This window comes from Ceratotherium simum, chromosome 10, assembly GCF_057802395.1.
Source record: "Ceratotherium simum simum isolate JZ-2026a chromosome 10, ASM5780239v1, whole genome shotgun sequence".
Taxonomy (NCBI): Eukaryota; Metazoa; Chordata; class Mammalia; order Perissodactyla; family Rhinocerotidae; genus Ceratotherium; species Ceratotherium simum.
Window position 1 is genome coordinate 9,849,661 of NC_141909.1, and position 144,179 is coordinate 9,993,839.

The 144,179-nt window shown below is 39.1% G+C and overlaps 2 protein-coding genes across 6 annotated transcripts in view; one reads left to right on the forward strand and one right to left on the reverse strand.

The window, feature by feature from the left end:
- METTL21C (methyltransferase 21C, AARS1 lysine) overlaps positions 1 to 5,562 on the forward strand; it is a 7,736-nt gene extending 2,174 nt beyond the window's left edge. Inside the window, exons 2-4 of the mRNA XM_004423155.3 lie at positions 1,103 to 1,254; positions 3,896 to 4,013; positions 5,159 to 5,562. Of these exons, the coding sequence (XP_004423212.1) occupies positions 1,103 to 1,254; positions 3,896 to 4,013; positions 5,159 to 5,553 (665 nt within the window). The 3' untranslated portion in view covers positions 5,554 to 5,562. The remainder of the gene's footprint in view (positions 1 to 1,102; positions 1,255 to 3,895; positions 4,014 to 5,158) is intronic.
- Positions 5,563 to 21,081: 15,519 nt separating this feature from the next.
- Positions 21,082 to 94,255, reverse strand: TPP2 (tripeptidyl peptidase 2). Of its 5 annotated transcripts, XM_087435875.1 has the most exons (31): positions 94,040 to 94,254; positions 86,798 to 86,926; positions 77,980 to 78,075; positions 75,867 to 75,971; positions 73,125 to 73,249; positions 68,916 to 69,079; positions 65,841 to 65,995; positions 65,096 to 65,172; positions 62,896 to 63,023; positions 59,777 to 59,876; positions 55,626 to 55,774; positions 53,774 to 53,889; positions 53,059 to 53,227; positions 52,218 to 52,375; positions 51,830 to 51,906; positions 49,725 to 49,831; positions 47,889 to 48,043; positions 46,368 to 46,484; positions 46,031 to 46,131; positions 45,338 to 45,434; positions 44,365 to 44,502; positions 42,432 to 42,676; positions 42,098 to 42,176; positions 40,187 to 40,225; positions 34,625 to 34,776; positions 33,328 to 33,399; positions 32,063 to 32,159; positions 30,860 to 30,990; positions 25,842 to 26,049; positions 23,888 to 24,007; positions 21,082 to 22,008 (listed from the first exon to the last, which is right to left on the reverse strand). In XM_087435875.1, exons 1-31 carry the CDS (start codon positions 94,202 to 94,204, stop codon positions 21,919 to 21,921), a joined length of 3,861 nt encoding a protein of 1,286 aa, XP_087292001.1. In that variant the 5' UTR covers positions 94,205 to 94,254; the 3' UTR covers positions 21,082 to 21,918. The 5 variants fall into 5 exon arrangements, with proteins under 5 accessions (XP_087292001.1, XP_087292002.1, XP_014637346.1 ...); XM_087435876.1 differs by lacking the exon at positions 40,187 to 40,225; XM_014781860.2 differs by lacking the exon at positions 33,328 to 33,399 and having other exon boundaries at positions 94,040 to 94,253.
- Between the last annotated feature and the right edge of the window lie 49,924 nt (positions 94,256 to 144,179).

The window sequence follows — 144,179 nt, forward strand, 5'->3', positions numbered from 1 at the left end:
GCAGCACAGAACTGCCGTGGTGCTTAAGGACATCAGTGCTGCCAAAATCGCCCGGTGGTTCTGCCGCTGAGGGGTGGACTCCTGACTGGGTTTCCTCCAAGGCCTCCCTCACCATGTATTCACGCCCTCCGCCCTCTGCCTCCTCCTCTTCCGCCTCGAGCGTATGCGTATTTCTCATGAGAGCACCTCAAATGTTGACTGACCACTCCTTGCTGCTATTCTCCAAGGCCCACAGCCCACCCGTGGTTAAAAACGTCCTAGGCATATCCCAGGCCACAAAGGCAGATTTCACGCATATTTCCCCCGCAAGCTCCTTGCAGCAATTCCTTCTTACCACTGGTACCAACAGCTTCTCCTCGTCTGCCGACGGCCCCTAAGTGTGCGTGTGCTCAGCATCCTCATTCTTGACATTTTAACTCACTGCTCTTTTTACTCTGAAACACTCTCCAAAACCTTAAAGAATTTGTGCTTCTATGATGTCAGCCTCGATCAGGTGATCAGGTGCTCTTTTCCTCTCATTTTATATGACATTTGAGAGCTGCAAGAGTGGGTCATGAGAGTAAAGGAGTATTTAAAGCAATAGTAACTTAATAGCCAGAGCTCATCTGACAGCCTCCCCCAGGACCGTGGAGCTGGCTCGTCTTTGGGTGACCTGTACCTTTTGAGGAGCAGTTGTAGGAAGGGTTTAAGGAACATGCTCCAGCCAACATGTGGGAATGTTATTTCACTTCAAGACCTAAAATTAGCCAGGTCCATGTCTGCCTAGGTCCTCCTCCAGACAGCTCATTTGTGCGATTTGGCTGGTAAGCTAGCTTCCTCCTGTTATTAAAACAGGGTGGGATTGAGCCACCTCTTCCATCCTCTTCTAAACAGAGGAAAGGACCCAGGGCATCCTTTGGCATTTTGTCATATTATAAAAATGTCACATCTGAATTTCACGTCCCTGTCACCCCATATCATTCAGCTTTGTGCTCGTTTGCTGGCATCACTCCCTCTTTGTGGGAAGGTTGCTCAACCTGTTCCCATCTTGCAAATTTGTAACTCGTGTATGTTTGCACTGGATCAACAAATCATGAAACCTATTTTATTTTCTGCCCCACAGATTCTAACAAGATAGAACCATCTCTTCAGAGTCTCCAGAAATTTGTTCCTACAGATTATGCCAGCTACACTCAGGAGCACTATCTGTTTGCAGGCAAGAAGATTGTCATTCAAGAGTCGATAGAGAGTTACGGAACGGTGGTGTGGCCAGGGGTGAGAGAATCGTTACATTTGGCATGTCAGGATTTCTGGGGATGACAGTAACAATTTTGTCCATCTTTGTTGTCTTGTACGATTTGCCAAGTGCTTTCACATTCTGTGCTTCTCCAACTGAGGGGCAATTGTTGGCCCCCAGGGGAGTGGGTGTGTGCTGGGCTCTGCAAAAACACACCATCTCTTCAAGAAGCATTCATTTTCCTCTATGCTATGTTTCTTGAAACATTATTTTTTACATTAAAATAAACTCAAATATGTTAGGAAGCAAGATGAAAAATTCGTGTAAATTGTTATGAAATTGAATTGAATTCATATGAATGAATTGAATTCATATGAATTGTTAGCGTGGATGTGAATCATTTTGGGTTCATGTTAAAATGCAGATTCCAATTTAGCAGGTCTGGGGGCCTGTGCCTCTGCATTTCCTACACACTCCCAGGCGATGCAAACCTGCGGTCGAGGGACCCCAAGCTCAGTAGCCATGATTACAGGTTTCATGGCGCTTCCTTGGGGTGACCTGGGGGACTGGAGGCAAGTGAGAGGGCGAGAAGAAGGAGAGGGGAGAAAGGGAGGGACAGCCAAGGGTCTCCAGGCTCTTAGAGCTCTCCCCTCCCCTTCCCCCAACCAAGGAAGCTCGATTTTTGCCCCTTATGCATGTAAGTATGATTTCCTTCAAACAAAGGCTTTTCTTTGGCTTAACAACAGGTTGAAAACCACCAAATGATTCCACAGCTTCCTATTATAATATTTTGGCCAATTGACAACTACAGCAGGGGTATCAGAGATCAGGAATGGAAAAAGAGTGTTTGTCCACTGGCCTGTTTTAGTCTCAGTGAGGCCCCAGGCTTTCGTACACCAAACCCTGGCCTCTTTTGGGACCTCAATTTCCTGAAAGCTGCAGGAAAAGGGTTTATATAAAGTGGGAAAACACTCTTTTCTTGTGTGGCTTCAAGCGCAGCTTGAAGTTTGCTAATAGGACTAAGATGGGGGGCAGCGGGCTGCAGGGGGAAGTGTTTCCAACATCAAAAGATGCAGCTGTTGGTGAGAAAAGCTTTCTCTCCAGAGAGCACATGAGTGGGGCCGGCCTCTCACAGGGCAGTGAGGAAGGAAGCCTTGGCCTTCTCTTCAGAAAACCCCTCAAAGCGTATGTCCTCATCACGGCTCCAGGTGACACTCTTCCTAGTATTGAAACCCCCACAGAGCGAATCCTTGCTCCTCAACAACCGAAGAAGTCCTTTCCCCAAGACCTCCCTTCCCAACCCCAGAGCTCCTTGCAGTGTGCGCATGTTGGTGCTGTTTCACCTGCCGCCCCTCGCCTGGCGTGTCGCCCCCTCCTTGTTTGTGGTCACCCATCCTTCAATACGCAGGTCACCTCTCACTGGGCTTCCCCGTGTACCCGGCATGTGCTTCCTTCAGGCCCCCGACCTCACTGTCCCTCACTGTCGTGCGGTTTAGAATCGATTGACATGCCCCTTCCCCCACCCCACTGAATCCCTTGAGAGGAGAGACAACTGTTCATGCTCCTCTTTGCACGTGACTGCTCCATATGGACAGAGGAGGAAGAGAGGGAGTGACCTATGGGCTTAGGTTTACTGCTGATCCTGCCGCTAGCCAGCCCGAGAGCGGCATTTCTCAAATAATCCTGGCCACCCCCGACTCCAGCCTGGGCCCAAAATAGCAGGTGGAGTCATAGGAGCCCAGAGCATCTGTAGGAGGAGGAGGGCTAAAAGTATCTGCAGTCTGGAGAGTTCAATTTGGTTTCTCACCTCAGTATTCACATTCCCAACTCAATAACTTCCTCATGCCCAACTCTCCCCAATGCCTCTGATCCACGGCGTTGCTAACTGACACCCCACTGGCATAAATGTAAATGCCTCGTGAATCAGTGCAAATCCAATATCCTGTATCTCTTCTAGAAAGGTCAGGAGGACGTGGAGACGGAAGAGAATGAAGAAAGAAGGAAAGGGACGTTTGATTTTCTGTATAAAAAGCTACCTTAATTTATTCCCAAATGTTTTTTAACATCTTGTTGCTAATACTCAAAGTGTGGTCCACGGACCAGCAGCATCGACATCACCTGGCAGCTTGCTGGAAATGCAGTCTTGGGCCTCCAGACCTACTGCACGAGGATGTGCCTCTTTAACCAGGCCCCGGAGGATTCATTGCACAGTGAACTTGAGAAGCACTGCTCTGAGTGCTAAGTCAAGTCCCAACCAACCTGAATTTTGATAGAGGAGCCAGGAGGGAGGTGCTGAAGAAGTTTATACAGCAACATTCTTAAAGCAGGCAGAGGTTTATTCATGTCAGGCCTCCGCCTGCTTTAAGAATGTTCTTTAGGGCTCCTTTCCTGCATTTCTAAGAGCTGATCTGATCTTCCTATTTCTGGAGATTGATCCAGAGTCTTCTGATATAGGCAATTTAAGAAGTCTGTTTCTCCAGTTCCTTTGATGCAAATTATAATTTTCATATTCCAGAGGTCCCAATATGGCATTGAATGTCTATTTTGATTCTTACGAACCCCTCAGTAAACTAAACTTTTAATAAGATGTCTTTTAGTATCTAACTCGGGGTGGGGAAGGGGGTTGCTACTGATTTCCAATGTTCCAATGCCCAGGTGACAACTGCAAATGTTTTTTAGGCTATGGCTCTGTGTCAGTATTTGGAGGAACATACAGAGGAACTGAATCTCCAAGATGCTAAGATTCTTGAAATTGGTGCTGGACCAGGCCTTGTTTCCATTGTGGCCAGTGTTTTAGGTTTGTTTGTTTGTTTATTCCTGACTTTGTTTCAAAAGCCCTTTACTGTGACAACAATGACAGTGAGTGCTTACTGTGTGACCGGCTGTGGTTTAGGTGTTTGGCCATGATTTCACTCATTGGCTCCCCCCAAAATGTCATGAGCTAGGAATTGCTACTGTTATCCTAGAAATAAGATAATTGCATCTTAGAGAGGTTAAGTAACTTGCGCAACCCACTGATTACCATGTGATGAAGCTGCAATTCTGGAGGTGTGACTCCTGAATCCCTGCTGTAGACCACTATGTGATACTGTCTCCCGCTTTTTGCTGCAAATATTATAACTAACATTTTGAAGAAAATAAGTGAGTTAATCCAGGGTGAAGACAGATTTATACCCCAAATGCGGGTTGTGAGTTCCTGGGCACTGGGGAAGAGGTGGTACAAACCTGGCATCCTTCTACCTACACTCTTATAGTTCTGCTATTAAAACCAATCTGCAAATATGCCGATCTATTTTGTGAACCCTCATCACTAGCCTTAAAATGCCTAAGAATTAATTTAACGAATTTAGGTACAGGGGAGAGTCATGCAAAATAGATCATCCTTTGTGGGAAAAAAACTGCATGCTGAATATTTCTTTTAAGAGAAAAACAAAATCTTCAGATAAATACAATTTTAGAACGAAAAACATTATGAATTATTATATTAAGCAGATGCTAAGAACTTTAGTACGTTTAGCTAATTATCCCGAAATCTCCCAACATTGCCCCACTATTTAACTTATAGTGTCTTGAAAAATGAGAACATTATTCTAGCTCAGTGGTTCTCAACAAAACGTGATTTTGCCCCACAAAGGGCACTTGGCAATGTCAAGAGATGATTTTAATTGTCACGACCTCGGGGTGGGGTGGGGAGCTGCTACTGGCATCTAGTGGATGGAGACCAGGGATGCTGCCAAACATCTTACAGTGCACAGGGGAGGGCTCCCCATAAGAAAGAATTATCCAGCCAGAATTATGCCAAATGTCAAGCCCATTTGTCAGTCGAGCCAAGGCTGAGAAGCCCAGTTCTATTGCTTGTGTTTCTCCCCGAGAGTATATGTCTACTGTGGCTGCCCAAGTGTTTCCACGTAATCGTTACAATGTTTTCCCTTTCTCTCTTAGGGGGTCAAGTCACAGCAACGGATTTGCCTGATGTCCTAGGAAACCTTCAATACAATCTTTTAAAGAACACACTAAAATGTACAGCACATCTGCCTGAAGTGAAAGAACTGGTGTGGGGAGAAGACCTGGAACAAAACTTCCCCAAGTCAACTTGCTATTACGATTACGTTCTGGCCTCGGATGTGGTCTACCACCATTACTTCTTGGACAAGCTGCTCGCCACCATGGTGTACCTCTGTCAGCCAGGCACGGTGTTGCTTTGGGCAAACAAGTTCAGATTCAGCACTGATTACGAGTTTTTAGATAAATTCAAGCAAGTTTTTGATACAAAACTCTTGGCTGAATTTCCAGAGTCATCCGTGAAACTTTTCAAGGCAGTACTAAGATGGGACTAAATGAAACAAAATGCCTTTCAAAACATTAGTGTGTCTTTTGAGCAGTGTTAGAAATTGCATTGTCAATAAAAGGCTTATAAGATTGAGAACGCAGTGCATAAAAATAACTTGTATACCTAGAATAGACATAACTTCATATTGCAGCAGCTTTCTAAACTAACCTACTTGAGCTTTAAATAGCCACAAAGAATAACATGAAAACATAAAAGTAACTTTGTTGGCTTCCAAAAGTTTCATAAATTTTACAAGAATACGTTAATAAACAAGTGGATTCCCTGTTATTTCTGCTGTAGAGCAGTTTTAAACTTGTCCACATACTTTTGTGACATGCTTTTTGCGACTGAGCCTGACAGGGTGTTTCTGTCTCAATTTGGAGAAGCTACTTACACTGATTTTAACCATGGCAAAGGGAGGGGACAGAAAACAGTTACAGGCTGAACACTCACGAAATGTGAACAATACAGACACGATACTGGAAATGAGGAAATGCGTGTCGTCTTAGGAACTTTTCAAGAGCATTTGCTCTACAGGTACTCTCGCGTCAATCGCCTAGGATCATTTCAAGTTAGATTTCTGGATTGTCTGCTTTTTTTACAACTTTCAACTACAATTAAAATTCTTGGAAAAGTAGGGAAGAACGGAGTTTTTGTTTGTTCTGATAGAGGAAGTCTACAAAAAACCCCCCCCAAAGTCACAATTATAAAATGTTAAAAGCTTCTCCTTTGAGATAGGGAAAAAATGAAAAATTCCAACTACCATCATTTCTCAATATACACTAGAGATTTTAGCCAATGTAGTAAAGGAAAGGAAAGAAATAAAACATGCAAATTCAGAATGGAAGAAATAAAAGTGACACAATTCATGGATGATACGATTGTTTTGGTACGACAAGGTCAGCAAGTTTTTTCTGCAAATGGCCAGATAAGAGACATTTTAGGCTTTCCAGGCCACATATTGTTTCTGCAGAATTTTTTTTTTACAATGATTTATGAAAGTGCAAGAACCAGTTTTAGCTTGCGGACCCTGTAAAAACAGGCTGTGGGTTGATCTGGCCTGGAGGCCATAGTTTGCTGACACTGGAGCTGTAGATAATCTACAATGGAATTATTGGAATTTATAAGAGTTTAGCAAGGTTGCCAAATGTCAATATATAGAGATGAATGGTTTTATAAATTCTAACCACAAATAGTTAGAAAATGAAATTTAAATAAAGATATCACTTACAATAGCAGTATTAAATACTCAGGATAAATCTAACAAAAGATATGCAAGATATACACAAATTTATAGCAGTATTGAGACAAAATGAAGAGAACTTAAGTAAATGGAGAGACATCCCAAGTTTGTGCATTGGAAGACATTTTAAAGATGTCGGTTTTCTCCAAATTGATCAACAGATTATGTGCGGTCACATGTAATCTCTCTTGTGAATCTTGTCAAGTTGATTCTAAAATTATATAAAAATGAAAAGTCTAAGAAGATTCAAAGCACTCTTGAAGAAGAACCTGGTGGGAAGATTTGCTTTACAAGAAATCAAGAGGTATATAAAAGATGTAATAATTGAGACAGCAATTAGTATTAGTTGCTAATACTAATACACATTGGTATTTCTTAATACACACACACACATTGGTATTTCTTAAAGTAAACTTTAAAGCCAACTGTAAACCAATTAACATAAGTAGCTATAAATTTAAAGGCCAAATGAGCATTCTAGACATAATTCCAAAGATTCAGTTGCCTCTATTTTTCTCCTTTATTGATATTGCCTATTACAATTTGAGTCTCTAAGGTATTTGGTGATCAGTGTTTTGAAATGCTCTTCAATATCTCTGGATGGAGATGAAAATTTCCTCTCTCTTTTATAGTGAATAGCAGTGTGTTCATCAACTAACAGCAAGATCTATACAGTAAAATTCTACGTCCAAGATTTTGAAACTAATACTTAAAAAAATAAGCAGAGGAAATTATGTCCCCTACCACCACCAAAAAAAAGAAAAAAATTCTTGGCCAAGACAAAAGCCTTAATTTCCTTTTCTTAAGCAAAGAGAAAGAAAACAAACATGCTTATCGAAATGCCCTCCCTTAGGATATGGAACTTACAAGCTCAGGCCCCTAAAAGCAGAAGAAAAGTTGTGGGAAGGGCAGGATATCTTTTATATCCAGATCATGTGTAGCAAGCACAGATGTTCACCCGGTGATTCCAGATTATTCCACCCAATTCTACTTGCTGCTGCTTCTCTGTCTCATGTGAGCAAGGATGGAAAAGACAAGTCAATCTAGAAAACACTGGTTAGTACACAGCTCAGTAATCACATCAGTTGATATCAGCATAAGGATAGACATAGACGGCAATGGAATAGAGTCCAGAAGTCAGCCCACACATGTGTGGTTTATTAATTTTAGACAAAAGAGCCAAGGTAATTCAATGGAGGAAAGTACAGCCTTTTTTTTTTTTTTTTTAATTTTTTGTTTATTGCAGTAACATTGGTTTATAACATTGTAAAAATTTCAGGTGTACATCATTGTACTTCTATTTCTGCGTGGACTACATCATGTTCACCACCAAAATACTAATTACAACCCATCACCAGACACATGTACCGAATTACCCCTTTCACCCTCCTCCCTCCCCCCTTCCCCTCTGGTAACCACCAATCCAATCTCTGTCCCTATGTGTTTGTTTATTGTTGTTATTATCTACTACTTAATGAAGGAAATCATACGGTATTTGACCTTCTCCCTCTGACTTATTTCACTTTGCATTATACCCTCAATGTCCATCCATGTTGTCACAAATGGCTGGATTTCGTCTTTTCTTATGGCTGAGTAGTATTCCATTGTGTATATATACCACAGCTTCTTTATCCATTCGTCCCTTGATGGGCACTTAGGTTGCTTCCAAGTCTTGGCTATCGTGAATAAGGCTGCAATGAACACAGGGGTGCATGTACCTTTGCAAATTGGTGTTTTCAAGTTCTTTGGATAAATACCCAACAGTGGAATAGCTGGATCATATGGTAGTTCTATCCTTGATTTTTTGAGGAATCTCCATACTGTTTTCCATAGTGGCTGCACCAGTTTGCACTCCCACCAGCAGTGTATGAGAGTTCCCTTCTCTCCACATCCTCTCCAACACATGTTGTTTCCTGTCTGGTTAATTATAGCCATTCTGACGGGCGTGAGGTGATATCTCATTGTAGTTTTGATTTGCATTTCCCTGATAGTTAGTGATTTTGAACATCTTTTCATGTGTCTGTTGGCCATCTGTATATCTTCTTTGGAGAAATGTCTGTTCAGGTCTTTTGCCCATTTTTTAATTGGGTTGGTAGTTTTTGTTGTTGAGATGCATGAGTTCTTTATATATTTTGGAGATTAAGCCCTTATCAGATGTATGGTTTGCAAATATCTTCTCCCAATTGTTAGGTTGTCTTTTCGTTTTGTTGATGGTTTCCTTTGTTGTGCAGAAGCTTTTTAGTTTGATGTAGTCCCATTTGTTTATTTTTTCTATTGTTTCTCTTGCCCGGTCAGATGTGGTGTTTGAAAAGATGTTGCTAAGACCGATGTCGAAGAGCGTACTGCCTATGTTTTCTTCTAGAACTTTCACAGTTTCAGGTCTTACATTCAAGTCTTTAATCCATTTAGAGTTAATTTTTGTGTATGGTGTAAGGTAAGGGTCTACTTTCATTTTTTTGCATATGGCTATCCAGTTTTCCCAACACCATTTGTTGAAGAGACTTTCTTTTCCCCATTGTATGTTCTTGGCTCCTTTGTCAAAGATTAGCTGTCCATAGATGTGTGTGTTTATTTCTGGGCTTTCAATTCTATTCCACTGATCTGTGTGTCTGTTTTTGTGCCAGTACCATGCTGTTTTGGTTACTATAGCTTTGTAGTATATTTTGAAATCAGGGAGTGTGATACCTCCAGCTTTGTTCTTTTTTCTCAGGATTCCTTTAGCTATTCGGGGTCTTTTGTTGTTCCATATAAATTTTAGGATTCTTTGTTCTATTTCTGTGAAAAATGTTGTTGGAACTTTGATAGGGATTGCATTGAATCTATAGATTGCTTTAGGAAGTATGGACATCTTAACTATGTTAATTCTTCCAATCCAAGAGCACGGAATATCTTTCCATTTCTTTGTATCTTCTTCAATTTCTTTCAGAAATGTTTTATAGTTTTCGGTGTACAGATCTTTCACCTCTTTGGTTAAGTTTATTCCTAGGTATTTTATTCTTTTTGTTGCAATTGTAAATGGGATGGTATTCTTAATTTCTCTTTCTGATACTTCGTTGTTAGTGTACAGAAATGCAACTGATTTTTGTATGTTGATTTTGTATCCTGCAACTTTACCATATTCGTTTATTACTTCTAAAAGTTTTCTGGTGGATTCTTTAGGGTTTTCTATATATAAAATCATGTCATCTGCAAATAGTGACAGTTTCACTTCTTCCTTTCCAATTTGGATCCCTTTTATTTCTTTCTCTTGCCTGATTGCTCTGGCTAGGACTTCAATACTATGTTAAATAGGAGTGGTGACAGTGGGCATCCTTGTCTGGTTCCTGTTCTTAGAGGGATAGCTTTCAGTTTTTCACCATTGAGGATGATATTAGCTGTGGGTTTCTCATATATGGTCTTTATTATGTTGAGGTACTTTCCTTCTGTACCCATTTTATTCAGAGTTTTTATCATAAATGGATGCTGGATCTTGTCAAATGCTTTCTCTGCATCTATTGAGATGATCATGTGATTTTTGTTCTTCATTTTATTAATGTGGTGTATTACATTGATTGATTTGCGAATGTTAAACCATCCCTGCATACCTGGAATAAATCCCACTTGATCATGGTGTATAATCTTTTTAACGTATTGGTGTATGCGAGTTGCTAGGATTTTGTTGAGGATTTTCGGATCGATGTTCATCAGTGATATTGGCCTGTAATTTTCTTTTTTTGTGTTGTCCTTGTCTGGTTTTGGTATCAGGGTAATGTCAGCTTCGTAGAATGAGTTAGGGAGCTTCCCCCCCTCCTCAATTTGTTGGAAGAGTTTGAGAAGGATAGGTATTAAGTCTTCTTTGAATGTTTGGTAGAATTCACCAGGGAAGTCATCTGGTCCTGGACTTTTATTTTTGGGGAGGTTTTTGATTACTGTTTCGATCTCCTTACTGGTGATTGGTCTATTCAAATTCTCTACTTCTTCTTGATCCAGTTTTGGAAGGTTGTATGATTCTAAGAATTTATCCATTTCTTCCAGATTGCCGAATTGGTTGGCATATAGTTTTTCACAGTATTCTCTTATAATCTTTTGTATTTCTGAGGTGTCTGTTGTAACCTCTCCTCTTTCATTTCTGATTTTACTTATTTGTGCCTTCTCTCTTTTTTTCTTGGTGAGTCTAGCTAAAGGTTTGTCTATTTTGTTGATCTTTTCAAAGAACCAGCTCTTGGTTTTATTAATTTTTTCTATTGTTTTTTTTGTCTCTATTTCATTTATTTCTGCTCTGATTTTTATTATTTCCCTTCTTCTACTGATTTTGGGCTTTGTTTGTTCTTCTTTTTCCAGTTCCTTCAGGTGCATTGTTAGATTGTTTATTTGAGATTTTTCTTGTTTGTTGAGATAGGCCTGTATTGCTATAAACTTCCCTCTTAGAACCGCTTTTGCTGTATCCCATAAATTCTGGCATGTCGTATTTTCATTTTCATGTGTCTCCAGGTATTTTTTGATTTCTTCTTTGATTTCTTCGTTAACCCAGTCGTTGTTCAGTAGCATTTTGTTTAATCTCCATGTATTTGTGGCTTTTCTGATTTTCTTCCTATAGTTGATTTCTAGTTTCATACCGTTGTGGTCAGAAAAGATGCTTGGTATTATTTCAATCTTCTTGAATTTATGGAGACTTGTTTTGTGGCCTAATATGTGATCAATCCTGGAGAATGTTCCATGTGCATTTGAAAAGAACGTGTATTCTTCGGTTTTTGGATGGAATGCTCTGTATATATCTACTAGGTCCATCTGTTCTAAGGTGTCGTTTAAGGCCAATGTTTCCTTATTGATCTTCTGTTTGGATGATCTATCCGTTGGTGTAAGTGGAGTGTTCAAGTCCCCTACTATTATTGTGTTACTGTCTATTTCTGTTTTTATGTCTGTTAATAATTGCTTTATATATTTAGGTGCACCTACATTGGGTGCGTAGATATTTACAAGTGTTATATCCTCTTGTTGGATTGTTCCCTTGATCATTATGTAATGCCCTTCTTTGTCTCTTTTTACAGTTTTTGTTTTAAAGTCTATTTTGTCTGATATGAGTACTGCTACCCCAGCTTTCTTTTCATTGCCATTTGCGTGGAGTATCTTTTTCCATCCCTTCACTTTCAGTTTGTGAGTGTCTTTAGGTCTGAAGTGTGTCTCTTGTATGCAGCATATATATGGGTCTTTTTTTTTTTTTTTTTTTAAAGATTTTATTTATTTTATTTTTCCCCCCAAAGCCCCAGTGGATAGTTGTATGTCGTAGCTGCACATCCTTCTAGTTGCTGTATGTGGGACTCGGCCTCAGGATGAACGGAGAAGTGGTGCCTCGATGCACACCCGGGATCCGAACCCGGGCCACCAGCATCGCAGCGCGCGCACTTAACCACCAAGCCACAGGGCCGGCCCTGGGTCTTGTTTTTTTATCCAGTCAGCCACCCTATGCCTTTTAATTGGAGCATTTAGTCCATTGATGTTTAAAGTAGCTATTGATAAGTATGTACTTACTGCCATTTTTTAACTTTTTTTTTTTTTTTTTTCCTCAGTGTTTTAGTAGTCCTTCTCTGTTCCTTACTTCTTCTATACAGAATTGATGGTCACTTTAGTTTGACCTCTGTCTGAAAGCTGTACTCTTTAACTACCCTCCTCCCTCCTTTTATGTTTTTGATATCATATCTAACCTCTTTTTTGTGCATTTGTATCCATTATGTTCTAATCGTGGAAATAGATAATTTTTCCTATTTTGGTCTTCTCTTTTCCCCTTAAATCAGTCCCTTTAACATTTCTTGTAACACTGGTTTCTTGGTGACAAACTCCTTTAATTTTTGCTTATCTGGGAAAATTTTGATCTCTCCTTCCATTTTGAACGATAACCTTGCTGGGTAGAGTATTCTTGGCTGTAAGTTTTTTCCTTTTAGCACTTTAAATATATCGTGCCATTCTCTTCTAGCCTGTAAGGTTTCTGCTGAGAAGTCAGCTGATAGCCTTATGGGGTTTCCTTTGTATGTAACTTGACATTCTCTTGCGGCTTTTAGGATTCTCTCTTTATCTTTAATTCTGGACATTTTGATTATGATGTGTCTTGGTGTGGGCCTCTTTGGGTTTATCTTGTTTGGGGCTCTCTGTGCCTCCTGTACCTGGATATCTGTTTCCTTCCTTAGGTTAAGGAAGTTTTCATCTATTATTTCTTGAAATAGATTCTCTGCCCCCTTGTCTCGCTCTTCTCCTTCCGGGACACCTATAACACGGATGTTAGTGCGCTTGATGTTGTCCCAGAGGTCCCTTAGACTGTCCTCACTCTTTTTAATTCTTTTCTCTTTTACCTGTTCACCTTGGGAAATTTCTTCTAGTCTTTCTTCCAGCTCACAGATCCGTTCTTCTGTATCCTCTACTCTGCTTTTGAGTCCCTCTAATGAATTTTTCATTTCCAGTATTGTATTCTTCATTTCTGATTGGTTCTTTTTTATATCTTCCATTTCTTTTTTGACATTCTCACTGAGTTCATCTATTCTTCTCCCCAGATCAGTGAGCATCCTTAACACTCTTAGTTTGAACTCTCTGTCGGGTAGGTTGCTCATTTCTGTTTCACTTAGTTCCTTTTCTGGGGTTTTGTCCTGTTCCCTTACTTGGAATGTATTCTTTTGCCTCCTCATTTTGCCTCTTTCCCTGTGCTTGTGTCTATGTATTAGGTAGGTCAGCTACGTCTCCTGGTCTTGGATAGGTGACCTTATGTAAGTGATGCCTTAGGAGGCTTCCAGTGTGCTTCCCTCAGTTCTCAATGTTCCAGGGGTGGCCCCTATGTGGGCTACGTGTGTCCTTCTATTGAGGCCTGTTAGCTCTCCCTATAGGCGCCCAGGGAGGCTGAGTTATGCTCCTGGCCAGCTGTTGTAATGCTCAGCTGCTTGTAGTTGTTGTGGGCCCTTCAGTCACTTTATCAGGTGTGGGGAGCCCCAGCACAGTTGGCTGCAAGTTCTAATACCACATTTGTGTTGCAGTATTTCTTTTAAGTGAGTAGGCCCCCAGTGTGGCAGGTTGTTAGGCTCAGGGCCTTACAATTGCTGTAAACCTCTAGCCTATTAGGTCTCTTGTCAGCTCTCTGAGGATTGCAGCTGGGTGGGGCTGCCCTTAGGCACAGGAGCACCCAATTGTTTCAGGCTTTGGAAGGTGGGGCAAACCTCCTATGTGGGTCTTTGAGAAGCACAAGTCTTCTGCAGCTGACAAGCCCTGCCGCCCAGAGGTCCACACACACAGTCAACACAGTCCTGCTCCGTGTGAGCGCCCCGACCTCCCCAAGCGGACCCAGTCTCTCCACGGTGGGAGCCCCACACACTCCACCACCACCCCACACTCTCCACCCGCTCCTTGTGCACACCCTGCCCCGCTCAAGTCAGCTCAGTTGCCAGGCTGCAGAGAATCCAGTCACCAATCTATGCAGGCCCACACGTTGCCTGAGGGCTTGTTGGGTGGGGCCAGTCTCTAGGGTGGGCTGCCTGCCCTGGCTGAGCTGGATTAAATCAGTGCTCTAGCGGGTGGAGCAGACCCTGGGCTAGCAGGTCTCAGGGAGAACTCCAATGGCGTCTGTGTCAGCATGCTCACACCAGGCCACAACAGTGGCCGCCGCCAATGTCCCAGTCCCTGGAGAGGTCTCACCCCTCACCGAGATGCACTCAGGGCCTATTAGGTGAGTCTCTTGTCACCGAAGCACTGTGCACCTTTCTTTCTGGTGATTTTAGGATGCTTTCTGAAACGGGTGAGTTTGTGCGCGGGCCCTTTAAGAGCCAGTTTTAGTTTCTTTGTGAACCGGGTTTTCTGGGGGTGCTACCCAATGCTTTAGTAGCAGCAAAGTCAGATATTATGCCACTGGTGTCGATTGTGCTGGGTCCACAAAATGCCCACAGCGGGGGCGCTCCCCGGCTCGGGGCCCCGCGCCTCCAGGGAGGCTGCGTACCTGTGAGCTGCTCCCGGCGGCCGTGAAGCTGGCGGCTTGTGAAGGCGGCGTTTTTCCTCTCCGGAAGGGAGTCTCTGCCTCTTCCACCTCAGTTAGGATTGTCCGTTGTTGCAGGAGTTCCTCTCATCCAGTTTTCAGTTCTGTCTAAGGGGTAATTTTTCCACGAGTAGTTGTAAATTGGCTGTGTCCACGGGAGGAGGTGAGTTCAGAGTCTGCCTACACCGCCATCTTGACTCTAGAACAGTACAGCCTTTTAAACCAGTGTGCTAGAACAACTGATTATCCATATGCAAAACCATGAACCTTTGAACCTTCCCTCCTACTATACATGAAAGTTAAATTGAAATGGATCATAGACCTAAATAAAAGTTAAAGCTATAATAACTGTAAAACTTCTAGAAAAAACATAGGATAAAGTCTTTGTTACTTTGGGTTAGACAAAGATATTTTAGATAGAGACCAAAACATAACTCATAAATAAAAGAATGTTGAATTGGACCTTATCAAAATTAAAAACTTTTGCCCTTCAAAAGACAACATTAAGAAACACACCGGAGGAAAACATTTGCAAAATATGTATCTGATAAAGGACTTTTATCCAAAATATATAAGAACTTTTACAACTCAATAAGAAGATAGACAACCCAATTGAAAAAATGGGTAAAAACATTTGAAAAGAAACTTTACTAAAGATGATATACAAATGTCTAATAAGCTCGTTATTCATTAGGGAAATATAAATTAAAACCACAATGAGATACTTTTATACAACCACTAGAATGGCCAAAGTTAAAAAGGGGACAGTACCAAGTGTTGATGAGGAGGTACAAAATCTGCACCTCTCACACGTTGCTAGTGGGAATGTAAAATGGTACAGCCACTTTGGAAAACAGACTACTGGTTTCTTAAAATGTTAAAAAAAAAAAAAACTCAGCAATTTCATTCCTATGTATCTACCCAAGATAAATGAAAACATATGCCCACACAAAAAGACTTATAAATGAATATTCATCACAGCATTATTCATAATAGCCTCAAATATAAACAATCCAAATGTCCATCAACTGGTGAATGGTAAAAAAAACGTGGTACATCATACAATGGAATATTACTCAGAAATAAAAAGGAATGAATAACTGACACACACAACAACATGGGAGAGATTCAAGAACATTACACTAAGTGAAAAGACATAAGGTTACATGTTGTCTGATTCCATTTATATGAAATTTCTAGAAAAGTCAGACTTGTATGGATAGAAAGCAGATCATTGGTTGTCTGGGGTTAAGGGTGGGAGTGGAGATGACTACAAATGGGGATGAGAGAACTTCTTCAGCCCATGGAAATGTTCTAAAACGAGACTGTGTTGATGGCTGCACTGCAGACGTTGAACTGGACACTTAAAATTGGCGAATTTTATGGTATGTAAATTATACCTCAATAAAATGAAATAAAGCTGTTTTAAAAAAATCTCATGGTTTGTCCCAAATGTTTCGCAAATTCTCTTTCAAATCTCTTTCAAGTACACAGCGTAGAGAAATCTGTTAAGAAAATTATAGCAATGGGACCTGCCCCTAAATCTCTTCCTAGACTTACAAATGGATTGCTTTCACATTCGCAGGACAGAGAGATACGGATGATCAGATGCTTATTTTCTAAATGGATAGAGGTCTGCCCTTTTAGAAAAGACTGATTGATTGTTGTTATAAAGAATCTTTGTTTTTAAACTTTTATTATAGAAAAATTTAAATATATATAAACATATAAAAAGTAGAAAATTTAGGGGCCAGCCCAGTGGCACAAGCGGTTAAGTGCGTGCACTCTGCTGCGGCGGCCCGGGGTTCGCCGGTTCGGATCCCGGGTGTGCACCAACGCACCGCTTGTCAAGCCATGCTGTGGCAGCGTCCCATATAAAGTGGAGGAAGATGGGCATGGATGTTAGCCCAGGGCCAGTCTTCCTCAGCAAAAAGAGGAGGATTGGCAGATGTTAGCTCAGGGCCGCTCTTCCTCACACACAAAAAAAGAAAATTTAAATATGTGTAGCTCATCGTATGGCAACGATAGCTCAATAATGCTGTTTAAATAAGTAGATGAAAGTATGATGAACCCTCATCCCCATATGAATTTTCACCTCATGGCAAATCTTGTTTCATCGATACCTCCACCGATCTCTCGGCTCCTGAATTAACTGGAAGCAAAGAACAGACATATCCTTCCTTCTGTATACTCTGTTCATGTCTATATAAGACACATAACCATAATACTATTATCACATCTAAAAATATAATTATTTTATATAGTATAAAATTTTTATATTAAATATTTAAAAAAATCAGTGTTTCAATTTCTGATTGTCTCATAAATGTCATGACATTTATTTTTAGAGCTTGTTTGCATCAGGACTCACATAAGGTCCACAAGTTTGATTAAATGATTGACTGGTATGTCTCTAAGTCTCTGTTATTCTACACGCTCTTCCTCCATCTTGCTTTTTGCTTTTGCCATTTACTTGTTGAAGAAGCAGAGCTGTCTGTCCTGTAGCATCTCCGCCTGATGCACTATGTTGCCTGCATCACCAGGGTATCCTTTCTTCTGTCCCTCTATCCTCTGTTCTTGCTGTAGATTGTACATTTCAGTGACTCCAGCTGGGGACCATCCAGGCCAAGCCCAGCTTACATCAAACTCCAGCCAAGTTACACTGGGAGGGAAAAGAAATGATCCTTGTTGGAAACCACTGAGTTTTGAGGTAGTTTGGTACACAGAATCACTGAGGCATATGTTAATAACTTTTAACATCATACATAAAATGAAAGACATTTCCAGTTGCTTTGTATTCTAGCCACATTTTGGATATGATCTGGCACGGTCAGATTCTAGAAGGAATTTGGTTACATGACTGGAAATGCAGGCAGTCCCACCTGCGTAGTGAAAACCGTGACATCTGGCCTTGGTACTGGAACTGTTAGTTATTCATGTTTGACTCTTGAGAGGACATGGCTTGAATAAACTACACCCTTGCTTGTTAATTCTTTGAAATCCTCTCACAAAAGCAGGGGTTCTACTGAAAAGAAAATAGCTTCGTGGAGTAGGGTGCGGCCGGCTGGCTGGCACAGTGGAGGCAGAGGCAGACAGTGCCCCTTCACACCCTGACCCGCTGCCCCGGGGCTCTGAAGGCGGGGCCTGCTGGTGGCACACCCCCAAGCCTTTGTGTTAGGGCCATACTTCACCTTCCTGTCTTTCCTACTTTCCTTTTTCAATTATTACTAATGCAGTTTTCTCCTCTTGTTAACTATGTTCACACTAATAAAGTTCAGAGCTTATTTCTTACTTTCTATTCCTTAGAAAGTTCTCTTTATTCAAGAGTTTTTTTGAAGAGCGGGGGAATGAAAAGGATCCCTCCTCTCCATCTCTCTACGCTACGCACATGTCTGACTTACATCCTATGGGGAAAAGCAAAGACATAGTTTTAATGCTGGGCCATTGAAAGTACAGAGAATGAAACACTGCAGAGGAAACGACGGTTAAATTAAATGACTTTTGACTTGGAACAGACACACTGAACACACCACCTTAATTTTCTTGATGAAAACCACAGGGTCAAGTGATCTGGCATCAGCGCCTGAGCCAGAATTAGAGAGCAGAGACCGGGCTGGGCCGTCCAGCCGTCAGGTCTCAGGGCATTTCATCATCAGAGCTGGGGGCAGGTGAGGAGGGGACAAGAGGGTCCGAGCAGGAGGGAGAGGTTTTAGATTTGTTGTGCCTCAGAGGAGGACCAGGCGGCGCTCTTCAGGGCAAAGGGAAGCTATCCTGGGGAGCAGCTACTAAAGGAGGAGTGAGAACTTCCACGATGGCAGAACTCCTTCCAGTACAACTGGGAGCTGCCTCCCGTCATTGGAAAGGGGCCATGGGACTAGGCCCAAGCACACACCCTGAGCCATCTCTAATGTTCTTTATGAAGTGATTTTTACCTGGCTGATTCTGTTGTTTTCAGGGGGTGTGGTGCAAACATTGGCCGCCATTACCAGAAACTGGAAAACTCTCCCTGACTTCTTCAAGCACCATTTTCCCTCCTGTATTAACCCAATCACACAGAAACAGTAACGATTTTACTGAGGACACCTTCTGCTGGACCTCATTCGTGTCCAGTTGTCACCGCGGGGGCACAGAGTGATCAAGACAAAAAGCAGAGGCTGACGAGGCCGCTTTGCAACCGCCCGCAGCTCAGGGCCTCACTCACCTCGGGTCCACTGATGGCACCGGTCTTTCTAGGAATCAGTTTAGAGCAGATTTTGCCAGTCTGTGGATGCATCTCTAACTTCCATAGCAAACTTCATCATCATTCTAAGATTTTATATCTGAGAAAGACTTGAGCCCCATGGGAAGAGGGAAGTAGTGATTACAGACAGAAATTCCTGTTACCAGAGAGAACCAGAAGTGGCTTATGGAGCCTTTTTAACAAAAAACTTGCCTGTCAACGTGCGTGTTGTACTGAACCTCCACTATTCACTACCTCCGCCTGCAGACACAGACCTCACTTGTCTGCTTTTCACCACCAGTGAGGCTGGACTGTGAACTCAGCACTCACAGCATCACAGACTGTCAGGCTGTGAGTAACCGGGCCTGTGGGGAGGGCCCACTGCTTATTGTACCCGGGACTCAACAACTTTCTTGAAAAAGAGTATATCCAAAAACCCACCATGGGCTTAACTTCTCCTTCAAATTAAAAAATACAACAAAAAGACCAAAACCTGAGGGATAAGGTGAGAAATTCAGGACCTTAGGAATGATGATGATTTTGTCAAAATCTGTCATATTTGAAGGATCCTAGAATTTACTGTATCTTGACATAACTCAGAAGGGAGCACTTCAAAGTAAATGTATTACTAGGAAGTTTCTAACCTTAAAATTACATTAAAATTGGATACTAAATTCATGTGCTAAAGAAAGAAAAAGTGTGACATCAGTGAAAACGGTGGGCCCTTTCCTCAGTGAACAAGCACCGTCGAGAATCCTCTCCTCCACTGAAGCAATGGGAGAGCTGGAAAAGCGGTCAGAAGCAACTTTTTCAGATCTCTGGAAATGAACCAAAGGCAGGTAGCAATCTGAGGCGTGTTCACTCACGTGAAATGGCTGAATCGCAGTCACAGCAGAGCACTTCATGATGTTTTCAATGGCCGTCCCCAACCCATGTCCACGGAAGCCTTGAACACCAGCAGTCTGGTAATCTCCTGGAGGGGGTTGATAGGGCGGGGCTCCATTCCCAGAGAACTGTCCTCATCTCATTTGTCTGGTTGTTCCCTGGAAGACCCCATGTGCAACGCCGTCTTTATTTAACAGGACTCAGATCTCTCACACCAAGAGGCCTTTTCCCAGGGGGCGTTTGTCCTGATAATTACAGGCAATTACGTAATTTTGTGGCTGCCTGAGATGGCCCATAACAATTGGGACTAATCAAAAAGCTTAAAAGAAAATGCTGGAAAATGAGATGTTCATAGGGGCTTTGAGAGCTCTGACATATTCCTGGGTATCTAGAAGGCCATGCACATCGTAGGGCTGCACACATCCTCGGGAAACACCCAAGAAGGACCCAAACTCTCACCCCTGGCTGACCTTGAGGCTCTGCAAGCAAGCAGTACTTACTAGGAAGGGCAAAACCTGGGTTGTAAAACAGTTCCGTAATTAATCAGTCAGTCAGTCAATCAGCAGTATGACCTTGGGAAGTCACCCTGCCCTTTCTGAGCCTCTCAATTTCCTTATTGGACTGAAGCTGAATATATGGTGATCTGTACATGTGTAGGTGAAAAGACGTGTGTTTGTGAGGGAACATGCACATGGCTGTTCACGAATGGACTTTAGACTCTAGAGGGCTCAGAAACTGTGTGCAAAATGCTTACATGCATGTGTATTTTCTCATACAGGCTCTAATGTTTTCATGAGACAAAGGGGTCAATTACCCAAAAACCAGTTATAAATGACTAGACAAAATTACCAGTAGGTCTTTTGCACTAGTGAATTCTAAGGGAACACGATTTAAAAACCATACACACAAACATGTTTGCTACAAGTGAGTAGAGGCTTTTTAATATTGTCTACGTGTGTCTGTTTATTTTATGGAGGAATGCTGAGAGAAGCTAGTAGCCAGAAAGATAAAAATAATAAAAAGTTAAACACACACAGAAGTTAATCATGTAATAAGAATTGGAAATATATTTAAACAATTGTAAGCCTATAAGAAACATTATAAAATAAATTACCTCATGTTGAATTTTTCATCTATGGATTTAATAAGTTATTTCTGTTGTAACCCCAAATTTTATTTATGAAAAATTAAGACCACCTTTAAGAAGCTTCAATATTCACTTTTATTATTTATAAAAAAATTAAGGTATCAGAGTGCATATGGTGTACTGTGATCTTGGTTTTGCACACTTATTCACGTGTTTACATTATTTCAACTTTAATAAACATACTGTATGTGTATCTTTACAATACCTGATAAAGATTTAGCTGTCTGGCACTTATACATGTATTATCAATAAGTTCATTCTGATGCTCTGCACGTCAAGAGGATGTTAAAAATGATTGGCCTGAAATAACTCCAAGACGAAGATTTATGGAAGCAGTTATGCTCCAGCAATGGCCACGCATTTATTTGTGCCGGTTTTATTTTTGCCCTTGAATTGAATGTACACATTTGCCAAAAAAAAAATCTGGAAATGAAGTTGTTACTTTTTAGTCCAATAAATAATTTTAGCTACGCTTAATGTAGCTTTTTTAAGGCCTTCATACAATTGAAAAAATTAAAGTCAAGCATGTTAAAACCCTGTTCATTTATAAAATAAAAAATAGAATTTTACAGGTTTGCCGTTAAAAGTTACGGTTTAAAACCTATCATGCATGTAATAGTTGCAACCCAACTGCAAGTCCTTGGTGCTGGCAGGCGGGGCACAGCCCGGGGCCAGCAACGTGAGGCATTAAGAAAACACTGTGATGTCAGAGGTCTAGGTTTACATGTATTAAGCCACACGCCAGCGAATTCTCTGATAAATACACATCATTTTAATAATTGGTATTTGATAGCAGATGAAAACATGCATTAGACTAAAAATGCCACAAATTTGTTTTTATATCCATTCACTATAAAACTTTCTTTTTTAAAATTTAAAGTCTTGGTTCCTATTTTAGAATACACAATAATCAGGAGGATACATGATGGGGAGCCAGTTTTCAGTAAAAGATGCACAGTGGGTCCATCCAAGCAGCTTCATCAGCTATAACAAGACACAATGATACATTATTGAAGGAAAGAACAGATTTTTCGAGCTCAATCTTTAGGGCAAATTCTGAATTAAATATTTAGTAATAATAAAGTAGTAGCATGTAAATCTCTCCTTCCACCCAACCCACCATCACCTACCCACCCACCTTCCTTCCCACCAACCACTCTTCCTTACTATCCACACATCAACCAACCTCCCCACCACCCGACCCGCCCTGTCGGTCATCACCGTCCCTGCCAACCTTCCTTCTTTCCCTCCTTCCTCCTAACCTTTCTGTCTTTCTTCCTTCCTCCCAATTTAACTCACTTGCTCCCTTCCTTCCTACCAGCCTAGTTTCCTTTCATTCACTTTTTCTGAGGGCCTATGTAGGTCCAACACTGTTCTAGGCATCGAGAAAACAGCACTGAACAAACTCACTTTCCACTTTCAGGAAATTTATGTTCTATTCAGGAAAACCAAATAATAAGCAAATCAATAAATAGATGAATAAATAAGTAAAAAATTAAGATATATATCAGTTATACAGTAAGTAGAACTTGACGTAGTACAGAGTGACTGGGAAGTGAGATGGTCAAGAAAGGGATCTCTGAGGAGGTGACATTTAAGTTGAAATCTAAATGACCAGAAGAAAATCTACTCTGCAAATCTGGAGCAGAGCTTTCCATACAGCTGGAATAGTTAGGTCCTCAGGTGGGAAAGGGCGTGGCTCTTTTAGCCAAGCCGAGAGGGGGCTGGTGCCGCAGAAGCAGAGCAAAAGGGGAGGTGTGATATGAGACATGGCTGGAGAGGAAGGCAGGAGCCAGACCACATGAGGCTGTACGGGCCACACTGAGGAATTTGGATGTTACTCCAAATGTGATGGAGATTCACCGGTAGGTGTCTAAAGCCATCTTTTCCGGCTGCTGGGTGGAGAACAGACAGTAGGGGAGCAGAGCAGAGAGGAGACAAGTTATAAAACATCTCCTGATGTGAATGTCTGGGTGATCACTGGCTCACAAATACAAGACCTGCCAGATTACAACCGATGTGATGAGAATCACACTAGACACAGTAACAATTAATTCCAGAAAGAGTTCTCTGAACCCATTAACAGATCTGAAGGTGCTAATTTAAAATGTCTTACAATCTGGACTGACTGATGAAGGCACAGAGAAAAAGTCTAAGAGTAAAGATAACCTACAGTTTACTCTAATTACAAAAAATTTCCACAGGAACCTACTGGTCAGTTTTACATCCAAGGAACACCTTCAGTATAGAGACCTGACCCTTGGCTGCATTTGGTAAGACCAACATTCCCCAACCTCCATCTATCCTTTAGGCCTAAACCAATCATGCGTGTACAAAAACAAGACGAGGCTCAAATAATTTCTGTTGAATTCAATAAGTTTTTACACTTGACAATTAACTTGTATGGAAAGCTGAACCATATAATTTCTCTGCATATAATATATGGTAAAATAACAAAATGATCTATCACCTTAAACGAAGAATAAAATCAAACATAAACTCTAAAGTTCAACCATTTTAGAAATGAGCCAACATGTATTTAAAAGGAATTATTTGTTTCCTTCAGAAAGGAAAACGTTATTTTTTCACTCTACAAAATTCATGATGCATTTTTGCCTATGTTGAAAACATCTGAGGCTAAATATAGGTTTTTCTGGACAGGAATAAAAAATGTTTTAAAAATTTACATAGCTTACTGACTATCTCATGCACTTATTTTACAGTTTACGTTATGTTAATTAGAGTACTAATTAGTCATGATAAAGTCAGTATTGGTATACCACTACCATAACGTGTTTCAGCTATCTTGTCACTATGCAATACTGAAGTGATACTCAACAGTGACAATTTAAATATCACTTACTTGAATACAATTTTTCCAGTTTTCTTTTGTTGGTTTTTCTTCCACAAGTTTAGTTGCAAATTTAAGGCCTCTCCCATACATTTTATTTACTAATGCATGCTTGTATGCAAATGTCAAAACCTATAATATAAAACAGGATAAAGCTTATCTATGAAATATTTACATTTTAAGGCATATAGCTTTAATAATGAAAGAATTAAGGCTTTAACACAAGTGTAGCCTTTAAGATGAACATGTTACATCAAGTAAATTTTAAAAACTTTTAAAACAATTAACATCTTCAAAAGAGCTGGGTATTCCATAGAACAGATCATTTATCTGGGGGAAGAAAATTATGATGATAAATCACTAGCTGTTAGAATCCATACCAAAACATCTCTTTATGCAAGAGAAAGCAGAACTAATAACATAAACAATTAAAAAATGCAAATTAGGACAGAAGTACAAAACTATGAAGAGTCACTATAAATTATCAAAATTGCAAAAGAGGACAAAAGTAAAAAAGTATCAGATTATATAAACATGTAACTTTCAACTACTTCCTTTTGTACAAGTTTTGTACCTTTAATTACTGCATCTGTCAAATATATTTGGAACCATTTATTTATACTTTGGGTCTCCACTTTTAGAATGCGGAGAATGTCCTCTAAGAAGGGAATCCTGTCACATTTAACGTGTAGTCGAGAGCCAAGCAAAGTGTTCAACAATGGTTGCTATAAACCTAGTAAACAGACAGGTAACATAATGCATGGCCCCAACACAGTAGTACTGCGGCAGCAAGAGAATTATTTATAACAATGTTATTATGATGTTCATCAAGTGTTTATCGACTTGCTGTTGGACCGGGTTCTTGCTCATCTTCTGCCAGCAGCAAGCACAGTGTTTGGCACACAGCAGACACGTGATAACTGCCGATTAGTAACAACAGCAAACACTGTTGAGGTCCCCCCATGTACTAAACACTTACTCATAAAGCCGGGGTAGGTAGTGTCACCATTCTCATTCAGCAGATAAGAAACTGAGGCACCGAATTCAGTCACTTGCCTAACATCACACAGATAAAAGGGGTAGACGCAGGAGTCTGATTTCAGGTCCAAAGTCTTACCCTCCGGCGCAACACTGACTCCTCCAGTTTCCTGAATATAACTGAGCTCCTTCTATATTTGCACTACTGTACTGTGGTGGGAAAACCTGAAGCTATAGGATAGGAAGAATTTTTCTCCTAGTCCCATAGTTCTTTACTACAAATTACCATAGTTAATCCTGAAAACAAGCATCTGTCCACTAAAATAAAACAACCGCTTGCACTGAGTGAGAATTCCACTGATTTCATTCACTTTATTTTTCTTTATCTTCAGAAGAAAGGAAGATTGACAAAAACTTGTAGTTATATAATCTCTACTGTAAGAATTACAGTAGAGAGCTAAAAGGGATTTTTTATAATCAAAATCCAAAAAGTTCATCAATGTTACTTTTTCTAAACTGGCTTTTAAAACTGATCAGCTACAAATCAAGATGATAGTTATTCAGAAGTTAAAGAGTTTTGAGGAAAATAACTAATATCTAAACTAACCACAATACCTCCTTCTCCATTCCCAACAAATCAGCACACCAATAGATGTGGGAAGGCATGAAGACAGTTTCTATAAGATGTTCTCAATTTAAGGTTCACACATAACTGGTTTAACCAAAAGACCACTACATACATTCTCAAATTGTTTTTCAAATTAGTGTGGCTAAACAGCTGCTTTGCAGACAGATAAAATAATGGTAAAATGGTTTTAAAACAGGTAAGACAAATACGAGGTCTCGCTAAATATGAGGTCTGTCTTCCTCAGAGCCCAGCTGAGCCTCCTTCCATTTCCTCTCTTCCTCTTCTGGCCGGTCAATGGGGCACAAGAGGCATCTGTTAAGTCACCACCAAGAACTGTGTGAAAACCAGAGACAAAATTACCTTATTGTCAAAAAGATCAGTCCATTTTGTAGTTTCCCAAAAGGTTTCCGCCAGAGAGTCCAGAGTACTTTCTCCTTCCTCCTCTCTCCCTTCTGCATCACTTGAAACAGCCCCATCCTGCTCTTGTGCGTGAAGAAGATGGTCGGCCAGGGCACAGCCTTTTCTACAAAGGGCATCTACGAGGGTGGATTTTTGTTTGTCCATGTCACTGTCCAAATCAAAAAGCATTTCACAAATCAGCAAAATTTCTTTAAAAATACAGCCTTATCTGAAATTAAACTCATGCATTCTTCTGCCTAAGACTTACAATGCATAAATATTGTATAGCCATATGTATACACGTGTACTGTACATCAAATAAGATTCACGGTTAATAAACAGCAAAAGAGCCACGATATTATACATATACGTTAAATGAGTTAGGACAGCGGTACCTGGTTGAAACAGAATGCCATAAGCAATAGAGCCGAAAGATTATTTGGTTCTAAATTCTGTCAGCTACATAACTCTCAATCAGAACAATATATTTTAAGTGTTTAGATTTCTTACAAATAGCAATTTCTACATAGTTGTCTATGTGTATGTACAGACGTACAGAGGTTCTTCCAGTCATGAACTTTCATGTAAAAAGAGAGCAAACAAATATAATGCTTACTCTGAACGTGCTAGCAACTGTTTTAGCATTTTAACATGTTAACTATACTCAAAACAACTCTATGGGTAAGATACTATTTGGCAAAGGAGGAAACTGAGGCACAAAGAGATTCAGCGATCTGTTCAAGGGCCACAGTCAGGAAGCGGCAGATCCAGGGTTCGGAGCTTGGCAGTCTGGCTGTGGACTCCGTGCTCTCAATCACTAGAGCAAACTGCCTTGCTCCAGGGCAGGCATCTTTGTTTTCTTCTGATGTGTTCCAAGTGCCTAGAACAATGCCTGGCACAGAACGCACACTCAGTAACTCACTGCTGAATGAAATACAAGGACCTGCACTCCAGGACACAGTGTTCGCCTCCAGGATGCTTGCTTATCTGAGGCATTCTGCCCAACTCCCGTCACATAAGTGTGGAGACAATGAGGATTACACGTGCTGAGAAAATGACCCTGAGGCACTCAGATACGGAACGACAAACTGTCTAACAGTTAAGAAGGATTCTGAACGACCAAGAGTGAAACGAGCAACATATGAAATCTGCTGGGACTATAAAATCATCAATAACTAGTATGAAAGACAATTAACAAAATGAGGGGGGGAAAAAAACCCCAAAACAACCTAACAAAGTTACCAACCTTAATATATTTGTGACGTAGAGGAAATTATGGCTAAAAGATGCCTAAGAGTGTATCAGCAAAGAATTTCAAAGCTTAAAAGAATCAACTCTCACTCTCTTTTCATGGAAATGTGTCTGGGGACCGATGGTTACTTTGGACTTCAGAACAAATGGATTTACAGGTTGAGGGGCATCTGCACAGCTTCTCATCTACTGAGCACTCCCCCTGCGCCCCCTTTTAGAGGCCGGGTGCCATCTGAGATGTCTTCGCAGTACTTCATTTATGCCTCACAGCAACCCTAGAAGTCAGGCACAATTACTGTCCCCATTTTGTGAAGGAGAACAGGGGCCCTGGACAGAACTGGATCGGCCAGGCAGATTTGGCAGGTTTTAGCATCCCTGGCAGCACTGCCCGACTGGTCCTAGCTGCCCCGAGAAGGGCTGCAAGGACAATTCAGAAGGCAAGCTGGGGCGACATGCGTTGCTGTACTTGCCGGTCCTAGTTATACTACCTAGAAGCTCTCTCTCTATTTTAGCATTCTTGGATCCAATAACCTAAATTCCACATACCTGGACCATTTCTTTCCTATCCTCTTCTAACTTACAACTGACCTACTCAGATTTATACCTCATTAATCCATGAGGCTTTCCCCACTCGAAAGAAAGTCAGCTGTCCTTCCTACAGGCTTTCACAATTTAAAATTTATTATATCTCTTCATCACATCCTATCCGGCAATTTCATCTTCTGTACTAGATCATATGTTTTCTAAGAGTAGAGAGTGTCTTGTTCATTTTTTTACATGTTTATGTGTTTGCTCAATAAACATTTTTTTTTTTTGTGAGGAAGATCAGCCCTGAGCTAACATCCATGCTAATCCTCCTCTTTTTGCTGAGGAAGACCGGCTCTGAGCTAACATCTATTGCCAATCCTCCTCTTTTTTTTTTTTCCCTTTTTCTCCCCAAAGCCCCAGTAGATAGTTGTATGTCATAGTTGCACATCCTTCTAGTTGCTGTATGTGGGACGCGGCCTCAGCATGGCCGGAGAAGCAGTGCGTCGGTGCGCGCCCGGGATCCGAACCCGGGCCGCCAGTAGCAGAGCGCGCGCACTTAACCGCTAAGCCACGGGGCCAGCCCACGATAAACATTTTTGAATTAGGTTTAGGTAGGTACCAATCAAGGTGGTAATAGCTACATTTCAGGAAGCAACTTGAATCATATACTTTAATGGCCTAAATGAGGAAACTGCAGCTTAAATTTAAGTGAAACTTGATTATTGGGTCACCTACAAAAAGGTTAATATCATTTTTAAGATAACAAAATGGCTAGCTTATAATTTTTGACACGAGTGATTTAAATGAAAGCAGTTTCGCATGGAAACAAGAAGTCAATGCCTAACTGCCGCTTTTTTCCCACAGATAAACCTACAAGAACAATGAACTATTTCCTGAGAGCTCTTCCCGTGGGGAGCACGGTATCTCAGGCCTGGCCAGGATCCGCTGCCTGGCACAGCCTGTCTGGGCCCACTTGGTCTGGCAGAAGGCCTGCGGCAAATACCTTAATTACAAGGGTGGACAAACTGATCCCATATTGCCAAAAACCTAAACTACTTCACTCTTAGCATTTTTACGTTTTACAGCTCCTTTATCTCAGGATTATCTGAAAGTCTCTACAGCTGTTATCTTAAAGCCAGGACCCTATCTTATTATTATTTTTGATAGCCACAGGAGTCAGTGTTTGAGATGAAAACAGTGAGAAAGAAAAGACTAATAAGACTGAAAACACAACTGATCTTGCACTTCTGGCTCGCCTGACCCTAGAATCAAGAGTTTCCTAGATGGATGGTAAACTTTAGAAGACAGGCCAAAACAGAAGCAGGGATAAATGTAACTTAATATTTACTGAAGTTCTAAAATGAGCCACACGTTATTTCATATACACCCGAATTTGAGGAATCATATTATCTTCACAAACTGTAAGAAATAACAGATGCTAGAAAGCACAGGGCACAGCTAATGGCAGATGCTGCAGCCAGGTTGAGGAAGCTCGGACGGGCCACTGTTTTTGGCAGTTAGGTTATCACCAGTGATCAAGGCCAGATTCCTCCTGCAACAGGATTAGCATCGCCTGGTATTAAGGAAGGAGAAGTGCAGTGTAGATACTCCTGCAATAAACCGGGGGCCTCACAGGAGACAGAGGTGTTTGCACATAACTACAGGCTGAGGCGAAGATGCCCGAAGGAAAGAGGTCTGGTCAGCGGAGTGCAGCTATGAAGGAAACGGAGTGGGGAGGACGCAGCGTTTAGGCAGAAGGGGCAGCCTTGGAGAAGGGCGTCTCCTCAGCCCGACACAGAAAGGAAAGCAATGACAGGGGAATGGGCAGAGTGGGGCTGATGCTCTATGTTCTTCTGTGAGAAAAAAATGAGGCATGCTAATCTTCTCAAGATGGGGTAAAATGGAAGGAGCTGCTTATCAAGAAACGAAAGGGACAGGCTGGGACAGATCCTGGTTTGAATCCTGGCTACCCTACTGCCCAGCGTGTCACCTTAGGCAAGTCATTTAACCTCTCTGAGCTTCAGTTTCCTCTTCTATAAACACAAGATAAAAATGCCTCCACTTTGCATGTTACTTAGAAGATTAAATTTAAATGAAATAATGTATTGAAAATGTCCCAAATAATCCCTTGTACGTAAGTGGCACTTCATAAATGGTGGCTATGCTTTCCACTATTACTATTATTAACAACAAAATAGCAATGTTTTGATTCTGTTCTTTTGGAAAGTGTGAAAGGGTGCTGATAATGGCCAATACCTATTTTGAATAAACAGGTTGAAAACTCCTGCTTGTAAGATTCATAAGACGTATAATATCAGTATAAACAAGGTAATGCCAAGAGTTCTAGCAGTTTGGAATCAAGGATTTTATATAGAAAAAAATATTCTGACAAAAAGCAGATGGAATCTTTAAGGGAAATTATAGTACCTTCAGGCAGCCTGAACAGTTTTGGTTTATTAGTTATAACAACTATAAGAGGAGGATATTTCTACCCTTGTAAGTTAATGACTCCCTCTGTTGAAAATAAACCAAACTGACAGAGGAAAAGCTAATACTGGGCGAGTTCTCATGAGATGGTAAGAGTTCACGGAGTCGCTGGACCATCACACCAACATGTACAAACCACACTCTCACGTGGAAGGAATCTCATCACTCATTCATAAACCCAGAGGCCCCTCTGTTCTACATACCGCATCAGGGTATTGGTTAAGGCTAAACTATAAGCTCGCCGCTTCCCTTCTCCCCAAGTAATATTGTAAAGCCACTTCCATAAAACTGAAGTTGCTAGATAATGGTTTTAATTTAATTTTATTTCTCAGGCATTAGAAACTAAATTTGGGTTTTTTCATGCTATTGGTCAATAAATGGTTTAAAAATTAATTTTCTAGGGTGCAATGTGTTTGCCTTCTCCATACGTCCAATTCACACAAATCCCCAAGTGGCTGGACTGCTTGATCACAGCCACTCAAATCCCTCCACCACGACAGCACCTGGCGGTAGAGAAGGCAAACTACTCTTCTTTTGTTTAATCTTAAATGACTGCAGAAAATTATTACAAAATATCTAAGGATAGAGTATCCAAATATTGATAACTCCAATTATAAGGATATAACAAATATCAGAAAAGAAGACTATTCTCAGTAATTTAAAAAAGTAACTAAGAAATGAGATGCAAGAAAGATTATTTACTGGGTAGGTACTTTTTTATAGCAGCTGCGTCAGGCCTGGGGTCAGTCTTCATCGCAACATAAATGGCCAGGGCCGTCTGATCTATATGAGAAATAACAGCATTCGCAGCTTCAACAATTTCATTAAGTCTTTTCATTCGTTCCTGGGGAGAAAAAAAGGAAGATATAAGAAAAAAATGATGTATTCATGAGTACACCAAAGCATTTTCCTTTCTGTCGTCTCAACCAGTCTCAACCATGAGAGTTGTGAGTCCAGTGTGAGGGACCATGTGGTCTACTTGCAGCCCAGGGGCCCTGTGCTGTCTCCCAGTGTGATCTTTTAACTGTCAGCATCTCTAGAAATCCCGTGCTCAGACAGGAAAACACCTAATTTACATTCCCCACTGTGGTGTTAAATGAGGAGAGTAAGCAAGACATAAAGTTCATAAAAATGTAAAGTGCTTTCTACAAAGGCACCTCCTTTTCTGAGTATTTTAAGAAAAAATTTTAGAAACGTGATCAGCTATGTTACTCCAGTTCCACATCACATGAAAACAGAAGTAAAAAAAGCACTAGCTGATGAAACAAATTCTTTCTAATTTACTATTAAAAACAAAAAGATGAGAGTAGATAAGAATATAACCAACTATGATTACCATGGTGTTTGTGGTTTTCTCAGCAATTTGCTTCTCTCTTGTTAAAGTTCAGACAATTTCTAGTTCTAGTTCAACATCTTCCAGTTCACTCTAAACCCTTGGTAAGTTTTAACTGATTATTTTCCTACTGCCATGATTACTCAAGAGAACTGGTCCATGGTAAAGACAGTTTGGAACTATGGCTCATTCTTAAAAACGAGAATCATTAACAAAGTTAATGCAAAGGAGGGGTTCTTCATTTACTGAAGGTGTTTATATTTGCAACAGGCCAGAACCACTGCCTTCAGCTCCTTGCTCTTTAGGTTAAGGTCTGAAAAGCAATCCTTAGGGTATCTTATCTACTCTTCCTCCCACTGACAAAAAATGTGAGCAAGAATACTAAACTGAACTCCTAGTAATGGCCAGTTCCTGTAACTAGCTTAATGAAAAGAGCTTAACAGAACGTTCAACTTCAGGAAACATGTTTTCAGTCAGCAAGAACAGAAGACAAATATAAGGTTGCACCCTTATTCAAAATATAAACCTCATCTAATATTACAAACAAAATAAGATATTCATATTAAAAATGAACACGCCCAACCTTTTCAGCATCCAACTGATGAAGCCGTGCAACGTACAGAGGAAGATAGTTAGGACATGTTTCTTTCAATTCATTATAAATGTCACTAGAATCCAGCCTACACATATAAGAAAGAGAGAAACATTCATTATTTCATTTCTTTTAGAAACAAAACAATTTCTGTCTTTCCTATTATTTAACATTGTTTTGAAGTTCCAGTCAATATGAAATATAAGTATAATTATTGACAAAGATTATCATTATTTGCAAGTAGTATAAATATGCCTACCTAGAAAACAAAAAAAATCAAACTGAAAATTATTTCAATTAAGAGTTCAATAAGATGGTCAGATAAAAGCATCAATAGCTTTCCTACATACCAGCTATGTCTAGATTTATAAAAAGGAAGAAAACGTTCAAAAATAGCAAGAAAGATTAAAGGATTTGGAATGTCTAAGATCTATAAGAAGAAAAATTTAAACTTTTCTGAAAAATGTGAAGTTTTGAATGAATGAGGAGTTATTCCATGTTCCCAGATGGAGAAGTTGAATGAAACTATATTAACTCTTCCTGATTATATGGTGGGGTCGGGGCAGCAGCCTAAGGTCTTCCTGGCTTGCCTCACCTGGCACGAAACCACTGCTTGGTGAGCCGGGTGGGGACAATCCGGCCTCAGTGTTCTTGGCAGTGCCACACCCAACCCATTCCCTCAGCTTCACAAGTAGGGCTGAGCAGGAGGAGGGAGCCCCCAGCCCTCGATGGAATCGCCCAGAACTCAGCCTCAGCAACGGGGCTGGAGGAGACGTGCTGCCATCCTGCTCCTCTGACTGGGAGCTGCGGGGAAGGGGAGCTCCGCGTTCCTGGCTGCAAATGGTCTGGGCTCAAATACCACAGATTCTCACTTTTCTTACTGAATTTTTGTAGATATTCTTGAATAGATGTTTCTTCATTTGCTGTATGCCCTTGGGATCATTTCCAGAGGTTTTAAAAGGTTGTTTTTTAAAAAAGAATTCTCACTAGTTTCCTGGGGAGCAGGTTCATGGGGCCCTTCAGACTGTCACATCGGAAGTCAGTCTCCGCAACTGTACTTGGAAGGATCTACCTTGTATTTCCAGCTGTTTATAACATCCTACATTCAGCCAGAGACTGACCCAAAGACTTTGACTTCTGGTGCAGATACAATCTAGTTTTAAGTGGACAGGTAGGTTTGAATGTGGACTGACACGATAACAGTTAATTCTTGGGAGTTATTTTCACAATAAGATGACATCTGTTCTCTACAATACCTCATGACTGCAAGGGCGCATAAATATTCAGCTAATGAGGACTCGTACAGAAAATCAGTGGTCAAAGAAATACTGCAAGACACAAATGGAAAAAGCAATATATCTGACTACATAGAATGAGCTGAAAATCAAAGGATAAGCGGGGGGAAAATATCCGAGACAAGCACAGCAAAGCATTAATATCTTTTATGTAAAAAAGTTAAAAGAAAAAGCTGATGCCCCAATAGAAAAATGGGTAAAGAACACGTTCAACTGACAGAAGCTATGTAAGAAAGAAATAACTTTAAAAAAGCTCAAATTTAATAACAAGTAAACGCAATTTAAGACAGCAACAATGCCTTTTCTTAAGGCTTTATTTTTAATTGTTTGGCTCACTGCTGGCAAAGATAGGGAGCGAAACAGGCTCCCTCGTACACCACTGGCCGGAGTATAAATCATTATATTCACTCTAGAAAGCAATCTGGCAAACATATCAAGATGATTTTTAAAAATTAATATTTCTGATTCAGTAATCATACTTTTAAGATGCTATCTGATGGAAATTAAAAAAAAAATTTATATGTATAAAAACGTCCATCACAGCATGACAGAGAAAAGCTATAAACTTGTATGTCAAATAGAGTACAGTCACACGTTGCTTAACGATGGGAATATGTTCTGAGAAATGTGTCAATAGGCAACTTCATTGTTGAGTGAACATCATAGAGTGCACTTACACAAACCCAGATGGTACAGTCTACTACACACCTAGGCTCTATGGTACTCATCTTATGGGATCACCGACATATATGCAGCCCATCACTGACTGAAATATTGCTATGAGGCTCATGACTGTATTTAAATAGGTTCTATTTCTGCCATAGGATCATATACTACACAGTCATTAAAAATGGTATTTTAAAGGACTACTAAATGACACAGGAAATGCTCATAACCAAATAGTAACTGGAAAACTAGGACATAATATCATTCACACCGCTACATGTATAAATAGAGACATAATAATAGGATAAATGATTATATTCAGAGAGTGGGCAAAAAGTGATTTTTATTTTCTTCTTTATGCCTTCCAATAAAATTCTCTTCCAAGACAAAATCAGAAAAAGTGATTAAAATTAAAAAAAATTCTTATCACAAAAGGGAATTAAAAAGAATTACAAGAAGATTTAAAAGCATCTATAACCCTACCATCTACTGTTAACATTTTTGAATATAGCCTAGGCATATACACATAACATTGCTGTAATTGGAAAATAAAAGGAAACACTTAGAGGATTAAAATCCATTAAAAACTTACTTTGTCATCCATTGAATTTTAAGATCTCGTAATGCTTCAGTAAACTCTTCTTTTAAATCCTTCTCTTTTTCTGAATCTTTTTCTTTATCTTTGTTGCCATTCTTAGCCTTTGTTGGTGGAGATATTAGGTAGTAATGAACAGGGATTACATCCTGTGAATGTGGAGAGAGAGTCTCAGATTAACATGCTTAATTTTACATATTTTAAAATCATCTTCAATAGCTGAGTATCACACAACATGGGCTGCACTTGAGTTGTCCTACACTGTATTCCAGATTCTAAGGGCCACGATATGTCAAAAATCCTAATCTGCGATCAAAGTAATTGTCTCCCAAACTTTAAAGTACTGATGTTTCTAATATCTCTTTTTGTTTTTTTTTTTTTTGTGAGGAAGATCAGCCCTGTGCTAACATCTGCCAATCCTCCTCTTTTTTTGCTGAGGAAGACTGGCCCTGAGCTAACATCCATGCCCATCTTCCTCCACTTTATATGGGATACCGCCACAGCATGGCTTGCCAAGCGATGCATCAGTGCCTGCCTGAGATCCGAACTGGCGAACCCCGGGCCGCTGCAGCAGAGCGCGCGCACTTAACCACTTGCACCACTGGTCTGGCCCCTCTAATATCTCTTTTAAAATAAAGAACAAACTTTTCTCGATTTGAGTGTATCTGGTATTCTCTTTTATTTGACAGACAGTTACAAAGTACATTAATCTTTCACATTTTATATCTGAGAAGGGGAGGAAATAAAAATTTTAAAAAAGATCCTATTACTAAGTAATTTAAAGTGAAATCTCTTTCTTCATTCAATCAACGGGACTTATTGAGCCCCTGCCATGTGCCAGGTAGTGCTCTAAAAGGTGAAGAGCAAAGCAGACTTTCCTGCCCTCTGGGAACACACAATCTAGAGGGGAAGACAGACAACGACACATGATGTGAGGAAAATAAAACAGAATACAGGAGTACAGAGTGACTGCTGGGTAAGGTGGGGGAAGACAAAGCAGTTATGGAATGCCACTAAAGAGGTACTATCCCATCTAGAGGAACCCAAATGACCTAAATGAATGAACCTCAATAGCCAAAATGAGGAGAGGAAAAAGTAGAAGATGAGCATGTGGAAAAGCCTGCGCTTGTGTATAAGGCAAGCTCAGTTGTGTGTGCTGAGCGAGTGGGCAGCAGCCACGGTAAGCAGGGCCGAGACTATGGTGAAATAATGTAGGTTATTCTACGCACCACAGGAAGCCTCCCAGAAGAGTTTCATGCAAGGCAGTGACTGTTTGCTTTCTGTTTAATGACTCCGGATCCTGTATGGCTAAACATTTTGGTTTGTTTTTAATAACTCCAGATACTATTTGGAGAATGGATAATAGAGGACAAAAGTGGAAAAGGAGGAAGACAGGTAGGAAGCAAACCCAGGTGTTCCAGCACTGCCTGAGACTAAAGAGCAGCCTGCAGAAAAGGAAAGAAATGAACGGACTTGAGATATTCTCTGAAGGCAGAACCAACAGTGCTTGCTGATGGTGTTTAAAGGAGGGGATGAATAAGACTTGGCATGGATGGGGAATGGGAAAGAGTATGCCCAGGACTTGGTCCAAAGCATCCTACTATCTAGACACCCTGTGAGGCAGAGAGACAGAAACCGGGAAGAATCGGAGGTCATGGCGGCCCTGAGGAAAGGCCAGTGTGAAAGAAAGAGGGAGTGATCTGCCAAAGATTGTAGCTCAGAGGTGGCATCAGAGGGAGAAGGAAATAACTGTAAAACTTGGCAGTAGTGGCTGCTGATCCGCGTGACAAGAGCAGTTCAGGTGGACAGTTGGGGGGGAAAAGGCTAAGAAAGGGATCAAGAGAGAATGGGAAGTAAACAAGTATAGATAGGTCTTTTGAGAAGTTTTGCTTTGAAGAGAGCAGAGAAATGTGTAATTATATCTAATTACATCTATTTCCAGCTATTTTATTAAAGCACATAAGTCTTTACTTATGAAAAGTAATGCATTATCTGGGAAATGAAATCATACGTTATACTTGTTAGATCCATTTTTGGCACAATAACTAGGTCCCCTAATTAAATAATTATTTATTAAGTCAATTTCTCTAATTCTATCTTCAGGTTTACATTAAAAATGCTGCTCAGTTAAAATCTTACGTTTGTTTTAACTAACAAAGTTTCTAAAATTGGAACAAATTATGTTACCAAAAAGACTTTTACTGCCTTAGTCACAGTAATTTCAGAAAAAAACTTTACACAGGTTGAGTCAAAAATAGTATTGCAAGCCCCCAGCTTCCCCAAAATAGGATTTTTAGGTGTAAATACTACACAAATATACCCATTTTCACAACTGAACTTTATTTGGCACGTAATTATAATAGTAAATATAAGGAACTACTGTTGTAGTAGTTTTAATACTATTCCAACATAAAATAATAACTATTTCAATATGACTCATTTAAAGCACAGAAAATCACTAATGTGAAATAACCACACAAACCTATTTTTAGCCATTTCGGTGCCACTCTGTGAGGTCAGAGAGCCGGAGCCTGCAAGCAAAGGTCTTATGTGAAGTCTGAGACTGGGTAAAAGAAACAGGTATCTTGCTTGGGTTCGCTCCTTCCAGACCCTGCTACCCACCCTTCTTCTAGCCTTCTTGAGGTTCACTTTCCTAGGTGGACACTGCCCTGGGCAAAGCCAAGTTAAACTCGGCAAAATCTGAGTTGATAATTTACCACCAAGTTCTTAGGGAAACAGACTGCTTCAGTGTCATCTGTACAGCACAGACAACGTACCTAAGAACTAAAGGTATAAATGGCCCCCAACATTGACTCTCTGTTAATACAGTTTCATTCTCTTTGGAATCATACTTCATTACTGTCCAGTATACTCGAATGTGAAGGACACTTGCCCGGAGGAGGAACCTTGGCAGTCCACACGCACTCTCACCTAATGTGAGCCTCCCTGAGCTCTCCTCCTCCTTGGCCAATTAGGGAGAGGGACAAAACTGACACTTCAGGATGGCAAACCTCTGTGTGGGAGCAATTCCTCCTCTGAAGCTCAGAGGTAAGGCATTTACTATTATGTTTTAGTACAGAAGAGAAAACAGAATTGAATTTAAAATGAGCAATCTATTAAACTTAATTTATGATTAACAATTAACTCTAACAAAGATTTATAAATAGAAAGAAACCCTATATCATAGCAACCAAAAACTATTACTAAAAGCACAAAAGAGACAGGGAAAGTTTATGATGAATGACCTTAGGAAGAAAAAGGTTTTGTAATCAGCATTATATACATATATACATAATATATATCAAATTACCAATTATAAATGTTAATATAATCCTATAAAATATTTCAGGACAAGAATTTTTATTACTAAAAATTATGAGTAGTTTTAATTCCTGATCAAAAGAAAAATGGAGTTATTTTAAATTTGCTTTATCATGGTCATCTATTCTTTTTGTCAGTATTTTTACAACTCACTTCTCAAGGGCTTAGCATAGGGTCCATTTAATAGAAATGATTTTGTACCATTAAATCTTGATTATAAATTTAAAAAAATAGTCAAGAAGAATCATCATCCAGGCAGAAATGCTAAAGTCCTCTACAGTAGATACTTAACAGTAAGTTTTGTTTTGTCCTTTTTTTAACATATTATTCCAGCTATTCACAAAGTATTTCAACAGTGTGTGAAGCGAACAATGTTATTTAGAAAGTCAAACCTATCCGCCAAACCAGTAACTATTCTTCGGGCAAGATAACATACCACTTTTGAAATTCTGGTTCAAAGTTATAATTTCCTTAGTTCTTAGATTATTAATAACTGTAAATCAAAATTTTAATACCTTTACACAAAATAAAATAGCTATTGTAAAGATTTATATCACATTTGAAGCTATTTCTGAACTGTTAAAAGTAATTATATTTTTTCATATACAATGAACTTAAAAAAAGGGTAACGTACACACATTTTCAAATAAAAAGTTACTGAAACCAACAGAACAAATCCATCGAGGATTACGCACAACAAGCTAGTTGGTATTTTGTTCAGGCAATAAATTTTATATATATATATTTTTTCTTTCGTAATGTGACTATAAAACTATAATATTGATTATCTTTAAAATAAGAGTGTCACATGTACTTGCACTGGAGGCGGGGAGAGTGGGAAGAGGTAACTCTAGCTGCCAAGTTCTTTATACAAAGCTTGACTAACCACCAAGTAATAATAACCCTCCCATTAATTTGATAGTTTTCTATCTCATACAACCTAGTCCAAACAAAATCCACCAAAACTCCCAAAAGATCAACCAAAATATACACTAGGGAGAAAAAAAAATCGGCTACGCCTTTGTGACACATGCCTTCTACCTTTAACGGGCCCTAGACCACCTTTCTCTCATTCTCTAAAGCAGCAGCTTTCAACGACCCAAAGATAAACAATCTATACACAAAACAAAATCACAGTTTTAAAGTCTGATGAATTGACATTTCCTATTTTATTGTTTTCGTTTTAGTACTGGTTATGTTTCATTAAGTGAAATTCCCTGGCCCCCAAATGGGTCAAAATGCTCAGGTGACAAACACTGCTCTACAGAGAAGCAGATCTTCCTTTATCTGGAAACGTGATTCCTAGAGGTGTATTTGGTTTGAACAAAGTGTGTACCATTACATAGTAATATGGACATTTCAGAAGTCTTTTTAATAAAGGAATTTTTACCTATTATAAAATGGTGATGCCCAGTTTCATATCACTATGAATTAAGAAAGACAGAGTTATCTTTTGATTATACCCTAAAATACTAATTCTCCCACTGCAATGTTTTCTGCTTGAATGCAAGAAATCACTAAAACGCTGAATGATGTCAGCAGGTCTTCACCAGAGAGCTCATCGAATACAGATCTCTTTCTCTAAAGCACACGAAGCAGAATTGCTCTGTTCTGAGTTAAATTTGGTGCTAGCAGTCAACTGGTGATCTTCTAATAAACCGCAGGAAGCCGAGCAGATCCCTTACTAGCTGTGGTCTTGGAATCTGCTCGCGCTCCTAGCGTGAGTTTCAGTGTTTGGTCAGCAGTGCCTATTTCTGTTCCTCCTAGTCCACTGCTCTGTTTGTCTCTGCCCTTCCAGAATTAAGAAGACACAAGAGCAGGGAATAACCCTCACTTCAAATACTTTAATAATATTTTATTAATTAAATCATCCAATTAAAGAACGTTTTTAGACTTAAAAAAATCACATTCAGCTCTCTATAGGATTTTAGATATGCAAAACTTCAAATATTTTTACTTGGTATCTTATAGGTAGTAAGAAATGAAGAACATTAAAATTTTTTCTATACACATATCAGCCAGGGGTCTTTCAGCAATTTATGGTATGAAAAAAAAACCTTATTAGGAAAGCAGAATGTGAACACTGATAAGCTAAAAGCACTACACTGCAGAACTTAAAGAAAGGAGACTAAGGGAGAGATTTTTAAAAAAAGATTTATAATAGTGACAGAAAAAAAGTGTAACTAATATGCAAATAAGGCTTTAAAGACATCTTTTTTAAGAACTGACAATCAGTACCTTTTTAAATTTTCCTTGTCGTTTTGCTGCAGACTGCCCCTGGGAGTTAGAAGGACATTCTGTAAGAAAACACGCATAATCTACACGGATGGAGACACCTCCTCTGTCTAAGCTTCTTCCGGTTTACGGTCCACCTCTATGTGTCACAGTCCTTAGAGGGGTCAGGTCTATGATCACAATGGCAGGCTTTTAAAGAAAGCAACAGTGCCACTTTCATTTTTTAAATAAAAATGCACTCAAATATATTATTCCTAAGGGCAAATGTTTTTCAACACTTTATTTCAACAATTTAGCAGAGCAAAATCCATTAATTATCAAACAGTTTTGAAAACATTAAGTTTAGCTGATGGTCCACAGAGTTTGATTTTCAGGGACATCACAACAATCATACACACCCATGCATTCCTAGAAAAAGCACCACTCAAAGTGCCTGTGAAAGTCAGACAGAAGAAAAATAAACAGGAACCTTCTCAACTACCAAAACCATTGGAAATGCAAAACCACTGAGGTAGGACTACATAAATAACGTGCTGGGAATTATCATTAACTTGATAGCTTTAGGTTTTTGCTCTCTCAAGAAAATCTCTGATAAGTAATAACTACAGTTAAGCCCAAACATTTATAATTTGATTTCACAACTGCCTCTGAAAGAATGCAGCCAGGAAGTAGTAACCATCTCTAAATTTCTAAAAGCATACTTTTAGTAACAATGCTCTTCTGTCATACTCATCACAAGGAAGTGAATTCTTCAAGAGTGATCTGGGTGAGACCCTCACGGCTGAGCCTCATGATTGAAGCCCCACAGCAGAGGCAGCTGTGCTGCCCAGGAAATGAAACCTACAAATAAAGACTGCTAGGATTTGTTAAATCAGTGCGGCTATGAATTCCAATATCATTAACTATTGATTGACTTCAAACTATATTAAAGTATATATAAATAAATAGTATAGACTGAAATGAGACTCAAGAAATGTCCCAGAAAACAACTTTTTCTAAACACAAAATTCCGAAGTTATGCTTCTGTGACAGTGAATAAATGACCTTTGGTTCAATAGTGGCAAGAAATAAGTATACTTGTCTAGATGTATGCGATATATTCATTTTGATAACAGCATTTTTAAATCCTAGCATTAGGTGGTAGACCTACTTAACTGCATAACAACTAATGCAAAAGAGAAATAAAAAACTGTAAGAAAGACAAATTTAATGGAATTGAGCTAAAATGATATTATGGCAAAAGGTGATAGATCTACACAAACACTATTCTCATAAAAAATTTGTAATGAAAACAGATGGAAAAACTAAAACAGGTACTTATATAAAATTGCAACATTTATTTCTAAAATGCAACAACCATAAACATGTTTTTAATGAAAAGCATAATTCTGAGACTACAAAAGGCAATGCCAAAAGAAACACCTCGTAATTATGTAATTACACAAAATTCCAATAAGAGAAAGGTCTGTACAAGTGTGAAAGATACCCTTCATTAGTAATAATTGTTCTGACTGGTTTTTAGAAGTAACCCAAGAAGATCTGATTTTATTCCTATATCCATAATATTATGTTGGTTAAAATTCTATAAAATGCTCTAATTTTAAACATTCCATTCACTTAAGCTAAGACTGCTTTGGAGCTACACGTTTCACAGGAAGTTCAGGTATATTAGCCACACAAGGTAGGACAGGTTCAGGGCCAAAGTACTTAGGCTTGGGAAAAAGAATACCAAATATTTTAAAATACAACCGAATAATAATTGATCTTTACTAGTAACATGGGAAAAACCTATTAAATTTTTTTCCAGGAAGATCTTCTCTTTTACCCATTCTGAAATGTGGAATTAATTCCCATCTTTAAAGAAATGGCAATTTTGGAATAGGTAATTTCAGTGTAAAAAACACGAATACTTACAGCTTTCTTTCCAAGTTCAGTCTTGGACAATGTTAAGGATCCTGCAAGGTAGCATCCCGGTCCTGCTCCTTTAGGTATCCTAATAAGATTCAAAAAAGAGAAAAAGGAAGAAGAGAGCAAGTGTCATAAAGGTAAGGTAGGGATAAAAACATCAAAACAACTGCATTCTGACGTAATTCCCATAACTAAGATTTCAAAAATCAAAGGGAAAAATAACCTCAGTCTCAAATGGTAAACGACAACATACTATAAATTTAGCCTAATGTAATGAACTAGCATTAAAAGACCACAGTGCGTAAGATGAGCATTAAGTGTAAGCAACGTTATCACTTACTTGTCGTCAGGTAAGGAAGTAACAAAGAATGGCTGGTTATATTTAGGTGGTAACGTCAAATTACTTGATTTCTTTTTTCCTAGAAGTGCAAGGCTATGACTTTCATGAATATCTAAGCTCAAGGTATTAGACAACCTATGAGAAACAATAAACGGAAGATCTTTGAGGCGTTCCAAGTCACTGATTTGCTCATGACGAATCTGTAGTCGAATTGTATAATCTCCTTTCTCCAGTTTCAGAGAATACTAAAAAAGACAAAGAACATTTGGGAAAAGTAAAGTTTAGCCAAGTAAACAGAAATTATAATAAGAGGATAAACAGAACAGTGACCACTTAAGAGCACTTCCAGTGTGTGAGGCAAGTTACGACACACATTTACACACACACACAGTCCCGACTGTGCAGGTGAGCAAGCAGGACCAGGGACATCAGACGAACTGTCCAAGGTCACACACAGAGTAAAGGATAAGGGAGCTGAAGGCAGGTCTGACTCCCAAGCCCTCATTCTTTCTACAACAGGTAGTAAAAAATAAGTGTTTGCTCAAGACTGATAAAAGCAATAATGTTCTAGTTCATGGGTCCTCAGAGACATGTATAATTCAACACCAAAAATTAGCAAAATTTAGGTGCTGTATAATAGTTAAGACAGATATACACACATGTGCATATACATGACAGGTAATCTTTATATTATAACCAAAATGCCACACTTCTTTATTGCAGACAGGAAAAACAGGGAGCCAAGAGATATGGAGTAATACAAACCCACTACGCTCCATCTGGTTAACCTGCTAGAGAGGATGGGATGCTGTATTCTGCAGCAGCAGTTTCTTCTGGGGCGAGTTTAAATTTCAGCACATTTTAAATGTTAAATTTTAGGATGAGGCCGGCCCCATGGATTAGCGGTTAAGTGCTCGCCATCCGCTACTGGCGGCCCGGGTTCGGATCCCGGGCTCGCACCAACGCACCACAGGTCTGGCCATGCTGAGGCGGCATCCCACATACAGCAACTAGAAGGATGTGCAACTATGACATACAACTATCTACTGGGGCTTTGGGGAGAAAAAGGGAAAAAAAAGGAGGAGGATTGGCAATAGATGTTAGCTCAGGGCTGGTCTTCCTCACCAAAGGAGGAGGATTAGCATGGATGTTAACTCAAGGCTGATCTTCCTTATTAAAAAAAAAAAAAAAATCTTAGGCAATTTTAGCAACCACTGCAATAATCCAGTCTGTAATGAGGAGATGTGACTGGGGCTTGCTTTGAGAAAAAAAGGAAATCATTCCTTGAATGACTAACTGAAAATACCCTGTATAAATTATTTTTATTATTTAGCATAAAACTGTAAATGTTACAGGAAATACTTCATTTCTTTGTAACAATATTTCAATTAGGGATAAAATTTGTACAAATTACGATTAAAAGATTTTTTTTCCTTCAATACGATAATGCTAAGCACAGTGCCTGGCATACAGTAAGTGCTCAATACACAGCTGTCCAAGGAAGAAACAAATTTGAAAGTTTGAATAAACTGAAGACACTTGGCACTGCTGTAGTGCTTTTTTATCCAGTTCAGACCTGGGATCATTTCAAGGTGCTCAGCTAGCTCAGATGATTTGCTTTCAACCTTCAGATGGGTGGAAGCAGTGGGTAGGGAGGAGAAATTCTGAAAATAAAAAGCTATGCTGGCCAGCATCTGCAAGCATCATCCTTGCCCTCCTCTACCCCAAAACTTGATTCAGCTGAATGACACAGCTGAAAAGTTGTCCCAGCCTGCTCTAAAACAGACAACTGAGCTTCTAGTGGTACGTCAAAGTATCAAATGCAAAACTCAGCCATTAAAAAAAACCCAAATAATACCATAACAAGAAATCAGGGATTCATTAGTTAGAAAACAGCTTCTATTAATTCTACCAATCACTGCCAATTTTATACCTGATGTGGATAGGCATCGCCTGAACCCATCTGCCTTTTATTCTGGTCAAATATGATCCACAGTTGGCTGTCAAACTCTGATTCATATAATAATTCACACAGTAGTGGGCAGCTTGGAGTTACTTCTCCACTCTTGGGCTATAAAGAAAAATAAGAATGAATACTTGACATGGTTTATATGATTTGCAATGCAGATCTGTAATACTGAGGAGACTTTTACATTAAAAGTATTAAAGATATTTTCTCGTGGTAACCAATTTTAAAAATGCAGAACATTCAGTATTTTGGCACAAATAAAAGGTATTTCTCTTTTACAAACTTTTAAAAATAACAACCTAGCTATTTGTATTCATTAATAAAGCAATAAATATTCTTCAGGACCTCTAATTACTTTACAAAACTGAAATCTGACAATTCACTGAAATCAATCATCTGAACATTAAAACCAAATTGATATTATGCTTCAGTAAGAGTTTTACTGAAATCTTACGGATCTGACGTAAACTCTTTGATCCAACATTTACACTAGTCTCAATTTCCTTTACCACTCATTCAACCCAGCAGTTATTGTGACGTCTCCCTGCTCTGACACCTGCTTCACAGAGAGCGATCAGGCCCACCACTGTGATCAGAAGGCATCTGGCACTGATGAGACATCTAACCACTGGACAGGAAATACTGGACAGGTACCACTGAATAGGTATCACTGATTACAAACATCAAGGCTCAAAGGCCAGGTCACCACTAAATTAGAATTTGTGACTTCAGACCTGAATGGTAGTTAGATCATTACAAATCATAATTTCCCAAAGAATAATTTCAAATTAACTAGTGTTAATTACTTGAATCCTATTTCATATACATACACACACACACACACTGAATACATCATCTTCCTATTTTTGATATTATGATTCAGAAACAAAACACACAAGTTCATTGTAAGGGTATACTTTATTACACAAACATTTACCTGATGAAAGTTATATGTCAGAATCATCTCGTAAAGTTGACGATTATTTGGCAAAACATCTCTTGATCCTAAAGGTTTTGTTTTTGCACTCAGTGGGCTGTAATTAGATAGTTGCATAAATTTATTTGATTCAAGAGTTCATTTAATGAGACAAGATTATAATCAACAAAATCTATAATGTATCACAATAAGCGACAAATGAGCATTCCTAAACACTGTCCTTTTCAGTATATTTTATAATATTTAAATCATTAGCTTACATAACTCTTTACTGACTGAACCACAGCAACACATACAGTTTAAATTTTGCCATATTACAAATGTAATCTTTTCATGATAAAAACATTTTCAAATGTCAACTATTAACATAATCAGATCCCAATACTAGTGCGATAATTGCTAACAGTATTGAACGACAAGTTTTGACTGCAGACAGTGCTCATGCATCACAGGATGGGTCCTGCCAGGTGCCACACTGAGAGCTTTACACACATGTTATTTAAGGCTAGAAGCTGCTGTGGGGGCTGCCTCTCAGAGACCTCCCAGGATTCCTAGGCTGGAAAGCCATAAACTTAATCTTCATCTCCAGCATTCAGATGGATTTAAAAAAACGACCCTTTTCAAAGAGTGTAGGAGATCCCCCGCCCCCACATCAGTACTCAACATTTGTAGCCCTAAAACGTTTAAGGGTACCGTAGCGTTTGAACCCAGCTCTTCAAAGTTATGCAGGGAGCTAGATCTTCATATTTCAAGGAGGACTGAACATCAAATCGGTTGATTCCTTCCGATGCATGCTACAAAGGGTATTTCAAATTAGTTTCTCAAACTTTACTGAAAATAACTGTATCTTTAAATAATATGTAGACCTAAAATAAATGTCTAATGCAAAGTTTATAAGCACCCATGAACAAAGACTGTTATTTTCAGAACCACAGGTAACTTCCCCATTAAAGTTTAAATCCAACCAGTGAGATTATTTTTCAATAACACAAATAACAGACATTAAAAATGATGAAAATGTGGAACTCACAATATTTAACTGAGGAGCAGTACACACTATGCCATGGAAAGAAACGGTATAATCAATATTGACATCACTAAGACTTGCCCACCAACGAGCAATGCAAAATTCAATTGCTTTCCCACCCTGCAAAGAAAAATAAAAATAAATTATAAACGTGAGGGCCGGCCCCGTGGCTTAGCGGTTACGTGCATGCGCTCCGCTGCTGGCGGCCCGGGTTCGGATCCCGGGCATGCACCGACGCACCGCTTCTCCGGCCATGCTGAGATCGTGTCCCACGTACAGCAACTAGAAGGATGTGCAGCTATGACGTACAACTATCTACTGGGGCTTTGGGGAGAAAAATAAATAAATAAAATTATAAAAAAAAAACCAAGTAAAAAATTATAAACGTGAAAATCCCTTTTCTCAATTTCCTTCAAATTACAGAATATAAATAGTAGGTGTTTCAAAGCAATCCTATGCTTTCAAACTTTTCTATTTGTACAGCAAGAAAACCCAAAGAACTTTTATCAGCTATGCTTGGAGTTATGCAAATCACAGATGCATAGACGGACAGAATGCAGGCAGTTAAATCCACAGTTATTTACTCATAATCCTACACAGCTTGTCATAAAAGATCTGAGGCAGCTTTGAAAGCAAGTACAAAAAAAAATGGTGAAAACAAACTGGAATAAAAACCTAAGACCAAAGGAAAAATTATTAAGAATAATAACAAGAAAAAGGGTATTTACAACTTTGTAAAGCACATTCAACAGCCACAGCTGAGTTTCAGGCTCAGAGCTGCCTGGCAACCAAAGCAAAATGAAATTATGGTCACTTACATCTTTCTATTAAAAAATTAAAAATAAAACCTGTCCCTAGCATTGAGTTTTAAATTGTTTTCTAGTACTCAGTACGTTAGAAAGTAAAGATGAGTCATATGACACTGCCACATACATGAACACAAGTGAAAGTAATCAGACATAAGAGATACAGGAAAGATCATACAACCAACTGAAAACACGGTGTAGCAATTTAAGAAAGAACATCAGTACATCCACCTTCTATGGAGGAAGGACTAGTCATTTCTAACACTACAGGTAAGAATGGAGATCTGCTATACTGGAAGTGATTTAAGCAGGAAGCAATAGCAGTTTCACCCATAAAGCAAATTAACCTCACGGATTCCTAACAATAGGGCATTAATAAACTTAAGTGATATGTAGAAAAGTCTTAAGCAAGGAAATAATCTACTGTATGATGAGGAAATACTCTCAAACAAGGTCCACACTGCAAGGTGTCAGAATGTAGCAGATCAGCACTTTTCTTTGACTAAATTATTCAAGAGTTATTTACCTCTGACTGGGTCTCAAGTATCCTAATTAGACTACGTATCTTCCTACTTTATTTATTCAGCTTTAACAAAATATACAGCCCCAATATGCTCTGAATACAAACTATAAAATTAAATTCAAATACTTAATCTTAGCCCATACCAAAGATGAAAAGAAATCGTTTTAGGATTTCAAACTGTTAATTAAAACTTACCAAGACAGGAAAAGCCTCTGTCAGTGTTCCTTTTTCTGGAAGGGAACAAAACTTATAGAATTCATGACTTCGATATGCTCTTTGCTTCACAAGCTGTACTGCATGAAGAACAAACTTAGCCGACACATCAGAAGAACATGAACACACTGTAACTTCTAAAATAAGAAAGGAAGAAACAACGTTTTAAACTGATAAGACATAAAATGGATATAAAATGGTTTTAATAATGCCTACTTGTTAGGGAATAATATATCAAGAAGAAAATAATATATTCTAATAAAATCTGCATATTTCCTTAAAAACAAAGAATCAACAGAATATTAATAAAGCTGAAGAGGTAGAAAATGTAGCTGTGGAAAATAAAGAAATCAGTATTAAATGAACAACCACTGTGCTGTAAACACCATGAAACAGCAAGTTGTCCGTAGACGGACACAAAACTATCCTAATCAGGTACCTTTTAAATCCCTCTCTCCTCTGTCGCTAAGTTCAACCTTTCCTCTTGTTTTAGCTCGAAACCAATCAATTCCTGATAAAGTAAAGAGGATTTTCGTTTTAGAAACCTCTATTTGTCATCACGACATTAGCATCTGTTTATTCAATCTCACTGATAACTTGTCCTTGTCGCTCCCTCTTGGTTTATTTGTGCCTTGTTTGCTTCTAGAAAGTCTGACCATCAGAACTACATACACTTAGCTTTATTCTGAGGCAGAGCTGGAGGGAAGCCCAAATCACTGTAAGGCAAGATCACAGCTTGTCTACAGAACACCTACTCTGATACAGGGAACTAAAGCAAAGTCGAGTGGACACAGGCTCTGTGACCCTAATCAACTGCTAAGAATACAAAATGTAGTGTTATGATAATATTTCTAATTATTTGAAATAGGAATCGCCTGTAGTACATTTCTTTTTTCTTTTTTTTTTCTTTGACTCATTTTTCCCCCCAGCTTTATCGAGATATAATTGACAACATTGTGTAATTTTAAGGTGTACAATGTGATGATCTGATATACATATATACTATGAAATGATTATCACAGTAAGATTAGTTAATATATCCATCAATTCACATAGTTACCAGTTGTTGTTTTTTTTTATGGTGAGAACACTTAAGATCTATTATTTTAGCAAATTTCAATCATACTATACAGTATTGTTAACTACAGTCACCATGCCGGACATCAGATCCCTCAAACAGATCCATCTTACAACTGAAAGTGTGTACCCTCTGACCAACATCTCCCCCTTTCCTCCACACCCCTGTACTACATTTCCGATCTAAGACTGCTAAATGCTCTGAGCATTCTGCATCATCCAATAAATTCTTATTAAAAAAACTAATTATGTTCACTGCCAACCTAAACAAATCATAATTAGGGAATTATAATTAATGACATTTACCATTAAAAAAATAATTAGATTCAATATTAATTAACCATAGATTTTTATTCTTTAATATTGTTCGTGCACATTTTGTCAGAGCCTAGGGTTAGACAACAGCAAGGGGCCCTATGTGGAGGGCAGCCCAGAGTCGTTCAGCAGTGCAACTCTGACTCTAATCACTAACAGGTAAGGCAACGTTCTAAACTAAACTCTTGAATATTAAAACATCTTAAGATAGCCTAGATGATTTGCTGTATGAGCCAATGCAAAATAGTAGTACCAGATCTTCAAAAAGTTTTGAACCTAATAGGAAATACAGAGTGCCAGATACACACAGTATTGTTATGAGAAAAGTATGTATTAGTGATATACGAACTTTGCGTAGTCATAACCATAACAGAGATGGAATGTACATAAAGATAAGTGGGCAAGACAGACCTGAATTTTACTTACCAGCCCATGTTGCACCCTCAGGAACCTCAATAAAATGTCTTCGAATTTGACCAGGTTTAAAATGTACATCTGTAAAGGCTAGATCATAATGTGATGATTCATTTACTCTGAAAATTAATAAAAATAAATGATTAAATGTGATACTCTGGTAAAAAAGCTTTCTATTATAAGTCTACTGGTACTCTAGATTTTAACAATTCATTAGAAATAAACACAGGGACTTAAAAGCTGGTTACAAAACAGTACGTACTATACTATCTCATTTTTGCAACGTGTTAGCAGAGAGAAAGTCTGGATAGCCCAGTATAGATGCTTTTTATATTTTTTACTTTTACTTTTACTTTTATAATTTGTCTCTAAGACACACACACACTAAAAAAGTTCTTCTTGTTTTGTGAAAGGAATTGTACGACATTCACAGGATTTTCCAATTACCAGAATCTGGACTATAGTGAGTCCTGTATACTCAAATCAAAGGTAATGTTTTGTGTCATTGATACTGTCTTGTAGCTCTGTAACGGGTATTAAATTAAAGCCCTTGTGAAATTTCCAAACGCTCCCCTACCATAACGACACAGTAAAGAAGAAACTACTTTCATAGCATTTTTATAAGAAATCAACGAAGCCCAAAGGTCAAATGTAAATTACCCACCAAGGAGACCTAAAGTATATGCTCAGGACAAATTCTAGTCAGGATGCCAAACATTTAATGAGTGCCTACTATATACGAGGCACTGTTGTTAGGAGCTACAAATACAACAACGAATAAAATATTTTCCTTTGCCCTAGATAATCTAGTGGGGACCGAAAAGCCATCGGAGACGTTTAATGTAATACGCTCTGTAGACAGGGAGTGTCAGGGGAAAGAGATGAAGAGGACCTGGTTCATGGACAAAGGAAAGCTTCCCAAAGGAAAAGATGTCTCAGTTGATTCCTGAATCTTACATATCCCCTCGCCTATACTCCTACTGGACTTCCAGGGAATATATGGCTGAGAATTTAACTGTTCTGCAATGTCTCCATGTGTACGTCACTTTTTATCTCCTCAATTTCACCCTATGTTTCTCACAGGCTGAGACCTATTGCCTATTTAATATTTACCAGTGTAACTAACTCAATAGAAGTTGTTAACTTACAACTTTCCATTATTTCCAGTACTCTCATAATTCCAATTTTGTCCTTCATCTACTAACTATTTATTTTGTTTTGCATATTCCGTATAATGGGCTCCACAAAGGAATGCGTGAGATACAGTCCCTGTGTCTTCAGTGGGCTCACAGTCAAATGGGGTAAATTAAATAAAAAATAACATACTGGCTCAAGTCTGTACCAGAGGCATGTAAAAAGTCCCAGGAGTCAGCAAGAAGGGAGTCCCTTCACCCAGGGATGACTAGGAACACACCTGGTCACTACATTAAGAGACAGGGAACTGAAGCAAAGGAACCAGCTGTGCAAATGCACCCCGTCCTGGGGAAGTCTGCGAGTCACCAGCAGTGAGTTAGTGAAAATGTGTAACTGGGTGGACAGAATGACAGGAAACACTGGCTTGTGAAAGGTCACTGTTTGCCATTTTAAGGAGCATGATCCCTGGGTGTGCCACCAATATATTTTATACAGGAAGCAATATGATCAGATCTGAGTTCCTTGGTTCCAGTGTGGAAGACAAGATGGAAAGAGAAGAGTCTGGAAATAGTAGGTGACTGGAAAAGTGGAAGAACCAGGAGAAAACAGTAATCCCAGAGACAAGGGGGGAAAATGGGGTGGGCGTGGAAGGGGACAAAGTCATATCGTCAAATATTGCAGAGAGATGGGGCAACATGAAGGCTAAAATGCCCTCTGAATCAATCAAGAGGGGATCGTCACGCGGGTGGAAAGCAGTGTCAGTGCAGGGGTGGGGCAGATGACAGATGCCATCACTTATTCTCACAGTGAACAAGGAATAGCATAACTGACTATGTGTCACCTTGAACTTTAAAGCAAGGAGCAGAACTAACTCCCGGTTATCTGGTTCTGGCCTATTAATCCTTTAAAAGTTTGCACTATTTTCATAAATAGCCATTAAAAAATGGTATTTGACAGTAAGCTGTTGGTATCTTGCTACTTACTTTGCTGCTATAACTGCGGTGATGGGAACTCTGAACAGAGGACCTGCATTAGGGGACGCTATATCATAGCCACAGACCTTGGAAAAAGAATGTTAAGTTTCAGTATCTGTAAATAAACTTTTAAAACACAGACAAGAAAAACAAGAAAAAGAAAAAAAAAGGTGTAATCTATTCATAGAACAAACCAATATTAAAATTTAAAGGTCCTAAGCACAAGTTGACGTCAATTTTCTGATGTCGGGTCACATAATTAATGGCAAGTAGCCTCAAGAAATACATGGATGACAACCCTTGACTAATTCAGACTAATGGGGAAATGGACTGCCACACAAAGTACTTCTACACATTTTAAAGAGTAAAGAAAGTAGAAATGAAGATACACCAATACCTCTGTGTAATGCAATCCTTCTCTTAAGCCCCTGGGATCCACACGTATGTTAATGTGTCTACATTGATTCATGAGCTCCAAATGGCTGGGACACTGAACCCAAGATGAATTTGAAGTTAAAGCTAAATGAAGCTGAAGGGATATTTTTTCAGAGTTTTCTGGAATTATAAAGAGCCCAAATTAAAGATTAGTATTTTTTTATTTTCTTCCATTTTAAGAAGTTCTAACTTCTCTCAAGAAGATTTAGCAAATGAGTTTGGCTGCTCGTAAAAGGCACAAAGCATGGGCATCCCAAAACAGCTTACATAAAACAGTCACAGAATTGTCCTTGTTTTAGTTCACTTGTGAGCCATTCACACCCAACACTGCCACAACCTTAAAATAAGGAGTTTTAGTGAATATTTTTCATAACAGCATTTGACTGAAATGAAGACTGCTACATATACACTGATGACCATGTTGTTTACACCTCATTGAGCTGTGGTTCTCTCTGGCTGCTTCTACTTCCCACTCGCCAACCCAAAGCTTTGTCTTATACCCAAGTAGTAAAAGTGGGAAAGAAAAGGAATTTGATGTTCTATTATCCACACTTTAATAAAACTGTAGGTCAGTGACGGCTTATTCTACTGTTTTTCACGGTAGACACCATGCTAACTGAATTGCCACTGTATTGGCTTCCCTAATTACCATCACATTTTCCCTAAAATCTTTAAGATTTAAAATATTGTTAATTCATGTTTTCTCTTTAATACATTAGCCCAAACAGCATTTCTCTATTATGATACTATTCATTCGAACCATACAGGTGAGCACTTCAGCTTACTGTCCATTTATTACTTACCGGTATTTTCTGGAAATACAGGTTCAATGCCAACACCATGATCCGAAGGTGCAGCCACCTGAACAGGATCTCGGAGGTAGATGCCACGGTTATTTCCAACAGTAACAGTGAAACCTAACTTATTAGCAAATGATGTATTCTGAACGAGGTAGTCATAGGCTTTATCAACCTAATTAAAAGAATACAACAGTAAGATACAAATGGTTGGGTCAAGAAAATATTATGTTGCAAATTACCAATTTGATTTCAATTGTGGCAAAGGACAAGCAAAAAGTTAGTTTCCACATTCACATCTCTAAACTACATAGTAACCCCAATCAAGAGGGCAATTCTGCCTTTTTAGACAAAATACTAGTCTGACCACTGGACTCACCTTCCACTCCACTCTCTATTTACACTCTTATGCCCAAGTGATCAAAGTCAGGAACTCTTCCATAGGCCATTATGATTTACCAGTTTTTGCCTTCTACTTCTTTGCTTTGAATTTCCACTCTCTGTGTATCCAATATCTATTATATTTCTCTATCTGACTGCAACAAATTTGTCTTAACTACAAAATTTGTTTTCATATCCTCTGCTTATAGTTCAGAGACCACTATGGCCATATAACCTAGAATTAGATACAGTCAATTATCATTATAACTAGAAATGTTATCCACTAATAACTAAAATATTATCTTAATGGTTTACAACCCATTTTTCATACAAACAATACCTGAATAATACCATGTCCTTGGGCAAATACTTCTATATTATCAGCCTTCACTGCAGTGTTTTCTAGAGCTCTTCTGACTGAATGAACAGTGTAGTTAACATTATTAGCTTTCAGACCTAAAGTCAAAAAACGAAAACAAGAAAGTAGTGTTAGAGAAATTTGCTACTTGAAACCTTTTCCCCTCAACAGCAGAGATAACATATACATTCTCTGGTTTTAATGTCTTGTGTTGCAACACTCATTTTTAAATCTTTAAAAAAAAAAAAAAACTGAACTAAACAGTCTGACTCAAACTGCTTGCATCACGCAGACTTGATTCAACAAACATGGCTGCATGCCCCCTACGCAAAGGCACTGATGCAGGCTACGTACAGGTAATATCAAACGGAGGAGGCACACACCTAAAGGCATCGAATGACATTCCTTTTCAAACACTGCTGGTCAAACAATATGGTTGCTGGCGGTGGTTTTCAACCCAGCTGCATGTTATAAATACCAGGGGAACTTAAACAAGCAAAAATGATGCTGAGGCCTCACCACAGACCAATTAAATCAGCATCTTTGAGAATGGATCCCAGACACCGATATTGATTAAAAGCTTTCCATTTGATGCTATGGAGCAGACAGGCTGGGAATGACTGTTCTATGGGAAGGATGTGGAGCCACCAATCTAAACCTTGTATTAATGACTGTTGTTAGAGATAAAAGATGAGTAATATAGCATTCCTGTCCTCTCCAGAGCTCATCAAACATGTAATCACTTATGATATTGTAAGAAATGAGCAAAACAAACAGGGAAATATGATGCTATAAGAGCAAACCAAGAAAGCGACCAATTTTGTCAGTGAGAATCCAACAGAGGGTGAAGCTCCATCGGAGGGATGGATACACAAGTCGGCTCTTATAGAATGCACAGGGGTTTGCAAGGCCAGAATACGGCAGAAAGGAATTCTAAGCAGAGAGAGCAGTATACCCAAAGATGGGAGGCATGAGCAACCTGGAAGTATCTGGTGAGCTTGAACAGGACTAGAAATGAGGGTGGAGAGTTCCAGGACTGATTACAAGGACAGTTCCGAGGTGGAATCGTCACAACAGCCTGGCTACCCTAACTCTGAGTCCTAGCCAGCAGCGATGCCACCCTATTTACCACTGTAAGCCTCCCACACGCCACCCTACAAGTCCTACCTCCCTCTCCACTTCACTGTGCTCCACAGCAATGTTCACTGCCTTCTAATATGTAATAGAATCTATTTTTTGTTTTGTTCATAGTCTGTCTCCCCCAAGTGTAATATAAACTCCACATGGGCAGGTATTTTTGATGTTTTGTTCACTAATTTAGTCCCAGAGCTAAAACAATGCTTGACAGTCATTAATAGCCAATAAATACATTTGCTGATGAACGAATACACATTCAAATCATTATTATCACATAAATATTCTCCACCTTAAACTTTAGTTTGAGCCAGGACATTACCAATTCTACCACATTTTATCACCATGAGAGCTTCAGAAAACAAAAATATCCGTCTGCAATAAGGTAAGAAAAATTTATTCAATTATTTTTTACAGCTACTATCTGACTTTATTTTATGCTATACACATAAAATTGTCTGGATAACTCCTACTTATCTGACCTCATAAATGCATCATACATTTTAGAACCAGGACTAAGGTAAACTATAAAATGATACATTTAAAATCCATTTTATAACACCACTCCTATCTCATCAAGAAAAGTAACTCAACTGTAATTGAAATATATGTGGAATAGCCAAAAATTTACCATCACTTCACTGCAAATTTAGAAGTAGTAGTAAGTTAAACCACGGAGAGCACTAAGCTGTGTCCTTACCTGAAAGTATCAGGGCGATGCCCCCACACGCATTGGGAGAAGACATAGACGTCCCGTTCATTAGCTGAGTTCCTCTCAATGTCCAGTTGGGAACAGAGGCAATGGCTCCTCCTGGTGCACTGATACTCACTCCGAGGGCTCCATCAGCACTGAACGAAAAGCCAGGAAAGTTTGCTTATGATGGTGAAAATTGGATAAATATGGGCGTTCATGAAAAGGCCACTGGTCAAATAAATTACAGTACAATACCACGGACAGTTTGCAGTCACTGGAATCAACGGGGAAAAAATACCCAGCACAGCTATTTCTCCATTATGCAGCAATTTTTTTTCCGTTAAGTGGACAAAATCTGTGTGTGTGTGCGTGTGTATGTATGCAGGTTTACGAGTGAAAAGTATCCGGTATATTTATAGAGGGAAAATAAATGAATGTCACTGCTCAGACTCCTTGATGAATATACTTTTCTCTTGTTTGTAATAAGCAGAAGCTTTGCCTTTGTCTCAAGTCTAATATAGCACTGTCCAATCGAAGTATGTGGGACACATGTCATTTTAAACTCTCTAAAAGCTGCATTAAAAAACAGCTAACAAGAAACTTGTGAAATTAATTTTAACATTATTTTATTTAACCCAACATATCCAAAATATAATTTCAACATGTAATCAATAAGAAAAAATGAGTTAATTTATATTCTTTTTTGTACTAAGTCTTGAAAATCCGATGTACATTTCACACTTACAGGACATCTCAGTTCAGACTAAGCTTATGTGACTAGTGGCTGCCGTACTGGATGGCCCAAGTCAACAGAACTGCCTTGTTGAGGCTTTGGCTAAGCAGGGGCTAATGAGTCAAAACCCGGAGAGTTCATCATCACATCATCACCAAACACAAGCTCTGCCCTCTGCCCCAAGTAAATGAACAACATAACGGCACAATACTTCCTCCTCCCTGGAAGAGTGGCCATAAATTCCCCAGAGAGGCTGCTGGCCTCTCCCTTCTACCATTCTTTACCCAAATGAATGAACTATAACTTCCTCCTGAAATGGGTTGGGGGCATCCCTTTTAGTGAATATCTTAAAACAAATATTATTAGGTAAATACCTGTTAACTTATAAAGATGTTCATACCGTATTACCAAGTGACAAAAGGTTACAAAAATGCCTGAACAGTGTGTTCTCCCATTTATGTACATGAGAATGTTCATCAAAATGTCATGTGAACATATCACAGATGAGATTTAGGGTGATTTTTACTTTCTTCTTTGCACCAATTATATTGTCTACCAATGTTCACAATGAGAATTTGGTACCTTGTAATTGGAAAAAAATAACTAGTAAGAGTCATGAATTCTGACTACTTCCTATTGCTGTCTATTAATTTTCCAGACAGTCTGTTAAAGTCGCTTATCAGAAAGCATTTAATCTGTGTTCTGAAAATGGGTTCCATGAAATATAAATAAAAATTTTATTAAAATAAAAAAATAAAATTTTTCTTATATAAACCTTAGATAATATTCCTCATAAAAACCTTATATAAACATTACATGAAAATTTCCTTAACAACAAACAAACACATAGACACAGAGAATAGACTGGTGGTTACCAGAGGGGAAGGGGGTGAAGGGGTGGGTGAAACGGGTAGAGGGACACATGTGAACAGTGACCGAGGGCAACTAGACTCTTGGTGGTGAACACGATGCAGTCTACACAGAAGCTGAAATATAATGATGTGCACCTGAAATTTATATAATGTTATAAACCAATGTTATTTCAATTAAAAAAAAAGGATAGTAACAGAAACTCCCTCATAATTTTCAGGGTTAAATCAGATGACCAAAAAAAAAGTTACCTTAAAATTAAAAAAATCCAGTGATATTTTTCTTCTAAAATACAATATGTAATAAAAATTTGAAACATGTTATGTAGACATTATTTGGTAATCTGTCTTTGAGAAATATGACATACTTGCAAACATCAGGAAGTCAAGTAAATTCTCTATGTCTGACAGTCTTTCCTGATGAAGAGGATGTTTCAAATAGTACTACAGAATACACTCTGATCAGTGATCAATGTTTTATATTTCATACCCTTTCTAATAATTAAATCTAATAATTAAACTACATATTTGCAATAATAGTCTGTTTACAGTAAACATAAAACAAATTCTCTCAACTTTTAGAGCAACTGGTCTGTGAACCAGTATCTGCTTTAATCGAAGCTTCCCCCACAATTCATGAATTCCTTGTTTTCTTTTTTTTTTTTTTTTTTTAAAGATTTTATTTATTCATTTTTTCCCCCCAAAGCCCCAGTAGATAGTTGTATGTCATAGGTTCACATCCTTCTAGTTGCTGCACGTGGGACTCGGCCTCGCGTTGGACGGAGAAGTGGCGCCTTGGGGCTTGCCCGGGATCCGAACCCGGGCCGCCAGCATCAGAGTGCGCGCACTTAACCGCTAAGCCACGGAGCCGGCCCCGTCCTTGTTTTCTTAAAACAATTCTTTAAATGTTCTATGGGCAAATAAGACTGAGAAAGGATGGTTTAAACATTCCCTAATACTTTGTTTTTATCCTGACTATAAGACAAAACGACATTTCAAAATCAATCTTAGAAGAGAATTAACAAGTTTTATAATTAATACTTTCATTAACTGAATACAAAACACATAAGCCTTTGTCAACTTTGACTCTCGTGTCCCTAGCACTTTTTTTTTTTTTTTTGTGAGCAAGATTAGCCCTGAGCTAACACCTGTGGTCATCTTCCTCCACTTTATATGAGAGGCCGCCATAGCATGGCTTCACAAGCAGTGCGTCGGTGCGCACCTGGGATCCGAACCCCAGGCCAACGCAGCAGAGTGGGCACACTTAACTGCTACACCACCAGGACAGGCCCCCTAGCCACTCTTATTCAGTGATGTGGAGTTTCAGCCCAGTTAGTTGGGCCGAGGAGGGCGGTCTATGGTGATGATATAGGCAAGGCTGGCTGATCCACATGGAGATCCATAACCTGATTGTTTTCAATGGCAAACAGTTATAATAAACTGCTGAAATAAGCTTATTTTTTAAAGAAGAAATTACCTAAAGAAGGCTAGAAAGATACCTGTAACTCAGAGCATTAAATTTAGCATTACCACATTTAATCTAATCCCAATCAGTTTCTCTAATCTTATCTTCCAATATGCCCTTTTATATACTTTATACTTCAGACAAACCCAACTATTAGTTATTTCCCCAAAAACCTTACACCAAAATCTGTTCATCTTTGGGTTCATGCTATTCTTGCCATACAGAACTCCCTCCTCTGTCTCTCCAACTCCTATCCATCCTTCAAGGCCAACTCCACCACCATCTCCTCCTTGAGGGGTTCCATTTAAAGGGAAATGACTACTCCCACCTCAATAATCCCATTTTCCTAAAATAGCCTTGTCAACTCAGATCACGACCTGCTCATTTATGCTTGCCTAGTGCAGGCAATAAGGTATTTGCTGAACTGAATTCAGAGCCTCCTCTCTAAAAAATAACTTCAAAGAGGTAAAGGAATGAATTAAAATAGGCTTTATTTTCCAGAAGGTGCCTGTACCCACTGATGTCAAAATGAGGGATTATATAAATTAGGACTTAATATACCTCTTGAGAAAGATAATCAGTTCTGGAATCAGATAAATATAGTTCACAGAGGGCTTCAGGGAACCAAAACAGACGAACTTCATTTATCAAACAGACATTGCCTACTATGGATTATACCCAAAACTGTTCAAAGTAGGTTATAACTTCAAAAACACGAACACAGGTATGTAGGCCTATAACTGCCATGCTTTACAAAAGCTTAGGGCTTTTGTTTCACCAAAGTTCAAATACCAAAATTATGTCAAACAAGGCTTTCACTACTTTCTAATCACGTCCTTACTTTTTATTTACATCCTTATACATGAAGGATTATGGGCACAGGCATAGGAATTTACTGTCAGAATAGTTACGTCAAAACTGTATTTTATTTCTTTAATTATCCGTTTCCCTGAGATGAGATTAAAACGAAAATGCTGAACAAGCAAAAACTAATAGAAAGAACTGTAAAATTACCAAAACTCTGCCCTTTGCCACCATGTAAAGTTTAACCAAAGGTTTGTAATAGTACCATGTACTACTCTCAACCTACCTGGGGCCTCTGGAAGACCACGTGTATTGATTTGCAGGTAATTTCTCTCTCAGAGAATACTCAGCAACCATCATATCAGGAGAAACATAAGCACCAACACCTGTGGGATGGATTGCATCATTAACAAAAGGACACAAAATACGATCCTAATTCTAATCCACTACTCAGGGCTGTGTGTCCTTTGGTAAACTGTTTGATCTTCCTACACCACAGTTCTCTTTCATAAAATGGAAAGATAAGAAAACTTAATAACCAAGGAAAGATTACCAGACTTAATAATGTAAGTACCTTATAACGTACTTACATTACTGTAAGAAATGTAAAAAATCTGTATATATATTTTATGTATAAAATACATAAAATAATGTACCTTATAATGTACATTATACTACACTGTACATACATTATATACCTTGCTTTTGGATATAAAAATATCTACCAGGATTATTATATGGATTAAATATAATAATGGACCTAAAAGTGTGGGTATATGTAAAAGAAAAAGAGGAGGAGGAATGTGTTTTAAACTATGAAACATAACTTTAACTTTAGAAAGATAAAGGAATTAGTTGACTGCTCTTCATTTTTTTTTTTTGTTTTGTGAGGAAGATTCACCCTGAGCTAACATCCATTGCCAGTCACCCTCTTTTTTTGCTTGAGGAAGATTAGCCCTGAGCTAACATCTGTGCCAGTCTTCCTCCATTTTTTTGTATGTGGGACACCGCCACAGCATGGCTGGTGAGCAGAGTAGGGCTGCACCTGGGATCCAAACCTGCAAACGAGCCGCCAAAGCAGAGTGTGTGCAACTTGAACCACTCGGCCACAGGGCCAGGCCCTGGTCTTCACTTTTAAATGACTGTTGTATCCAAAATTCTATAAAGTTGGCAGTATCCCTCTCCTCAAAAATTGCCGTAATAATAAGCAAATGACAAACAAAGACGTAACATGCCACAGGCTTCTAGATAAATATGCAAATACAGACTAATTAGAGAGACTCTGAAACATAGAATATAGAGATCAGACTCAGTTCCTTCATTTTAGAAACTTGGAAACATGGCCTAGAGAGGCTGGAAAGGTGTACTAAACACACATGTGACCGACAGAGACGAGACTTAGGATCCAGGTCCACCAGCTCCTAATTCTTCTTTATGACATACACATATTCAAATAGAAGACTGGGTAAAACGTGTGAATTAATAGGATTTAGCTGCTACATAAAATTGCAATCATTTTGCAAAATTTAGTTTAAAATTTCAGTGAATCTGGGGAAAAGAAAATGACCAAATATAAGTATTATAGTAGAATAGTGTATTTTGATTTTTAGGTACCTTTCAGATCTATTTTCTATTTCATTTTAATTTGTGTACTTAAAATATCCAGAGAACTGGAATACACAATAGATATATTACAGGTAGGCACTGCTGTCAACAGATGATTTAATAGAATTACTTAAGCAAGAAGTTTTAGATTACATCAAGTAAGGTATACTTTGACTAAAATTTAGAAGCTATGAATAAAAGCATGTCCTATAAATCTAAGATCACTGTTACTCTGAAACAAAATTTGTTTTTTGTTTTTTTGCTGACGAAGATTAGCCCTGAGCTAATCTGTTGGCATCTGTTGCCAATCTTGCTCTATTTTGTATGTGAGCTGCCACCACAGCATGGCCACTGACAGATGAGTGGTGTAGGTCTGCACGCGGGGAACCAAACCCGGGCCGCTGAAGAGGAGCACACCAAACTTAACCACTAGGCCACCAGTGCTGGCCTGAGACAAAAAATTTTAAAAGGACCAGTTTCTAAACTTTCACACCCAAATGTTATAACAGCTACAGTATCTATAAACCTATAATAATATCTATGCTATCCCTATATCTATACAGTTACTGACACACACATCAGAAAAACTGCTTGAGACCAAAGTTTTTATAGTCACGCATCCAGTCACAAACATGAAGAGGTATAACCTTATACTGATATCACATTTAAAAATAAACAAAACTATGTTAGGGGCCAGACTGGTGCTGTAGCGGTTAAGTTTGTGAGGTCCACTTCAGCAGCCTGGGGTTCGAGGGTTCGGATCCCAGGCGTGGACTTACGCACCGCTTGTCAAAGCCACACTGTGGTGGCATCCCACATAAAGTAGAGGAAGATGGGCATGGATGTTAGCCCAGGGCCAGTCTTCCTCAGCAAAAAGAGGAGGATTGGCATGGATGTTAGCTCAGGGCCAATCTTCCTCAGCAAAAAGAGGAGGACTGGCAACAGATGTTAGCTCAGGGCTAATCTTCCTCAAAAAAAAAAAAAAAGGAGAAAAAAATAAATAAAAATAAACAAAACTATGTTAGGCATCATTTAATACATATTTCTTCTCTCAATTCATCCTCCTCAGGCCTCATATTAAACAAATGGTGTGGATTTCATGTTTTATGGGCTTCTTTGCACAAGCTGGCGGCTACTATAATTAGGCTAATTTTATTATTTTCATATTATGACTGCAGCTAATTTTGATTTCCCATAACTCTTGTTGATAGACATTTTTTCCATTAGGTTACAGTGAAACAGACAACACTGCATCATAGCCTAAAGACCAAATAGTGGAAGAAAAGCCACATTCACGGAACAAACGTGTTTCAACTGCTTTTCTCATAACTAAGAGGAAGGGAGCTTCCTCTACACCTGATTCTTTCTGCTAGTCCCAGAGAAATTAAAGGAGGAAACTGCACTATAAATAGTCTGCGCCATAAATAAAAAGTGAAGCAAGCATCTTTATTTATGTTGCACTCAGTCTGGAGAGCACTTCCCTTGCTAATTTCCACCTACTGAAATCCTCATTCTCACACTTCTTCCAGACAGCCTTCCCTAAACTCTCAAATCGGAAGTCAGTGCACTTTTGTGATCCCACAGCGCTGTAGTTGTACTTCCACTAAACCACTTACTCTCACCTACTTTAAATTAGAGTAAATTCAAGATTAGCAGGTCCCTGCTCGATTTCAGTTTCCTGAGGGTGTACTTACGGGTTCACAGTGTCTTGCACATAGTAGATATAATTAACACTGGATTAACTGAGTTTTTCTGTTTGCTTGTTTTTAAACAAGTCTATTTCTAAAACAAGACACTCACCTATTACACTTGACGTGGTTCCACCTGGACAACCGACTGTAGAAAGACACGGACCATTATTTCCAGCACTTGAAACATAAATTATATTATGTTTCCACACTGCTTCACTAATGACTTCACAAATTCTCCTGAAAGACAGAGCAAATTCCTTTGAACATATAAAATTGTCCTACTTTTCAAGCAGTATATTATCATAATTGTGAAGATATTTTCAAATATGATTTATATAAAAAAACAAAACTAAAACATGGGTTCTACGGAGTGGAACTAAAAATAGTGGCTATAAATGAGGAGGAGCACATCAGAATCACTCAGAAGACATTCTCAAACTAAAACGCTTAGCTTCTATGCCCAGAGTATTCATAATACCAAAATATTGTTGAAGTGTATGGTTAAGTAAATTTTGGCACATCCACCATTGGGAACATGATACAGCCATTCTAAGTGATACCTCCAGTTGGGTTTTAGTGTAGGAAAGGAGTTACGGGAACAGGTTAAATGGGGGGAAAACGCTAGATACAAAATTGAATATATGTAGGAAAATAAACTACAAAAGGACTGAAAGAAAATACTGAAATACTGGCAGTCATTGGGTAGTGGGGCAATACGTGGTTTCGCTTGCATCTCCCACTTAATGTGTTCAGAAAAGACTCCTCAGTGGATTCCTACACATATGTGTGATGAGTGGTGAAGGAGAAATAAGCCACCAGGAAGAACTTAAGATTTCAAATATAAGAAATCTGGCTTGAGAGCAAGCAAGAAAAATGTACTGGTATTAACTGAAAGGGATGGAGTTAGACCAGGAAGAAGAAAATGGAGTCAATATAAAAAAGGTACAGGGCTGAGGACACTCCCAAATCACAAGCGTGAAGGAAAGAATATTAGGGAAAGATGACTTTAAAAGGATGAATTCCAGAGAAGAGAAAGAAATCCACTTAGGTAAGTAAGATCCTGAAGCAAGAGAACGAGGGGCAAGATCACGTTCACAAGGACACAACTGAGGATGACAGGCTGCTTGTTACAAGGGCAGGAAGGGCGTGTGTCCAAAGAAACCTAGTACCAGATACCTGAGGAAATTAGGTAACTGAGAACAGGAAACCAAACGGTCTGGCTTGGTAAAATCTGCATTTTGAAACGATTTTATAACAGAGCTTCAGAAACTGGATGACAGGTATACACGGATGGCTAGGTGGTGGGAGTGGGGGAGAGGCGATCCATAAGTAAACACTCAAGATAAGGTAATTTCAAGTAGCTACCACTCTGAAGAAAAAAGAGGTGACACCAGGTCAAGGCCCAGCCACTGATCTGGCGGCAGGAAGACACCGGGTGGCGGGGTGGGGTGTGAGACACATCAGGGTGAACTGAGACACGCAAACAGTGAATACACATAACTAACAGGAAGTCTTGCTGGAAAAGGGAGTGAAGGCAGTGCGAAATGAAGAGGTTTTTTGGTTTGTTTGTTTTAAAGCTGGCAGATTCTAGAGCATGTCTGTGTCATGACAGTAATCCAGCAGAGGAGAGGGTGACGCTGGAGCAGTCTCCAAGGAGAGAAGAAATGGGACCGGGTCACAAGTGCATCCTGGGCGCTTCTTGACTACACAAGAAGGGAAGGCGAGACGGGGGGGCAAAGTAGGTCACAGAAAGGGCACAGAGTTCCCCCGAGTGCTTCTGTGTTCTATGGAAAAGAAAGGTGCAGCCACCAGCTGAGGGAAGAAAGTGAAGGTTGCTGAAGGTCTCCGAGGAGAAAGGAAGGTGTAAAATGGTCACACAGCATGAAAAGGGTAAATGTAGTGTGATCAAGGGCAATGTGGAGTGAACTTCTGAGACCTGCGGTCATAAACTTAAGTGCGACGTCAGTGTGGGTCTCCAGCAGAGTGGTGGATCAGGTGTGGTCACTGAAGGGAAGGACAGGGTTTCCGCAAGTCTAGAGTTCTCTCAGGTAAGTACACCTGGTGGAGTCCAGGCTGTGGAAGGAGGAACTGGAGTGATGGATGGGCTGTCAGTCTACCTGGCTAGGAGAGGATAACGACATCAAGGACATGACCGTGGGAAGGGGGCCCGAGGTCTAGGAGACACACAGTGGTCATCTACCCACCACGACCGCTCTTTTTCAGTCGTGATATGGAATCCAGTCATAAAAAACATCTCTTACTCTTCATCAGCTAAGGTTCTACGGCTAACAGTGTCAAACAACACTCACCCAGAATTCGGCCAGTGAGTTGCTTCTCCATAGCTGTAGTTGACAAGATCACACTTATGATTTATAACTTCTATCATCTATTAAAAAGATGAAGAGTCTAGTTTAGGCAGCAATTTATAGAAACAGCTTAGGCAGTAAAATAAAGGCATGGAATCCCACAGTTCATTCTAGTTCAAATCCAAATTTATAAGTTACTTCCAGGTATATGGTTGATAAACTTAACAAAAGATAAGGGGAGACACAGAGGAGAGTAAGTGTCTCTTACCAATAAAACATGAAACTCACATTTACAGAATGGAGTGGGGGCCGTGAGGGAGGAAGAAGGAATGGAGTGATGCTTACTAAATTCTAAGATCAATAAAGCTAAAGTAAATAAAATATAATTCATATATTAAAGTGAAATATAGTTAGTTAAATTCTTCTTACACTGATGGAGTGAGCTGGCTAAGAGGTCTTTTTTTGTTTTTCAAAGTATCTCAAAATAGCTTGCTAGGGAATTTACCAGAAATGAAAAGTATAATAGAAATAATATTTTCATAAGGGTTATACCAAAAAACTTTACCCTAATAATTTATAATGAAAAATAATTTAAAAACGAATTAAGCACTTTTGTTTTTTAAAACAAAGTCCTGTACACCAAATACAGTTCAATGTATTCTTGGTAAACCAAGGGCACTTTATAAACTAAAAATATCCCAGATCATCAATCATTAATCTTCTAAGTCAACAGCACACAAACACTCACAGCTCTTATAAGGCCAGTGCCTGTCTCCATAGTGCTTAGTCTTGTATCACCAATTTTGATTGAAAGAATTTGAGCACCAGGAGCTACACCATTCCGTTCAGGTTCTTCTGGAAAATGCCCAGCAGCTATACTAGCTACATGTGTTCCATGAGCTCCTAGATACAAAAAGGAAAGAAAAATATTCTCATAGACTCAAAGTTTCAACTATTCAATTTGCATATTATTAATCACAATAAAAATAACCAAATAAAAATATACTCTCATCTTAGTATCTGATGATACATTATTATGTTAAGTCTCTTATCAGTAACTCACAAAAAGTTAAACTCTTTGAATTACATACACTGTTCTGCTACCCTGGATTCGACCCTGTTCATTGAGAGTGAAAGTGCAAGTCACAAAGGTGAGAAAATACTTGCAATATATGTAAATAACAAAGAGCTTATATCCAGAATATAATCTTTCAAATCCAAAAGAAAAGAGGGAACCCAAAAGGAAAATGTGCAAAACACTTAAAAAAGCATTTCACAGAAGAGGATAATAACAAAATGGCAAATAAATATACGAAAAGATGTTCAACTTCATCAGTCATCTGGGAAACGCAAACCGAAGCCACAACGAGATACCTCTTGGTAAAATTTTGAGGCTGACAACAGCCACTGTGGATGGGGATATGCACTCAAACTGACGGTGGGGGTGTAGACTGGCATTTTGGAAAGCTGAACACAGGCATACCCTACAATCCAGCAATTCCACCTGTAGCTATACACCCAACAGAAATGCGACCACATGCACCCTAAAAGACGTGCAAAAATGATCGTGGCAGCATTATTCGTAAAATTCAAAAACTTGCAACAACCCAAGATCCATCAATAGTAAATGGATACATAGCATACTCATAGAATTGAATATTACACAGCAATAATTATGGACTATTCCCATACACTAGGAAATGAAACACACAAAAACAAGGTTGATCTACACAAGTCACAGACAAAAGGATATATATTTAATAATCCCATTTATATAAATGGAAAAACACTGTATTAGGTAGAACCATGTGACATGACCACTATTCAATCATCTCCGACCTATAAAAACAGCAATACCAGATGGTTCACACTAATGTAGTGATAGAAATCAGGACAGTAGTTAACTTAGAGAGGAGGGGGAGAGGTTAAGTAGTTAGAAAGAGGCATGATGGGGGGGGCTCATATAATGTTTATTTCTTGACCTGGGTGGTGGTTACACAGAAGTGTCCACTTCGTGATAATTTAATGTGTGTACAATTTATGATTTGTATACCTTTCTGTATGTATGTTATATATCAATATCAATAAAGTAAAACAAAAACAAAAACATTAAGCCCTTTTTTTTAAGTGAAAAAGTTTCTTAAAAGACATGGGTACAGAGAAAAACGTCCCACTACTGTCAGATAAGCAATAAAACAAATGCAATGATAAATGACAACTGGCATTGGGCCTTCATGTCTGGGTGACAACGAAGTAGCTAGAGCTCCAAAAGTGAGAGCACACAACCCTTCCTGGGTCTGGGTCTCTGCAAGGCTTACTCCTCAGCTCTAGACAACTGTTACCATGCAAGAACATGGGCCCAATACTACCAATTCTTCCATTCCTATTTTTTCCAATAAAAATATGAAATGGATTTTAATGTAATTTCCCCCCCCAAAAAACACCTTGTCACCACTACCTACCAGTTAGACCAGCTAAAATTTAGCACACTGACCACGCCATCTATTGGTGAGGCCGTGGAGCTCCTGGAGGCTCACACTGCTGGCAGGTGGGTAAGGTAAAAGGGCGCAGCCACTGTGAGGAACAACTTGGCAGTTTCTTAAAAACTTAAATATATACCCACCCTACCCAACCAGTTCTCCTAGATATCAGTCCAAATTAAACAAAAAAGTATTTCCACACAGAGACTTGTACACAAATGTTGGAACAACCCAAATACATCAGCAAGTGAATGGATCATCACACCACAGTGCATCTGCATGATGGAAGACTCCTCAGGAATAAGCAACAAGTTTTTTATAATCATGATACGGATGAATTTAAAACCATTACGCTGAAATAAGGCAAGGAAAAAAAATATATTTTTATTCTACTTACATAAAATTCTAGAAAACTCCAAGTAATCTAGAGTGACAGAAAGCAGTTCAGTGGCTACCTGGGGAGGTGGGTGGAGAAGGGCTGGATTATAAAGGAAGACAAGCAAACTTTTGGGGGCGATGAATATGTTCATCACCTCGACTGTGGTGTGTTTCCTGGGTATATACCTATATCAAACATATCCAATTGTGTGTGCGCACATGTATGGTTTACTGTACTTCAGCTACACCTCAGTAAAGCTGGGGAAGGGGCGGTAGAGGCAGCCACCCTACCTCATTCTCCTTGCTCCCTCCCCTGAAGTAGCCACGATCCTCAAGCTGGTGTGCATCTTCTTCCCATCTCTATATTTTTACCATACAGACACACATATCCATAAATATTATACAGTATTAACTGGCATGTTTAAAAATTTTACACAAATGTTCTACCAACAGTATATTTTTTCATTAAAATTTAAGTGTTTGAGATTTATGCATAAGGTATATGGAGATTTATTCATTTGGACTGCTATATAATATATTCCACAGGATGAATCACACACAATTTTTAAAAAACCTATTCTTTTGTTGATGGGTATTTAGATAGTTTCCAGCTGTTCTGAAATTATACAGATTGGCACAGTGAGGATCCTTTTACCTGACTCTCTGCACTCATAGGTGAATTTCTCAAGTATTACTATCTGGAGGTGAAATTACTGTTCACAAGACAAATTACGTTGATGGATTTTCTGAGGGTGGACCATGCTTGTACTCTTGGAATGGATCCTACCTGGTTATGACTTTAAAAAACAACACCTTGCTGGGGAATCAAATCACATCTATTTTTCCAGATCTAGTTCTTCAGTTGGGATGTCTAAATTCTCTATAAGCCTGCTGCTGGCTGTAGGAATTAATCATCTTACCACTTCATAAATTTATCTCTAGTTAGCAAATCTGAAACAGAATACCTCCACTGGTCACAATGGAGAGCAGGTTTCCATCATCATATATATTAACGGAGTAATTCAACATCTCCGCTGTGCCAAAAGAGCCATATTCTTGGGCCTCTTTGTAGTTTCTCAAAACAGTAGATTTACTCAAGTCTCCGTCTTCATTTGAATCAATGCAGGCTCTGTAAATTGACAATAAAAAGTAGCTAATGAAATCTATCTATTTCCTTACCTTCCTAAAAACCATGTAATATCGTTTCTCAGGTATCCTCTTGCTACCCATGTATTTCTACCACAGCAAACACAGTAATTGCTTGGTTTAGATTCTTCTGTTTCAAGAGTCATCAGCAAAGATTAGGTAAGACAGCTTACAGGACCCAGCCCTTACATGAAGCCATATACAAAGGCTTTAGGAGCTGTCCATCACAAAACTCCAGGCAGAAAATCTTCTACCACTTAAGAAAGCTTAGTCTAGAGCTTTAGAATAGTTTAAGATGATTTTGACACATAGCCTAGGTCTTACTTCCTGCTTCATCTTCTAGAATTGCCTTCACGAATCCAACAGTTTATGTAGGCTCCCTGAAACTAGATGAACTATATGGAGCCTCGGTCCCATAATTACAATAGCCTTAGGCAAACAATTATTTTTTACCAAAAGCATTTTCCACAGTTTTGTGGTTGTCCTCCTGTCTGCTCTTTTCCCATTTTATTAACTTTTCAATTTTTAAAATATATTTTCCGAACACTTCAGAAGACAGTCTGATTAAAACTAAACAAGGCTAAAATAAAAAAGTCCTAAAAGAATGCCCATCATTTAAGGGTCAATACTGCATGTTTAGCTATTAGACCTTTGTGCACATTTTCTAAATAAGAACTGTGTTTTAACAAGCTAAGTAAGTCAATCACAGTTGCTACAATGAATCAATGGAAGTCCACCAGTGTAGTACAGAGAAGGCATTTATTATAAATACTAAGGCATATATTTCATTAATAAACTACAACAATTTAGAAAGAAGGATCTCTGAAACTGCTGGTTTGTTTTGATGTAGACTCCAATCAATGTGTGCCTAAAATGATTTATGGTATTTCAAAGAAAGACATACAACACAGCAAGATATAGGAGACTGAACACTTACGGGGAAAGTGAGGCAAAGAGAAAACAAGTGGCATATCAAATGGAACCAGGACTGAGGTTAATGGGTAAAAGGTACGCCACCAAATCCTCCATATTTGCCAGAGAGTAGAACTTTTGGCTCCAAAACAGCGTTCACCCTGGAAATCATCTCTGAAGTCCTCCCCTTCTTTCACCCAGCCCAGCAAACATTCTAAACTTCTAACAGTTCCTCCATCATCCTCTGGATCGTTCCCCTTTCTTCAATCCCCTTTTCCTACCCTCTCTGTTTAGCTAACTTGTGCTGATCCGTCAATGAATCTTTCTTACTGCTTCCCAGATGGTTCAGATGTTCCCAGTACTTGCTTCCACAGAGTCTAGAGTCCAGGGAGTAGCTTCTCTAGAGTCTGCCTGGTACAGAGAAGGTACTCAAATATTTGCCAAATGATGAAAGAATGAATTAATCAACATCTTTAATAACATTCTCACAGCAAATATAGTGACACATTTCACAGGTCAGTTTCTTATAACCACCAACATGGAGTGACTCAACAACTCAAACACCATATTAAGAAATAAAGTATTACTGACTTCACTAAATAACTCCACAGAGGGCAAATGTGAATGTGGTATAAGGTTATTACTTTCTGAAGGTCTGGTTGGCTTAATTCAAGGAAAAGTTGTTAAAACAGAGAAAGGGAATATGGAAATGAGGTTCATGGACAGGATCAGAGTACATGTATGTGTGTTGGGGGGTGGGGTTTGAGTTATAAATTCCCAGACATTTTCATAGATTTCTTTGTCCAATTTTCTACAGTTTTTTTATCCACAGATTTCAACAGAATCTCAAACCAAACCTGAGATAACAAGGTCAAAAACCACTGAAAAGAAACTAATTAATGGTCTTTCCTTTATGTAACTTCTATAAATACTGTTTCAACCAGTTTTTGCCCCCTACTGAGTGAGAGTCACTCTGACACTATACATCCTGACAAATACTAAGGAGTATGGTTATGTTAGGTTACCTGCTAAGCACAGAGAAACGGTTTCAACATTTAGTGGAACTGTGGCAGGGGGAGGGCAGACTTGACATTCTTTGCAAAAACAAAAACAAAACAAGGCACTTAAGGTCATTTTACACACCCTCAGAAACGGCTGCCATTTATGAAAGGAGAATACTTGCAGACAGTGCCTAGATTCCCTGTAGATAATTCAGGATCTTAAAGATTCTCCTCAAAAATTCCAGATCTAACTCTGAGATGGGGTGGGGGAATCAGAGCCCTACAAGATGTACAGTACTGTGCAAAAAAAGTGAAATTACTTCCAGTAGCACCAGAAAGCATAATTCTGCTGTGTTTTTCATTTATTATAACAACGTTTTCTAAAATGTTACTCTAGTCACTTCAGATTTTAGTTCATTTAATGTTTGATTAAATTTGATTTCCAACACAAAAGTTCTAAAAGATATCTTAGAATAGCTGCCCACAAACTATTACAATATATTCCTTGCTTTGTCAACTGCCTTGAAGATCAAGGAAACCATTTGGAAAGACACACTGGCACCCTGGACATCATGACCCCAAATTCCTTTCCCATGGGACAAGTAATCTGCAGTGTTTTCAGCACCCGTAGGAAACACTTGAATTGAAACCACCTGTTGCCCCACCGCCCAATCCCTGCCAGTATTTTAGCATTTCCTTAAGTCCTTTTGTAGCATATTTTCTGCATATACTCAGTTTTTTATCTAGTATTTTCCTCACGTTAACCTTGCCTCCTCTCCCACACTAAAACTCACCTAAGGCTTACCACTGTGAGTGACTATCATGTAACACCAGGTGGTGGATGTACCAACATTTACTAAACCATACATCTAAACAACTTTTTAATATTACAAACACTGTGATCAAAGCTTTCGAAAAAAATGTGCATAATGTGTGCTCACCTGCATACATACAAACACCCAAACAACATACCAGAATCACACAAAAACGGCATTAATATTTAACATTATCTGGATTGAAATATTGTTATATGCAAATATTTTATTAACATTTTTAGTCCCAAATGAAGCAGGGATTTCTCATTCGATTAAAAATTTTATATACCCACTATCAGAGATGAGTTAGTGCCCACATGCATGGAAGGAAAGCCCTCCTTTAGGAAGGTGCACTGTTATGTAAACAATCAAAGAACATAATCAAGTCATCACGTTCTGTATTTGCCAGATCTCAGGAAACCCTTCTCTGCTTATGAGCAGGGACACAAACCACAAAATGATTCTTGATTTCAAGTGTCGAGGAGGGGTCTCCTTGCTTTACCGCAGGTACCCTAAAACACATATGACTAAGTAACTATAGTAGAAACAAGCCTATTTCCATATACTAGCCAACTCCAAGAAACACAGGGTATGATTCACTAAGAAAAAAACTGAAAAATGTACATGATAGGTAGCTCAGTATAAACCACCACTACTAGTAGTAGAAGCAGCAGTAATAGCTTACATTTATTGAGTGCTAACTATGTCTAGAAACATCAAATTTAATTTTCACAAACCCTCAAAGTAGGAAGATTATTATCCCAATTAATAGATGAGCAAATAGGCTTAGAGAGGTGTAGACAGGGTGTTCAAGGTCGCACAGCTAGGATTCCATCTCAAAGACTGAGCTCTTCCCCAGCACATCACACTGCCTGGTTTCTTCTTAGCTACCTTATCTCTATTGAGAAATCTTCACCAACTTTCCTCCTTTGCCCTTAAAATGTTTATAGTAGATGTTGGCAACATTCTCTTGCAGTTACTTTCCAAATTGCCCAGTTTCAATTAGGAACATTTCTAGATACGTAAATGATCAACCTGCTAATATCTGGCTAATGATTACTATCTGATTAATGAAATAAGATTCTTTAAGACAGACAGGACTAAGGTTTAGTGTCCAAAATACTGGGGTTCAAAAGGCTTATCCAAAACTACCCAAAACCCAATTTGGCTCTCAAATAGTTTTGCTTAGTGATATTAATGCCACATAAACCAAAGCGCTGGAGAGTTCTGAGGGTTTAATGTTCTGCAGAGTAGACAAAAACATTTTTAAGTGAAGATCTATAAAATACATAAAGTTTACCTCCAGACTTCACCATCATGCCATACCAAGCAGTCATATACAGGGCCAGGATCACTATACTTTTTCTCAAAAGAATTTAGCAATTCCACTTGACTTTGAAGTTCCTCCTTGATTAGTTTATTTGCCTAATCAATTAGAAAATACATTACTATTAGTACATTTTGTACTCTTGAAAAGTTATATTAACATACAACCAAAGACACAGTGTGACTCAATAGTAAAGTTATTTTACCCTGGAAAAATGTAAGAAAATTTTCTTTTCATATTTATGCAACTTGTAGTTCAATTTAATGATGGAGATATTAATCTACTAAACATTTAAAAATTAATACTTCTTTTACTCAATCTCTCATTCAGTCACTCACTCCACCTGCTTTGGGAAAGACACTGTGCTACATGTTAGTGATATCATTTGGCCAAGATGTGTTGGTCACATCTCTGTAATCTGTATACAGTCATGCATCGCTTAACAATGGAGATATGTTCTGAGAAATGCGTCATTAGGCGATTTTATCATTGTGCGAACATCACAGAGTGTACTTACACAAACCTAAATGGTATAGCCTGCTACACACCTAGGCTATATGGTGCTAATCTTATGGGATCACCGTCATATACGTGGTCCATTGTTGACCAGAATGTCATTATGTGGTGCACAACTGTAACTCGTTTCCAAAAGCAGCTCTAAAATTGCTATAAAATAGGTTAGCTGCTGACTCTCAGACTTTTATATCAGGACCGTTTCCATTTCAAATCTGTTTCTTAAGAACCCAAATAAATAACAGAAACCATGAATTATCTCTTCTACAATTTGCCAAGTTAAATACATACTATATTCACGACCATGTACCTATAAGCTGCCATTTAACCATTTTGATCTACAAAAATGAGAATTTCATATGCTTCAACCTAAGTATTTGTTTAACTATATACTACATTAGACTGCTCTACATTAACCTGAATAGTCCTAGTGAATAAAAATTTAATTTTCAGCACTGGTCTGGTGGCGCAAGCGGTTAAGTGCACGAACTCCACTGCGGCGGCCCGGGGTTCGCTGGTTCGGATCCCGGGTGCGCACCAACGCACTGCTTGTCGAGCCATGCTGTGGCAGTGTCCCATATAAAAGTGGAGGAAGATGGCCATGGACGTTAGCCCAGGGCCAGTCTTCCTCAGATAAAAGAGGTGGATTGGCATCAGATGTTAGCTCAGGGCTGATCTTCCTCACCAAAAAATAAATAAATAAATTTAATTTTCACGTTTCAAAAATCTTAAATTATGCTTTGTTTTTATTTTATTCAACATATTTAACATTTACTCCTCCTTAAAGAAAACTATATCAACATGCTTGGTATACAAAATAAAATAAAATGGATAATTAAATCCAGATCCCTCTTTTATAAAGTTAGCTGTATATATGTAGGCACCTGAAATACTACATCTAATGTGTTTACTAAGAGGTTGAAGCACAAATATTGATCTAAGAGAAAACTATACAGCAGTTAAAAAAAGATGATGTACACAGATTAAGTAAATAAAAGTTAAATGTGTATTTAGATATATACAGGCCAGTGGTCCTGGGGAGCTTTTAAAAATGCCTGTCTCTGCCCAAGGTTTTAATTTAATTCCTCTCTAGAGTATGAGCACTGGCAGTTTTTAAAGCCCTTCATGTGATTCTAATATGCTGCCAGGGTTGAGAACCACTAAAATGATTCCATTTTTGATTAAAAAAGGGTAAATGCATGCCATGGATGCAGAAAGATGAAGATGAAGAAAATATAAGTAAGATCTAGGCCTTAATACTAATTAAGTAGCTAATTTTTCATTAAATATGTTTTTTAGTAAATTTAAAGAAAAAAAAAGGTAAATGCATACACTAAAAGAAAAACTCAGAAAGATAAACATCAAGTTGTTATTACCATGCTCGGGAGGAGTGGCATTTGGAGGTTTTCATTTGCTACTTTACATACCTGTGCTGGCCAAAAGTTTCTGCAACTAACATATATTTCTTTCATAATAAACCAAGACATAATTTTCATTTTATAAATTGATTTAAAAAATTTAATGGCTATTTAAGGACACAGAACAGCAGGAGCTCTCACATACTTCTTGTGGGAATATGAATTGGGACTACCACTTTATGACCCACCAAAAGACACGCACAAGAATGTTCGCAATAGCATTTCTCATAATAGCCAATAACTGAAAACAAAGCAAATATCAATCTGCAGAATGGAGACATCAATTGTGGAGCATCCATCATATGGCAACAAAAGTGAACAAACCACTTCAGCACCCCACACATGGATGAACCTCACAAACACAACCTGAGTGAAAGCAGTCACGCATGAAAGAACACACACTGCTTCCATTTTACAGAGTTCAGAACAGGCAAAATCATTCCATAGTGTTAGAACTCAGGATCGTGGTGGCCGTTGGGGAGGAACGGAGCAAAGCTTAAGAGGCAGGAGACAGAGTCTGGAGTGCGGCTTATATGGGAGTGTTTGCTTTGTGATAATTCATGACTACACACTTACAGTTTATGCACTTTTACGTGTGTACTGTATGTTCATTCAGAAGTTTTTAAAAGTTGATAAATATGTAATTTGATTTCATGACAAATAATAAAGGAAAAATTAGTAAAATTAAACAACTTAAAACTTGAGAAAAAATGGTTAATTCTCTAAGAACTCTATGGTAATACAACTATATGGTAATGTTTAAATAAAAGCGACTAGCACCAACTTGAGAAGGGCAATTGTTGGCAACATCGAATTCTTCCTGTTTTCTACAGGCTTCTGCAAGGGCCACTCTGTGAACAGGGTCCCAAATTTTCTCCTTCCGTTCTTTCTGCAAAGACAGAAATATTACCTTACAATGAGGTAGACAAATATTGGGTAAACAAACATGGGTAAACCCAGACAGTCATTTATCTGTCAACTTAGTTCTTATCAGCCGTGATGCTCCATAATTCTTATATAGAGGTTTAAAAAAAATCATGTATAATGAAGTTGATAAAGTAATGGATCAATTATTGCTAGGTTTTAAAAGAACAAGTTTACCAAGGCACATTCAAATGTATTTTTATACATCATGTGCTCCAATTTAAATCCTTCCCTTCTCCAAGAATAAAGAATACCACGTCAGACAACTGACTGAATTCCCAGTCATTTAAGCAGAAGCAAGTTCTATACTTGGGCTCTTACAAAGCTGGGCAACGCCCCCAGCCAAGCGCAAGCAGAGGACAGGAGCATCTGAAGACTGCAGCTGCATTTTGATGGACATGCAGGCTTCCTTAATTTCCTCCCTCTCTAGCTTATTTTTTTCCATCCTCTTTGACTAAATAGGGTTCTATGTTACTGAAACTGTTACTTAACTTCATCTCCAGTGACTATGGGTTAACCATAGTGCCTCCCAGTGGAAGTCTGCTAGTTAAAGAAACCCTTTCTAGTAAAATAATCGACTGAGCTAGGGAGGAGGTCCGCTTTAACCTAACCCCTCTACACTGGCATGTTAATTTGTACCTTATCAACACAGTTGATTAAATTTAATATAGTGCACAAAAATACTGTGCTATGTGTATTTCAGCTTGAAATTTTAAAAATAAAATAGTAGCCAATTAAAGTTAAGTTACATGCATTATTTTATTATTTATTTATTTATTTTGGGGGCAGAATGATTGCAATCTGACAAATAAGTAAAGATTCTATATATAATATACTCAGTAACTTCTTAGGGTTCATAGAGCCAAAGAGAAGCAAATAACAATATTATGATTAGATGAAAGGGCCTACAGTCTTACCCACCAGGCTCGCTTTCAAGGATTACATCTTGTTTTACAGTTGAAACCCTGAATCTGTATCAGCTACCAGTGCTCTGGTAATCTTTTACAGCAGCACTGTCAAATACGGTAGCAGCTAGCCCTATGTTGTTAAACTTAAATTTTAAAAATTACATAAAATTAAAATGTCACTAACTGAGTCATACTAGTCACATTTCAAGTTCTCAACGGCTACTTGTCACTAGTGGTATTATAACGAACAGATATTGAACATTTTGAACATTTCTGTCATCACTGAAAGGTCTACTGAATAGCGTTGTTTTAAAGCAGGCTCCTTTTTTCACTCAATTTACAATTCTCATTCTCTAATGACAGACTTGTGTTTCCTACACTTCAGCTGCTTCAGGTCTGAGTAAACCTTTCCTTAATATTGAATGATTACTAACTGGGATCAAGAAGGCTAAACAGGGGGCCGGCCCTGTGGCTTGGTGGTTAAGTGCACGCGCTGCGATGCTGGTGGCCCGGGTTCGGATCCCGGGTGCGCATCGAGGCACCACTTCTCCGTTCATCCTGAGGCCGAGTCCCACATACAGCAACTAGAAGGATGTGCAGCTACGACATACAACTATCCACTGGGGCTTTGGGGGGAAAAAATAAAATAAATAAAATCTTTAAAAAAAAAAAAAAAAGAAGGCTAAACAGTAAGAAAAATGGGACAAATTATGACAGAAATTATAGGAACAGGAATAAATAAGGCAGTGCAGACTTTCAATCAACTGTCCTTAACCTTTTGAGGTAAAAAAGTCCTTCAAAAATCCAGTGAAAGCATATCCCATCTTCCAGAAAAACAAAATACATAAAAATTTGAATATAATTTCAGGGTATTCACAGATTCCCTAAGCTTATCTGTATATTGAATATTAAGAACACTCCATTGAATAAAATCTTTCTTTAAACAGTCATCATTTGAAAGCTTTAGCTCCCCAAATAATTTAGTGAGATTTTATAAAATTTTTTTTCTTCAGTAGGAATAAAATTTGAGTAAGAAGAGAAGTGACTGACTAGATTGTACTTTACCTGTATCCTTTCCTTGAGAGCCTTTGGATAGAAGTCATAGCCATTTTTTATGCCAATATGATATCTGCCTGAGGGATTTATCCAACTCACAGGAATCTATAGAAAAAAAGTGAATTCTTTTCTCATTAAATGCTTTCCAATTCCAATGATATACTACTGGGGAAAAAGATACCTTACTTTTATCCTAATGGCTCAACTTAGATGAGCAGGCTCATGTATTAGAGTAATATTTTTAATATTCTTAGTTGCCACTTAATATCTCTCTGGATCCTCTTTTCTCATCCATAAATAAGATAGTAAGAACGCCTTTCATTTAAACATTGCTTCATAGTTTATAAAGTGCTTCAAGATATGCTACCTCACTAAACTACTAAGATCTTTAGTTCCCAAGCCATCAATGACACCTCACCTCCCCGTTCACCACTCTACTGCCCATCAACTAGGGGCAAAGTGAAACAATTTACAGAACCTCTCTACCCTTAAGATTTCCTCTTAAAAAAAAGAACTTCACTCTTTTCTACGATACAACAGAGACAATGCTTAGATATTAAGAAAGAGCTCTTAGAGTTCTTAAGAAAAAAGTTCTATAAAATCATGTTAATTACATATAACATCTTCTATAGTCTTTTCAACTACCTCAAAGTATTGAAAAATAACACTTAAAGTTTTTAATTAACAGAAATATGTCCAGTTTACAAGCAGAGGAAGCAAAGAAGCAAAAAGAAATTAAATTGCCTGCCAAACAACAGGAAGGTTGAAAAGAAAACTGGAATCTATCATGGAAACAAAAACCCAGTGTAAAGGATATGGGATTTAAAGTCAAATAAACCTCGCTGTGAATCCAAACTCTACCACTAACTAGGTGGGACCCACAGGCTTCTACTTCCTCATGTGCAAGAGGAAGAGAATAATTCCTACCTTATGATTCTCATGAATAATAAAATGCATTGAACATCAACCAACTTGAAATGCCAATCAAGAAAATGGGGAGTATTCATATTCTTTGTCATCACAGGACCCATGATCATTAAAACCAGCTTTAAAATATGTATAAGTCATGAGGTTGAATTACGAACCACTCAGAGTTGGTTGACTCAATTCTCACTTGTGCAATACCTTTATTTTTATTTTTTGGTGAGGAAGATTGGCTCTGAGCTAACATCTGTTGCCAATCCTCCTCTTTTTGCTGAGGAAGATTAGCCCTGAGCTAACATCTGTGCCCATCTTCCTCTATTTTGTGTGTGGGACAGCGCCATACATGGCTTGATAAGTGGTGTGCAGGTCCGTGCTGGTGATTCGAATCTGCGAACCCTGGGCTGCCAAAGCAGAGCGTGTGAACATAACCACTATGCCACCGGGCCAGCCCCTCCGCAATATCTTGAACTGACACATCCCCACGGCCCTCATCAAATTATTCTCCAGGCAGGAAACTTCTGGGTGAAATTTTCTCACAAGTAAATAGAGGAAAATCATCATTCACAGAACTTAAAGATCTACTCGCTTTTAAAAAGCCTGTATAGGCCGGCCCAGTGGCGCAAGCGGTTAAGTGCACGTGCTCCACTGCGGCAGCCGGGGGGTTCGCTGGTTCGGATCCCGGGTGCGCACCAACGCACCGCCTGTCAGGCCATGCTGTGGCAGCGTCCCATATAAAGCGGAGTAAGATTGGCATGGAAGTTAGCCCAGGGCCAGTCTTCCTCAGCAAAAAGAGGAGGATTGGCAGATGTTAGCTCAGGGCTGATCTTCCTCACAGAAAATAAAAATAAAAATAAAAAATAAAAAGCCTGTATATCAGTAGTCACTTCTCAATCAATTAGATGTCTGGGGTATGTGAAATTTCAAATATGTTGGCATATAAACTAGTGCTTTTCATTCAAAACTTATCAACCTTCTTTGGATAATAGGGATTCTTAACTGTAATGTTTTTGCAACAGCCCGTGACATAATAACAATAACGAAGTGTTGCAACAACAAAAACATAAGTAGTCACTAGCTGGCAAATTCGAAGACTATTTAACCACAGGTGTCCCACTACACAGGTGGCTTTGTAACTCTAGGCTAGTGGCAACTCCTTAGTACAAAGAGATTACAAAAAGCTACAAAATGCCAAAGGATTAAACGGAATAACTAATTAAAACAGCTGCAAAATAAACAGGTGTTAAGACATACTTAATCACAATTACTTAAGATATATACATAATACAATAAAAATAATCCAACAGACATAATTTATATTTAATTACAAATAAGACCAAAATCTGAGGGGTCCATCTCAAGTCACTAATATATATTTTCCTCACAGTAAAGGCAGACTAGTTAGTTACAAAAATTAAGCTAAAAAAATCAGAAAAGAAAAGTTGTTTATAATCATGGTTTTGCTATCTAACTTTAACCAAGTTAAAGTAAAGCTAACTTTATGAGGCAATTAGGGAATATGTCATTTTACATATTTGAGTATTCTATACAAATGAGGTTATTTTTAGTCTCTTAAAGAATCAAAACTTTATATTCAGACCATCTTAAGTTGATCTCTTTAAAATAATTTTAATTACATGGAACTACAATGTAATAAGACTGATTTTCACATGAGAAACAGAATCTCTTTAATTACTAATAACACCTCATTTCCCTGACCCTTTTAAAGAGAAGATGCCTAACAAATTAAAGATTTTCTTAATGAGTCAAGTGTCATCATGAGTGTTACTGTTCCATACAGTAAAATCCTGTTAAGAGTTTTTCTGCCTCAAGACTGTATTTCAGACTTGCCAGTCTCCCGCACTGCCAGTCTACGTGTACACTCTCCTTTAGCTGTCACTGCCTCTAACCAGGGTGCTAAGTCTGGCCAAGTCATTCATTGTGCCTGGACTTACCATTTTTTAATATGTAAGGCTAAATACTGATGATGTAAAAAATGACTTCAAGTTGAAGGTGGAAAAATTTTAAAACGCACTGTCCTCCCTTCCAAAATGCTACTAAAATCACAATAAGGAAAAAGAAAAGTCACCACATTTTTGAAGGTTGCAAAGTAAAAGAAGACAATGAAAATGAGAGGGGAAATTATGGAATTTTAATACATGGTGTTGGGACAACTGGATCTTCAGAGGGAAAAAAGGATATAGGACATGTATTTCAAACTAAGCCTAAAATCAATTCCAGGTGAATTCCAGAACAAAAATCAAAAGAAAAATGGTGCAAGTTTTTAAAAAATAATATAGGAGAATACCTTCATGATCTTGGGGTCATAAAATATTTCTTTAACACATGAAAAGTCCTAACCAAAGAGACGAAGATTGATATTACACTACATCAAATTTAAGAACTTCTATTCATCAAATGACATCACTTGGAAACTGAAAATATACGCACAGAACAGAAGACACCTGCCCCACACGTACTCAAGGGACAGGTACAGAGAACATGTAACAAATTCTATGAATCAGTAAGAAAACAACAGACGACTCAGCGTAAAAAAAAAAGGGCAAATGAACTTGAACAGGCACTTCACAAAGAGGAAATCCAAATGTCTAAACAATACATGAAAAGTAACTAGTAATTACTGATTAGTAATTAGAGAACTACAAACGAAAACCTTAATGTGATACACCTAGATTCCCAGCATATTGGCAAAAATTAAAAAGCCTAAAAACACCAAGTGTTAGCAGTGCAACTATTAAAACTCTGACACGCTGCTAGTGGAAATGCATTTTAGTACAAACATCTGGACAAACTGTTTGGCATCACCTAATAAAAGTGCAGCTCCATGACGCAGCAATTCTGCCCCTAGGTCCACATCCTGCAGAGATCTAGACACAGGTGCACGGGATATGGGTACAAGCACGCTCTCTAAAGGACTGTTAATGCGAGTCCCAAACTGGAAACAACTCAAGTGTTCATCAGCAGAATGGACAGAATGTGGCATAGACATGCCATGGCTACTGCACAGCTGTGGGACTGGACAAACCATCACCACATGCAGCATCATGGCTGAATCCCATGAATCTCACAAACACCCAGGAATAGACAACACAAAACGATACATAAGTAACTGACCATCAGCGTCACAAGAAGGCCTAGTAATGGCACCCTTGGAGAATGAGATTCCTGGAATGTTCAAAGCACCTAACTAGTACTTGATCTTAAACTGAGAGAAGAATTAGACATTAATAGTCAGCAGGTTATGGGCTATGTGGAAGCAGCAGAAACAGAATATAGATATTTAATTCATTTTAAAACATGGTTAAGTCAAAGAAAACTGAAGACTTTACTATGTTGCTTTCTGAAAATTGTGTACTAAAGATCTCTGAGAGATTCAACTAGCCAGAATCCCAGTGACTAATAACATTATTCTTTTTAATGACTACTGTAGAATATCTGAACACCTGCACATATTTGAACACGTGTGTAGGTATGTTCTGTGTACGGATAAAGAAGGGAGCTGTAACCAAGAAGACTGGTGGAAAGTTTGTATGAGGAACAATTAGACTCCCGCGCCCATCTCATATCCTGCACAAAGCTGACCAATCAGGCAACTGCCCCTACTTGACCAGGGAGAAGCTGGGATGTCAACTTTCTGGAGAGGTTTACACAGCAGAAGGGGAAGATGAGACATACTGGAGAGTGTGCAAGAAATCTCCCCAGGCACCTTTCAAGGAGTGAGTCCCCGAATGCTGACAGCCAGGCTTCTCTCTCACTCTTCCCTACAAACCCCAGGACAAGCAGGCTAAGGTCCTCTCTGAGACAACTGAGTATCTCAATGGAAAAAAATATACTGTATACTGATATCTGGGGGTCCCCCATGACAGTATCACTACCTTGCGGTGAGACCCACACGGCAACACTCTCCACAAGCAGAACGAGCTTCAATCACCTTATATGTGCCTTGCTAAATAAGAGACAGCCAGGGGTGACAAGACACCTGAGGAAAAGCTCTCAAGTAAGAAGGAGAGCACAAGCAGGGAGAAGAGGAGGCAGAGGGAGGAGGCGAGGCAGATGGGGAGGAGAGGGGAAGAGGGAGGATGGAGCAGCAAGTAAAGAAAAAGGAAGAGAAAGGACAGGGGAGGAAGGAGAATGGAAGGAGGGTGAGTAAAAATAGGAGGACGAGAAGAAACAAATAACCAGGAAAAAAACTTAAGAGAACAACATTCTCATAGATAAAATGTTGTATACACGATAGAAAAATATACTCTGAGTGAATACGAACAGACTTTTGCAATTAAAAATAACAGGCAAAACTTAACAAAATTCAATACAAGAGTTAGAAGAAAATGTTGAGACAGTCTTAGATATCTCTCAGGAAGGAAAAAAACAAACAAAAGCAATGAAGAAAAGGTGAAAAAACATAAGAAAATTGGAGGATCAACTCAAGAGGTCCCACTCCAATTAACAGGAGTTCCAGATACAAGACAGCAAAAACAGTGGGAGGAAGGACCCAAGAGACAATGCAAGAACATGTCTCAGATATGAAGGATCTGAGAGTTAAACCCTCTTCTTCCAGTGTTAATTCTACAGATAAAGTCTAAAACTAGAAACAAAAAAATTCAAGACTTAAAAAGTATTAGCATGTTATTTAAAACTTGGAAGATAATTTAATATATCAAAGACTTAACCTGGTTGCGTAGGAATTGGAGGTGAAAAAGGAGAGGCAGGATGGGGAATGAACTTTTCTTGTTAGAAGCCTTGAAGAAGTGTTTTAAACTATGCAGACATGCTGAATACAATTAAAAGTTAAATTAAAAGCCCTCGTTATATTGATGGGCTGAGAACACTTAATAGTGGAGCTGAAGAAATATGTCACCAGGTTGAGAAAAGATATAAACAGCAACCTATCAATTTTCTGACCTTATTCCATAGCCATGTATATGATCCATGATAATGATCATTATATCTGTATATGATAATATGTATATGATAATATCAGTGCACATGGTTTACCTAAAGCATGGGGCTAGCACGGCCATTTAAAAATAAATGACTGAGGATAATACTTCATACTATTCTCAATCGGCCTGACTTATGAGGAGTGCTCTCTAGTTTCCCAGAGCACTGTAACTCACAGGAACCCCACGTTTCTCTTTGAAACATACTTCAAATAACAAGGTTGACTCAAGGGGAAGACAGGAAAAACTCTAAAGTAATTCAGATGTGCAGAAACTCATTTCCCTGAGGTTTATAATCCTTTTTTTTTTTTTTTTTAAAAGCACATGGTATCTTAGTCAGCTTGGACTGCCATAAGAAAATACTATAGACTGGGTAATTTAAACACCAGAAATGTATTTTCTCACAGTTCTGAAGGCTGGGAGTACAAGATCAGGGTCCAATTCTGTGCAATTCCCTTGCTGGCTTGCAGGCACAGCTTTCTCACTGTGTCCTCACAGGGCCGAGAGAGAGAAAGCATAAGGGCACTTATAAGGATGCTAATCCCATCATGAGGGCCCCACCCTCATGACCTCATCTAATGCTAATCTTCCCTCAAAGGTCCCATCTCCAAATACCATCACATTGGGTGTTAGGGCTTCAAACTATGAATTTTGGGGTCACACAAACATTCAGTCCATAACACACGGAAAAGGAAGCAAGACTTGGATATTAATGCCTGCTATCTGCCTGTGATAGGCAGATTCTAACAGAACCCATGCCCTTGTAAAGTCCTCTCCCCTTAGTAAAGGCAGGACCTACGAATATAATGAAATATCATTCCTATGTTGATGTTATACTAAGTAATATGGCAAAGGTGAAGGGATTTTGCAGATGCACTTAAGGTCTCTAATCAGGTGACTGAGTTAATCAAAAGGGAGATTATCCTGGTGAGCATGACCTAATCAGGTGAGCTGTTTAAACAGAGACTTGGGGGGCTGGCCCAGTGGTGTAGTGGTTAAGTTCGCACGCTCCGCTTCTGTGGCCCAGGGTTGGCAGGTTTGGATCCTGGGCACAGACCTAGGCACTGCTTATCAAGCCATGCTGTGGCAGGTGTCCCACACATAAAGTAGAGGAAGATGGGCACAGATGTTAGTTCAGGGCCAATCTTCCTCACAAAAAAAAAAAAAAAAAAAGAGAGAGAGACAGCGAGTGAGACTGGGGCCATGCCCAAGGTCAGAGAGATTCTCCTGCCAGCCTTGAAAAAGCAGCTGTTATGAATTCTACAGCTGCAGGGAATGAATTCTCCCAACAACCACGTGAACTTGGAAGACGATCCTGAGCCTCAGAGGAGACCACGGTCCCAATCAATACCTGACTGCAGTCTTAGGGGACCCCGAGCAGATACCCACAAAAAGTCGTGCCTGGACTCCTGACCCACAGAAACAGCGAGATAATAAACAGAAGAATGTATGTGGTTTTAAGCTGCTAAGTTTGTGTTAATTTGTTATGCAGCACAGAAAACTAATATAATGCCATAACAATCTTAGCCAAAAGACAATGCTTAAACATAATTCGCATAGATGGTAACAGATAAGAAGAGTTAAACACAGCTCTTTAGAAATCTGAATAATCAGAAATTTACCTTCCAAACTAATAATGCTTATTGGTTTAAAGCTAAGAGTACTGAATCACAATCAAATTCTTGCCATCTAACAAACTCTCTAGTTAATATCTCATGAACTGCTTTATGTTTATTTTCTAATCATTGGAGGAAGATTGGCCCTGAGCTAACATCTGTGCCCACCTTCCTCTACTTTATATGTGGGACACCTTTCACAGCATGGCTTAATAATCGGTGCGTACGTCTGTGCTCAGGATATGAACCTTTGAACCCTGGGCCACTGAAGCAGAGCACGTGAACTTAACCACTACGCCACTGGCCCGTGCCCCTCTAATCATTTTTCATGTTAGCTTACCCCAGGCTTTCTACCAATTACGTGGAATAAGACAAAGCCAGCCACTGAAGTCCATAGATATTAAAGCCTACATATTTCATGCTCAACTTACCAGAAGGGACAGGAAAAGATGAAGGCAAAACTAACATCTGATGACTTTTCCCATCTTTCCATTCAACACTTAAAATTTTTCGAATTTGGCAACCATACTGAAAAAAATATCCCAATTCTAAGCCCACTATCAAACAACAAAAACAATGACTTCTATTAACATGGTCCCTAATGATCCACACCTCCTGGTATTCACGCCCTTGTTAAATCTCCTCCCTGTAAGTGTGCACTGGATTTACCGACTCACTTCTAATGAAAAATACATGGCAGAAGTGATGGGATGTCACTTCCAAGACTAAGAAGACGGCAGAAGTGATGGAATGTCACTTCCAAGACTAAGAATACGGCAGAAGTGATGGGATGTCACTTCCAAGACTAAGAATACGGCAGAAGTGATGGGATGTCACTTCCAAGACTAAGAATATGGCAGAAGTGATGGGATGTCACTTCCAAGGTTAATTTATGAAAAGAACACGGCCTCCATCTGGGCACTCTCTCTTGGACTATACACCCCAGAGAAGACAGCTGCATGCTGTGAAGCAGCCTCATGGAGAGGCCCACGTGCGGATAAACCAAGCCTGCCCACAACCACAGGCTCCCCTTCCCCACCAAGTTGAGCCTGCAGATGAAACCACAGCCTTGGCCAACAGCGAGCAAGCTGAGGAGACATCTTGAATAAGAGGCACCCAGCTAAGCCACAACCAGATTCCTGACTCACAGAAACTGTGAGATAATAAAGGTCTGTTGTTTAAAACCATGAAGTTTTGGGGTAATGTGTTATATAGCAATAGGTAACTAACACTCACCATACCACCAAATGTAAGCTAAAAACATTAGATGCTGTGAGGTGACAGTACAAAAAAAAAGAAAAAATTCAATAAAAAGATAAAAGCTCCAACCTTGAGCACTCTTCCTGAAAGACCAATAATTTCACCATCTTTTGGCTCTACTACTGTAGCAGTGTTCACATCACCACTTCCTGTTGTGTCGATGATATCAATGATTTTTGGTTTTCCATCAGTTGTAACCTGAAAATTAAGAGACAATTAAAATACGAATTATATATTTTCGTTTTTTATCCTTAAAGAAAGCAATGTCAACTCCCATGTATGTATGTCAGCATATGTACACATATATAAAATATCCTGTAAAATCTGCATTCATTTTAAAAAGAGAATTGAATTGTTTAAAGCCAAAAGCCTGACAGATACTAACAAGAAAATTTAGTCATGGAAAACACCACAGAATCCTTCAAGTGGTTTCATATATTCAGCGAAAAAATATTTACTGAGCAATTACTATAGGCCACACTCTGTTTTAGGTACTGGGGCTTTAGCAATGATCAATACACAAAAATCTCTGATCTCGCAGACCTTACATTATACGGAGTCAATAAACAAATAGGTCAAATACATAACATGTCAGATGGTGATCATTACTAGGGGGAAAAATTAAGCAGGGAAAGAAGACAGGTGGTACAGGGCTTTCAATTTTAACTAGGCTGGTCAAGAAAGGTGTCACTGAGAAGGCAACATTTGAGAAAAGACCTGAAGAAGGTGAGCTTTGGGCTGGACGAATACAAAACTTGAGGGCAAAAGTGTTTAGTAACATTTCATTATTGGATGCCACACTAGTACTCAAACTTAGTTAAGCCCAAAGTTCAAACTTAACACTCAAACTTGTTTCTTCCCAGTCTGCCATCTCAGGAAATCAACACATACCCAGCTGCTCAAGCCAGAGACCTACAAGTCCTTCTCTGACTCTTGAGTTTACTCCTCCTATCAAATCTGCCAGGAAGTCCTCCTAATTCTACCTCTAAAATAGAGATCAAATCCATCTTCTCTTGATTTTTCACTCCCAGTATCCTGATCCTGTCCACCACCATCATCTCCCACCTTCATAATGCGGAGGCTTCCGGTACAGGTCTCCCAGCGTCCATTCTCCGCCCCAGCAAAATCAAGAGAAAAACAAGCTGTACTATGCCACTCCTCTGCTTAACACCCTGCAGTGGATTCACCCAGCACTTGCCATAAAAAGCCTTTGTGGGATCTGATCTGGCCACTCCCAGTCACTCCTGACTCTAACCACATTGGCCTCCTTTCAATTCCTGGAACATACCACACTTTTTCCTGCCTTACAACTTTTTGCACAGGGTCCTTTTGCTTGGAATTCTCTGTCTCCTCAGTTGTTCCACAGGGATTCCAATTTTGTCCAGTTTTCTACTAAAACTTCACATCTTTGGAAGGGCCTCCCTGATGACCTCTTTTAAGAGGTCACCACCCTAAACCTGATGATTCTTTCTCACTGTACCTTGTTTCCTTCACAGAACTCAATTTGTAATTATACAGTTAGGCGAGTCCTTATCTATTTCTACTATTAAAAGATAAGCTCTGCAAGGGCAAGGACTATGTCTATTTCATTCACCAACTTACCCAAAACCTAGCAGTGCCTGTTAAGCACTCAACACATATTTAATTACTGAATGATCTGAAACTCATTACTCAGCAGTAAGACTGATTTTCCCGAGGTATGGTTTCTTGGCCAGCCCACGAACTTTCATTTGGGCATACTGACTGCTACAGGTAACAGTTAATACTGTATTTTCATATTGCTTTTGTGGGAAAAATCATTTCTGAGCTCCTTCTGGCCTAGCTTTGCAGATGGAACTTGTAGCATTCAGCATATACGTACTGAGTTACTAGCAGGAATCAGGCACGGAGACACAAAGATGACCCCTGCCCTCAAGAAAGAAACAGGAATGCAAAAAATGCCAACAGTGTGACAAAAGCACAAAGTCTTCAGACTCCTCTTCCACCTGGAGAATTCACACCAAGACAAAGCTTAGTGTCCGTTTCTACGAGTCTTCCCGGTCCCCAATGCCAACAGCAGTGTCCTCAAAGCTTTGTAGTTAAGGTAAACCCGAAAGGAGGGGAGGAAAGTTCACTGTGCAGAGGAAAGACAGGCACACATTTTTTTCTTTAGAGGGCAAAGCAAGGGGGCGGCTGGTGGACCCCAAATCTCATATCCTGTTGCCGTCAACCAAGCAGGGGCTGACAGCTTTGTCAAGCGCTGCACAGCTATTATTTGTAGGTGTGGTAATTCTTTTCTTGTGTGTGTGAGGAGAGCAGCCCTGTGCTACCATCTGCCAACACTCCTCTTTTTTTTTGCTGAGGAAGACTGGCCCTGGGCTAACATCTGTGCCCATCTTCCTCCACTTCATATGGGACACTGCCACAGCAAGGCTTGCCAAGCGGTGCATCGGTGTGCGCCCAGGATCCGAACCAGGGAACCCCGGGCTACTGCAGCGGAGCGCGCGCTCTTAACCACTTGCGCCACCGGGCTGGCCCCGGTACGGTAATTCTTAAGTAGATGTTTATTTCTTGGGGGCTGTCTATACTAGTAATAAATCAGAAAGCTCAGAATCATAATTTAAAAGAATCACTGTGGAAATCATACCAAACCCTGATAAGATTATGGTAAAACTTAAATCAGATACTGATTTTGAAGGGACTGGCTAAGTAACGTCAAGAATAAAATAAAATGAAAATAAAGTAATGAAGGAAAATGTAAGAAAATCTACCAAAATAAAAATGAAAACTAAAAGGAAGTTAACACTCTCCTATAAAGTTAAAACTAGCTAGATGATGTACTAAGAATATAAGAAAATAATCTATTTTTAAATGTATTCCCAAAAAGTATGTAATTTGAAAGCGACACCATAGCACTAAGAACACAGATCAGTTATCTTCATCTCATTCAATGAGCAACTTCAGTGACTTGAGATCACGAATCACAAGAGATCAGTAACAAGTCAGACAGATCACTCTCATCAGAAGCCTCTTTATCAGCATGTGAGCAAAGGAAGAAAGCCTAATGAGATGTAGCTGCTTATTTACCACCTACTGCCACGAGCTTCACTTACTAGGGTCTCTCTCTTCCCCTCGTTAAAAACTCTTACATACGCAATTTTCTATGCATGTACATCTTACTTCACCATTAGGTAAAGGCAACCACTCCACTGGAGATAATAAGACAAAAGAAGGAATTTAGGGTTAGGAAGGAGAGGTTTTAAAAAAGGCAAACCAGCTGAAAATGTGGCAATGGAGCTCCTGGAGAAGGAAAGAAGGACACTGAACTGCTATCATTAGAACTATACCCCTCATCTTTCAGGAGGGGAGGTGCCACATGGAAGGACGGACTGAAGTCAGTGACAGTTACTATGAGCAAAGCTAAGGTAATAAGCCCTGTGTACTGGGGTGGGAGACTGAGAAATGCTTACTGGGCGATGCTGGCTGGACAAATTAGAAACTGACCAAAGTTCTCCCCAAATGTCAAGAATCTAAGCTACTTGGTGTCTCTACTGAAACAGTTATGGTGGAGGAGTTGGTGAGGGTTGGGAGTCACTCACTCATCGCTTGTAGACGATCAGAACAAAAGGAGGGAAGTTCGCAAATTATCCTAAACAAAACAAAGGGAATATATAAGTATTCACTTGAAATTTCAGGGAAGATACTAAAAGTATTCTTTTAAGCAAAGGAAGATATTTCATAAACAAATACTATTAAATGACTATCATTCTGAGAACATAATGATGAATGAATAAGACAGGTTTTGCGTTCAGAAAGCTTACAATCCAGTTGGGAAGAGAGATGAGTAAAGAGATGACTTGAGTGTATAAATACTAAAGGTAAGGACAGTGTCTACGAAAGTATGGAAGAACACAAACCCAGCTTGGGAGAATCAAGGAAGGTAACTGAGAGAAAGGGAATAAAAATTAAAATTAATTCATAGCACCCACTATTAACGACCAATTATATATCTATGATAATTTACTTAGTGACCTCTATTATATTTTAGTGAATGTAAAAATAGAAAGATTTTTATGGGACTACTTGTAACCTCCTTCCCCACACCATTTTTTCTCCATGAGGAAATTATGTACATTATGCACATATATACATTTTTTCCATTCAGCAAAAAATATTTAATGTTGTGAGCACACTTCATACAAAATAAATTTGGATATATGCTTTCAAGGAATTTTAACTTAATTAGGAAAAAGGTATGTGAACAGAAATGCTAAAATGAAGCATTTTAAGTGCTATAGGGGGATATGAACAAACTGCTATGAGAGCAAAGAGGGAAAAAAAATACCTCTGTTAGCAGGGACTGGGCCTTCTTCGTGTTTGAACCCCCAGGTCCTAACACAACGGCTAACACATACACATAAATATATGGTGGGGGACGAATTAAATCGGTAGATATCCCAAAAGGTAATGGGGTCAAGATCCAGCTGGGTCTTAAAGGATTAAGCAGGAGTTCACAGGTGATTGCAGGCAGCTTGCTGGCAGATTAAACCCCACATGCAAAGGCACGTGTTGGGGAAAGACCTGAATCATTTGGGTGAGTGGAAAAGAGTAAAACGTTCAAGGTGGAAGCACAGGGTAAATGGTGGGGGTGGAGTGGATATGGACAGAGGAAATGGTGAGATGAGAACTAGGGCTACACGAGGAGGTGGAGTGAGGATGGGAAGGGCCATACAAAGTTCAGATTCTTGGATTTTCATGCAAAGGCAACTGGGATGCTAAAATAGTTTTGTTTTATATTACACAAGGCTGTAATGGAAGGTTTGTTTTTTTTTTAAGGAAAATAACTTTGGCAACGTGAAGGATGGATCAACGCGAAGCAAGACTGGTGGCAGGGAGACCCAGTGCCTACCACATATTTACTTCCAGGTCCAGACCAAACCCCTGTGGAGCCTGATTGGTCCAGCTCTGGCTGGTCCCGATCAATCTCTCTAACAGTGACAGTCTGCAGGGCTACATCATCTTTTAACACATTAGGCACTTGGCAGGTGCCTATTTGCTGAGGAAAGAGTTAATCATTTACGAAATTATTACTCCTCTCACGCTGTCCACCCTCCACTTTTAACAAGCCCACACGGCTGTCACAAAAGAGAACTGGGCCCAAGGCAGTTAACCAAGAATGAGACAGCCCACTATGTTCTTGAAAGTTTCTACTTGGGCCTCTAGTCCTCTACTCAGACCCCATCTGGCTCTCCAAATGTCCAGTTCGGCCTCCTCTTCCTCCTCTTCATTCTTTCCTTCCTTTTATTTCTATCCACCTTCTTATCATGATATATACATAGATCTACAAAATAAATTTGTTAAAGGGGGAAAAAAAACCTTAAAAATTCACTCATGTTTGCAAGCCATTACTGAATTTCTTTTGACTGGCCATGTTTAGGTCACTCTCTCAGAATTACAGTTAGAAGATAGGAGTTGTTTTCATTTTACTTCAATATTTTATTGCTCGGACATTTGTTATTACACGCAAATATCTAATGCACCTTTATCATATTTATCTTTCAGCTAGTTGGTGATTTAAGACCCAACATAAACTCCTTCTACTAAACATCCTTGCTTTAACAAAAAATTAGTGTTTAACACTTTTCTAGAGCATTTTAAAAAGTTACATGTAATTAATCTCAATCAAGTTTCATAGCAACACGCTGGGATGAGAATTACTGTTACTTTACAGAGAGTAACGGAATAATGTGATAAGCAGATACGGGAAATTCCACAAAAGCATCTTTACTGAGACAGTACTCCTCCAAACTCTTCTGATCCTCTTATTATCCTGACAAAAGAAAAAGTGAACCACTTACCCCAGCTGTTCTCCTCCCACTTGTCCCTATAAAAAGTAAACATACAGCACAACAGAAGAGAAACCATTACCACTCTGTAATAAAGCCTCAATGAGGTGATAGCTGTCACTGTTGTAAGTCTTCAGAGTTATTAACACAACACCTGTACCACTAGAGCTACCAGGAGGGACCTCATCACCTGCTCCTCTTCTGATTCACCAAAGCCACCCGGCAGGGCCGACATGAGGTGTGCTGTACTCCAGGGTGCTGCCGCAGAATTAAGAGGAGGAAGCAAGATTTCGAAGGATTCTATACAGTCAGGCTGGTTCCCTTTTCCCCCTGCATTACATCCTAACCTCCACAATGCTACCTCAATCATCAGAGAGCACAATAAGGAATCCAGAGGAGGGAGGGGCTTGGGGGAGGAAGAGAATTATGAAACTTCAGCGTTTAGTACAGAAAGGAGGGTAAGATACACAGAGGAAGGATGGATATAAGGAAGAGATCAGCATACAGTAGGATTAGCCAGGTTAGACATTTGGAAGATGGATCTTGAACAACGGTGAAACTTTATTAAAACTGGATTTCAGTAAAAGGCTAAGGCTAAATTTACAAAAGTCAGACTGGGAAGACTTTAAGCAGAATACTTTTAACTGAGAGATTTTTTTAAAATTACCTTTCAGTACTACCTTTTGACCTGATGATTTTAAAGGTGCCTAAAGCAAAACTAAATAAATTTTTAAAATCCTAAAGTATGTTGTCTTATATTTTGAGGCTAATAAAGAAAGCATAATTTAATAAAGTCTGCAGAGTTCGCCAAAAACAAACTAAATTGCGTTCTTCTTATGTCAAAGACTAGGCCATGAGTTTCAATGACCCTAAACAAGCACACTGCAGAAGATGGTTTAAAAATAGAAGGCATAAAACTACCAGAGGAAACAATTCCGGAAGCTGACCGAGTTATCTTCACGAAACCCGGCTTTCGTGTTTAAAGATTAAAAGAATTCTTCCCCAAACCAAATCTCCCGAACGACAGCAATAAGAATGAAGCTCTAATAGGTCACTGGCCCCTTCGCTCTTTGCTCCTCACCCCCACTCCCCACAAATCATCAAGATTGTAGAAATCCTCATTTGGAAATAGTAGGCACCGGTCGCTGCCCGAGACACGAGGGACCTGCGGGGGACGGCGGTGCGGAGGGAAGGCGCCCGAGGGTCCAGGCCCGGCAGAGTCTGGGCAGGAAGGGGCTTCCCGGGCGAAAGGCGGACCCAGGCGCCCCGGCAGCCGCGCCAGGCACGCCGCTTTGTCTGGGCCGGGATCCCGGCCCGGCCGAGCCCCTCGCCCGCCCTGCCCTCCGCCGCCTCCCGGTGCCGGGCCCCCGCTCGGCCGCAGAGCGGGCTTCGGCCTGCGGGCTGGGAAGCTGCGGCCCCTCCGTGTCCCCCGGCCCGCCGGCCGGCCGCCCGCGCCCCGCGCCCGGGCCCTCGGCGGCTGCCGCACCTGCATGCCCGGAGCCCCGGGGTCGACCCCCGTGTCCAGGACGGCGATGAGCACCCCGCGCCCGTCATACTCCGGGTAGCGACAGAGGAAGGAGGCGGCCCCGGTCTCTTTCTTCGGGAGCAGGCCGTGGAAGGGGAAGGGCTCCTCGGTCGCGGCGGTGGCCATGGACGCAGGCTGGAGGACGGTGAAGAGGCAAACTGCCAGGCTGCGCGTGGACGAGCGGCGCGAGGACACCCCAGCGGCCGCGGGCCTGGGCGGGGGCGAGGGGCGGGGCCGGACGCCGGCCAATCCCGGCCCGCCAAGGCGAGGCGGCCAATCGCGCGCTGCTACGTAAGCCATGGGCGCCGCTCTCGGGAGCCGGGCCGGAGTGTTGCCCGGGCCGCAGAGAAAGAGGCGGAGTCTGAGACTTTGCTCAAGGGTTCGGTTCTCGAACCAGGGGTCTTAGAGAGACCCGCGCTTGGGCTTTTTGGGAGAGGGCGGGCCTCCAAGCCACGGGTCCGTGTGTCCCGGGCCAAAACACTCCCCGAGGGACGGGGAGGGCTGTGGGCCGCCAGCCTGGAGTAGCGGGAATCCCCGCTGGCAAGCGATGGTTTCCTAACTTGAGGTTGTGGGCGAAACTTTTCGGTCCCCTGCTGCAGGAGCCCCAGCTGACCCGAGGACGGGGACCGACCCACGCACGCTGCACCCCTAGGAGTCGTCGGATCTTGGCGAAATAGCGGACATAAATTTTGAAAAGAGAGTTCTTTGATTGAGTGATGGAGGGTTTGCGTTCCCCTGCCGGTCTCGAGGGCGCCCCTTTCATCCGGGCTGGGGAGGAATAGGGTGGAGACGGGCCGGCGCTCCAGTCAACAGGAAGTGGGTTGTTGGCGATTCAGTCGGCCTTGCAGCCAGTAACAAAGTACCAGGCTGAAGTGGGCTCTTCCTATCCTCATTGCTTACCCTTGGCTTCCGAGATTTCTGAAAAACATTTTTTTTTTTCCTTTATATTGAAGTTCCTGGTTGCTCCCTAAGGGTCTCCACTTAATTAGGGAGCCATAGTCTGCAGTTTTTCACATTCACAGTGGCGGCTGTCAATTGCTGCGTGCTGCACTGGTGGCCCTTTAATGATTTGATGTCTGTATTCATGCCAGGATAATCTTGGTCTTTTTGGTGTGTGTGTGCCAAAGATCCCTTTGGCAATTTAGTGACGCTTACGGACCTCTTCTCAGAGCATTGTTTGTAAACGCATAAAATGAAATATGTGATTACAAAGGAAATTATGTTGAAATATGGTTATTAAAAATATTAAAACCAACTTTGTTATATAGCAATAGTTGTATATGTGTGTGTATATAGTTATATCTGAGCTTCTTTTTGCATTAAATAATACGAGCTAGCATCAAATCTAATAAGCTTCCATAATTTCAAAATAGTGAAGAGTATAAACGATATTTTGAGATAATCTGCAACAACTGTACTATAATAAGAAACTGATTTTTATCGGTGACAAAGTAACAATAACTGCTAATACTACTCTGGTTATTGCCTACATCCATAATTAAATATTTAATAAAGAAGCTAGTGAAAATAAAGATGTATTTATTTTCCTACACAAGTTTTTGAACTCCTGGGATTCTATCATGGACCCCAGGTTAAGAATGCCTGGTGTAAACGGAAGCCCTATGTATGCCAGTTTGCAATACACCAGAATCAGGAGATCCTCTGTGAAGTCTCACATATTACTATAATGGCTGTGCAGTGGTTTTAATTGTGCAGCTGTACAGCTCCCAGTTTCAAATGAACCATAGTCCAATCTCTTCATCTTACACATGAAGAAACAAGGGTAGACAGGGTAACTGCCATGGCTCACAAAACCACTTAGTGAAAAAGCTGGATTTCTATTCTCACAGTCTGTGCCCAATATCTTCTACTGCACCAATTGTGGTCTCTTGCAGGAGTATCCAATGAATGAGTGGGGAATGAACTGTTCATTATGAAACCAAAGGGCAGGCTTTAATTTTACTGGACTCCTGTAATAGTGTTCTTCAAATTTTTTTTTTTTGCTTACAGATTCCATAAAAATGTTTTAGAAAAATTATGTACCCTCTTGTACAGTTTTAAGATAACATTTGAAATTTATCATTATAAGCTTAAGAAATTATAAAGGATTAATATCTGGCATATTAGAAATATTGGAATTCTTTAATGAAACTTTTACATGACTCATTTAATTATATACAGTGGAATGTCACCCTGACACCTACCATCATCTATTTATAAAATACCTGAACATATTCCATTTAAAATCAGACATTTTACCTCACTATTTCTTCTTGAAACTTTATTTCCATTCGACACAGAATTTTATCCTAATGTAATTTACATTTTATATTTGTAATTTATAATGGAAAGTTTTATTGACCATTGATCATCTGCAACAAAAATATGTATGTTAATTTTTATAATTTTCCAGGAATCAAAGTGGTAAATTTTTTCTTTTGGATTAAGTTATCTTTGAATTATTGGAAAGTTGATCAAAACATCATGAATAAATCTTAAGCTTTGATTAAAAATTACAGAACAAAAAAATTTATTGAAAATGCAACACTTAAAAAGATGCATGAGATACATGTTAATGGACTTTGATTAAAGAAGGTTTTACTGACAGCATCTCAAATCGTCCCTTTATTTGATGTCCAAGAAGCTATTTCACCTGCTGGCAGTGCACAATAATAAGATGTCTTTTTTCCTAAGAAGTGGGAGACCTGGCTGTGAAATGGGAGTGAAGGGGAGTAGGTATGTCCTTCCACCACAGGCACATCATCAAGCAGATAAGTTTAGTAAGAGTAGATATGACATTTAAGCGTCTGGAAATTGATTGTGTTGAAATTATCTGTGGCTTCGTACCACGGTTTGAAGACCACTATTTTGTATAACCCCTGAAACCACTTTTAACTCAAATGAAGTCATTTACTCTTTGTCTTCAAGTCGTAGTATTCTCCAGCTTATGTGTTTATATCTCTTCTTCCTTTGCTTTAATGACATTCTCAGCCAAGGGAAATCTTTCAATGCTAAGTCAGTTTGTGCAACTTGGCAAACAGCTTGACAGTTCTTTGGGTATTGGAAGAAAACAAGTAGAGGATACTTGGAGGAAACAATGAAGATATAGATAAATAAAACAAGGGCTTATGAAGGGGAGGAGGGGGAGGAAAGGGAGGAGAGGACACAACAGGGTCACTAGACCAAGGCGTCAGTCACCCTATCTGGAGTACAATAATAGGCTGGGTGCAGGAAACCTCCCACACAGCATTGTTCACAGCGGGAAGTGCAGAGCCAGGTGTTCTTGATGCCCACCTCCCTCTCCCGCCACCTGCCCAGTTTTAGGCCAATGCACAGGTGCGGTGAAAGGCAATAACTTGAATAGCTTCCCATGCGTCACCTTTTTTGGAACTATTGCAGCATCATATCATTTAGAGAATATTTTTTAATCAAGTTTCCAAAACTGTATAGCGATTGTGAAAGCATCCAACGTGCCCCAGGGGCTGGGCTTCAAATCCTGCGCAGCGAGGCCCCTCCCCCCGTGGGCGGCTCCCGGGCAAAGACTGAGCGCAGCAGGAACACTGGGCCGAGCTGTTCCTGGGAGACAAGGAGCTTCTGTGACAGCCGATCTAGGCTCGAGGATTCCCCAGCGGCTTTGCCAAGCCTTTCCTACACGGCGTGGTAGTCTAGGACGCTTCCATCCAACCTTTGCTTCTCTCTTCTTTGCTCGGGGTCAGACTTGCATCGCGGCCTGGTGACTCGCCTTATGTGGACCCTTGACTATTTTACCTTGCACAAGCATTTCCCCCAATAGAATTCTTGCTCCTTTAAGCCGGTCTTGGCGTCTGCTTCTCGGAGCATCCGGACTAAAGTAGCTCACACCGAAGAAACTGCGGTTCAGATGCTTAAAGATGCACCATTGCTGCCCTCGGAAGGCAAAAGCTGTCCTTTCCATTCCTACCAAATACGCGTGCTTCCTATGCGTTTTTCCAGTGCAAAGGCAGATGGGCGACGGGATTTGGCAAAGCTTAAGTCACATGCCTGGGCCTAGCTGTAAAGGGGAAAAATTAAGTTCTGACTTCTTTTTTATTTTTTTTTATTTATTTTATTTTTTCCCCCAAAGCCCCAGTAGATAGTTGTATGTCATAGCTGCACATCCTTCTAGTTGCTGTATGTGGGACTCGGCCTCAGGATGGACGGAGAAGTGCTGCCTCAATGCGCACCCGGGATCGGGATCCGAATCCGGGCCACCAGCATCGCAGCGCACCCGGGATCCGAACCTGGGCCACCAGCATCGCAGCGCACACACAACCACCAAGCCACAGGACCAGCCCTAAGTTCTGACTTCTTACATGGACAGGCAGGGCTGATAATGTGGGAAATTCTGTAATCATAGGCAGGCTTTTCAAAAGATGCCAACAAATCACCATAAAAATCCACTCTGCCAATACATTATATATATATATATGTATCCCTTTATATTCCTTAAGCCTTGAGACTTCTGTGACTCTGAATACTTAAAGTTATCCTTGCTATCCGCCCACTTTCTATTCTTCTAACTTCAAACCAAATTAAGCTATATAACACCAACTTCCAGGTACTTGAACCTTCAGTATTAAAATGATAAAGTAGGCAATTTGGACCACGACTCCTGCTAAGAATAATGAGAAAAACTGGACAACATATGAAAAATACCTGTTTGAAAAATATCTTCTTGTATGCGTTAGATGGCTAACAGTGTGGTAAAGAATTTCTGGAGCAGATGTAAACTCAGATACTTGAGCCTAACATTCAGGACAGCCTTGCCTTTCAGGGATTTGCCAGTTCTTAAAGATGTGGCAAAGAGGCTGAGTTTTTTTTTTCAGACCTCGAGGGCTGTGGGTACAAAAGTTGAGTCCAGAGCCTGTCAAAAGAAAGGGCAGCCATGGTAAACATCTCATGTTTTGGGTTGAGATCGCAAAGTACTGCACCCTAGAAGTAGGAGTGAATTCAAAGTAGACCTAGACTAGCCCATGCAGGGACAGCTCATCGAAAGTAATATTAATTTCTGAACCTGGATCTAGGCAAAGATTCTCAATTTTGGCTGTTCATTGGAATCCCCTAGGGAACCTTAAAAATATTGATATCTGGCCCAGAGATGCTCAGAGATTCTTATTTCATTGGTCTGGGGTTTAGCCTGGGCATTAGAATGCATTATATCTCTTCACATTACTCTAATGGGAAGCCAAAGTTGAGACTTACTCTGCTAGTGGTGCCTGGCAGAAGCAAAATACTTTAAAATACTTACGCTTACTATATTTAAGAAGATAAGATAAAGAATTTTGGCAGAGAACAACTAAGTGTAAAAAAAAGACTACAGCAGATTTGGAAAATAACCAAATAGAAATTCCAGAACTTAGAAATATAAAAACAAAACAAAATTAAGACCTCCGTGGATGAGTTTAATAGCTAATTTGATATAGCTGAAGGGAGAATTACAGCACTGGCAAATAGGTTGGAAGAAAACACTTGAAAATATATATAGAGAGAAAAGAATAAAAGTGCAGAAGAGAGACAATAGTGAGAAGAGCTAATAGTGAGAAGTTTCAATGAGCTTTTAGGAAATGAGAGAGAATGAGGCAGAAGAAATATTTGAAGAAATAATTTATGAGAATTTTCCAAAACAGATGGAAGGCCTATATATTCAAGAAGCCATATATTCAAGAAGTCCTATCCCTAGATGCAGGATAAATGAAAAGAATTTCACATCTAGACACATAATAGTAAAACAACAGAAAAGAGAAGACAAAAAGTAGATAGAGAAAAAAGACAATTACTTTCAAAGAAGCAGCAATTGATTGACAATTGAATTCTTAACGGAAACAAAGATACCCAGACAGTAAGATGATAGTTCATCAGTGCTGAAAGAAAATAATTGTCAACCTAGAATTCTGTAGCTAACGAAATGAGGAAGAAATTGGAATTTCTTCCTCATCCTCAAGAATGAGGATGTTTTAAACACATTTACAGAGACACAAAAACTGAGAGAATGTGTCACCAGTAAAGGGAAAAAAGAAATACTAAGGCAAAAGAAAAATGATCCAGAAGCGATGCTGGAAATGCAAGAAAGAATGAAGAGCAAAGAAAATGTAAATATGTAGGTAAATCTACAGTAATATTGACTTAGGAAACAATAGTAATATTAATGTATTGTGAGCTTTAAAATACACAGAATTAAAATATCTAACAGTAATGGCAAATAATTGGAGAGAAAGATAATAAATGGAATTAAAATTAAATAGATGTCATTGTCTGGGAAGGGGATAAAAGTACCAGCTCAATTAGACTCTGATAAGTCAGGGATGAATATTTGTGACGACTGAGAAGGTAGTAGAAGAAGATACTCCAAACAAACTCTAACCAAAAGAAAGCTGGTGAGGCTTACCAATCTTCAAGTAAGTGTCAGGGCAAAAAGCATTAATAGAGCTAAAAATTGGCATTTAATAATCATGTTTATAATAATTAATAAAATGGTTCTGACTTAGTATGCATCAAATAGCCTCAAAATATATAAAACAAAAGTAGACAGTACTAAATGAAGAAAAAGATCTGCAATTGTAATGGAAATTTATCATACTTTCCTAAAAACTGATAAAACAAGCAGATCAAAAAAAACTCAGTAAAACTATAGAAGAGTTAAACAATACTCATTTTTCAGGTCCCAGTAAATCTTTTCAGGACGTTTCTCTAAGTTCCCTCCCTGCTCCCACCTCTTGTATGAGTTGATTGCTGCTGCTCGGTGCTCTTAAAGGCAACTTCCCCAGCACAGAAATGATCACCCTTGATGCTACCAAAAACCCCATGAAGGCAATAGCTATACCTCTCTCCTTCTTTGCTTTATCAGCACATGGTGCACTTCCAAAACTATTTATTGAATTGAATCAAACAGCATTAGTTCATACTTAAAAATGAATTTTGTCATTTATATTCTCCTTTGATTTATATCTCCATTCCCAAATAAGTAGTCCATGGGAAAATAGGTATACCATTCTGGATTATCTCTGGGTGAAACTGGTGGTACCATTGTGAAACCTAACCTCTGAGACTTTCCAGATAAAGAAGTGAAGTGGTTATATATATATATATATATATAGACATATATATATATATATATATATATATATAGACTTAGGTATCATACATATTACTAACATATGATATGTATCATATATATTACTTAGGTATATATATACACATATATGTATATGAATGTACATACCTAATATGTGTGTGTATATATATATATCTAATATAAGTATATATATACATATGTATCTAAGTAATCTAGACGAGCGTGTGTATGTATATGTGTATATGTATATGTGTGTGTATATATATATACACACACACATATATATCATTACTTAGGTATATATATATATATATAATACTATATATATGATACCTAAGTAATCTAGATAATTGTGTATATGTATGTATATGTATATGTGTGTATATATCTGTGTGTGTGTCTGTATATATATACAGACTGTATGTCTGTATATATGTCTGTATATATGTCTGTATATATATGTCTGTATATATATACAGACACACACCTAAGAAATTATATTTAAGAAATCTCTAGACACCATAGTATAAAGCTTCCCAAGCATATTTATCCTCTCAGTCCTCAGGGCAGCCAGGCAGGATTTGGCTGTGGAGCCAGTGGGTGAGGCCATGTCAGATGGCCTTATGTCTAGGCCGGTGCAGAAGTTGGCATTGGGAGGTGGATGAGAGCTGACTTTAGCAATCTGGAGATCTGAGATTTAGTTCTAGCTCTGTCTTGGCTTGCCATTTTAGACAAGGCAGTGAACTTCTCTGGACCTCAGTTTCCTCATTTGCATGGGAGAGAGTCAGCAGGGCCCCCTTTCTTTGTAGTCAGAGGGGGAAAAATTTGAATCAATTTCAGAATGGTGCATTTTATTGTCAGTTAATAAAAGAAAGTTTTAAAAATGTCCCCCAGGGCAGAGAGGGGCCATGTGCTCTTAGTGTAATAAGGCTGGGATTGTCAGTTCACAAGAAATAGAGTCAATGTTATACAAATAGGAGAAATATGAATTTTCCACGTAGGAAGGATAGGTGCCTTTGGAAGGAAATTAATACCTGAAATGGTGAGATGTGTTTAATTTCAGGTATTTGATGGAGGTAAACAAGCCACAAGCAGTAGTCAAAGTCTCTCCCCATTTTCCTCTCATCTCACCATTTCTGCCCTTTCTTCCTCCCTGACAGCTCTGACCAGCTGCCACTGAGGCCCACCCTTTCCCCTTGCAGAACCAGTAGAAACTGTGCAGAACAGTAAATCCATTGACTTCCAGAGGACATTAAAGCCTGTAGTCTTAGAGACACACGAAAAGTATGTGGTGGATTGGGCTTGATTGTTTGTGTAGGGCAGGATGGCATGTCCTGGGAAAAGGGTGGGGAGGGCGTAGGTGGCGAGGCTTCCCTCTATGCAGAACACAAACAGATGAGAGGGCTCAGTCACGGGCACAAGGCCCAGTTCTATGCCCCTCTCTGTAGCCTTCTCCAGCTACATCCACTGGAATCTTCAGTAGAGAACTGCTTAGAACCTTATTGTCAATCAGAATAGTCCAGGCTATGCTGTGGCAACATATGAGCCCAAATTTCAGTGATGTAAGAGACATTTTTCCCTCATGCTATGTCTCCATTCGGGTCAGCTGGAGGCTCTGCTCCACATTTTTCTCATTCTTGAATCCAGGTTGAAGGAGCGGGCACTATCTGGAATGTTGCTGGTCACCATTGTGGGGAAATGAGAACATGGGGAAGCATGCACTGGCTCATAAAGCTTCCACCATTTCTGCTTACACTTCATTGGCTGCAGCAAGTCCCGGGGGGATGCCCACCTTCAAACGGGGCAGAGAAACACAGTTCTGTCACGTGCCCTAGGGAACAATAACCGGGATATTTGAATAGTCTTAATTACTACCACAACCACATTGATGTTCAGTGTGTTTTCACTCTGGTGAAAAATTGGTAATATGATATCAAGAACAGAAGTGTTCCCATCCACTGTGGTCAGTTTCCTTGTATGAACCACCAGACAGACAGTGAGGGGCATCTGATCCTGGTTGACCACCTAGCGGGAGAAAGAGGACATCAAATACTCCGGGTCATCTGAGAGGAGCTAGAAAGACGTCCACCTTGTGCTTTAGAAATAGAAGGGGTGGATTGTGACTGCTAAGCTCTGACAGTTCTATCTTTCCAACTCCATACCACCCAGCACATAAGTGCTCAATAAATAATTTAGCTACACCCTGTCCTCCTGAGTAAAGAACTGTGTTCTAAAATAGCTGATTATTTCTCAAACTGCTTCTAACACAGAATAAGTTCTCAAATTTTTGTGCTAGCCTAATTTATTTTAATCTTCAAGTTTGCACACTATTTGGTTATTACTGATTGCATAGTCTCTCCAGCTTTATTTCTTTAGTGTTCTTATAAGTGACAAAGGAAAAGTAATAGAAAAATAGAATAACATTATACTAGTAGTACCATAGGTAAATAGGAATTCTCAAGAAACATCTCAACTTGAATAAGTATAAAATTCTCTATACTTCTTTGAATTGTGTATCCTTCCAGAAATGTTGTATGCATAAAAAGAACATGTGTATGTGTATATATATATATATATGTGTGTATATGTATACTTATGTGTGTGTATATACATATATGTACTCTATGGCTCTCTCTATATGTATATATATGTATACACACATATATATGTGTGTGTGTATATATATAATTCCTCTTTTTTACACAAAGGTAACATACTGCCCTATCCTGCACCTTGCTTTTTTAACTTTACACTATTTCCTGATAATGTAAAGTTAGTGAATATTAGTGCATAGAATTTTTAATATCTGCATACTATTTATTTGGTTGGTTGTGTCATCATTTATTTAACCATGTGAGTTTGTTTTAAAATCTCTTGTTTATAAAGTTGGAAATGCGTACTTCCTTACAAATACAGTTGTGTCCAAAACATAAACCTCTCAGGCCATAAAAATCTTCATTTACTTTAGTTCTGACAACTCAAATTTCTATATATATAGCTTCTATTAATCTCATTCCTGTCCTTGGAGGAATTCAGCCCACAGTCCCTGCTGGGTGGGCGGGAAGGCTGTAACCCATCAACTCTCTGGCCGGAGATGATTGGCCCAGGAGTGGACCCCTGGCCTGAGGCAGGTGAAGGAAGCAGGTAGGTAGGTAGCGTGCAGTAAAGCGTCAGCGCGAGGCTCTTGAAAGCTGGATTCCCAGGGCCCGCTGCTGGGGGCCTGCGAGACTCCTTTAACCCAGAACTACTCTACCACTCCGTTCTCAGAAAAGCTGAGGCCTCTGAGCTGCTGCTTTTGGGTTGATTTGTGATCCCCCCGTAGCTTATATTAACCATTCTTACTTGATATTCTTTGGAATTTTCTCTTAATCAAAAGAGCTTTAACTAGAACAGAGCATATGGTACTTATTTTGTTTCACCCCAATTCCTGATATATAGTAGTTGGCAAAAACATACTCCCACTGAATTCTATGACAGTAAATCACGCTTATGTTGACAGACATGAATTAAGTGGTGCAATGCAGGAATTTTCAAGGCTGGGTCCCACCCTCTCTTGGTTCACTGCAAGAAGCACCCCAGAGTCGTTGGTCTCTTGAGGGGTGCAGGCCTGGATCTGCCTAACTGTGTCTGTTATCTGCAGCACATGAGCAGGATTTCATACGTCCCATTCCTCTGCCCAAAATTGGATTGCCAGAAAAACATGTTAGCCTTAAGATTCCAGGTGAATCCTAATGATGATCCTAAATATCCTGAATTGAACAGAGGAGGCAGAGAATATGCTAGCAAAAGCATATAGAAGTTAAGGGATCTTGTCTTCTAGGATTAGTTCTGCCACTAGCTTCAAGACATTTAATAAGACCTCAGTGTCCTCCATTACAAATCTGAGCATTTTAACTGAGTCAAATGAGAACAAGTACCTTCCACAGTGGCAATAAATAATTGCTATTATTACAACATAGCTGGTATGTGGTAGAGACTCATTGCACTGAGGCTAGTCATATCATTTGGCATCCCAATACCTAAAGTCAAGACTTAAAGTGGGCAAACATTTTTTTCTTAAATGATTATTTAGTTTGCAAGAAATGGTTTTAAAAATCAGTTTAGGCATATAGTGAAGAGATCTTACAAGCTGGTTTCCTTAAGGAGAATAGATCAAACAATTTACTCCATAGTTTATGAAACATAATATAGACAGATAAGTTTTTACCGTTTCTAGAATTTAATTTTTTTAAATAAAATACATCTCTAATCTTACAAGACTATTCTTTTTTCCTTTAATGAAAAAATGGCAAATGGAGGACACGTTATAAAAATCACTTTGTGTGTGTGTGTGTTTGTGTGTGTACCCACATTCAATAGGGTGGTAGCATTTGGGGTGACAAACTGAGAATTCTCTTAAGTCTTGATCTGAATCACCCAGCACTCTTGGTAAAAATACAGATTACGTGGGGTTCTACCTCAGACCTACTGCATCAGAATCTTTAGGGGAGGTCCATGAGAATCTGCATTTTTAAAAAAGATCTGGGTGATTCTTCCCATGAAGAAGTTTGGGGAACTGAGCTCAACTGTACTGATTTGCTGTACTCGGTTCTAAGACAGCTCTGCAGTGAAGAGAATTAAGACTGAAAAGTTTCTTTACGATTTTCTATTTCACTGAGTAGTGTGCCGGTTATCAATGTACTGCCTCTCAGGTTCAAATCCATCCTTCTCTGCCCTGCTCGGTGATATGGGAGCTGGGCCCCATAAATATGACTCCTTTGCCACTGACACAATTTTAAGGTTTGCCAGTTGTCTGTATTTGTTGTCTCCAACTTAACTCCTCCCATTTTTTTTTTAAAGAATCCACTAGGAGTACGCTTTTTTCCCTGCCTTTGAAACTGGTTGTTCAAGGACCTCCACGCTGGTAAATCAGCAGGTTGATTCTCATCTTTTTACTGAACACTTATCGGCTGTATTTGACACAGCTGAACGCTGCTTCCTCCTTGTTGGACTTTCTTTGTTTCGTTTTCAAAGCAAAACCTTTGTTTGGTTTTCTCCTTCTTGTCTTCCTGTCTCAGGGCTTCAGTCTCCTTTGCTGGTTCCTCCTTTTCTCCTGACCTATGACCTGGTGCACACCCTATTTACACTTAACTCCCTTGATGTTGAGAACTTGTCACATGGCTTTCAGTGACATCTACAAGCTGAAGATTCCAAAATTTGACTTGCCGGCTTGGCTCTCTCTCCTAAATTCCATCTGCATGTTTGATATCCAATATCTGATATCGACTTGGTTATCTACTAGGAATCTCAAACTTCACATGCTCTGAACTATAGTGCTGGTCTTCCCAAACCTGTTCTTCTTCCAGTGATCTCCTTCTCAATCAGGAAACTTCATGCTCCTAGTTGCTCAGGCCAAATATCTTGGAATCTTCCTTGTCTCCTCACTCTTTTATCGTGCATCCAAATCATTAGCAAAACACGTTGACGCTCTCTTCAAAATACACCCAGAATCTGATTACTTCTCATGACCTCCACTGCTAACTCTTGTGTCCAAGCCAACAGGATGTCTTGTGTGGATTATGCAGTAGCCTCCTCTAGCATGATAGGCTAGGTTATGTTGTTGTCAAAATGACTTTCGTCTTAGTCTGCTCAGGATGCTATTAACAAAATACCATAGGCTGGGTGGCAAAGGGATGGCTTTTGTAATGGCAATGGTTTCAAAGCTACAGGGTTGGTATCATACTTATTCAATGCTTAGAACTCATAGAGAAGAGAATGTGTCATTACTGCCAATGTTATTCTCCTCTAACTGGGCATTCCAGCCTTCCACAGAAAATGTTTTACCCTGAGTAAGAGGCTGCACGCAAGGCAAGAGCACAGTACTCAGTACGTGGTAAGTGCTCAGCAAATGTCGTTATTATTAGCAACAAAGTTAGAATCGAAACCTAGACCCTTAGTTTTCTCTATCACCCATTGCGGGGCAGCCTGAACGTCTCATGTAGAGCTGTTCACAGCGTCAGACCTTTCAACAAATATTGACCAAGCGTCTACTGTGTGCCAAGTGTTCCATCAGGCAAATCTAGGAACAAACTGAAGCTGCTCTGGACAACCTCCAGAGATCCTGGGCTGGCTGTTTGCTCCTCCGAATTTCTGGCTGAGAAACTCCTGAATTTGTCTATTCCATAGGACTCTTAGTCTGAATTAAATTCTATCTGTTCCACTTTTTCTGTCTGTAATTTTATTTTAATTTATTCTGGTCATCTAGAAAGTAATAAGTGTTTACCCACGAACCAATAAAAAGAAAAAAAATACGGTGAATCATATAGAAAAGCAACATGTTGTACTGAAAAAGCTTAACTTCAGATAGCCCTAGTGTAAATTCTGTCGGCTGCTTACTGGCTGTGGCACTTTGGTTAAGTGATCTTGTTTCCTGAGTCTCATTTCTTCATTTGTAAAAATGTGATTACTATGCCTACCTCATAAGATAGTGGTCATATTTTAGGTAAGAGAGTGGTATATGACAGAATCTGGTATACAGTAGGTGCTCAATAAATGTCAATTTCACCCATTCACATTCACATTTCTCTGAATCAGACTGAAAAGGATTCCTGGAATGGAAAGCCATGCTTGAGAAAGAGTTTGCTTATAACATAGGTATAGTGAATAACACCGTTAGTTAACAAACACAGCAAGAGATAAGTAAACAGTCATAAAGCCTATCAGAAGAATTTCAGTTTACTTCAAATAGCAAAATTTTGATTTGCAGGTCAAATGACCCTTGACGAGAATTTTTCCTATTCCAAGAAGAAAGTCATAAAATATATTTTATCCTTGTTCTATTCCTTAATAGAATATATTTTATTAAATTTTCAATAGAATTTACTAGGCATAGAAATGATCTTCTCACAATAAAAAAACTCATGGAATAATGGCATTCTTTAAGCAAATAATTAAGAGCAGATCTTTGTGGTACAAACTGCCAGTTATAAAATAGCTAAATCATGGGAGTGTAATGTACAGCATGGTAACTGTCGTTAATAATACTGTATTGCATATTTCAAAGTTGCTAAGAGAGTAGATCTTAAAAATTCTCTTACAAGAATTCTTTCTCACAAGAAAAAATTTTCTATGTATGGTGATGCATGTTAACTAGACTTGTGGTGATCATTTTTTTTTTTTTTTTAATTAAAGCAGGCTTCAACTTTACTATAGTCCCCCAGTATCCCCTTGGATTTTTTTTTATAATTTTATTTATTTATTTTTCCCCCAAAGCCCCAGTAGATAGCTGTATGTCATAGCTGCACATCCTTCTAGTTGCTGTATGTGGGACGCGGCCTCAGCATGGCCAGAGAAGCAGTGCGTTGGTGCGCGCCTGGGATCGGAACCTGGCATGCCAGCAGCAGAGCGCACACACTTAACCGCTAAGCCATGGGGCTGGCCCCTATTGTGGTGATCATCTTACAATATATACAAATATTGAATCCTCATGTACATCCGAAACTAATATAACGTTATATGTCGATTATACCTCAATAAAAAAAAAAGCGTAGATCTTTTTATTTCCTCTCTAACTGGTATCAACCCACTTGTATGAGTTGTATTGAGCATCTAATACCTTAATTTTTTCCCCCCAGCCTTGTTGAGGTATAATTGGTATACAGAAAACTGCACATAATTAATGCATACAATTTGGAGGGTTTGGACATATGTATACACTTAGGTTACCATCACCACAATCCAGGTAATAAACCTATCCATCACCTCCCAAAGTTTCCTTGTGTCCTTTTGTGTGTGTGTGTGTGTCTGTGGTAAGACCACTTAACACGAGATCTGCCCTCTTAAATTGGTAAGTACACAATACCTTATTATAATTATCGGCACTATATTGTACAATAGATCTCTGGAACTTACTCATCTTGTATAACTGTAACTTTATACCCATTGAACAACAACTCCTTCTCCCCCTGTCCTCTGGTAACCACCATTCTATTGCCTACTTCGAACTCTTTGACTATTTTAGATGTCTCATATAAGAGAACTCATGCGATATTTGTCCTTCTGTGACTGACTTATTTCCCTTAGCATAATATCTTCCAGGTTCATCTATGTTGATGAAAATGATAGAATTTCCTTCTTTTTAAAGGCTAAATAATATTTCATTGTATGTATAATTCATTGTATGTATATACTACATTTTCTTTATCCACTCATCTGTTGATGGACAGTTGGGTTATCTCCATATCTTGGCTATTATGAATAATGCTGTGATGGACATGGGAGTGCAGATATCTCTTTGAGATCCTGATTTTAATTCTTTTGAATATATACCCATAAATGGGATTGCTGGAGCATATGGTAGTTCTATTTTAAATTTTTTGAGTGACCTCCACACTATTTTCCATAGCAGCTGAACCATTTAACATTCCCGTCAAGAATATACAAGGGTTCCAATTTCTCCACATCCTTGCCAACACTTATCTTGTTTTTTTTTTTTGATAATAGCCATCCAAACAAGGTGTAAGGCAATACCTCTTTGTGATTTTTTTTTTGTGAGGAAGATCAGCCCTAAGCTAACATCAGATGCCAATCCCCCTCCTTTCTTCTGAGGAAGATTGGCCCTGGGCTAACATCCGTGCCCATCTTCCTGTACTTTATACGGGATGCTGCCACAGCACGGCTTGACAAGCAGTGCAACGGTGCGCGCCCAGGATCCGAACCAGCGAACCCCGGGCTGCCAAAGCAGAGCACGAGCACTGTTAACAACAGCTGTGCCACCCGGCTGGCCCCTACCTCATTGTTATTTTGATTATAATTAAAAGCATCCTAATTCCACTGCTCTGAAATGGAGACCAATGACCAAAATTAGACTTCTGTGTATTAGAATTTCATACACAAACTTTTCATTTAACATTTTCATTTAACACTATAGTAGTCACATTTTCAGAGTTTAAAAACTTATTTATAAACATGATTTCTACATAGTTCAATGGATATACCAAAATTTTTTGAATCATTCCAAATTTTTGAACATTTAAATTGTTTCTAAGGTTTGCTTTTATAAGTAATGCTGTAACAAACATCCTTACAAAACCAAAATCTTGATTGCATCTTTGATTATTTCCTTAGAAAAATTCTCAGGATTTTAGAATTTCTCGAAGTGCATGAACATATTTAATTTTCTTAATCAAAATGCATGAAAAATTTTCAGATTTAAATTCTGAAAACCTGAACTTGTGGGAAATAAATGTTCATGAACTGACAAGAAATGAATATGTAGGCAAATGGATTCTAATTAGGCGACTTTCCCAAATGAAGTTTGGTGGCCAGCTTTTTGAGAGAATTTCAAGCCTAATGGACCAAGGGCATTTTCAGATACCAGAACATAGCTCAGCAGAGCTGAGCTCTGTTACCAGGGCGGAGCACTTGGTAAAAACAGCCAGAGAGGGTCCTCACTCAAGGCCTCTGAAGAAGTGTTCTCAGCAGTGGTCCATTCTAAAAATTAAATGATTTTGTGTAAGATGCTTAGAACTATTCCTGGCACATGGTGAGGGATAGAGAAATGTTTGTTGCTTTGCTTAAATGGTGGTGATATTTACAACTGAAGATTGGCTGCAATGGAAAGTCAACTGCAAATCTACACCTAGCAAACCATGCTGTTGTGGATGCAAACTCAAAATCTGTGTTCAGTTTTACAATTAATTTCGTTATAATTATCCTTAACAGGAGTAAAAATTTCCCAATTCTTTTAACCGTATAAACTTTGATTCAATATCTATTTGTGTGTGTGTAAATCCTAGAAAATGTACCTATTTCAAAAGCAGTGCCTTTAAGTTTTTCACTCAGCATTGGTTTTGCAATAGTGCCACCTTCTGCTTGGAGTTTGCCTTTACAAGCCGGCTTCTTGTTCAATTTGCCCATTTGGCAAATTGTGATTTTGCTCTAGGGGATGCTTGAGCGAGCCGTGGGAAACCAATTTCAGCAGACTACCACCTAAAGATGCTGCCACGATAGGTGTCAGAGGACAGAAAAGCATACAGAACATAGGAAACATCAAGAAAAGAGAACTAAAAAGTTATGCCAAGCATATAAACAAACCGATAGCGTGCGTGTCTAAACTTGGAATGCTTCTTTGCTTCTGATAGACTGATGCTCCTTTAGAAAGAGTCAACGGAACTGGTTTCTCTTTCTCTCTCTCTTTCAAAACCTGGAGTGTCAGGAACCGCCCAACATGGGTCTCTTGGGCCACTAGGGCACTTGCTTAGCTTTCGTAGAAGCATTTGAATGTAGCCATTTGAGTTCATCTCAAGAGATAGTTCTTAAGCCCCGCCCCCTCACCTTTTCCCTTTTAAGTATGAAGTTAAAATTTGAGACAACTGCCATAGGCATACCCAGATTTTTACAAAAGCTCTTCCGTCTTTTATTTTGGTAAAAATAATGCATTACAGCAATCTGTATTCAGCACAACTCTTCAGATTCCGTAGTAAAGATTACTCAGCGCTTAATTAGGGTGCCGGAGACGTCCAGTTCCCCACCTCCATCCTTCACTTTCTCAATCCGAGAAGCTTGTCCTCATGAGTGAGTCTCTCTGTTATAGGAAACTCTTGAATTCCTTCTCATAGGTAAAGCTCACGGACTTTTCCACTACACTGTATCTTGGAGCCAGTCTCAGGATAAGGATAAGAAAATCTCCACCTGTCAAACTGCTCCCAGTTAACGCAAAAGTGGCACTTTATTAGTAGCAGAGATTTGATTGAGACAAACCTCACAAATGATCAAGACAACTTGAACTGAGATCTCAGGTTGAGAATCTTCCATCTAAATGTCCCGGATTCATGACCATAGGTGCACTATTTATTCTCATTTATCCAACCTTTCAAGATGTACATAAAGCAAAACCTTCCTACAGCCAAGACTACTAACAGCTTACCAAATTAACATCTGAATGCATGAAATCCTTTGTCATATTGTGACACTTTTAACCAAAAAACCATATACTAATTTTTAATCGTGGTAAATAATGCAGGGGTCTTTTCCAAGATAAAAGTGAGCACCTAAGAGAGTTAAGTGGCAATTTTTTTTGCTTTCTAAAGTTGTCAAACTTCTCAACAGAAAATAAAGCAGACGAAGTGCCTATTGATTTCATTTGAGGCCCACAAACCAAAATTTAGTATTAAATTGATATGTGAATGTTAAGAAATTGGTATGGTTGCTTCTTTTTATTCTTTCTCTAAATCTGATGGCAAGCAAAGCTCTTAATCACACACACATGTTCGTATATTCACTTGTAAAAGTTGTTCATGTTATCTGGATGTCCATCAGTCACCAAAACTAAAAGTAGATCTGACAGACTAGATCTGGAGGCTCATAAACATAGATTTTCCTCAAACGACTGGGACCCGAGCTGCTCCAAACAAGGAAGAACCTATAGCTGTCTCTGCTTCATCTGCTATATTTGGACTTGGGAGATCATTAGTCAGCTGCATTATCTATCTCCTACACAAAAGTATTTCAAGGTCTGTGGGGGATGTCTCCAGTTAAGGTTGATCAATCTTCATTACTCTCAATTTATAGCTTCCCAGATGCTTACGTTGGTGAAGACTTTTTTATTTAAGAAAAGCGAGTTCCTTGATTATAGTTAATAATACTGTATTAAATACTTGAAAGTTGCTAAGAGAGTAGGTCTTAAATGTTCTTATCACAAAAAAAGAAATGGTAATTATATGACGTGATGCAGGAGCTGGTTAATGGGTGGTAATCATTTTGCACTTTATAAGTGTATATCATCAACACGGTGTATACCCTAAACTTACACAATGTTGTACGACAAGCAAAAAAAGAAAAAGGAGTTCCTTATTTGCCTTCCTTTATCCATTTCAGTGACCTGAATTAATGTGACTATTAAAAGTGAATAATAGAGAGACTTAAAGAGATTTTCTTTGAAAGTCTCTAGAAATATCTACTGCACAGTGTAGCGTGATAAAATAAGAGTGAGGGGAAAGTGTTAACAATTTTAGGCTTTTGAACTCAATATGACTTCCCTGAACCTTTTGAAAAATCCGTGAGCTCTGTATTTTTAAACTGAGGACAACTACAATTTAATTCATTCAGCTAAATAAATCATTTGTACAGGAGAAGAGATTTTGTGCTAAGCTCTAATTTACTGTAAAACAAAGAGTTATATTTAATATAATTGTGCTTCTGCTTAAAATAAAATCTCTCTATAAATTTTATCCTGAAGATGAATTATTGAGCTAGTCCCTGGGGTTTCATGTCACTCTGGTTTGTTGTTGCAAATGCGCCATGCCACTAAATTGGATTCCTTTTCTCTTATTGCACAGCTGGTTTCCCCACCTAGCATTGTTGTCCTCAAATATTACCTTTGCCAATAGTTCTTTCAGTATTTCCCACCAATAAATGGTGCAAATTTATATGATCCACAATTTCTTCACCAGTGAAGTGAACCATCCCACCTGTGGTTCTTTGCTGAGTCCTCCCGGGACCCCCAGAGCATCGTGGCTTCTGTTGGTTGGTTTCCATCTCCGCCTCTGGCTGTTGCGTCCTTGCCTCTGGCTCTGGCTGTAGTAATGTCATCTTGTCTTCCTCCCCTTCTCTCCCCAATCCTGTCTCCAGCAGGTCCCTGTCAGGATCCTTTCTCTGTTATCAGCCAAAGACAGCAGCAGAGGAATACCAGATTTGATATCTATGCCTGCACTCTAATTCCACTTTGCAGCCAGCCATAGGGTTTGCCTTAACTTAATTTCTATATTAACTTGTTTAAAATGTTCTCAAAAGTCACTACTTACATTTGTATTCATTCTGCCAATAAACAAATACTCCACAAATTTGGTATTTAAGTGTCTCCTGCAAATGTAATTCAAATAAGGGTTTCAATTTAGAAAGGGCTTTCAATACACCGTCTCAAGAGACCCAGTGGTAGGATCTCATGGAATAGGAGCGTCCCTGCAGTCTACAGTGACAGCTCCCTGCTATGAAGGCTGTTCAATATCTTTAGATTGAAAAAAAGTACTGTGCGTGTATAGTGATTCTTTTGCACGACTGTCAAGGACAAAGGAATGGATAATATTTCTGAAGAAATTAGCTCCAAGACTCAATGCGGGTGAAGATTGGAGGAGGTACTTTCTTCCGATACACTAAATAGGCCGGAAAAGTGTTATTTGCAAGGACGTTTTTTTTCCTTTTAAAAATAAGACACTCAGACTCTTGTAAAGCAGATCTCATAGGTGAGAGGGGCTGAGAGATGGGCGAGAAGTAATGAAAGCAGGAGATAGAGCAACTGTATTTCCATTTTAGTATTTAACAAGTATGATACTGCCTGGGGGTGATTGCACTGGATGTGAAGCCATCATCAGGTAGGCACGCTGAGCAGAGGGGAGGCTCTCAGTGCCAGGAACAGCTGGAATGGAATCGTCCTTGAACCACAGACGGTTGGCCATGCAATGAGATTTGCATGTGTAAATTTTGCACATGCTCCTTTGTAGACTGTCATCCATAGTTCCTACATCTTTTCCATTTTTTTACAGCCCTTCATTCCTGAGGGATTGCCCTCCCTTTCCCCCAGATTTGACCATTCACTCAGTTCCTCAGGATGCACAGCCTTCTTACTTGAGAATCAAAGCAAGTGTCCACACTGGGGAGCGTGCCTTCCACGGCAGATGTCGTGCACAGTAAAGGCTCCTCTTGGCTGTTAGGCAAAGCCATACACTGTAGTAGGAGCTGCCACGCTTTGAAAACCCGAGTCTTTGACCGAACAGACTCAGGTTTTCTCAGCAAAGTGCCTTGAGCACAATAGTTACTTCAGAAATATTTACCACTAATGGTTTCTAGGACTTGTGTTACCGATGCCATCTTTGCAGCCCACCATTCTGGCTGGAGAAACAGAAATTCTGAGAAAACAAGCCAGCCCTGTATCTCTAAGTATAAATATACCTAAGGAAACAATCTAATATCATAAATTTCCCACCAGACTGCGATTTCCCAATTGTTTATGCTGAATTCTGTCGAGCATACATATGTGACGACTGCTCAGACGCTTCCCTGTGACACCCCTCAAGTGGGAAGGCATCTGTTTGGTCTCAGTTGGAAAAACATGCTAAAAATGTCTTCACTTTGGCATTAAATCAGTTTATTGGAACCATGTACACTTCCAACTAGACGTTTCTTACTTCTCTTTTTAGTAAGATATTTCACATTTATCATCTATTTCTGGAGGGTCCAGAGACTTTACACATTGCTTTAACCTGAATGCAAAGGTGAGGACATGTTTTTTGCTAGCTAAAAATAGTAATTGTTTTAATTAGAATGTAAAGTGATCAGAGAGGAGAGTTTCTTAACTAAACGTTTGAAAAAATTTACTCCTGAGATAAAAATCATCAGGACACATGAATACATTAGTTTAGCAGAAAAATCACCTCCCACCCTAAGCCAAAAATATGCTGTCTAACAAAGTTTACCCCAGAAGGAGGATTTTCATAGTTGGTTTTTGGTAAGAAGCTGAAAATTTACTTCTAAGCAATGGAGAATGATTCAAGCTCTTTAGGTCTTCACAAATTAACTAATTCACTTATTTAGTTAGACTATGAAACACTGCTATGATAAGGGAACATTAATAGGTCACTTTTAATGCTTTAGTGATAGATGATAATTGACTCCTAATTGGTATCTGTAATAGTAATGCTGAAGTTTAGTGCTAGATGAGAGCTATTCTAGGTGACAAGAAGAGGGTACATGAGCTAGTACCTGGTGACATCATAGGTGTAAATGGTAGCTAAAAGATGAGTGTTGGAAAAATGGGTATCTTGATGATGGAAGACCTCTCTCCAAGAGAGCACTGGCAGTCCTTTATTTTTGTTTGTTTGCTATCCTGAGCAAATACTCGTTGACACAGAACTGTGACTTATATTTCATAATATGGTAGGCGATTTCATGCACTTTTGGTGTTTCTGCCAGATTTGGGCCAGTTATGATTTTCCCTCATTGGGCAGCTATGTTCCCTCCATACCAGGATGAGCATCATACTTATTAGAGTGGAGATGTGGGGACCGTTTGCAGCAGTAAAGGAAGGGTCCAGGGCGAGAAGCAGAATGTTCTCAGTGGTGGGGGGACAGTGTGTTGAGGGGAGGGGAAGCAGTGGCTGGAGTCTGCGGGAAGAAACCAGCAGAGAGAGGATAATGTGTCTGGTGGGGCTACACTAGAGCAGAGACGACCTCTACAACTTCTTGTGCCTTCGGCCATTCCTATTTCCCCAGCCACCCTAGGGATGTCACAAGGATCTTGAGACGCCAGGGACACGCCTCTGTTTCCTGAGGTGTGCACAACAGGACTCTGAGTCACTTAGGAAATCTATTAGATTGAAGATGCCATGGCTTTCTTCAGTTGAGAGCTGCAGGCCCCAAGGGAGTCTAAGGAAGTGTCAACCACACAAAACTCCAGAAGAGGAGAGATGCAACAGAGCCTGAGGACCAACTGAACCAGGGACACAAATGCCACCAGGGTCCTTTTGTCCAGTTCTTGACTCTGCTTTACTCAGTATGTTGGCTTCATTCTCTCTTATTTCATACACTTCCTGCACTTGATGGGACACATGGCCACTGACTTCTTGAGTTTTACATCTCGTGGTTTTAGCCACTAGAGGAAGACTGCCCATTAGCTCTCTCCAGTATCAAGTCAGTCTTGGGATTTTAATGTCTGAGGGGGATGATTAATTTGGATTTCTGGGTCAGATGATCAAAAATCCCGAGGAAATTCCATTGGACCAGCTTAGCTCACAAACTCATCCTTGTATGAATCGGCTGTGGTCAGAGGGGTTGGATCAATGACAATGAGCTGCCACTCCAGCTGGGTGGATGGAGCAGGCCAGCTCCCAGGAGGAGGAAGTCATGCTTGAAAGACGCATCATGGATTTTGAATACAGGAGTAGGATCATTCCATGTAGCCATGAGGCAGGAAGTCAATTCCTTTTGTTATTGCTTTCTGAATGATCCCAATTTTATTTTCACTGAACTCTAAGCTCTATTTTTTGTTTCTCTTATTCTTACCAAAAGTCATAGTGCGTAATAGATGCTAAAAAGAACTTTGCTATATTGAATGGGATTTGTTTTCATGTCAATTATGACATGCAAATATATTTTACAATTTTCAAATACATAGTTGAGAATTATGGAAATGAATATTCTAAATTTCCTTTCCACAACTGTCACAAAATTTTATTTTGTAAGGAGCCATCGTCACTACCCTTGGTACTCGCTTTATGTACACCAGTGAAGTTCAGAGATTAGGCAGAGGTTCTACCTACTTTCTTTTTGAAATCTACAGTAAGGAGGCTATGCAAAGTATGAAGTGGCTATTTTTGTGTTATTTACTGTTAGGCCACATGGTGTCCCACATTGGGTGTCAATGTCATACAACAGGGCTCAGAATGAATTACGCCTCTTCACATGGCATAGGCCTTACAGGAGAAAGGAAAACAAGGCAGAGTCATCAAGAAGAGAAGGCATGAGTCTCCCATTATTATCTCTCCTGTTATCCCAAGAGAGATGTACCAGAGTCCATTGGACATACAACATGGGTTGGAGGTTCAGTGGAAAGATCACCCTGCTAGAGATTTTCTGTCTTATGGGACAAGAGTGAAAGTGACGGTGTCAATGAGGAACACGCTTGGAAGCCAGGCAGTCTGGATTTGGGTGCCAGCTGTCATAGGAGTTATGTGAGGAAACAAGTGGCTCAGAAAATGGTGTCTTTGGAGGACGTGAGGGCATGAAGCCACCAGAACTATGGGAAGATGAGCTTAGACAGCCCTCTCTGCTGGAAGAAAGGGGGAGCCCATGATGCTTGTTCAAGCTAGCTCTTTATCCATACAGTCATTTTGGGGGGGCTGGGGAATATAAGGGTACAGAAGAGAAAGATTGCTTTTAAACTGAGAAACCAATGTGCACTGGATATTTTCCATTTACTCCACCAGGTCCACTTTCCATCCTTCTTCACCCTTCCCTGTGCTCCAGGAAACTGATTTTTATTGTCAATGCACTCCTTCCATCTTAGTGTTGGCCAATGGGAGGCCATGGCAGAGATGGGATGAAGAGAGAAGAGGAAGGCCGGGGTGTCTATTTCTATAGCTTCACCTTTTCTGCGAGTTGGCTTTATCCCTCTACCAAAGACTATGGCTCTTGTTGGTTGCCACTCTTTTATTATAGCTATTCTCTCTGGTTTCTAGTACATCCCTCCTGAACTTGCCCCGTCGCCTATGGTGATAACTGCTCCCAGAGGGTGCTGACGTCTGGAGGCTGCCTGCGACAGCACTGCCAGCAGCTGGGCTACAGGTTCTACACTGAAATGAGATGTTGGTGGTGCATCACCATGTTCACCACAACTTTTATGGCTTCTGCATCTCTATTCAACTTTCCCCCTGGTCTTCCAAGTCTTTTCCAAATTAAAATTTCTTTGGTTCTGATTTTAATTTTTTATTCATACTTAATAATCTGAACTTCTACTGTAAACCAAGAAGAAAAAAAATTAACCTTTGTTGAAGGCCAGCTTTAAGTCTAATAATGTGTTAGACATTTCCATAAATTGTATTTTTTACTTTTTTTCACAATAACTATGTAAGATGTTATGAATCTCATTATGAGGCTCAGAAAGACTGAGCTTAAGACATCATGTCTTTCTGGCATGGATGTCTACATCATAACCACTATGCAATCCTCCCCAAATCCTTCATACAATGAGGCAAAAGTGATTTACTAATTGAAGTAAAAGCAAGAACAAATCACCTCTGTATTCTTTGTCGGTACCGTCCATCAGACGAAGATGAAGTTAGGACCAAACAACCATGTTAGAACCAGTGAGGTCTCAGCTACCTCTTTAAAAATGCTACATTTTTTCTGAGGCTCATTTTGGGCATTTTCCCTAGAAAGTCCTCAGCTGTTGCTTCTGACTGTCTTGGCTCCATCTTTACCACCTATTCATCTGTCTTAGAATCAATTCACCATAGCTTCTGGATTCCTTGGATCCCGTCCTCGTCTCTTCATCACAGGCACCCATCTGTTTGTCGTTAATTCCATCCCTGCTCCCGTCCTTGGCTCTCCTCTGCTTTTGCAACCCTGGTATTTCAGCTCTCATGTCACAACCAGGTTGATCAGCCCCTCCCTCTAGCTTCTGAGTAAAACAAGGCACCTGGAAGGGGTAGATGCGGTTTCCTTGGCACTGGATTTAGCAGGGAGGTGTTGCCTTGGTGCAAATTAGGATACTGTTCTGAGCTTGGATGGCACATAGTTTGGCTGGAGGATCATGAGCTAAGAAAGAATTGCAATATTTTGGGAAAGGCAAAGGATTCAACATGACCAGAGCCCACGGTGTGGGATTATGGGGGTGCGGGTGGGGAGGTGTCAGGGCAGGCAGTAAGAGCCATAAGTAAACCATCAGGGTCAATCATGTGTTACAAAGCTCCCAAGTTGACAGGGATGTGATATCTAAGCACAAATCTCATCTACAATTGGTTGTGTTGATGAAGGTTGTCTGCAGCGCCCACTGCCTCTGTTGTGCCCTCCTCATCCCCACCTGTGTTTATACATGTTTTTGTCACTGAACATTATAAGGTTTAGTTAGTATGAGGAGTTTCTGAATCCTACACAGATAACAGTTTGCTATTATTTAGAGACTTCCGCAAAATAAACTACTCAATGTTTTAAGATGGTGTATGTAAATAAAAGCAATATGCCAGAGTTCACTAGAAATGGCCTGTAGAGGATTGAACAGCATCCCCCTAAAAGATATGTCCAAGTAATAACCTCTGGGACCTGTGAATTTGACCTTATGTAGAAAAGGACCTTTGCAGGTGTAACTTAGTTAAGGATCTCAGGATGAGGTCATCCTGAATTTAGGGTGGGCCCTAAATCCAATAGCTGTTGTCTTTACAAGAGAAAAGAGAGGTAGCTCTGACACAGAGATACAGGAGTACGCCATGTGAAGACAGAGAAAGAATGGGAGTTATGCAGCTAAAGCCAAGGAACGCCAAGGAATGCCGGCAACCACTAGAAACCAGAAGATGCAAGGAATGATTTTCCTCTAGAGTCTTTGGAGGATGTGTGGCCTGCTTGACCTCTTGATTTCAGACTTCTGGCCTTCAAAACTCTGAGAGAATACATTTCTGTTATCTTAAGCCACTGTGGGAGATAAGAATTGGCCACCTCAAAATATGTCTTTTTACCTTGATTTTTTTCTCTGAAAGAAACTTTGACCTTCCACACCCCCCTACCCCCACCACTAACTGCCTAAAAGAATTTATCTCTGTGTATGGATAGACTGGGAGGGTCCTTGCTAAGCCCATTCTTATTGAAAGCTATGAAAACCAAGTAGAAGTAGAAGTTACCCTTTGTAAGAGACATTTACATTTATAAAGGAAATTCCCGTTTGTAAAGGTATCTCCCTCTATGTACCAGGAAGAAGGGGAGATGATCTTATCTCTAGAAACTCTTATCAGTGTGGAAGGTGAGGACTTAAATCTGCATACTCTTGTTTACTGTGCTTTCTGGTAATCTCCCAGTAGCTGACTCCCTCCACCCCCAACATCCTCCTTTGTTTACCTGAATATACTATTTAAGGTGAAAACCTTGCCATTTGTTGAGTTACCCAGCTTTGCCTGGGTTTCTTCCATGTATACATGTTATAAAGCTTTGTTTGATTTTCTCCTGTTATTTGGTCTCATGTCAATTTAATTTGTAGCCCAGCCATAGAGGACCCACAGTGGGTAGAGGATAAGTTTTCTTCCCCTTCACTGCCAAGTTTGTGGTAATTTGTTACAGCAACCCTAGGAAACTACTATATGGTCTTTAATTGAATAGAGATGGAGTCTTATTTATAATCATATATCTTTTTTAAAATAGAGTACTATCGTCAGAATTATGTAGACTTATCATCATCATGGCCATATTTAGAAGGTATAATCTCATGACTAAAGTGATCTTCTTGATATGATTGAGAAATCTCTCATGATGGTCTAATATTTAACCAAGCCTGAGTGCACATTATACATTTTATATCTTTGATCTCTGCAAATATTTCAAGATGGTAATGACATTTTTTCAAATGAACTATATAGTTTTATCAGGTTTCATCTCATTTATTCATAAAGTCTACTCAGGTTTCTTGCCAACATTGATCTTGCTTTCCTAATGGCCTTTAGTCCTTCAGTGTCTATACTACATACTTTGACATATCAATTAAATTTGATCCTACCTCATAAACTATAGTACAGGTTAATTATGACTGTGTAATAATAGCTACCATTTATTGAGCATATAGTATTTATCTGTGCATAATATATGTCATTGCTCAACCCTTCAGCAATGCTGCAAGGTAAGTATTATCCATATTTTATAGATAAGGAAGCTGAGGTTCAGAGAAGTGAACTGACAGCTAATATGGGGCAGAATCATAAATGAAATTTTCTGTCTCTTTGACTTCAAAGTCTAAAGACTTTCTACTGGGCTATTCTTCTTCTTCAAAAACTTCTGTAAGTCAGTAATTTTAAATTTTAAATTTTTTTCAGAGAAACAATACGTCCCCTATGTTTATTTCGCCTACAGTGTACCTGTACAACAATATATACAGTCACAGATAAATGTTCACCTATGAATTCCAATCTGATTTACTTTGTATGTATCCTTCCCAGTTGGGGCTGCAGAATTTGGGAACTTAAACTTCAGATTACCGGAAACCAACTGAGTTCCCCTTGGCGGGGTAGAATTTCTGCTGAGGCCGGGACTTAAGGTCATGAAAGAGATCCAAAGGGTTTGAGGAGCAACTTCATGGTCTTTTGTTAGATTAGACACCGGCTGGACACCTCTGGGCCCCAGCCTCTCTTCCTTCTGCCTGTTACTGTAAAGAGAGCTCTGTGGTGCAGAGATTGTCAGCAGGCTTTTGTTTCCATTGCATTCAACAGTTGATTCTGATGGGGGTTCCCTCCTCTGGCCTACTGCTGAGTAGAACAAGACCTCACAGCTTTTCCTAAGTAATTGAAATAAGCACAGATCTCTTTGGGTATGTTTAGTGGTTTTTAACAACTAGCATCTATGGATAATTATGGGATGCAAGCAATAAACATGTAAAAACTTACAAGTTAATATATCTCCTCCCTAAAAGTTGCCCTGATCTTCACTGGACACAATGAGCAAGAAGTCACTCTCTTCTCTTTGCTACAAAGGCTTCTCCACTCTTAGGAGCTCCAGAACCTTCTCTTCCTTTTTCCTTCCAGAATTAGTGGGCGTGGGTCTCACTCCCTTATAAAACCAGGCTCCATTCTATGTCTTCTCTTCTCAATTGCTTGGCTCTTGAAATTAAATGAGTCATCCTTTCTCTATTTTGGAGTTTTGTGATTAACCTCTTGGGGGCAGCAATCCCTCAGTACTTAGTGACATTTTTTCCAGATGAGATGTTAAATTTCAAGTGAATCAGCGCTGGCTTATTTGTTTTGTCTTCTCTATTGGAGTTTGCTATGATGTCACTGTATTAATTCTATGCTTCGTTCCATTAATGAAAATAGTAAACCTATGAATCAAAGTCAGATGTTTTTGTAAATTAACAGAGGACAAATTTGCATGTTCAATGAAAGAAGCAGTTGATAAATTGGCTCACAGCTTAATTTAGCTCACTTTCATTTTTCTGAAAATCTATGGTGAAAGATTCATATTTTTCCCCCATTAAGTCACCCAAAGAATTGGATTGTTCTTTAACTGTTTTATGTGTTTGTTTCCATATCTGACTGTAACCTCTGTGAGGTTAAAGGCTGCAAGTTATTCTTTTCATTTAGTTTTTAACTGCGCCGGTACTTATGAACGTATTTACATGGGTACTTAATAATGTGAAAGCCATTGGCTTGAATTGAATTAAATTCTTTTAATGGATATTTAAGTGTCCATTTTAGAGAAGGCATAATGCCAGATAACAAGGACATAAAGATAAATAAGATATAATTCCTTTATTATCAAGGACCTCACTTGTCTTTTTTTAATCTCTCTGTCCTAAGTCTTTATATATTGTTTTGAACATGTAATAGAGATATGGGGTTCCAAATTAAAACAATATATTGAAATTTACATTGAGAAATGTTGCTCCTACTTATGTCTTCACCCATCCTTCATCTGAGTCTAATCAATCTCCAGTTGGTAATCATCTTCATTAATTCCATGTGTTCTTTTAGTGTTTCTTTATGCAAAAGCAAATACACCTATATATATTTTCTAATTTTCTTATGCAAAAGTTAGCATATAAAGCGTTCTGACCTTGCTATTTCCACTTAATGTACTCTACAAATTTTTTTATATCTGTAAATAAAGAATGTTTTTATCCTATTTTTTTAATGGCTGCATAATATTCATTATGTGTATGAATGTTTAACCCAGGATTTCTCACTCTTGGCACTATTGAAATTTTGGGCAGGATAATTTTTGGTTGTGGAGATTGTCCTTTGCAATGCAGAATGCTTAGCAGTGTCCCTTGCTTTTACTTGCTAGATGCCAGAAGCGTCCACTCCCCAGTAGTGACAACCAAAAATATATCCCCCCTGGTTGAGAACTCGTGGTTTAAGCAATTATCTAATGAGGAACACTTGAGTTGCTTCTGATATTTTTATTATCACAAACCATGCAGTAATGAATAATCTTGTACATATGTTATTTGGTGAGGGTTCAGGATATAAATTACTAGCCATGATTGCTAGGTTAAAGTGAAAGTACCTTTGCAATTATGGAAACGTTGCAAAATTTCCCCCCCATAGGGGTCATGCCATTTAGATTCCCATCAACAATGTATGAGATTGTGTGTATCTTTCTATGTAGAAATTATAGGGTTCTTATAATATAGTTGAAGGAAGAGTCAGAGTCAGACAGAAGGTGAGGTGACCACTGAAGCAGAGGTGGGAGTGATACACTTTGATACACTTTCAATAAGCCAGGGAATGCAGGCAGCCTCTAGAAACTGGAAAAGATAATTTCCCCTGGAAGTCTCCAGAAGGAATCAGCCTTGCTGACACCTTGATTTTAGTTCAGTGAACCTGACTTCAGACTTCTGGCCTCCAGAATGTAAGATAATAAATGTGTGTTGTTTTAAGCCTGCATTTGTGGTAATTCATTATAGAAGCAACAGGAAAATGGTAACTATTAAAAACACCTTTTATTATTATCCACCTCAGGAGGTATAGTCTGGTGATCAAGGGCAGGGCATGAGGGTGAGGCTGCTGGCTCTGTTATTTACTCTTTGTGTACTTATCCAGGTTATTAAATCCCACCAATCTTCATTTTCCTCATTCACAAGATGGGCATATTTATTCTCACTCTACAGATATTGTGTGAAGATTGCGACACGTGTAAAAGCAGGTAACCCTGTCTGGTGTAGAGTAGGCTTTCAATAAATGTTCAAATACAAGCGCTGGAGGAATAACCACTAAGTTCTTTAAGCGGCCTTCATCCTGCCTGCCATGCATTCAAAGTAGGGTTTAATTTATTAAAATTCCATTTGGATCTGTCTTTTCAGGAACTCAAATAACCTCCAACTGCAGAATATTTTCAAACTGTCACTTTGTACTTTCTTCTTTTCTCCTTCCATTAATTATGAAAATAGAACATTTTAAACTTCTGGATGGATAGGAAAGTTACAAATTATTTTGGGGAAGCTATATCCTTCTGTCTCAATTCGTTCGAATTGCTATAACAAAATACCACTGACTGGGTGGCTTGTAAACACAAACATTTATTTTCTCATAGTTCTGGAGGCTAGGAAGTCCGGGATCGAGGTGCCAGCAGATTTCATGTCTGGTGAGGGCCCACTTCCTGGTTATAGATGGATGCCTTTTTGCTGTGTTCTCACATGGCGGAAGTGGCAAGGGAGCTCCCTGGGGTCTCTCGCATAAGAGCAATAATCCCATTCATGAGGGCTCCACCCTCGTGACTTAATTACCTCCCAGACCCCACCTCCTAAAACCATCGCATTGGGGATTGGGTCTCAACATATGAATTTTTGGGGCATACAAACGTTTGGTATATAGCACCTCCCTAATATCTCTTTATGAACAGCTTAAGATAGTAGTTTAACTTACAAAACCCCTTATTTAGAAAACAAAAGCATTTAATGAAACAGAATAGTTTAAACATAATTTAAATGAAACCCTAATAATTTCTATACCTTTTAGGACTCTTTCAGCTTCAAGTAACGGAAATCCCAGCTCAAACAGTACGGAAATTTACGATCTGACCATAACAGAACACCCAGAGGCAAGGTGGCTTTCAGGATTTGGTTTAGTGGCTCTGCAATCCTTGGCGTTGGCTTTATGGCCGGACTGGTGGCATGATGGCTGCTGCAGACTTCTCCCCAGTCCCCAAAGGTCAGACTCCTGAGCCAATGGCTAGCAAAGAGAATGAGATTATCTTGGGATAGGGGTGGACTCAGTTGCCCCCGTGGCCCCTGGTTGCCTGGGGAAGAGCATGCATAGGAATGTCTTTGGGTATCTATTAGGAAGGAAGAATGCGGGAATGACTGCTGGCTAGGCAACAATGATCGGTACGAAGTTGATTTTTTTTTCAAGTTGAATGCCTCTGAAAACTGCTTCAAGCTTTTCTCAGGACATCATTGACATGTCAAAAAGGAAAAATTCTATTTAGACATTTACAAATGGCTAAGCACATGACTTCTGAAGTCAAATTTTTAATCTTCAAGTTTTTTTTAATGAAAAAAGACAACCATATTTTCCAAAATTTTAAATAAATTCTTTGGGTTGAGATATATTGTAAAAAGTTTCATGTGAGGAAGTGATTTAAAAATACCTAAGAACTTATTTAGGCAATATCCTATTACTGTAGTCACAAAACTTTGATAGCCATTGCATACAAGAACCTCACTGTTAATTAAAAAAATCTGGAAAATTTTCTCTCTGCAACTGGTAAGTGACTTGATAGTAATATACTCATCTATTATATATATATATATATACACACATACATATACACACATTATATACAGTGTGTATATATTATAAATAGCATATGTATATAATGTATATGTATGTGTGTATATTTTATATACTACATTATACTACATATTATATAAGATATATAATACATATATACTTTCTATATAAACATATATAGATAATTTATAGTTTTATAAACATAAAAATGTACATTATATTATATATAGCATATGTATATAGTGTATATTATGTGTATATATAGTTATCTATGTATATATAGAGAGTATATATCACTATAGTTCCATTAGAATGTCAGTAGGACTGTATGTTCTCACGTTGATAAATAGTATTTATTCTCTCACAAAGCTCTCCTATGGAGGGCGAGTTTTAGTTTTCTACTTTGTGAATTTTTCCGGAATTGTTCCTCCTATTGCTTCTGGTTCTATTTGCCTCTCTCACAAGGCTTGCTCCCTTTGGACGATATCCTAAGGCTGTTATGGTCCTTGTTGCTCTATTTATTAAAAAAAGAGACAAAGGAGGTGGCTATATTTTACTCAAAAAAATAATGTTAAAATGCCAGGAAATATTAATGGGAATTGAAGAGATGTAAAAGAAAACCATATTTTGGGATATTGTTTTGCTTAAATTTGTGAGCAGCCCCAAATTACTCTCCATTTTTCTGTAGAGGGATTATTTAATCACAATAACTGAGATTTTCATTTCTAGGGCAAAGTGTTTTGTGAAGGTTTCACATTGATTCATTATTATTAACCTCAGGGAGCAGAGAAATGTAGAGAAACAATGTGTAAAGGGAGGGAGGTCTTTAGCGGCTGAGAGACTTACATATAGGAGAATACCAGCTATTTCAAAAGTAAGGCATTTAATATCAACAGCCTTGGGAGGTTCATAAACACAGAAGCTTAACACATAACAAGGCTGACTTGGGCTTTAAATATTAAAAGGGTAAAATTAACATGTTTAAACACCCCTCAGGTTCAAGGCTGTCTTTAAATCATTTTCCATGTACATTCCCTTCTTAAAGTATGAATTAGCCATGTCAATACATAAATGACACCCCTTTAGAATCACTACTGTGGAAGCCTCAAGGCTAATTATACAGTTTCTTTATCATGCCATCGATCTTCCAGATTTTCCCCCACTTGTCTACTGAAACCTAACTCCCCTCAACCACCTGCTGCCCAGAGCACTTTAGGAACCTCTGACTCTACTCTTAAAGCTATCTGGACATTTTATGTATAGTTGTAGTCAACATCGACAATGATTGGTGCTTTCCTACTAGAGCCTGAAACATTTGAAGGCAGGGGCTATCCTTTACTCACTTTTATGTCCATCATCATGAGCACAGTTTGTGACATATGGTGTTCAATACTTGTATTGATGAAACAAAATAAGTAAGGCGTGGCATACTTTTCTCAACTCAGTTTTCCTTTCAAAAATTTCCATGGTTGTCTCTGAAATATTTATACGTTAAGCAGTACCAGGATTTCCATGTCACTATAGTAAGTGCTAACCATGTGGCTGGCTCCTTCTTGTTGAATTCCTGTGTTGGAAAGGAGACAGATGGGATGCAGTGCCTCTCCCAGGTGGTCTACAATCCCAGTGGGAAATAGACAAGCAAGGGAACTGTGTAGACGGCTTAAGACAGAAATGATTTTCCCTCAAATATTCAGACGATGGAGTCTGAGTATATTCAAGCTGTTGTGGGGAGATGTAGATTAAGCATTATCTGTTTAATTTAGGTTGAATAGACAGCACAAATGGCTAATTTATGATAAAATCCACTTTGGGTATTGCAATGCCCAGATTTTTCACTTATTTATATTTTATCAAATAATCACCAAGACTGGTTTCTTTCCTATTAGCAGATACAACTGAAGCATTTGTTTGTTTGAGTCACTCAGATAATTGTCTTCAGTTTCCCTTTCCTGAACGATAAGTTTCAGGGGATTATATTCACTTTCTATGACAAAATGAGAGTCAATGAAACCAAGTGGTCAATTGGTGAGGGAGTAAGGGGAGACCTCTACAACAGACATTTCAAGAGAAAAAGAAGTAGTCGAACTATTTACATGGAAATAATGGTTGTGAGACTGGTCTTCATGCCATCATTGGGAGCCTCATAATAGCAGGGGTTCAGGAATCTCTTTGGCTCTCCAAAGTGGTCTGAGGCTCAGGTCTGCATTGACAATGGCCCCAGGACTACCCAAGGAAGAGCCAGGGGACCTGGGCTTGAAGCTCTTCCTTTAGTGCAGACCATTGAAGACTGCTGTGAAAATGTACTTCTTATTTTGGAAAGCCAGCACTCTGGTGCATCTCAGTGTATCAGCTCTCCCTGGTGGGTCATTTAGCTGATGGTAGGGTCAATGCGGCCACTTGGCGTCCCTAAGCATCTGGGGATGGGCACTCTGGAAGGAGAAGAGAAATTGTGAAATAAGTATTGAAAATAAATTTTGCCTGAAAATTTTTTTTATTCTTGATATCAATTTGTTTATTACCCAAAATGGAAAAGATAGCTCTATCAAATGAATAAACTGTAAAACATTTGATTGAATTACCCATTTCACATCTATATCCTAGTTAAATGGAATATACAGTGAGTTTATTTAAAAGAAAAATTTTGCAAATTTTCCTTATGTTAGCCTTGAGTCATTTTGCTATTTTTTTAATATAAAACATTCAATTAATTATAAGACATTTGTCCTGGGCCATTACCCTTTCAATCATTTAAAAATACAGACTATAATTACGTAATTATTGGTTGTTAAAATATGAATGCTTAGTTTTTAAAATGTTAAATTAGATCCAAAAAACATGATATGCAACAGAAATGTATTTGTTGTATTTCCATTGGCACCATCAAAGTAAAATAATTTCACATTACACAAACATCACTTTTTTTCTCTATTAAGGTAGAAGAAATAATGCAATTATTTCTTCATCAATTATCTTCATGTAACTTCAAAGTGTTTCAAAATCTATGTGACTGACCTACTGAACATCATTTTAAAAATAAAGTGTAGAGGAAGAAAAAAAAACCTGTGAAAAAATATTTTAGCAAGGAAATGAAAATTAGACTGCCAGTTTGTCTGCTTTAATGAATCTAGTCAATTCGCTGTTTAGTTCAGACAAAATTGAACCAGAAAATCATCTAGATTTGAATTCTAAAGCAAATTTTGTTTGAAATAAGATCAGATCTTTAGAATTATCTTAACTATTATATTCTCTACTTTGAATCTTAGCTATGGCCTTTGCATTTTTTATTAAAAAAGAATACATATGAAAAGAAAAAGTAACATTATTTTATTTACAGAATCCCCCTCTCTATCAACTATTTGGTTTCTAAAAATTCAGAAAAGTTTTGTGTATATGATGTATCTTCAATGAAATGGTTCTCATATAACTTAAAGCTGAACATTTGTGAGTTTCTGCAATAGGTTTGGATTTCTTTAATTTATAAAAGGCATTTATTCTGGCCTTTTCTGTTCTCTAGGTTTTTTCCTAGTTAATAACTCTATTTTGAAGAATTGCCAGCTCTATCTAGGCAGTGCTTCTCAAACTTTAATCCCCTGAGGGCATGTGAATCCTCTGGGGGATCTTGTTAAAAATGTAGATTCTGACACAGGTGGGTCTGTAGGTCTGGGGTGGAGCCTGAGACTCTGAAATTCTAACAAGGTCCCAAGTGATGCTGATGCTGCTGGTCCCAGGACCACACTTTAAGCATCACGGATAGAGAAAAGTTTTATTTTCAAACCTTTAGTTTGTCAGCACTCCCTGAAAACCACTTTGCTGGACAGAGGTGAGGCCTGCCTATGTAGACTGGCCAAGAAATGCACATTAGAGGGGATACTTCCCCTGGCCTGAACTTCCTGCCACTTTAAAAGTATTTACTATGGACAATTTGATTAGCATTTAAACTTTAAAATCTTTGAATAAAAGCCAACTCATTCTTTTAAAGAAAAATAATCTTCCTTTAGAAAAATCTTACTTTAAAATCCAAAATTCTAAAAACGCATCTGAGTTATAAAACAAAAACTCTTTAAAATAATTTAAAAATCTATTTTAAAAAGAAACTAAGGGGCCGGCCCCGTGGCTTAGCAGTTAAGTGCGCGTGCTCCGCTACTGGCGGCCCAGGTTCGGATCCCAGGCGCACACAGACACACCGCTTGTCCGGCCATGCTGAGGCCATGTCCCATATACAGCAACTAGAAGTATGTGCAACTATGACATACAACTATCTACTGGGGCCTTGGGGAGAAAAACGGAAAAAAAAGGAAGAGGATTGGCAATAGATGTTAGCTCAAGGCCGGTCTTCCTCAGCAAAAAGAGGAGGATTAGCATGGATGTTAGCTCAGGACTGATCTTCCTCACACACAAAAAGAAGAGAACCATTTAAAAAAAGAAAAAGAAACTAAGAAGGTAGAACGTGTACATCTTGAATGAAACATATTAATAATTCCTTAAAATCTAGGAAGTAACAAAATAGAATCTCCTATCCCTAGAAATGGATTTGTTTTAGCTTCTGAATATCAACATCTATCAAAAAGTTCTATACCCAGGACTTCAAGATTTCTGTCTCTCTCTCTCAGAGAGAGCATTTGAAATTCATTATAAAATATGACACTTTCTATAATTCTGGGAGGGAGAGTGTTATTCATTTTAACTCTTGATCTGGACTGTAAACTCTAATACTGTGGTAAGCAAGAAAGAACTAAAATGTCATCTTTCCTCTATTACAAGAGAGATTTAATAAATTTTAAAATTTCATAAAGAGATGTGGGAGGTAAGAATTATGAGGGATTTTCCACTTAGCAGCATGAGAGTAGCTTTTGTTTAAATAATATTCAAGGGCCATGTTATTAATAATGGAAACCTCGTTTGAGCTTCAATATCAGCTTGGGTATGTGGGAAGAAGTTGTGTACAGAACTGCCATGCTGTGGATCAAGGCAATCTTTGCTTGTTTTGATTATTCACTTTTTTTGGCAATGAAATATTTTAAAAAGTAAACATACTTTTTAGGGCTATACTTTTTGACTTCACAAATGATTTAGATGAGTGGTTCTCAAAGTGTGGTCCCCGAGCCAGCAGCATCAACATCACCTGGGAACCTGTTAGACATGCAAGTACTCAGGTGCCGTGGGAGACCTACTGAATCAGAAACTCTGGAGTGGGACCCAGCCATCTGAAGTTTAAGAAGCTCTCCAGGTGATTCTGATGGAGGTGTAGTTAAACTAAATCAGTTGTTCTCAACGGGGGTGATTTTGGCCCCACCTTCTGGAGACCTTTGGCAATGTCTGGAGACAGTTTTGGTTGTCACAACTTGGCGGAAAGGTGCTACTGCCATCTAGCGGGTAGAGGCCGTGGTGCTGCTCAACATCTTACAATGCGGCCCCCACGATAAAGCACTACCTGCCCAAGATGTCAATAGTGTGGAGGTTGAGAAAATCTGCACTAAACCATTTAGGAGGAATTTCCTGAAAGTAGCTAAACTTAGTCAACAGAAAACCAGTACGGATTAGGGACTGAGCAAAGGTCTAGAATTCAGTTTCTGGTTCTGTTAATTAATAGTTGCATGATTTCATGTAAATCTCTTAATTTCTCCGTTTCAGTTGTCTCATTTATAAAATGGGAATACTCCCTGCTTATTTCATGCATTACTATGAGGATCAAATGAGATAATATGTGGACACACTTTGTAAACTGTAATGCTAATTAAATTGAACCGAAGAATTTTTCCAGTGGAAGGAAGACAGACCAGAGGTGGGAGTAGGATGCTATAAAAGGTTAGAGCATCTGATTCAGCTGTCTGAAAATAACCAGATTCCTTAATATAAATCTGATTTGTGTTGGAGATTTTTTCCTTAATGCTTCTTACATCCCTTCCTGTAACTACTCCAGTTTAGCTTTTCTTACTTTCAGTCATTGCCTGATACAGAAATAGCTTGCTCCTGGCTTCTCTCTACACCAGAGGTTCTCACACTTCAGCCTGCATCAGTCACCAGGAGATTTTATTTCATTTTAATTTATTTTATTTTAGTAAGAACACCTAACATGAGATCTACTCTCAAGTCCTCAAGTTTCATCCATGTTGATGCATATTTCCACATTTCCTTCTCTTTAAAGACTAAATAGTGTTCCATCGTATATATATATATATATATATACACACCCGATTTTCTTTATCCATTCCTCTGTCCATGGACATTTAGGTTGTTTCCACCTCTTGGCTATTATGAATAATACTACAATGAACATGGGAATGCAAATATCTTTTCGAGATCCTGATGTCATTGCTTTTGAATAAATACCCGGAAGTGGGATTTTTGGATCGTATGGTAGCTGTATTTTTAATTTTTTGAGTGACCTCCATACTGTTTTCCACAGCAACTGCACCATCTTACCTTCCCACCCTCAGTGTACAAGGGTTCTGATTTCTCCACACTCTTGCCACCATTCATCATCTTTACCAGGAGATTCTTGTTAAAGGCTATTAAAATGTAGACTGCTGAGTTCAATCCCCAGAGCTTCTCACTCAGTAGGTCTGGAGGGGTCCAAGAAGTTAGATGTTTTTCTAACAGGGTCCTGGGTGATGTTGATGCTATTGGTCTGGGGACCACATTTTTAAGACCTACTCTATACCCTATCACTAGCTGGAGGACAGAAGATGGTGGTTAGTGTTGCTAATTTCTAGCTGTCACTGGTGAGCTTTGGCTTCTATGGTTCTTTGCCAAGCCTCTTTTAACATAAGGAATAGCTTTTATTTTTCTGGCAAGGGAAACCATCTTCCTTATTAATTCCTTGCCTGAAAAGGCCCATTTATTTCTCTTTCCTATTCTCAATGATGTTAACAATTTTAGCAATCTAGTATTGATAATGGCTTTGGTTTGTTCTCAGTTAATTGAAGCCACTCTACTTTAGCAATCATAGTTAATGACAGAGGATGCACACTTGGCTTAAACAAAGACAAGATACCCTAATGTATTTTAGATAAAGAATAGTTTTGTTATTCAGTGTTTGGCCTTAATTCAGGAATTACTGTACTATCAAAAAAGCAAAAACATGAAAATGAAGAGACAAGTCTGACCTGACGTCTTTGTATTGGAAATGTTCTTCACGGTGTGGCTCATGGACTATTTGCCTCAGAGTGAATGGGGTTATTTGCTTAAAATGCAGTTTCCTAGGCCCCACTCCAGGAGTGAGGGTGCTCAAATATTAGTTGCTGTAGAGGGACTCTGAGAAGGGGCACTGCAGGGCCCTGGACAGAGTGATGTCAGCAAAATGGCAGAATAGGAGCTTTCTACCATCTTCCCCCCAAAGAAGGCTGATGAATCTATGTGGACACATCATTATCCCCTAAAGTCCATTGTGTACATTAGGGTTCACTATTGGTGTTGTACCTCCTATGGGTTTGGACGAGTGTATAGGCCACGTATCCATCATTATAGTATCATACAGAACATTTCCAGTGCCTTAAAAATCCTCTGTGTTGGTTTCATCCTTGCGTCCCCACTGTGATGTGTAGATTATGACATAACATAAATTTGTTGAATAATGTCTGTTATGTATTACAGTAGATTTTTCATGCTCACATCTCTTAAAATCACTGAATTTTTAACTTTGAAAAGGGTCTTGAAGATTATTTACCTTCCTTTGTTTTTGTTATAGTTGAGGGCGCTGAGGTACAAAATGGTTGGGCTGCCTATTCAAGGTCCCACATCTAATTAATGACAGAGATGGAACCAGATCCAAACATTTCTACCTTCCATAACATTTCTCTGTCATTTCATAGGTTGAACACCGGGCAGAAGCATTGGCAGTTTTATTTATTAATGTCTAATTACACACTTTTGTTTTAAGTAAGGTTTCCATCATCAAAGGCATTAACAATTGTTTTGCTAATGTGTTACTTCTTTTCCTTGTTCTCTAGGCACATCAGACTGCTTACTTCTCCAAATAAAACGAATATTTTCATACCTCTGTACCTTTGCTTATGCTGTCCCTGCTTCCTAGAATGTCCTTCCTTTTTCCTACTTAGTCTTCAAATCCCATCTTAGTAAAGACTTCCTGACCTAACCCAACTTGATACTTACCCTTTCCTCTGAGTTCCTGTAGCATTCCAGATATAACTTGGCAAATTGTATGAGAGACACCGTCTCCTCTCATAGCCTACTAACTGATAATGATTGCTAATGATGAGCTGAGCTCTTGAAGGAGACAGATATATAAACAATACAGGACGCTGACATTTGTTTTGAATCCTTCTTATGTAGAACCAGGACCACCAAACTTACCCAAGGAAAGTAGATTCTCCATTTGTATTGATATGTAGCATATTCAGGCCGTGGGGTCCTTCCAGTCCTCTGGGCACAGTATTTTGTACTAAATTCTGCCTAACTAAAACCTCTTGTTCAGTTCTGATTTCTGGGCTCAGAAAGATCCCTTTCTCATGTTAGTGACAAAATGACTCACTTCCTATTTCCTGCGAAATTCTGCTTTTTATGTACAGGTCATCTTTCTGCCCACAATACAATATAACAAGGTCTTGCCAATTCAATAACCACAGCACACACCAAAAACCACACGTAAGGGGCTGGTTAGACGCTACCCTCCCATCAGCCAGTAGGCACTCAGTAAATATTGCTTAAATAAATATATCAGATAATAAAGGAAAATAACCTATAATTTCACATGGCAGTGAATGCAAACACATTTACTCTAGACTACAAGGCCCACTCAATATTGTTTTAATACCTTAGTGAGGTAAAAGGTTTGCCCTTCTCAAATGAAGTATAAAACTAATAGTATTTATTTGTAATAGCAATTAATGTTTGAATGTCCTCTAATCAACTGCCTGATCTCTAGTCACAGCTTACATCAACCCAGGGTGCCTATATTTCCTTATTCTTATACTTAAATTTCCTTATTATGTACTTAATATATACTTAATATGTTCTATATTTTCTTATTCTTGCATTTAAATGAATGTAGACATAGGCATATTATGTAATTTTTTGTTAAAAATTAGGTTCCTGTCAGTTGAAGGGGATAGCCAGTTAGGATCTAGGTCCTGCTCCAGCTCTAGTGAATGAGCTTCTGGGACCCCTTGAGAACCCATGAACTAGGTGAAGTTTCCATTGGTCACATTTCCTACTGAGCCTTCTATCAATATTAATCAGTGATTATAGAGAGTTGACCTTCTACTGTACTAATAGAAGATGTGTAGCTATCAGAAATAGTCTGAACCTTTCATCCTTGCTAGACTGGAGTGTATAGTCCATAAGATCTTTCTCTGTTGTAATATTAATATGTATAGAAAACTCTCAAGTAAACTTTACTGCCATTTTGGCAATTATTTAAAAAAAATCCATTTGCAAGGCTGTAACTCTGTTTTCGACCACTCCCTCATCTGCACAGTCAAATATTTCTTGAACACCTATAACTTATGAAGAGCTGAGCTTGCTGAGGAGAATATAACAACAAAAATAACGACTGAGGCCTTGCTGTGCACCTGCATGCACTATGCTGTGAGTTTTACATGCACTTTCATTTATTCTGCATAAAAGAATTGCATATTTTTAATTCTGCACAACCTACTTGAGAAGTGAAACAGTCTATGATCTGCATGCTATTTGTAAATGCATTTAAAAGCAAATCACATATTTGACTTCCATTTCAACAAAAGTATTGACACATTCTCAAGGACCTAGGGTGTATAAGGTATGAAAGAAGGATGTGTATAATTTATAACCATGAAGGTGTTATATAATCTGGTTAATTAAGTCACACAAATACAAACACACAAATGTTATAGGGTACCTTAATAGTGCCATATGCATAACTATTGGAGGAATTTAAAGGAAGGAAATATACATACAGGATTAGGTAATTTGATTGGCTGTCCTCACTGATTTTGTCTGACTCCACAGTGTGGTACTTAAATCATAAAGCTGTAACCTGGTTAATGTTTTGCTTCAGTAATATGAGAAAACATGAACAAATCTCACTTTTAGTTCCAATCTGGGCCTTAGAAGCATACTTTTCATCCACTGGCCTCCCAGGCTTGTTTTAGCATTCAAATAGAAGCTGAAAACCAGAGAGTCCAGGTGGCAAGTGTTTGCTTCTAACTTACAAGGAAAAAAAGCAACAAGAAAAGAATTTCTTTTCCTTGCAAAAACATGAAGCAGCTGCTCTTTGCAGTAAGAGCATTGGCTTCTGTAGACCATTATACGCAGTGTGCATTATGTGCAGGGCTGAAGTTCTGGAACCTTATAATTTGTGTGTGTGTGTGTGTGTGTGTGACTGTGTGTGTGTGTTTCTCCAATCAGCCTCCTTGCTGAATGACTCACCATGGAGTTGTCATGGGGGAAAGATGGAAAGATGAATCAGATGAATCCTTTACGAACCTCTATTTCTACCCACAAATATGCCAGTTTGATGATCTGCCTTTCTCAAAGTTTTTCTTTCTTGGAAGGAATTCTTGCTTTTCTGCAGCAGCAAATGGCACTCAGGTCAAGGTAGAGTTTTGATGAGAGCTTTTGAGCCGGGACACTCATGCTGTCGTGGAAGAGAAGGGGATTTTTTGACAGAGTGAGAGAATGGAATGAAAAATCGTTCCTTGCCCCTATGATTAGACAGGTTCAAATGTCACAGTCAAGTGAAGGAGTGAAAAGTAGTTAGCACCCTGAAATCAGTGTTGCTAAAATAAGCAAACGGAATCTTTATTTGTTTTTATATTCTCTTGCTTCATAGTTAATTATGCTCAATGAAAATGTTTCCTCAAATCCTAATATATTCTAAATTCACTCATTACTAAAATGTTATGCTCTTTGTTTAGTTTTTTATTATATTATCACATTATCCATCGGAGATCAGTGAAACCCTATTAGTTAGATGATAAAGTTTAAATAGTTTTTATTTCCTGTAAGTTTAATTTTATAATAAATGATAACACAAGAATGTGATTTCTTCTATAAACTAGCCTCAAACCCAAACTGCTATAGAATATATATAGATTATATTATATGCTATATAATTTATAATAAATATACATATATTTAAAGATTTGAGTAGCTCCTAGATACTCCTAGATACAGGATTGTTAACCTGAAATCCATGAATCACCTGCACAATTTTGTGTGAACGTGTATTTTTCTGAAAATTGGATCTAGAGCTTACATCGTCTCCCTCATTTGGTCTGTGATTCAAAAAAGACAATGAATTACTATATTAAATACATAACTTACATAGTTTATGTATTGACAAATAGTATTTAAATGCCTTGAGACCTACCAGATAATGCTAACAGGAATTATCTTAACAAAGAAAAATATGTTTTTCCTGTTAATAAAACAAGTGTCTTTCCCCAAAGTCTGTTGTAATGAACACTTATACAATGAACAATCTTGTTGTACATTTTCTTCCTTTTTCTTCTGGTAGTTATGGCATCTCTGTGTAGTCACGATGTGTGCTGACCATTTTATAGATCAGAACGTGGAGTTTTATGGCTCAATAGTTAATCTAAAATAGACTGGGTTTGCGTCCATACATTTCATATCTTTGACTCCACAATTTCCTTGTAGATTCCTGGTTATTTAACTGAATTAATGATAGGTCTCTGAAAAATTTGTCAGAGTGTGTATGCAGCTTATCTGGTTCTGTCATAAACATTGCCGAGAACATAAGTCTGCCATTATTTGCCCTCAAAATAAATTTTGTCAATACATAAACTATATAAATGATTTTTTTGAAAAGCATTTTTTCTCAAAGTAGTTTCTTAGTAGAATAAACAATAGACTGACCAATTCTGACATTTAAAAACTGTCGTAAGGAAGTGAAATTTCTCTATTTCAAAATATTGAAAGGCTTGGACATTTAGTTGTTCAAATTTTGACTTCCTAGTGTATTGTTGAGAACTGTATACCTCAACTAGTGAAACTTAGAGGTATCACAGCCCAAATTCTCATTTTATATGTAAAGGAACTGAGACATTCTAGACAGCTCCTAAGTAGCCAAATGACTCAGAGATCACCTATTGTGGTTCTCTTCAACCACTCCCATGCTCCAGTAAATTTAAAGACTCATGTCCAGGTACTTATATAACAAGGAAAGGAGGTCCAAACATTCTGTGTGGTGGATGACAGTGGAAGTGGCACCACCTATGCAGTCCCATAGTTCCCAGTCCTTTGTCATAAAGCTGGTCACTTTCATTTTCCAGGCATTCTTCCCCTCTTAAGGGCCCTGGGCCATAATAAGGCTATGTTGGGCCTAGACCAACACCTCCTCCACTCTACCCCAATTGTACCTCAAGTAAAACTAAAGCAGAGTACTTCAAAGGCTTAAAATACTGTTTGTGAGTTGAGAGTACTGGTTATTAGAGTTCCTAAATTTAAGCTCAATGAAACTTATGCACATGTAAGTAGAGATGTTAGGAAGCTTATTTTGGAAAACACTTAAGCTTATTACATTTGTACCTCATCTCTTTTCAAACTGAAACTTTAAGAGAATTGTCCCCCAAGATAAAATATAAGGTTACCACTGTGAGAAGGAAGGCAGCATCTCAGAGAGGAAACAACAACAGTTTTGGAGTTGTTCAGAAATAGATTCAATCCACTTAGGGATTGTTTTGTCCTTGGTCAAATTGCTTAATCTACCTGAACCTTAGTTTCTTCATCTGGTAAACAAGAAATTGTGTGGATGAGTAGCATTTATATCAGATGGCTCTTGTGAGTATCACATTATTACATGCTATTCGGAAGAAATATAGCTCATGGTAGACAATTAATGGATAGTCATCACAGCTCATTCCACACACCTAAACAGTCACCGTTTTTCCTAGGATAAGGAAAAAGAATCTTTTAAAAATTTATTTATATGTAATAAATTAAAATCAAAACTGGAAAGACAAAGCAGACTACTGGACTGGTATTCTTTAATATTTAATATCATTAAAAGTAACACACAGCCTGGACATCATTAAAAATACATCTCTCTAGCTTCTTCAGATTAACTTAGATTTTCTGTCTTGCTTGGAAATGAAAAGTAATAATAGAAGTAAAAAAAAAAATCTTTGTTTTTTGGGTAATTAATATAAACATCATTCTACAACTTTTGAAACTTAGTTAGATGTAAAAGAGTCTTTATAGTTCAACCAGTAAATGAAAACATTTGCAGCAAACACCATTGTAGATATTTTTTAAGAAAACCTAGACACACTGTGAAAGTAAAATTGCATAAATATATACCTAGAAAATAAAAGTAGTAGCTCCTGGTGCTCTTAAAGCCGAGTAAAATGCTGTCAGCATTTACTAAATTGTGCTACATTTATTTTATAAAAGGAAAACTCAGCAAGTCAAGCTAGTTATGTGACTAATGACATAAAGAATTGACATTATTCCATCTGAATTCTGTCTAAGCATGCCTAACTGACATATTTTCTGATTATTTTTTATCAGCAAGAAGAAATCAGTAGAAATCGTTGCGAGTTACTAAGAATACAAACTCCGTTTTGTTGTCATTTAACCTTGCGCCTCTTCCTCTCTCTTTCCCTCCTCCCACTCCCCTCCTGCTTCTTCCTCCTTCTCATCACTAATAATCTAATATTGTTCAAGAAAGGTTGTTTCATGCACTTAAATATGTACCTAGATCCCACCTTTCTAAAACGCAGCAATCTCAGTTGACTCTAATACAATGCCCAGCAGGTGTTGCGTAAACACTGGTTGACGACTGATAAGAATAAAGAGATGGAACCTTAACCTTGATTGATAATATTTCTATTTCCCGTTTTGTTTGACATCTAACTACTCAGCCTCAGCTGAGCTAACACAGGAAGATGTCTTAGGGCCGGCTTCACGGGTAAGTGACGGGTGCATTTGCACTGGACCCTGCACTCAGAAGAGCCTTGTGTTTGGTGTATACTGCTCTGTACTTGCTGTCTTGAGATTCGTAACAATTTTATCTTTGAATTTGTGTTCTGTAAGTGAAGTCCGATGGAACAAAGGAGCATGTGCCCAGGGCTTGAGCCTGGCTCACTCATGGTTCTGCCTCCCATCCCTTCCTGGGATGGGTTGGTTCTTGGCTACTTGGCGCCTGGGCCACCCCTTCCCTGCACTGCCGCCACTCAGTCTAGGCAACAACTGACTGGGTCGCATGGTTGGGAGGAAGCCCCCATTCTACCATTTCCTTCTACCTGGATAGGGGCCTGGATGTGGATGAGTGGATGGGCGATGTCAGGCACATGCCTTGGAAGTCCCAGGGTGGGGCCAGCAGCACCGAGTGCTTTGGCCCATCCCCTTCCAGGTACTGCCCACCCCCAATACTGGTACTGAGTGCATCCTGGGAGGAGGATGCAATTCCTGAGAGTAGGTGGTCTGCTGCGGGTTGGGGCAGAGGGCCTGGTGGGAAGGGGAGATTGATTACCTGATCCAGCTGGGACTCTGCGTTTTCATTGTGCACTTGTGAAATGTGAAACAAAACGGGGTCGCTTATGTCTAAGGGCTTTAAAATGAAGCCAAGAGGCCATTAAGGAAATGGATCTTACACATGTTCTCATTGGGCAGAACATGAACTTTTGAACTGAGGCAAGATGCAAGTATTCCAAGAACGCTGCAAGAAACTTCCAAATGGTCACAGTAATGGACTTTTGTCTCCCTCTAGCCATAGCCTTAGCAATCAATTACATTTAGTCAAGATTAGCTTTCTGCTTCCAACCCCAATTAACATTCTTTGTAATGCAAACCTCCCTCCCTCTTTTCTTTTTTAATTTTCCAATCACTCTTTATTTTATTATTTTTTTAGTTTGTTTTTTTTTTGCTGAGAAAGATTTGCCCTGAGCTAACATCTGTTGTCTATCTTCCTCTCTTTTCTTCCCCCCCCTCCCCAAAGCCCCAGTATATAGTTGTATATTCCAGTTGTAAGTCCTTCTAGTTCTTCTATGTGAGCTGCTGCCACAGCTTGGCCACTGGTGGACCAGTGGTGTGGTTCTGCGCCAGGGAACCGGGCCTGGGCAGCCAAAGCAGAGTGCACCGAACTTTAACCACTAGGCGATGAGGGCTGGCTCACAAATGTCCCTCTTTTGCCTTTAAAAGCCCCTGCCTCTTACTTCCTAGTGGGATGCTATTTGGGTTGCTACCTCAGTCTGTGTATCCCAAATTGCAATTCTTTGATCCCACATAAATGCCTCTCTGCCTCTCATTTGGCTCTTTATTCTTGGGTTAACACACTGGACTTGGACAATTATGTAGCTGGCCCTGGTTTTAGTGTCATTATTAGTGTACTACTTACTGAGCATTCTGGTTATAGAGAGAAAGTTCTGCATCAAACCATTAGGAAACTAAGAGTATTAAAAACTATGTTTTCCTAAGCATTAAACAATTTCCTAAGCATTAAATAATGTCAGCTAAGCATTAAACAATAGATGCTGTTTGGCTAGATTTTGATTCCTAATATTAAGAGACTACCCTGGAAAAGTTAAAATAATTTTTTTTAAGTTTGACTACCTTCATTTCATATCAACTATAAGTACTATTTAACCTTGACTAGCAATATTTCTGTGAGCCCAAAGTATTTGAATATCTTTACAAAGCATTGTTAAATTGAAAAATACATGGGACAAAGTGACCTTCATTAGAGAAAAGGGGGCCAAAAAAAAAAAAAAAAAAGAAAGAGGAGAAGGAAGTGCAAAGCTACTAGAAAGTGAGGAATGAAGGAATGACATCAGCAAGAGGGCAGAACCGGAAGCGCCAGCCCTCAAAGCCCCACAGAGACAGGGAGCCTGCTGGGTGGCAGGGCACCAATGGAAAAGCCTGTTGGGAGGTGGAGAGTGGCTGGAGGTATGACTATGAATAACAACCAGATCTACTGAAGGCTCACTCTGTGTCTGGCACCATCTAGATATATAACGTGTGAGAACATGTATAATATTCACCAGACCCCTGTGAGGGAGATGCCATTATTATGCCGATTTTATGGAAGAGGAAACTGAGGCTTGAAGAGATTAAATGATGTGTTCTAGGCTACACAGCGAGGAGGTGGCAGAACAAGAATCTAATCCAGGCAATTGGTCGAGAGGCCATGTCCCTAACCATTACACCATAGATGAGTTGCATTTGGAGTCTGGGTTTGGAGTTTGAGTTTAAGTTTGGGCTGCCCATGTATGCATGGTGAAATTACAGAGATCAGCTTCAGTAATAATAGTAACGTTTTAGTTTTTATTCCACTTATTGACAGAAAAATAACGGAAGGACCCATGGAAAAAGACTGGGATGAAAATATCAAAGACCTTCGGTCTAGTAGTATCTTACATTTGAACATAACACTTTCGACTTTTCAAAGCATTTTCATGAGTACTATCTTATTTATTTTGCAAAATGACTTGGCAAGACAAGTATTATCGTCCCCATTTTACACAGATAAGGAAATTAAAGCTCGGAGAGATTAAGTGATCTCCAAGCCCAAATAGAGATTCAAGTCTGCAGACTTCTTTCTACTAAGGATTATTAGGGAGAAAATTGTGAAGAATAAAGTATTTTCTAATCTCAGTTGAAACAGTTCATTTACAGGTAGTTTCTTCTCCCTGAAACCACTTTCAAGTGGCTGCTGTGCCATGTCTACTTTACTAATTGAAATGATAATCAGCCAAAATAATTAAAAATTGCAATATATAAGAAGGAAGCTCATGGATCTTAGACACGCTTTAATCCAATTTATTAACCATAAAAGCCATCTGGATATGGGTGTTCATTATTTTATTTCTTCTTTGGGCAGATACTGCTAAATTGACTTAAAACAATTGTCTCAGTATATTTTATACTTGAGTCAACATTTTAAAAAAACACTATTTGAGAGTGGGCTTTGGCTTTGAATTATAAAGAGGGAGTAAGGAGGAGGCAAAAAGGCTGACTCATTTTCCAGAATTATACATGTTGCAGAGAGCAGCACAATTGAGCGTACCACTCCTGACATTTACAGTGAATGCTGAAGGGAGGGATTTGTGGTGGTGCACACTGGCCCTGACATCACTCTCCTTTTCTCACTGGCTGGAGATTGGCTCTTTTTGTTCTTGATTTCTGCCAACGTTACACTTTTATAGCCCATGATCTCTCGGTAAGCATGTATAGAACAATATAAAGAGATTGAAACTCAGTATTTGTTCTCCTGAGAGCTCAAGAAGTAGGACAGGATTAGGATATATTGTGAAATTGAAGATGCAAAGTGGTGAAGTTAATAACATGTTTTTTTGCTGTTAATTTGAAACTGAACTAACACCTTAGAATCATAGATTTACAGAATGTTTAAGTGCAGAAGATCTGAGAGAGCTGATGAAGATATTAATTAATTAATTAACTAGTTAATTAATGTACTATGCTCTGTGCGGAGCTAGGCCTACAGTGGAAAACAAGAGGCACAGCCCTTATCCACATGAAGTTTCCAGCTTAATGGAAAAGATACACAACTAGACAAGGAAGCATCTGTCTAGCATGTCCAACCACTGGTTATCCAGTTTTCTCATTATCCTATCCAGTGATTGGACAACTCTCAGTGTATAAGATTGTGGTATAAGGGCTGAAATAAAAGCCCAATATTATATATGCCTTGACATTTAGGGACTACTGGGAGGGCCTTGATTGGCCTAACTGCAAGTTTTCCTACTCTGCTCCCAAGGATAGGATCTCCCAACCAAACAACTTTGCTTATCACAGGAACCAGGCACAGTGCCTGTTTATCCCTGAGTAGTAGTAGTAGTTTTGGTTCCCTGCCAGCTCACAGAATTATTCAAACAAGCTGATCACAACCTCACCCAGGAACCAGGTGTCACCCACACTTTTGTTACTACAAAGCCTGCCACCCGCAGCCTCTGGTCGTTCACTCTGTTCCAGAGTACAACCCCTGTGTGGCCCTGCATGGCATGGTGTCCTTCGCTCCTGGGCTGTGAGTGTAAGTGACTAATAAACTGCTGTCAGTCACATCTGTCCAGGGCTGGGTGTTGTGTGTTTGGCTGTAGCCCTAGGGTAAGAATCTCTCCCTCACCAGTGGAGTCAAA

What these genes read in the sequence shown, in the direction of transcription:
- TPP2 (XM_087435875.1), bottom strand. Translation starts at nt 94,204, where the DNA reads ATGGCCACCGCCGCGACCGAGGAGCCCTTCCCCTTCCACGGCCTGCTC. An exon ending in TGACATATAACTTTCATCAG is followed by an intron (nt 44,503 to 45,337) that starts GTAAATGTTTGT and finishes TTTTCTTTATAG; the next exon opens with CCCAAGAGTGGAGAAGTAAC. An exon ending in ATCAGTTGGATGCTGAAAAG is followed by an intron (nt 30,991 to 32,062) that starts GTTGGGCGTGTT and finishes TTTTCTCCCCAG; the next exon opens with GAACGAATGAAAAGACTTAA.